This window comes from Canis lupus, chromosome 14, assembly GCF_011100685.1.
Source record: "Canis lupus familiaris isolate Mischka breed German Shepherd chromosome 14, alternate assembly UU_Cfam_GSD_1.0, whole genome shotgun sequence".
NCBI classification, from domain to species: Eukaryota; Metazoa; Chordata; class Mammalia; order Carnivora; family Canidae; genus Canis; species Canis lupus.
Window position 1 is genome coordinate 2,876,970 of NC_049235.1, and position 134,848 is coordinate 3,011,817.

At 42.3% G+C, this 134,848-nt stretch overlaps 1 protein-coding gene, 3 long non-coding RNA genes and 1 pseudogene across 6 annotated transcripts; 2 read left to right on the forward strand and 3 right to left on the reverse strand.

Annotated features, from left to right (window-relative positions):
• Positions 1–47,452: 47,452 nt before the first annotated feature.
• LOC106559703 lies at positions 47,453–68,325 on the reverse strand. Of its 2 annotated transcripts, XR_005369281.1 has the most exons (4): positions 64,301–68,325; positions 54,891–54,983; positions 50,911–53,972; positions 47,453–49,797 (listed from the first exon to the last, which is right to left on the reverse strand). It is a non-coding gene; the product is annotated as an uncharacterized LOC106559703 (long non-coding RNA). The 2 variants fall into 2 exon arrangements; XR_005369280.1 differs by lacking the exon at positions 50,911–53,972 and having other exon boundaries at positions 64,301–68,318.
• A 122-nt stretch (positions 68,326–68,447) lies between these two features.
• SLC35B4 (solute carrier family 35 member B4) lies at positions 68,448–97,458 on the forward strand. Its single transcript, NM_001185003.1, is given in 10 exon segments — positions 68,448–68,571; positions 73,287–73,400; positions 85,850–85,952; positions 87,307–87,356; positions 89,651–89,732; positions 89,953–90,013; positions 91,726–91,835; positions 93,267–93,342; positions 96,063–96,138; positions 96,990–97,458. Coding segments are annotated over 10 exon segments (993 nt in total). The 5' UTR covers positions 68,448–68,494; the 3' UTR covers positions 97,234–97,458.
• On the reverse strand, positions 71,255–73,505 carry LOC111098721. The gene is made up of 3 exons (XR_005369284.1): positions 73,256–73,505; positions 72,989–73,156; positions 71,255–71,749 (listed from the first exon to the last, which is right to left on the reverse strand). It is a non-coding gene; the product is annotated as an uncharacterized LOC111098721 (long non-coding RNA).
• On the forward strand, positions 93,175–93,256 carry LOC119867675 (annotated as a pseudogene).
• Positions 97,459–107,134: 9,676 nt separating the features above from the next.
• On the reverse strand, positions 107,135–120,954 carry LOC111098720. Of its 2 annotated transcripts, XR_005369283.1 has the most exons (4): positions 118,951–120,954; positions 118,598–118,744; positions 110,800–110,954; positions 107,135–107,194 (listed from the first exon to the last, which is right to left on the reverse strand). It is a non-coding gene; the product is annotated as an uncharacterized LOC111098720 (long non-coding RNA). The 2 variants fall into 2 exon arrangements; XR_005369282.1 differs by having other exon boundaries at positions 118,598–120,954.
• Between the last annotated feature and the right edge of the window lie 13,894 nt (positions 120,955–134,848).

Consider the following 134,848-nt stretch of genomic DNA (forward strand, 5'->3'; position numbering starts at 1 on the left):
CAAGAATTCCATCAGGAAAACTCCAATTGCTCGCCAGTACCACCTTTTATTCCCAAGTCCTCAAACTGTCATGTTCCAAGCTCTCCGGCTCTCTAGGAGACTCAGCTAAGGAATGCCTCCTCCACATCCTCCATCCTCTTGCCCTACAAAGGCTTCCCCAACTGGGGACTGGACTCCCTCAGGTCCCTCCAGTCCCACTTTGATGGCATCTTAGCAGAGGGAGGACCAGCGTCTCCCCCACTTCATCTTCTTCCTTCACCAACCCCCGCGTCCTCCTTCCTGTCCTCTGAGCCTTGCTCCCTTGCGCAACCACTAACCCACAGCCTCTCTGAAGCCAGCTCAGCCTAGGCCAGTGGTTCCCCCATCCACCCCCCCCCCCAATGACCTGCATGAACCCCCCTCACCCACGCATGCAAGATGCTTCAGTTATTTAAATCACTCTTGTCCCTTCTCTTTCAGATGTGGTTGATTCACCAGCTTGGTCCTTCCTGCAGGCTACACAGTTAATTTCCACCCAGAGCTAATTGGACATCCTTTCATTTCCTCCATGAGTCCCCTAGTGTGCCTCCCCACCCCCTCTTGTCCCCGTAAATACTTACAACTGCGCTCCAAATATTAGAAACAGTATGTTTTTTAAACACAGCCAATTTTACCAGGAATCTGTTATTATATTCAAAGCCGGTCACAGCCTTTCCTTCTTTGGCAGCTTACTCTGGAAGCAGGAAAACAACCTTTCTTGTTCATTAAAAGAAAGAAAGAAAGAAAGAAGACAACTTGACCTCTATTCACCAATGCAAGTGTGTGTGGAAATTTTCTCTAAATAATTAAAAACACTGATAAACTACAAAGCAGCCCTTCTCCCCTGCCATAGCAAGAGATGTCCATTTTAATGAGACACTGATACGATAGAGCCATTCTGATGCGTCCCCTGATTCCATTAAAATAGGATTATGTATGGGTGGCTGTGTGTGGCCATAAGAGCAAACTCAAAGACCAAAAAGCACAGAAGCTGTTTGAAAGCTAATTAAAATGGCCTTCAGGATTCAGGGGGCAGGGATAAAGTAAACACCATCTCCCTGCCAACCACCCTCTATGTCACGAGCATTCAGGATGTAGGCAGCCAGCGTTTCTGCTCTTGGAGTTTTAAAACTCAGCTGGTGAATGGCCTGTGGATGTGGACATTGCCCACCCCAGAGTCATCATTCATCTGGCACCTCTTTAACACCCTCTCCCACTCAAACCTCCATTAGGGCCTGGCCCCCAGCAACGGGGGACCTTCTGGAGCAAATCCACCCAATTACACAGCCGGGGAAGGGTCTGCTACTCAATGGCGAGAAGACATAGCCTGGGACAAAGCTGAGAGTCTCTGGGAGTCAGGGCCACTGGGGCCTGCAGCCAAGATCTGGGCATCCAGGCCAGCCTGACCCCACCCCGCCTCACTGCCCACCCCGGAGATGTGGCAGCAACCAGAAGGCCCACACAATCCTCACAATCCTTCTAAGAGGAACGTGGCTTTCCTTTGTCTTTGTTAGCCACCGGCCTCCCTACTGTGGGAACCACTTAGAAATGGCAGGTGAGCAGTCAAGACATCTGCCCAAATTTGCCTTTTGGACACATTTCACTACCCTCCTCTTAAAACCTTCCCTTCCTTCTCTCACTGACTCCAAACCCAGTTGGACAGAGGGTGTCAAACAGCCAAAGGAAGGAAAAGGGTTTTACAGGGAAGTGTAGGTCTCTCACGATTCTCTTCTAGAAATAAGCAGCAAGGTTGTGTGGAAGCGTGTCCTTTGGAATGTTCAGGACCTTCTGATGGGCTGGTCTTCACGTACCTCGGGAAGGAACCTTCAGGGTAAGGTAGACCTGCTTGCTATTTACTACTGGATGACTTTGGGACACTATTTGACCTCTCCAGTCTGCAGTCAATAGGCCTAATAATGGGACAATTGTGACGACCAAAATAGTTAATAAATGTAAAGGAATTTTGGGTAGAACTTGGGATGGATCAGGTCTTCCAGGCACCACACTATCCGTCTGAGTCATTATAGGAGCACAGAATTCCCACTTTCTTGGAAACCGATAGTTAAGTTTCATTCTGTATGGAGATATTATGACACTTTCCAAGGGGAGACCCTAGCCTGGGAACTTTCAGGGACAGTCAGAGCAGTTTCACTAAAATACTAGGCTTCCAACAACTCTTATGAAAACTAAATTCTGTCCCCATGTTTCCTTTCTCTGTACTGGGGGCCAATCCTTTTTTCCCGTTTTTTTTTTTTTTTTTTTTTTAAAGAACCAGAGGCTCAAACAAGGACATGATCCTGTTTCTAGGTCTAGCTATAACACTTCTTCCCACCAACTCTGCAGAACTTAAATTAGGTCTTCTGGTTCCATTCTTCCTCCCACGATAGTCTATTCTTCTCACAAGAGTGAGAAGAACTTTCTTAAAAATAAATTAGGCAGTGTCACTCCTCTACTTGCAGTCTCCCAGAGGCTCCTCATCTCAGGGTAAAATCTCATCTCTTCATGGTGACCAGTAAGCTGCCGTATGACATGTCCTTTCCCCCACCTCCCATCCCTACTATCTCTTCAAGCTCATTTACTCCAGGCACACTAAGCATATGTCCACTGCAGGGCCTTTGCACCTGCTTCTCTTGACCTGAAAAGTTTATTTTTTCCCCACTAGAAGTCTACATGACTTCTTCTGTCACTTCTTCTAAGACTTTTCAAACATTACCTCATCCATGAGGTCATCCCTAACCACCTAAAAAGTAAAATAGTTTGCACTCTTACTTCTATACCTGTGTGTTTATTTTTTTTTCATCCTCATCTAACGTACTGTGCATTGTTAAATTGATTTTCTCCTAGAGCAGTTTTAGGAGTATAGAAAAACTGAGCACAAAGTGCAGAGAGTTTCCAGATGCCCCACCCACTCAGTTTCCCTATTAGTAACATCTTGCATTAATATGCTCCCTCAGTTACAATTAATGCACCAATATTGATATGTTATTATTAACTAAAGTCTATGGTTGACATTAGAGTTCACTCTTTGTGTTGTGCAGTTCTTTGGGTTTCGACAAATGTAATGACCTGTATCTACCATCACAGTATCGTAGGGAATAATTTCACTGCTCTAAAAATCTTATGCTCCCCACATTCTTCTCCCTTCCCTCCATGCAAACCCCTGGCAACCACAGATCTTTTTTCCTGACTCCATAGCTTTGCCTTTTTCAGAATGTGTTGTAGCTGGAATCCTACAGTAGCTAGCCTTTTCAGACTGGCCTTTTTGTTTGGCAATACATGTTTCGCTTCCTCTCCCCGTATCTTTTGTAGCTTAATTGCTCATTTCTTTTTTTTTAATCACTGAATAATATTCCACTGTACGAAGGCATCACAGTTTGTTTACCCATGTGCCTGTGGAAGGACATTATGGTTGCTTCCAATTTGGGGCAATTATTAACAAAGCCACTATAAACATTCAAGTGCAGATTTTTATGGGGACATAAGCTTTCAGCTCACTTGGGTAAATGCCAAGAAGCACTGGTAAGAATGTGATTAGCTTTGTGAGAAAATGCCAAACTATCCTTGAAGTTGCCGTATCGTTGTGCATTCCCACCAGCAGTGAGTGAGAATTCCTGTTGCTCCACATCCTCACTAGTATTTGGTATTGTCACTGCTTGGGACTTTACAGATATGTGTGGAATCTTGTTTTAATTTGCAGGTTCCCTGCTGACATATGACGTTGAACATGCCTTTATATTTTTATCCCTCGTTCAACAGCCCGACAGTATTTTTTAAATGTTTGCTAAACAAATGAATGAATGCATCTTAAGAAGAGCAGGTTTTATTATTTTTAGTTTTCAGCCACACCTCATGTCCAAGATGACCCCCAGTGTCTTATGGAGATGGGGCTTCCAGCCACCTACTGCTGCAGACATCGGGAAGCTAAACACAGCTCCCAAACGGGTAGGGTGACAGGAGTACTTTCTTATATCTTGGGGACTCTAGCGAGCTGAATAATAACCCCCTAAAGATGCCCATATTCTCACCCCCAGAACCTGTGAGTACAGAAGAGATTTCACAGGTGTGATTACATTTGGCCTCTTGAGGTGGGGAGAGTAGCCTGACGCAGCCAGGCAGATCCAATGGAGTCACAAGTGTCCTTGTAAGAGGGAGGCAGGCAGGTCAGACTCAGAAAGAGGGTCATGTGGTGACAGAAGCAGAGGTTGGAGTGTTGCAGAAACAAGCCAAAAAATATTGGCAGCCTCTAGAAGCTGGAAAAGGCGAACAAATGGGTTCTCCCCTAGAGCCTCCAGAAGGAACACGGACCTGCTGGCTCATTTTCGGCTCCTGACCTCCGGAACTGCAAGTGAACACATTTATATTGCTCTAAGCCACTAAGTTAGTAGGGATTTGTTTCAGTAGCAATAGTCAACATGCAGGCAGCAGCAGCATATAAGAAAATATGAAAATGTAGGAGGACTGCTAGAATTGAGGCTAGTCTTTCTGAAGGATGGATCTCAAAGATGAGGAAAAGCTCTGCCTTCCAGTAGTGTGCTCAGAAGCCAAGGAGGAATAAGGGATCAGTCCCCTGGAGCCCAGCCCCCCAGGGGTGCAAAGAAAGGGTGTGTCCTCGTCCCCTGGATGTTGTGTTAGCCGTGTGGCCAGGGCCTTGTGAGGCATCAAGCACAGAGTCGGTGCTCAGGGAATTGTGCATGGGATGAATAGAGTGGCACGGAATGGAGTGGACAAGAAAAGTGGTGCAGAGGTGGGAGTCCTCCTAGAAACTGCAGAGATTTGGGTATTGGCAGCTGTCAAGGAGGTGAGATCCTTCAGAGGATCTCCTCCTGCAGAGGCCCCTTCTTAAAGAGGGAAAGAAATGTGCTTCAAAGATAGTCAGAGGAGGTGGTTGCTGAGGTCAGTTTGTAGTAGTTTCTGAGCTGCAGCTGCCCTGGGCTACACACCTGTCTGAGCTCACCTGCAGCCCTGATGGGGGCACAGCTGCTTTGGGCTCTATTTCTATAATCACAGACCAGACAGGCTGCACAGGTTTGATTTCAAATACCAGAAATATGGTGCTGCTGTACAGATGGCAAGTGGTCCTGTCTCGCCTCCTTTTATCTGTGTCTGTGACCTCTGTTTTGCCCAGGGTGGGCATTTACCCTGTTAGCCCTGTTCACAGGTTTCCATAAGAAATCCAACCAAACCAAATATTTTATAGTTTTTAATAATATTGGTAAAGATGAATTCCACTGTGCAGCACATGGTCTCCGGCACCCTACCTTATCCTTCCTCTGTTGCATTTTCCTCTTTCTGTTCTCTAAGACAAAATAAAAACAGTTTTCTCATGCAGAATAACTTTGGCTGTTTCTCTGAAATCTTGGCACCAGGGAAAAGCCATGCTTCAAAGGGAACTGACTACACAAGTGAGCTTCTCAAGGCATTTTTCTCAAAAAGGTAAGTCTCTTTCTAGGATAAATTCCTGTACTAGCTCTTAAATGGATAACATATTCCCCATTTCACTGTGCCTCAGACTGTAGCTGGGTTCAGTAGGCATCTGTCAGTCACATAGACCATCTCCTGACACGGACCTCAGGTGCTCATGGCTGAGTTCGTTAATAAAAGGGCAAATCAAATCTCACCTTTTTCAGGGCACCTGGTGGCTCAGTGGTTGAGCATATGCCTTTGGCTCAAGTTGTGATCCCAGGGTTCTGGGATTGAGTCCCACATCAGGCTCCCCACGGGGAGCCTGCTTCTCTCTCTGCCTATGTCTCTGCCTCTCTCCATGTCTCTCATGAATAAATAAAATCTTAAACAAAAAACAACCAAATCTCAGAGTTTTCATCATCATCTCCAAGGAACTCTAAGAACACAAGACACCACCATCTTGGTCCCCTCTGCTCTGCCCTGGTGGAACATAGCTCCAGGAGCTTCAGAAGTGCTACAGGACAACTCCCTTGCTGAGATATCTAGGTCTTCACACTGAACACCAGCTTATGGAAGGCTGAGGTAGTGACCGAGGTGGAAAACCCAGGCCTAGGTGTTGCTCTTGGAGTTGGCCCCACTTGGTATCACCCAATTAACAGGAAAAGGCAAACTGTAGATGCCACTGTGTAGCCAAGATAACTAATACACAGAATTCATAGAAGATCCTCCCTCACCCCCAGGGTGTCTTAAGCACTAGAAAGATAAACTGCCCTAGGTTCTCAGCAGTGGTGACCTATCAGGGGTCTCTCTGTCAGATTTCTGTAACAAATGGGAAATAATCCACAAAACAAAACATGTGCTTTGTGAATTTGTCTTCCATGGCACGTAGCAGTGTGACTTGTCTTGCTCAAGGTTATTTAAGAATAACTTCAAAGTGTTGAGGAAAATGAGCTTGGCTGACCCAGCCTTCACTTCTTTTCTTCACGGTTCTCCCATTTCTCTCTCTCTCCTTCCTTTCTGAGGCTCACAGGTTTGGAGACAGTGGTTCTTTTTGCTGATTCAGGAAAGGGCAGAGACAGTTCCATCTCTAATTAAAGATTAGAATCTGTGACTTTCCATAACAACGTCCCTATCCCTTCATCTTTCCCAAATCTTCCAGGAGACTCAGTTGATACATGGAGCTAAGATCTTGGTGCCTATGGTTAAGTGAGGCTGAAGCTAGCTCTGTTAGGCTACGCATCCTGTTCCCATAAATCCAGATGGGGCCAGTGGGTTTACAGCCTGCTAACTCCTACAATCATTCTCCAGAGTTGAGCTGGAGCCCCTTGGTCCATCTGTTCCACACTCCTTGTGTTGTCATCAATATCCTTCGCAGCTCTTTAAGTTGTAAATAGATGAGCCACAAATTGGGGAAGACAAGAAATACACTGGAAGGGAGTTGTGAGTTCAGTGCTGTTGTCAGCTTTACTTGGTGTCAATACTAATTTGTTTCATCCAATGATCTGCATGGCAAGAAACATAAAGAGTACAAGAAAATTGTGCCTATGGTTATAATTCTTATACTTGGGGTCATAGGTATCAGAGTTTTATGGAGACCCTTTTGTCTCTACCTGACTCTCTCTCAGTGCTTAGAGCCATGACAGAATTCCCCTGGGCAGCACTGTTCCTAGATAGAGGTCACCCAGGGGCAGTAGCACCCTCTGACCTCATGCCATCTTCCTCCTCCCCAGAACTGCTGCTTCCTCCCTGGCCCACAGGAATGCAGTTCTGATAGGCTTCTGAAAGGATGGCTGTTTAGGCATCAACATCCTTTCTTTCTCCCAAACTGAATTTCAAGCATTTCTCTGGACCATCTGCTCCACCTGCCATCTCTTCTTCCAAACTTCTATGGGTTTTCTGTTCCGTGGGTTCATTGGTATTTTTAACCAGCTACCAATATCTATAGTTTGCCCTCATACTGTGCATCTTTAATTTTTAATATTTTTAATCTTTTTTTTAAAGAGAGAATGTGCAGAGGCAGGGATCCCTGGGTGGCGCAGCGGTTTGGCGCCTGCCTTCGGCCCAGGGCGCGATCCCGGAGACCCGGGATCGAATCCCACGTCGGGCTCCCGGTGCATGGAGCCTGCTTCTCCCTCTGCCTGTGTCTCTGCCTCTCTCTCAATCTCTCTGTGACTATCATAAATAAATAAAAATTAAAAAAAAAAAAGATTAAAGAGAGAATGTGCTGAGGGGTGTGGGGAGGGGTAGAGAGAAAGGGAGATAATCATAAGCAGGCTCCACGCCCAGTACAGAGCCCAAAGCTGGGCTCCATCTCATGACGCTGAGATCATGACCTGAGCCAAAATCCAGAGTCAGATGCTTAAATGACTGAGCCACCCAGGTGCCCTCAATATTTTTTGTTCTTATTTCTCTGTCTCTCACACACATGCATGCAAAATGCCTATCTCCAATACTTCATCTCTTAGAGTTCCTTTTACCTACACAGTTTTTCCCTTCCTATTGCCTGTGATGAAAACCTTAGACTTATAAGGGCCACACTCTTTTATACAAAGTAAACTGGCTATTTGTTGAGATTTCTGTAATCCCGGAACTAGAGATGAGGAATTTGGGAGTCAGAATGTCTGAGAAACCTGTCTGGCCAGTGGTAGAGCTGGGACTCCTGTCAGAGTCTTTTTGAGTCTAGAACATGTTTCCTTAACCCATGGCATAGTTCTAGTACTGAGTATTTGAAACCAGTACGGACACTAACATCTGATTGCTATACTACTCCCCCTATATTTCCAGGCTCCCCATCTTTCATGTAATACCTATGTATTTGGAAGAATCAGGAGATCGGGAGGTGAGGATCCTTGTGTATTCCGTTGCGCCTTGACATCACAACGCCAGATTTCAGGTTGTACTACAAAGCTGTGGTCATCAAGACAGTGTGGTACTGGCACAAAAACAGACACATAGATCAATGGAACAGAATAGAGAATCCAGAAGTGGACCCTCAACTTTATGATCAACTAATATTCGACAAAGCAGGAAAGACTACCCACTGGAAGAAAGACAGTCTCTTCAATAAATAGTGCTGGGAAAATTGGACATCCACATGCAGAAGAATGAAACTAGACCACTCTCTTTCACCATACACAAAGATAAACTCAAAATAGATGGAAGATCTAAATGTGAGACAAGATTCCATCAAAATCCTAGAGGAGAACACAGGCAACACCCTTTAGAACTTGGCCACAGTAACTTCTTGCAAGATACATCCACGAAGGCAAAAGAAACAAAAACAAAAATGAACTATTGGGACTTCATCAAGATTAGAAGCTTTTGCACAGCAAAGGATACAGTCAACAAAACTCAAAGACAACCTACAGAATGGGAGAAGATATTTGCAAATGACGTATCAGATAAAGGGCTAGTTTCCAAGATCTATAAAGAACTTATTAAACTCAGCAGCAAAGAAACAAACAATCCAATCATGAAATGGGCAAAAGACATGAACAGAAATCTCACAGAGGAAGACATAGACATGGCCAACAAGCACATGAGAAAATGCTCTGCATCACTTGCTATCAGGGAAATACAAATCAAAACCACAATGAGATTCCATCTCACACCAGTGAGAATGGGGAAAATTAACAAGGCAGGAAACCACAAATGTTGGAGAGGATGCGGAGAAAAGGGAACCCAACCCTCTTACACTGTTGGTGGGAATGTGAACTGGTGCAGCCACTCTGGAAAACTGTGGAGGTTCCACAAAGAGTTAAAAATAGACCTGCCCTGCGACCCAGCAGTTGCACTGTTGGGGATTTACCCCAAAGATACAGATGCAATGAAACGCCGGGACACCCGTACCCCGATATTTATAGCAGCAATGTCCACAATAGCCAAACTGTGGAAGGAGCCTCGGTGTCCATCGCAAGATGAATGGATAAAGATGTGGTCTATGTATGCAATGGGATATCACTCAGTCATTAGAAAAGACAAATACCCACCATTTGCTTCGACGTGGAGGGACCTGGAGGGTATTATGCTGAGTGAAGTAAGTCACTCGGAGAAGGACAAACATTGTATGGTCTCATTCATTTGGGGAATATAAAAAATAGTGAAACGGAATAAAGGGGAAAGGAGAAAAAATAAGTGGGAAATATCAGAAAGGGAGACAGAACATAAAGACTCTTAACTCTAGGAAACGAACTAGGGGTGGTGGAAGGGGAGGAGGGCGGGGTGTGGGGGTGAATGGGTGACGGGCACTGAGGTGGGCACTTGATGGGAGGAGCACTGGGTGTTATTCTGTATGTTGACAAATTGAACACCAATAAAAAAATAAATGTATTATTAAAAAAACTTAAATTTATAAGTGGTGAGTATGTTTTCCTGTTTTACCTCCCAAGTTGTAATAATTTTCTGCTTTTTAAGAAACAATTCCTGCTTTTACTGCTGCCATTTTATTCCTTCTATTAAGATTTGTTTTATTCTCACTATTCTTTTTTTCATTGTTTGCGGGGCACCTGGGGGGCTCAGTGGTTGAGCGTCTGCCCTCAGCTCAGGGCATTATCCCAGGGTTCTCGGATAGAGCCTGCTTCTCCCTCTGCCAGTGTCTCTGCCTCTCTCTGTGTGTCTCTCATGAATAAATAAATAAAAATCTTTAAAAAAAAAACCAAAAACATTGTTTGCATCTAGGAGTTTACCAAGTAGTAGAGCTTTGGCTACTTTCCATTTGACATCGTAGGTGACTGTAGAATTGTTTTCCCCTTGTTTCATAATCATGGTTTTAATATTCTGTTTGATTCAATAATAAAGAATGTTTTATTTTATCTTAACTAATTGGGAGTTTAGGGGTTTCTTTAAACTTTTACTATTTGGGGTAATAGCAGATATGACCAAAAAATAACAATTGTCATGGTACCAATAGCTAACCTGTACCAAGTGGTTATTATGTGCCGGCCCCTATAATAAGCTCTGTAGAAACTCATTTGCCTCTCATAATACCCATAGAAGTGACCTATTATTAATATTCACATTTTACAGATTAAGAAACCAAGATTAATATACCAGAATGTGACCTTAGAGTTTCTGCATCATATTTTCAGTCCTCATACTAATTTTCACTCATTGGAATTTTTCAGTGTTATTAGGGCTTTGATAGTGCCCCATGGGGTCTTTCCTCATTGTCCTCTTACTGCTGTGTGTTTCTCCACCAAACTGTGAGCTACAAGAAAGCAGAGTGGTCTGCCACCATGTTCGAAAATTTCCACCTTAGTGTCCTTTGTTAGAAGTACTGGTTCTAGGAGGATAAAGTTGAGCTTCAGTTATGTTTTCTGGCATAGAGAACCTTATTAGCACACATAATTATAATGGCACAGACCTAAAGAATTATTAATAGGAGTCATACATTTACAGAGGAACTTTTATCACTTATAAGGGGTTTCAGCTGTCTTTACATATATTTTTGTTTTTCCCATCCCAGAAAAGTTCCTGAACATAGTAAGTGCTCAGTAAAAGTATGTTGAGTAAACAAATGAAGGACTTTCAAACATGCTATCTCCTTAAATGCTCACCTACAAAATCCAAAACCAGGAGAGACCCTGACTACAAACCTCCTGATGTCATTTGCCTAAAGGAATGGGCAGTTGAGAGCTGGAAAGGAGATGACCCATGATGACACACTTGTCTGGTGGGTGTGCATGTTCACTCACAAACTAGGGCAGGCAGGAATAAACTTTGTGAAGAGGAAGGACAATGATGGATTCACCTGAGCCCAAACTAGGTGCTGAGATGCCTCTTCTGAATCCTGTCGATTCAGCAAGGGGTTAATAGAAGCTTTCAAGCAAGCTAGATAATTAACGGGATTAAATCTCTACCTGTCAATTAAGCCAATATATTTGAGTATAATGCTATTTAATTCTCTACCAGGAACAGTGCAATAAATCAAAGTATACAGATGTCTTCAGCAAGCCCTTGATGGATGAAACACTGTAACTCAGAGGTGCATAGAAAATCTCAAATAAGATAACCTCCCATGTGATTAATATAGCTGTCTGCATTGGCATTGGCTCCAGAAGGTTCTAATCCAAACATGTTTAACATCACATACTTTATTGTGACAGATTTAGACACCTGAACTAACTAACCAGGCAAATGGTGCTTAATTATACTGACTCATTATGGACTTTAGCAATAAAGCTGGAACACAGAATTATGTGTTAATTCCCACCCACACAGTCACATACACCATAAGCAGCCCGGTGTCCAGAGGGCTTTACAGGTCTGGTGCACAGGCACAGGGTAGAAGAGTAATCTGATTCCTCCAAGGGATGCTTTCCTTCTTTCTGTTCAGTGACGCTTGTCCGTATACATTGTTCAGACTGAGTGGCCAGCAAATGCATATCACTGATCATCAGGAGAAAGAGGCAATGTCTCTATGAACATCTTCCCACTTAAAAACCAAAAATAATTGAGGTTCAAGTCTTTTTTCAGACACAAAGGATGGTATCTACAAAAGCACACATGCATGACTGGAGCTCTTGTTTAAGAGGCTAAACCAAATGCCTATCAACCCTCTGCACTGATTCTGGAAACTTCCAAACAGGTACACATATCTTAAGTTATCAGAAGTGAGCCCAAACCTTCCAGATACAAAATTTAACTCCCATTCCTGTTCCTAAACTGATCTTACTCGGAGGGGACCTCTCCATCTTATAGGAGTGTCAAAATATGCAAAATTAATACAGATTTTTTCAGTAGGACCAACGTGTTTGATGCCGTCTGTGCTAATGTCATGTGTCACCATGAGGCGTGGGTCTCCATCATTGCTTGCTGCTTGACTGAAAGATCAGCAAAGTGTGCCAAACATGTAAAGGTGGTGTTGGACAGAAATGAAACCTAACAATAGTCTCTGCTCCCAAAACCTCCTCATCTATTTGGGGGAAGCAACTTAACACATACTAAGGATCAGTTATGGCGTTGGCTATACACAAAATAAGAGCTCAACGTGGAGAGACCAACATAGGCTAGAGTTAGCCAAGAAAGTCCTCATGAAGAAGGTGAGTTTCAGACAAACTTTTCAAGGGATTTGGACAGGCAGAGAAGATGGAGTAGGACATTCACATTGGGAAACATCACACAAAAGCGTGGAAACAGGAGTTGATGTGTTGGGTAAGAGAGGCAGCGATTTAAGGAGTTTGGGCTGGGGCTCCCAGGGGGCTCAGTGGGTTTGACCCAGTTCATGATCTCAGGGTCTGAGATCAAGCTCCGGAATCAGAAGTCCTGCCTGATTCCAGGGCTTGATCTACCTCTCCCTCTCCTTCTCCCCCTCCACCTCATACATGCTCTGTCTCTCTCTGTGTGTCCCAAATAAATCTAAAAATGTGTGTGTGTGTGTGTGTGTATATATATATATATATATATATATATATATATATATAGAGAGAGAGAGAGAGAGAGAGAGAGAGAGAGAGAGTTTGGGTTGCCTCAGAGTGGTAGATGGGATTGACATAACAAAAACACCTCTGGAAAAACACTCAGAAATATCTGAACCAAAGACCAATAACAAGAAAATTGCATAAGGATGTGACAAGAAGAGAAGAAGGGGGATCCCTGGGTGGCGCAGCGGTTTGGCGCCTGCCTTTGGCCCAGGGCGCGATCCCGGAGACCCGGGATCGAATCCCACATCGGGTTCCCGGTGCATGGAGCCTGCTTCTCCCTCTGCCTGTGTCTCTGCCTCTCTCTCTGTCTCTCTGTGACTATCATAAATAAATAAAAATTAAAAAAAAAAAGAAGAGAAGAAGGTTTTAAGAAACTTCCTCAAGTGGAGGCATATACAGAATGGACTGGAGAAAAGGGAGATGAGCTGGAGGAGGCAGATGAGAAGTTATTGCAAAATCTATGAATAAAAGCATGAGCCTCTTTAGCGTCTATAACACAGTAACACGTGGTAGTGATAGAAGGATTAAGACAAAAGGAAGCCACTCAGCAGAACCAAAGGCAATAAAATGCCCCAGCATGTCTGTTTCTTTGACTATAAAGTAGAAATAGAACTAATGTCTGTGGTAGACTCCCCAGCATTCATTCCACCCAAATGCTCATCACCTTACACCTGCTCTAATGGTTCTAAATCAATCCTGACAATTCTGTCCTTTTCACCAGTGATGGTTTCAGGATGGAGCATGTGAACGCTTTGGGCAGATGAGCAGTGGCTTCTCAGAAATGCTTTTTTCTCTTTAAGCGAGAAACAGGATGAGATCATCTATCTTCTCCCTTTGAACGTTGTCCCGTGTGGATGTGATGTCTGGAACTGCTACATTGCCCCACTATCAGCTTTAGAAAATAATCTGAATCTACAACAATATAACTAGGTTGCTGAATGAGCTCACCCTGAACTCCGCAAAATCTCCAGACTTTTGATAATGTGAGATAATTCAGGTCCTTATTGTTGCAACTAGCTTTTGGTATTTGCAGCCAGAAACATCCTAACTGATCCATAGTTGTATCTTCTCAATAAAAAAAAAAAAAAAAAAAAAAAAAAAACACACCTTTGTAATGCACTATAGTAAAAAGAGAAAATGGAGGGGGAAGTAATAACTCAAAAGTTATGATGCAATGGAGACTTCTTTTTAAGTTTTATTTCATGAGTCTATTGCTAAACAAAACAAAACTTTTAAGTTGCAGCACCACAAACTGAAATTCTTTATTCTTCAGAATTGCAAAATTGGCATTTTCTATTTCCATCAACAGAGATGCCACTAACCCAAATAGGGATTATAACTCTTCCTTCTTACCTTATGTGAGAAGTTACTAATGATGGCAATACATATTTTGGTTATTCCTTAAGAATGCTGTGGAATGGTGGCTGGACATTTAACTTTTTTTAAAAAAGATTTTATTTATTTATTCATGAGATACACACAGAGAGAGGCAGAGACATAGGCAGAGGGAGAAGCAGGCTCCCTGTGGGGAACCTGATATAGGACTTGATCCCAGGATCATGACCTTCAGCCAGAGGCAGACGCTCAATCCCTGAGCCACCCAGGTGCCCCTTGGACATTTAACTTCTAACATGCTGTGTGATTCCAGTTCATTTTTAGTGCTGACAAAATCTATAGCCAGCTAAAAGCACACAGTGTACTAATTAAGATAAGCTAGATGATGCTGTAGTAACACCACCAATATCTTAGGAGCTTAATGATATACTTAGCATTACTATTCATTTTGGATCTGGAAAATTCTCCAGGCAGCTGTTCTCCATGTGATGGCTCAGTGGTACCAGGTACTCTGCTCTTATGACCTTCTCAACACAGGATTCCATGTTCACCACAGCAGGAGAAGAGAGGGCTGGAGGTTCTCAACCTAGAGAGTAATCAGTCAGCCCCCATAGGACACCCTACTTGCAGCCCGTGGGCCAGCACTCATCACACGGTCAGCCTAACTGCAAAGATTACAAGGGCACATAGCCCACTCACATGCCCTCAGATATGAGTGGGCACCAGAGTCTCTGCCACACATACCAACATGGTGTGAAGTTCTCATTATCCAGTCCTGCTGGTTGGAGTCTGGTGAGAGAAACAAGACCTTAAAGGGTTATTAAATAAAATAGACGTAAGTTGTCAATCAGAACCACTCCAACAAGGGGGTTCTTGGTGGACTTGCAAAAACTGTTTTTCCATTATCAAGTCTCCTAGCCCAAACTATTGTCCGCCTGGACCATTATCTTCCCTGTGACTCCTAATTCCTTGAGCTCGGTACCTTGTAGGAAAACAAAATCAGGGAACAATAAAGATAAGATGGAACTGGATCAAATATGAGTAGGGGAAGTATTGGGGATAAATATCCAAGGACATCAGATATCCAGACTTTAAAAAGCCGCACAATGGAGAATGGAGAGTATTCTGTACCATAAAAGCTGTAGAGTGGAGAATATCCTGGTCTAGCCAGGCACTGCGCCAGATTCTCCTACTGACAAACTGTGAAACATTGTCAGTTGCTTTGTGATTGGACATAATGTAATGTGGTAGGCTTCCCTACCCCACCCTTTCCCAAATTGCTCAGTATTTGGAGCAAAGGAGCTGTTCAGGAAGACTCAGCTTCCAGTCCAATGGGCTTCATAGTAGCAGGAGAGCTTCTCTAACCAAATTCTTGCGACACAGCCCTCAAAAATGTCATTTCTACTTGGTACTTGGCAGCATCACATTTTACCCAAATCTTTGCATTTCCCTGGCAATCTTTCCTTTCTATCATTATTAAGAATATAGAATGATATCAGCTCTCTGAGATTTGGGAGCTTTCACTTTTTACACTCCCTCTAGAGTCCAAGGGAAATGCTGCTCAGATAGAAGTGTGTGGATGGGCAGGATGGGAGAGGTAGGGTGGATTTCTCTGCCCATCCTCTCACCACATTTCCTCCTCTGATCTCTTTATGCTCTTCCCACTAGCTCCTCCTCCCTGAGGATTGATTGATCAGAGAATAGGACATTCATTAAGTGTATATTGGCAGAGGTTAGCATATCTGCATCTACAGTCAGTAACCTGGGCTCCACTTCCTCTCTGGATTCTTGGGGGCTTAGCCAACTATCAATAAAGTGCAAAGTGGGCAGAAAATTAGACTGATTATGATCCCTTCTCCCACTGCAAGCAGCTAGCGTCTGCAGAACAGGAAATAGATAGAAAACTCTAAGACATAAACTCCAATAGACATCTATTCCATATTTAAGGGAAGTTAATCTGCTGGGTATGTCACAGGAATCTAAAGTGATGCCTGCCACCTAATAGATGCTCACTAAATATTTTCTAACAAATAACTTAGTAGATTAATTGGGTTTGTGTCTGCTAATTGTTTCTCTTTCACGATTGAAACAGGCCTTCTGTAAACCCCAGCAGTTCTCCAACTTGCTTTGGGGCCTAGGGCAAGTTATTGAGCCTCTCTGAGATTAGTCTCCTCATTTATCAAATGGAAATTATGATGATCATAATAATACCCCACAGCATTGTTGAGAGGATCAAGTGAGACATAGTATATAAAATGCCTGATAACATAACAATAAATCTATGATTATAATGATAATAAACCTTCAATGCTCTCTCCATCCTCTTTCCATAATAAATGGATTTGACTGAAGCATTTATTTGGTAACTTGTTTCAACGTGCCTAATAGCAGCAGAGCACTATTGTCACATCAGCAACTCTTGAGTTTTCCCCAGGCCCTTTGTCACTAGAATTTCGGTTCTATCATTGGTCATCTGGTAAACTGAGTCAGCTTTCGCCTCCGAGCTGTGTTTTCCGATTTTTACTTGACCAAAGAATTCCAGGAAGAGAACTTGTCTTGTTTTTTAGTTTCATTTTCATTTTCTTATTTTGGGGTAGGCAGTAGATGGGGTCAAATATCAAAATGAATAAAAAGCCATACCTTGAATGGCTCTCTCCTGTCCAAACCTACCCTCTTCCTCAGCCCTGAGTCCTCTCTATAATTATTTGCATTATTTTCTCTATATATTCGGTTTATTCCTTTCCATATGCAAAAGATAGTATACTTTCTAAAGTGCTCTGAATCTTGCTTTTATCACCTAACAATGCATCCTAGGGCTCTTCCATATTAAAATATACGGAGTTACTAGATGCTTGCTTATTTTCTGTCTGTCTGTCTGTCTCTAACACTGCATGGGGTTCTGCTGTATGCATCTACCATGGTTTACTTAACCAATACCCTATTGTAAACACTGATGCTGTTTCCAACCTTTTGTTATTACCAATAATACTGCAATAAATAATTTCACGCTTATATATCCCACGTGTGTGGAGATGATCAGGAGACCAGATTCTCTGGGGTTTTGCTAGCCCAAGGGCGAGTGTACTTCGCAGCTTGATAGATCTTGCCAACATGGTCTTTACACAAATTCTACTACATTCTACTCCCAGCAGGGATGTCTAAGAGGGTGAAACAAGCATGCTTCAAGCAATTTAGCGAAGGATAAATGAAGATAAATAATGAAAGTGAGCAGAACCATGGGTAAAGAACCTCCAAGAGTGGTGGTGTCCTCAGGGACTCGGGATCCAGTTGCTTCTCTTTCTCCAAGACACAAAACTAGCAGTGAGAATCAGATGAGATAAAGCTCAGTGGAGTCTGCACGTGGTGCAAATACTTCTAGGGAACAAAAGTGAAGAATCAATGGAGAGCGGTGCCATAGCCCCTCACCTTTAACACCTTCTTCTCTCACTCTCAGGGCTCTGCTCCAGTCCTTGCACCCGTGGAACCTCCTGAGCAAGTGGGGCCCAACCACAATTGCCTCTCAACACACACCAGTTTGTGGAATGATTCACGGGTTTTTAATGCCTGAGTGTGGAGTTCAGGTGAGCCCCGGGAGAAGTCCCCTCTCTCTCTCCATCCTGATGACTTCCTCAGGGAACAAGAGCAGGATGGTCCTCAGCCTGAGGACCTGGAAGTGTGTAGCCCGGGCTCAGCCTACCTGGCCCCACTCCAAAGTGGGCAGCCAGCTGGTAGACAGTTGGAATTGATAAAGGCATCTGAAGTTAGCATGGGGCTCTGCTCGACCACCAATGTGGGGGAGTTTCTTCAAACTTGAGTCTGCTCCAGAGAGTGTTAAATATAAATCTTTCCCATTTGGCTTGACTGAGTACCAGTGGCTATATCCTGTGTTAGGGTACAATTGGAGGCTGCCCCTATAAGAAAACCAATGTCCGGTGGAGTTAATTATGAAAGAGTGTATTTATTTCTGACTACTAGGCCCAGAGTGGGCAGCCCCGGCCAAAGGGGCAGCTCTCTCCATCCACTTCCTCCTTGCTTATTGTCCCACCAAGCTGGAAGGCACTGGGCCTAGATGGCAAAAGCTGGGTCACCTCACCCACCTTCCCGCTTGCAGAAATTTAAGAAAAGCAATTTTCTCTTAAGCAACTGTAGCAAATTTGCACCTCAGCCAATTTCTCCCCATTCCCCTCTCCTTGGTAGTTCCACACCGAGAGTCCACTATCATAAATGCAGAGAAGCCAGCTGTTTTCAATGTGCCAGTGAGAACAGAACATAAAATATAGACTTAAAAAATTTGGTACAGAGACACACAATTGATAGAAGAAGGGACTGTCACAGAGGAGGGGCTAAAACATGCAAGCTGCGACGCTGGGAAAAACTCTAGCATCATCTTTCCTGTAGGCCTTCAAAACACGATCCTTTCCTCCTGGAAACCTTGAACTCCCTGCAGATTTATGATTCTTATTACTGCAGCCCCTAAGGGCCTTGTCACCTACCCCACCCCCACCTCCCCAGACCAAAAAGAAGAAGAAGAAGAAGAAGAAGAAGAAGAAGAAGAAGAAGAAGAAGAAGAAGAAGAAGGAAGGAAGGAAGGAAGGAAGGAAGGAAGAAATCAACTTAAAAATAGTCTGTGTAAAGAGAAATGCTATCCGAGGAGAGCAATCAATTCCTAGATAATTCTACCTTCTGTTAAGGGATTTTGTTCCTTTTTTTTTTTTTTTTTTTTTTTTTACTTTGACTTTGACTCTTTGCATGGAAACGGAATCACAGATGGGCTCCTTCGGTGGTGCTATTCTTCTGTGTGTTCATATTCTCATCTGCTCTGTGACCTGACAATCAGCCGCCGTGGAGACGACCACATGTGTCAAGAATAGAGAATTTCATAATGACTTGCTACATCCTTGGCTGATAGTTTCTGTGATCATGTCAGCTCCTCGGCTGTTCTTGGAAGAGCAGAAAAGATCTCCCATTGAACAGAATTCTTCTGACTCACATTTTGAAAACATATTTAATTCTTTTCTTATTCTCAATGATGCACAGATTGGTGCCCAGAGAAAGTCACCGTCACTTCACAGTTGTGGCAATCCCAAATATCAACAAATTACTGTCCCCTGGTTTTCAGGATCTGCAGAAAGCAAGAGAAGGACCTGCATTTTTTTTTAATTTTTATTTATTGATGATAGTCACACAGAGAGAGAGAGAGAGGCAGAGACACAGGCAGAGGGAGAAGCAGGCTCCATGCACCGGGAGCCCGACGTGGGACCCGATCCCGGGTCTCCAGGATCGTGCCCTGGGCCAAAGGCAGGCGCTAAACCGCTGCACCACCTGCATTTGAGAACAAAAGAGCAGGCTGCCCAAGGGCTGTGAATGAGTGGATGTTTGGCAGACGCCTAGAAAGTAACTTCTTTCAAGGTGCTCTGTCTCTCCCAAAACATATTTCTCAATCACATGAAGTTTCGTAATAAAAACTCCTTCCTTGGACACCTGCTGAAAGGCAAACGCTAATTTGAGCTCCTGCCCACCCCCCACCCAATTACCTGGAGCAGGGAGATGAAGAGTAGGGACTTCGGGGACGTGGAATGGGTAGGGAAATGCATGGAGCACAGGAAGGAGGGGCAAAGTGGGAAGCTGGGGATACTGGGGCCAATGTTTTCTTAGCGTTTCTTTCTTAGCGTTTTTCCCCTGAAGGCAAGAAGAACCCAAGGCAGAAGCTGATGGTGCCCACACATCTCTCCTCTGCTCACCTGAAGTCACCTGTGCAGCTCAATGGGAAGTTCCCATGCAGGGGGATGGCTAAGCCCGTCAAGCATCACATTTTCCTCTGCCTCATGCTGGGAGCACACTACTCTGTGGGGAGGCCAGTAGTGTCCTGGAGTTAAAGCCCAGGAGCAAACTTCAAGTCAGTAAGACAGGATTGGATGAATCAAAACCTCGGCTCCCTAATGCCTCAAGTCTTACTCTTGGCTGCGTCACTATCCATTGTCAGCTTCACTGGAATGCTTTATGCTCTTTGATAAACACAGGTTTATTCCCAGCTTTATTTTCGGATGTTTACCTGTTTGCGCAGTGAGGTCTAACTTCGGATTGAACTTTCTCATGCTCAATCTCAGGCTAGCTATGAGGGTATTTGTGACGTTTGAGTAAAAGTCTGCCGCTCATTTTTAGGTCAGCATGATGAAAAAGTGATTGTATGTTGGAAAACTGAAATTGTTCATTTTGTGGTAAATGGTCAATTCCAAGAAAAAAAAAAAAAACACCTGAGTGTTTCTCAGGTGTCTCTGAGGTCCCCATGGGCCGGAGCACCAGTCACCCATGGTGCCAACCCTCACTGACACACCCGCATTGGCTTTCCCTCCACCCATCCCACTGGCCCATTTGGTCACCACGCATCCTGAGATTGCTTCCTGAATCAACTACCTGTACACAGTTCCTCATTCAAGAGGTGTTTTGGAGGGAACTTAAACCACAAGAGCGTGTCTTCTCAAACAATGGCAACTCATTCATTCCCACCATACCACCCACTGCCCTACTTCACATCCTCACAAGTCCCTGCAGAGAAACATCTGTGTCAGACACGCTCTTGCTCGCCCCCTGCCTCCCCTCGCTGCCCCCTGATGTCCATCTGGACCCATTTCAACATCTTTCGTCCCAGTCTTGGCCTTCCAAGAAGAACCTTTCCTGGCCTTTCCGCCTGCCTACGAATTTAAGACCCATGACGCCAGTCCTTGAGGTATCTAGCAAAGTGATTTGCCAACATTGTAAGTTCATGTCTGCTTTTCCTCATGACCATTTCTCTGTTTAATTGCCTCATTAAAGCCAAGTGTATATCAATGATCCTATTAGAAGGTTCAAGAAAGAAATGCACCCTTGGGTTAACCTGATGACCCATGGCCTCTCTGTAACCTCAAATGACAAATGCTGGTGACAAAGACACCTGCACAGATAAGCGTGATAAAAACGAGGGGAATCACACAATGGGTGTGCATGATTCTGTTAGAGAAGGTAGTAGTAGGTTCTTATTTTCTGTCTTAACGAAAAATTGTAAATTGTACACTCTTGCAGAACCAATAAAATTGTGACTTATGCTTCAAAATTTATGTAATTGATTACTTGGATTTTTTTTTTTGACAGTTCTTTCATGCTTTCAACAAATACCCCTTTCTTCCCTAAGAAGCTGGTCATACGGTAGTAGGAGGGGGTGGTTCAGGGAGCCCTAATTATTTTCCTGTCTTTCAATTGCAAGGCAATTAGTGCCTAAATCATGTACTTGGCACTTAGCAGAAGCCACCTTGCATTTTAAATTCCTTTTTCTGCCCACAAAAGCCCAGCTTCCCAAGGTAGGCATCTTGCCTTGTACTTCTCTTAGGATCTGATCATTGCCAGGCATCTAAAAATGGAAAAATAAATTTTTCTCATTATTGAGAATGTTGACACTTTCCTGAAATGTATTCAATATTGTCTGACTTCTTGAAGAGAGATACCAACAGAATTGGATCTCAGCAATTGCACCATGCCCTAATACAGTTCTCTCCTGAGTTTTGATTTTCTGTCTTTGTTCTTGCATCAGGCTGTTAGCCAGCTCTCCCATCCCATGGCACCCACCTCAAATGCCACCCTTTCCACACTACAGGTCACTGCCCAGTTCACAAATTACCAGACATCTGCCCTTTGTTCAGCAGCTCTGTTTGTCCATATGGATGGACATACCCAGTGCTCACAGATCATTCTCTTCCTATTTTCAGACTGGGGCTGTCTGTTGCAGAAGGCCAACATCCCTATGTATGCAGGGTCTTGGGCAAGTCTGAGCAGTGTCTGGTCAATGTTAAATGATGCAGACAAAAGAATCATTGATGCCCTAAAAGCCAGCTTGAAAATCTCCTGTGCATAGCTATGACTCGTGTACAATTCGACTCCCAGACTTGGTTTCCAGAACTAGAAAAATAGAAGAGATCTCACTTCCTCAGAGTTCAGAAACACTTGTGATCAATATCAGCATTGCCCACACAGGACAACATTCCTCAGTGCTTCCCTTCTGATTATTAACTTTGCTTTGGCCTGTGGCCTGAAAACCTCACCTCTTGAAGGCAACCCCAGGCAGCTATCCTGGATCTACCATGGAAACTAACTGCAACCCATGTCCTCCTCAAGGTGATAGAGTAGTGTTAAAATGCACACTCCAGGAGGGAACAATAACAGCAACATAAAATGCATTTTAAAAAATGTTCGCTAGGAACACCTGGGTGGAGCAGTTGGTTGAGTGTCCAACTTTTGGTTTTGGCTCAGCTTATGATCTCAGGGTTGTAGGATCAAGTACTGCTCAGTGCAGAGTCTTCTTGAGATTCTCTCTCCTTCTCCCTCAGCCCCTCCGACTCGTGCTTTCTCTCTCTCTCTCTCTCTCTCTCTCTCTCTCAAATAAATAAATCTTCTTTAAAAAATTGTTCATTATCTGTCTTTTCTACAAATGAGTGCTATTTGTTCTATAGGTAACTGCATGTTGCATGCAAATAAAGAACTCTGTCTAACTGAACAACTGGTTGTGTTTGTAATACGAGATCTTGGGAAATTTGAGTTAGATCATTAGTAGACATGGGGCTTCTCAGTTTTAATGGACTTAGTCATCACAAGACTGTACACACATGTGTCCTCCTGCAGTATTGAATCCCTACCAGAAGAGCTTGCTCTGGCAGTAAGAAAACCAAGAAGCAGCTTTGGTCACTTTGATGGAAAATCCCAGAAAGTTCCATTTTTCATGGCTGTTGTAAGTGTTGTGCATGCCCAGTCAGAAATAACCTGAGAAGTCTGTGGCAGCTAGCATGCTGGTAGTGTCAGCGGAAAGTTTCTGCAATTGAATCAAGCCGGCTAAAGAATATTCCATGGCAATAATGGTTCAAACATTGTTAGAAAACAGCAGTGAAACCAGCAATTCCTGGAAAAGATTCACCAGCTTTTTGGTAGTCAAAAAGACTATCGGTGTAACCGATACTTTAGGAATTCAGTGTTAGGCCAAGGTCTACCTGGAGATCCCACGACTACAAGGCTAGCCAGCGAACAATATGGCACCTCAAATATAGTTTGTGTGGACCAAGATGAGGCCAACCACATCTCACAACCTGCATAGGTTCTGGGGAGGTATTTCTTATTTCCATTTTGTAAATGAGTCTCAGATTAAAGCAATCTGCCTAAGGTCATCCATCCAGTAGCAATTGGAGCCATCAAAACCTGACTTTTCCACTGAAACTACATACATATTCAGAGGAAGACACTTATTCAGAAATCAATCTTCTGGTGATGCAAGTTCTTTTCCAGGAGTGATAGTTGAAATATTGAACCAAGCATATGCCAGGGCATTGACCAAATTGGAAAAGACTCAGCAGTTACTGTATACAACCTTATAGGTACATGTCTGCTAAATATCTGCCCCTCCAAATCAGCGCATGAATGAGCCTCAGAAAAGTGCATAGAAGGTCACTGTCATCAAAATATTTTATTTCAAATAATATTTTTGATGATATAGGTTGCATAAAATTACAAAACATTTAAATTATAAAAGAAAAAATAAAACTTTCATGTAATTCATGCACATACTCCTGTTGTAGGTAGGATCTTGACTTTTTCACTTATAAACCTGTTTCCATGTCATTAAAAAAATCTCTGGTAGCTTTATACTGATAGCTGCTTACTATTTAGCTTTAGAGGTAACTGATTTAATCCTCATAAATTTTGAGGATTTCAAAGTTTTCATTTATATAAATAATGTGTTGATAAATATCTTTGTGCCTGAATTTCTGTTTGCCTTAAGTTTATGTCCTTAGAAACATTCCTATAACAATTATTGGTAAAGATGATCACAGAACCACTTAATATTATAAACCTGGACTCTTACTAAGCTGGATATTTATCTCAACTTACCTCTTCAGTGGGGGAAACTGCCCTTCCATTTATGACAGCTACCACCAGTACCAGTAATTATCATCATCATTATTATGGTTATTACCTTTATGTGATCTGTCACCTAGGAGCCCATCACATTCTATCACATCCCCACCAGCTCCCCTTTTCTGGTTCCCCCATTGTGTTAGGCTAAGGTTCAGTCCCTTTTATGTAGTTCACAAGGCTATGTGTGAGCTAATTTTGCCTTGCCCTCTCTATCTCATGTCTTCTTATTTTATCCTTGAACTCCATGTTCTAGCAACATTATACAACTTCCCATTTCCTGAATATACAGGAAGGTCTCCAAGAGTTTGTATGTGGAGCTTTCTTGCCTGGGCCACTTCACCACCAACCCCCAACTTTACCTCCTTAGCTCTTGTAATCTCTCCAATTTATGCTTTGATATCTTCCTTAATAAGGAAGCCCAGCCATGCACTGTGCCCCATCCCAAGACTGGGCTATGTGCCCCTGGTAATGCCCCCATTGCACTGGGTGGGGTCCACCCTATTGTTCATTATGCTGTAACGTAACCGACTATCTTCACCACCAAATACTAAGCTCCTTGAGAACAGGGACCGTGTCGTGCTGGCTATTCTATCCTCAGGGCTTTTTTCAGATCTGACCTATGGTAGGCAGGGAAGAGATATTTGTTGAGTGAACAGGACACAGTCTGTGTGTAAAGTACTGCTTTGCTGCTCTGATAGAATGAATCTGAGAAAGTACTCAGGAGCTGGGCAGTGATGGACCTTGAGGAGGTGCCAATTTCTTGAAGAATTTTTTTTTTCTGATTAGAAAATGATGCACCTCAGCAGAAATGGCAAGAAAGTCAAACCAAATGTGTAAGGCTCTGGTTAGTGAAAAGGCACAGAGAGAGGAGGGAAGTGCATCCATCTGTCATCACATGGTGAGTTTAGATGGTAGATCTACATGCTAAGTTCTAGTAGAAAATTCCCATTCTCATGAATTGGCAGGGCAGGAACGGATGAATAATTACCACTTTCAAAAGCCCACAATATGGAGCTCATCATCCCATCATGGTCTGAGGAGAAAAAAAGCAAAACAAAGCAAAACAAAACCATGTCCAAGGAGGTAGCCTCTCATGCCTGCCATACCTGCTTTCCAGACACAAAAAGGAAATGTCTTCTCATATGTATCCAACACTTAGGGATCAGCTACCAGAATGAGCTACTAGATTCCAGCACTTTCTAGAATCTTTAGAGGAGACGAGCTTGTGGTTGACTCATCCCTCCATGATCTGCTGTGCTCTTCCTCTCTCCCTTGAGCTTATGTGTCAGTACAAATGCTTCTGGGCTGGCCAGTCCAAGCTGTCAGAAAGCTATGTAGTGCAGTGGAAGAGTAGAGAATTGGACATCAAACGAACTGAATTCTGGTCTGTTTTGTAAGTAACTTGATTGTGTCTATTTCTCTATATGTTTGTTTCCTCACCTGGAGATAGAGGTGTCTGGCGTAGGCCCCTCCTGAGATCACCTTCTAACTCAGATTTTCCTAATTTGACTCCTGCACAGCCCTGTGCATGGATTGTTGGGAATCATTTCAATATACAACATGATTTCCGTCTCGAGGCAAATGTGTGCGGGAGAAAAGACAACCTGGAATGACTTACACATTCTTCCATTTGTGTCAATGCCAAATAAAAGGTTATTATCACACCGTTGGAGATAAAGGAAAGACTTCAGGGATGGACAAACGTTAAGCCTGTCCTTGAAGTAAGCCATTTTGCAAAGGCACTTGGCAAGAAATAACCCCTGCCATAAGCCACAGCCAAAGGATAGCCCTAATGTAATAAAATTTATCCTCCACCAGGGTCCTAGAGGATCCCTAAGAGGATAGGTGCTCAGTAAAGCTTGTAGGATGCAATAAGACTGGTGTACTCGTGCCCAATCTACACTTTACCACCACACTCAGCTGTAATTCCTTATCCGGAGACTAAGTCTCTGTGACAACACTATTAATACTTTAAAAAATTATTTTAGCTCAGCATTGTATGGCATGTCTATATTTCCAAAAGGTCTTGCATCGGTCCCTGAAGTCGGAGTCTTAATCTCTGACCCTTCACCTTGGAGGAAAGAGGGATTGAGAACAAAAGCTGGGCAGGCACTGAGTCAGGATTAGACGGCAAGGCCCCTCCGTGACTTACCTCCCCAACCCCTCTCTCCATCTGGACCTCCTGTTATCCAAATGAGTCATCTACTGCTTGCCTCATCTGGTAGGTTAACTACCCAATGAACCGTGGGGCTTTACAGGCTCAGAAATTTTCCAATGGCTCACCATGTACACCTACCACATACGATTGTGCTTCCAGTGAAACACCGGGACACCTGCACCCCAGTGTTTATAGCAGCCATGTCCACAATAGCCAAACTGTGGAAGGAGCCTCGGTGTCCATCAGAAGATGAATGGATAAAGAAGATGTGGTCTATGTATACAATGGAATATTCCTCAGCCATTAGAAACGACAAATACCCACCATTTGCTTCAACGTGGATGGAACTGGAGGGTATTATGCTGAGTGAAGTAAGTCAATCGGAGAAGGACAAACATTATATGGTCTCATTCATTTGGGGAATATAAAAATTAGTGAAAGGGAATAAAGGGGAAAGGAGAGAAAATGAGTGAAAATATCAGTGAGGGTGACAAAACATGAGAGACCTAACTCTGGGAAATGAACAAGGGGTAGTGAAAGAGGAGGTGGGCAGGGGTTGGGATGATTGGGTGATGGGCACTTACGGGGGCACTTGGTGGGATGAGCACTGGGTGTTATGCTATATGTTGGCAAATTGAACTCCAGTAAAAAAAATTAAAACAACAACAAAAAAAAGATTGTGCTTCCCCTCCTGTGTTCACCTTTGGATTTTAAAAGGGAAAAGAAAAGGGGGGCCACACAGAAATGGAGGGGGAAACAAGGCATGGGGGAAGGGCAGAAGGGGTGCTCTGGAATTGTTTATCTGGCTTGGAAGTAGGAGACTGAAATGAAATCAGTGGAGGACCATCTCTGTGCCACTCAAACTGGCCCCATGCCCAGCCTCAGGCTTTAAGTCCCCATTGTGCCCGTGGTTGCTGGAGAAGTGGCTGGGTGATCTGTAAACCGTGCAATGTGGATTCACTTTCTGAGTTGTATTTTTCATATGCTATTAAAATGAGTTTGGACTTGACTTTATTAACCAACAAGGAGTTATCACAGGTTCTTAGTCAAGGGGAATACTTGAATACAGCAGCTTACATTTTGTATCTGCCAGAATAATGGGGGGAAACAAAGGCCACATTCCAGAGGTTGTTTGAAGAAAGCTCATCAAAGAGAGGATATTCAATGATGGGGGTGGATGTAGGGGAGTCAACAAAGGAGAATGCAGGAGACCTGGAAGTGCCACTGCAACTGGATCACGCTCTTGCTTTGGGAGGCAGGCAGCTGTCTGCCAGAAGCTGGAGCCTTCAGTAGAGAGGATCACAGTGTGGCTGAAAGGAAGGGAGCTGGTGAAATAGCTCTGACTTTTCTTGCCTTCTAGTCCCCCATGAAAGTCTCCTATTGACTGAACACAGTGAGATTCATGGAGAGGGTAAGAGACCCCTGGATGCTGTGCATTCGGGCCCGCTCCCCAGCATCACAGCGGGGTGGGGATGTGAGGCACTGGGTCCACAGGGGCAAACAGAGAACATCCACCCCACATCTGTGTAGTATATTATGATATCCAGACATATAGCTATTCTATTTTGTAATGTCATTTGGTCCTCACAACAATCCTATAGGGTTTTCTTGTTTTTCAAACAAGGTCAGTGTGGCTCTCAGGGATCAAATCATTGACCCAACCAGAAGAGGTGGCAAAGTGAGGACATCAAACCAGCTCTAGACCCTTCGAGATGTCACTCCCTCCCTGTCTTTTCTCATCCTACTGTCCCTCTTCTCTTCACCTGCCCAGGGTTAACCTGTGCTTCAGGTTTAATTCAAAACTACTTGAACGAAGTAACTCCATCGGTCCCATTCCTTCCGATTGCCAAGAGTCCTGGGTTGTTCAACAAGGCAGAACATAGCAACTACTTGTTTGTATTGTTCTATGGTGTTGTTCCCTGAGTTCCAGGGTCTGTTTTCTTAAGATCAATAGAAGATTCCTTTGGATAGCAACCTCCAACAGCACCTGGCACATCCTACCACTCAGCCAATGATCAATAAATATTACCTAAATGTAAATAAGCAACATGGGAAGGCAGTCAGGAAAATGGGCATGTGACTAAACATACATGTGTCAGGCAGGGTTCAATGCAGGACACAGCCACTCTAGCCAAAGGGATTCAATATTGGGAATCAGGCACTCTCATAATTGGGTGAGTAGAAGTAAGGGGGCCAGCTTCAGGTGATTGGTTTCAAGATCAATTACTCTAGCTGTACTCACAGGTCAGAGAGTTGTTACTGCTAATGACACCATGCAACTGCCTCACGCTTCTCAAGCAGTGACCAGTCCCTGAGAGTGGAGTGAAACCACCACACACACTGACCTCTAAGTGACCTTCTTACAACAGCTACCAAGCAGGCAGATGACCTCAGCTTGCTTCTCCATTATTCACACAGATTCATTTCACTTGGCTCAGCCTGAATTACACCTCGAACCCTAGCTCTAAGAAACAATGGGAAGGCAGTTTTTGGCCTCTCCTCCTTTGCAATATTGAAGGAGGTGGGAATGGATTCTAAGTGCTAACAGAGCACACGCAGCACATGGCTATAAGTGTGCAGACAGACATAAGGCACCCATGTGCTGCCACAATTCAGAAACTAGGTGTCATTGTGGCTCGATAACTAGGGGCATGGATAGGCTTGGTTAGTTGGATTATTTTGAAGAGTGCTTTCATTCCAATCTGCTAAATTTGATAGGACCTTCAAGATCAGTCTTGGAGGGAAGCGTCATCAAAGAAAGAATCTGTACCATGAAGGAGTATGTGGAGAGGCAAGGCGACTAGCCTTCCCTTGGAGCCAGCAGGGGTGGAGAGGGGGTGAGTCGGCATACCAGATGCTTTTAGGAACATGAACCTGAGTCTCCTGAGCATCATCTGCTCATTAAAAGCCTCCCCCCAGCCCTCTGTTTCCCTCACCAGCCACACACAGAGTCAGGGGACCATCTTGAGTCTTCCTTGATCAACAGGGCCCCCTCGTGGTGTAGCAAAACCACCGTATTTTCTGTAGCGTCGCAGCAAATTAAAAGCTCAGTTTTATTTTTATTTATTTATTTATTTTTCTAATTGCATCACTTTCTTTCACCGACCTCCACTCTCCGCTCTCCGTCTCCCCAGCCCCCAAACCTCAGAGCAGGAAACAAAAAAGCTCAGTTTTAACTCAACGTATAGGTGGAAAAAACCCACAACTCTCAATGAGACAATGAGCAAGTTGGAACTTATAACTGGAACCCATAACACTTAGGCCACAGTAATTGGGGCAGCCTCCACCTCTCCTCCGGAGGTACCAGGCTGACTTCAGCTAGTTATGATTTAGACAGTGGTTCTCAACTGGGGCTGTTCTGCACCCACCTCCCCACCCCCACCCCCACCCCTACCCCTAAAGGCACATTTGGTAATGCCCAGAGACACTTCATTGTCACTACTCTGGAGGACGTGCTATTGACATCTAGCAAGGAGAGGCCAAGGATGCTGCTTAAACACTCCACGGTGTGCAAGATGAGAGAAGGAAAGAGAAAGAAAGAAAGAAAGAAAGAAAGAAAGAAAGAAAGAAAGAAAGAAAGAAAGAAAGAAACTAAGACAGAAAGAAAGAAAGAAAGAACCAGAAAGAAAAGTACCGACCTTCCAAGACAGCAATCAATAAGTGAAAAATACCATTCCCTCCCTCCTCTACACGACCGCAAGACATGCCACAAAAAAAATAAAAGAAAGAATAATAAAAGAACTAGAAAGAAAGAAAGAAGAAGAAGAAGAGAAAAGAAAGAAAGAAAGAAAGAAAGAAAGAAGAGAAAGAAAGATCCAGTCAAAATGCCAATAGTCCCTCAGTGTAGAAATTCTGCCTTGGAAGAGGAGTTTTCCCCTCAGGATGTTCCTTGGGATGTCACCAGGTTCAAACTCTCTGCATTGCTTACAGTTCTCCTCAAATCTGAGACACTAAGAGAGATGCAAAAAGAAAAGATTTAAAGCCCACAAACTTCACAGCCATTAGGATGGTAGGATGGCTATTATTTAAAAGGAAAGAAAAAGAAAGAAAGAAAGAAAGAAAGAAAGAAAGAAAGAAAAAAGAAGAAAGAAAGAAAGAAAGAAAGAAAGAAAGAAAGAAAGAAAGAAAGAAAGAAAGAAAGAAAGAAAGAATAAGTAACAGGATGCTGATGGGAATGTAAATGGCACAGCCGCTATGGAAAACTATATGGTGTTTCCTCCAAAAGTGAAATCACAGGATATGACCCAGGAATCATTACACACACACCCCCAAAGAGCTAAAAGCCAGGATTCAAACAAGTACTTGTTTATGAAATCATTACTCACAGTGATCCAAAGGTGGTTACAACCCAAATGTCCATCAACAGAGGGACGGATAAACAAAAAATGTGATCCATGCATACAACAGAATATTTTACAGCTTTAGGGAGTCAAAACGTTCTGCGATATGCTATAGGAGATGAAATCTGAAAACAGTAAGTGAACTAAGCCAGACACAAAAGGACAGACACTGTGATCCCCTTCATACGGGCTACCCGGAACAGGCAACTTCATAAACAGAGACAGTAGAATGGTGGTTGCCAAGAGCCGAGAAATAGAACAGGGAGTTACGGTTTAATGGGTACAGAGTTTCTGTTTGGAAGGGTGAAACCATTCTGGAAATGGACAGTGGCATTGCTCACCCAATATTGTGAACGTACTTAACATCGCTGAGTTGTACACTTGAAAATGGTTAAAAGAGAGGCGCCTGGGTGACTCAGTGGTTGAGCATCTGCCTTCGTTTCAGGGCGTGATCCCAGGATCCTGGGATCGAGTCCCACGTCAGGCTCCCCGCAGGGAGCCTGCTTCTCCCTCTGCCTGTGTCTCTGCCACCCTCTGTGTGTCTCTCATGAATAAATAAATAAAATCTTAAAAAGAAAATGACTAAAAGAGTAACTTTTTTTTAAGAGTAACTTTTATTTATTTTTTTAAAAGATTTTATTTATTTATTCATGAGTGTACACAGAAAAGAGAGAGAGAGAGACACACACACAGAGACACAGGCAGAGGGAGAAGCAGGCTTCACGCAGGGAGCCTGACGTGGGACTCGATCCAGGGTCTCCAGGATCACACCCCGGGCTGCAGGCGGCGCTAAACCGCTGAGCCACCGGGGCTGCCCTAAGAGTAACTTTTATATCATGCATATTTTATTACAAGAGACCCCTCAAAACTTGGGGTTCACAGCTCTTTTAGCTCACACAACAGCCAAGGTCAACAGGGTCCCCAACTTGCCAAGACCCTCCGACTGACCGACAAGGGCCCAAGCGTGTGTTTGCCAGGACTGGTGCCAGGACATGACATATTAGCCAAGGATTTGCTGCACATGGCTTTGATTGCCCAGGGCTCAGATTGGATTTCCTGGGACTGGGGACAGCTGGCAGCAATGCGGCCGCCCCTTCAGTTACCAGGAGGGCATTGCTTAAAAGTCTGAAATGTGCTGCACGAGGGAGCTCCCTGGAAGGTCTTTTGGCCTTAGCTGCGGATTCAGCAGGACTGTCTTTCTGTGGGAAAGAAGATAAGAGACAGGGGCTGGAACTTGTAGAAGGAATGAGGACGGTGCCAAGTCCTTTTGGCTGTCCCGGATTCTCTGCTGTGCCTGTGAGGGGTCAGTTCTGCTCAAGACAAAGATCCTTTACTTCCCTTAGTCCATTCCGCAGTGGCATGTCACCCTTTGCGTGTGCGCGTGCATGCCCACATGGGTGGTGTGTTTAACATTTTCCTTTAAGCCAGTGATCTCAGTCTTTAGAACACAGGAAGGGTGAGTCCAAGGTTGTAGGTTCGACTCCAAGTACAAACCGTTAGCATTACAGGGTGCAAAGTGCTTTGGGTCTCAGAGAGCACCCTGGTCTCGGCTGACAGCTGTCACAGGGAATCAGTAGAGGAACAGGGATGACTCTGGACAAGCCGTCCACACCCAGCCATGCCTAAGCCCCTGTTGTAAAGCACTGAGTAGTGCTGTAGGATAGTGGTAACTGGGATACGGCACGGGCTGGTTTTCACAGAAAGGATGCTGCAGACAGACCCCAGGAATACCCTGTTGCTTATAGTAATCACTTCCACCAACTGAATGAACCTGATGGTTCTCTTTTTGCAGTCGCAGGTGGTATACACTGTGCACACGCCAACCTTTTCCCCAATAATCCTTTGGGATCCCCATCGAGAGGTGTCATTAGCCAGTGAGGGTGGTAGCTGGGCGAATGTGGGCCCTCAGCTCTCAGGACTGGAGACATCCATATATCCAGCCCCTGCAGAATCCACTGGCCAGCAGGCCACTCTCCTGGCGGAGACCTTGACCAGTGGTGCTAGCGCTGCTACAGGATTGTCCTCACAACCGCAGAAAAGTGCTTCACCAAGGGACCGAGTCTAGGGTCACAAACTCCATGAGTATCCAAAGCCTGGATGGTAGGGGTAAGCCCACACCCTGGAGCCAAGCATGTCCCCGTCCATTGCCTACATGTGCAAAGTCTGGGGCAATAGGAGAAAACACATCTCGTGAATCTCTTTACTATATGTCTCCCCCCAAAATTCAGTGTACCGATTCCCATCTCTGGTTTTGTTCATGTTGGTCTCCCAGAACCAGATGCCTTCCCATTGCCACCCATCTCTTGGATATCTCCGAGTTTTCCACCCATCTTTGCGCATCCCGGTGTTTCGGGTCCAGCAAGCCGCCCTATAAAAAGGTCTTCTCCGGAAGCCTTTTAGTTGCAACTCCAACGTCTGCCACCAGGTGGCGGCAGCACGCTGCGCTCCGCGATCCCGGGGCGAGGGGCGCTAACGTTTCCTGGGGACCTCCCTGGGTCCACCGCTCACCCGCCCGGCAGGGGCCCTAGTCTTACCGGCCCATTTTACAGATGAGGAGACTGAACTTCTGAGAGGCCACGAGAGTCAGAGCGGGGGGTGGGGTGGGGGTGGGGGTGGTTAGGGCTTTGCCCCGGCCTGTGGCCAAATCGCATTTAAATTTTAAAAAGTTAAAAAAAAAAAATTAACGCAAACCTAAAAAAAGAAAAAGAGTCGTGCCCTGAAGGAGCTCGTTCCGCGCCCGCGCCCGCGCCCGCGCCCGCCCCCCAGTGAGCAGCGCGGCCGAGGCCCTGTGCGCCCGCGTCCGGGCGCCCCCGCGGCCCCAGCCGAGCTCCCGCGCCCTCGGCCTTCCGAGCCTGGGCCCCGGGGGGCTCGCGGGGAGGGTCGGCGCGGGGGACGGCCTTGGGGGCGGGACTCCGCGCCGGGCGGGGCGCTCAGAGCCCGAGCTCCGGGGGCTGCACCGGGCGGGGGCTCCAGCCCCGCGGGGCCGAGCGTCCGACCCTGCCACGGGTTCGGGCCCAGGCTGTGCCCTGAAAACCCACCAGGCCCCCACTTCCCTGGGGCGCCGACGCCTGCTAAGGAACGGCCGAGGGGCTGCGGCCCTGGGAGGAGCCCCGCGGGGGCCCTGCTCAGCCGGATCCATCGGCCTCTCCCTCTCCCCCCGGCTCCTCCTCTCTCGCGCTCTCTCTAAATTTTATTTATTTATTCATAGAGAGAGAGAGAGAGAGAGAGAGAGAGAGAGGCAGAGACAGGCAGAGGGAGAAGGCAGGCTCCCCACAGAGACCCCAGGTGGGACTGGATCCCAAAATCTCGGGATCACGCCCTGAGCCGGAGGCAGATGCTCAACCACTGAGCCACCCACGTACTCCCAGTGACCTCCAATCTTGGGAAGAAACTCCCAGAGCTAGCCCCCCAAATGTCAGGGCCCCCAGATTCTCTCTGAGACCACCCACAGCTCACGCTGTGCCTTCACGTAAAGTAGGATGTGATGTGGGCCCCAACCCCATCCCAGTGCTGTGCTGGGGGCAGGATGGCAAAGGCTACTGGTGCCTCTGCAGTGGCTGGACTGGGATTTAGCTAGAATTGGATGGCAGTGTGAACTTTTTTTTTTTTTTTTTTTTTAAGATTTACTTGTTTTAGACAAAGAGAGAGCATGAGCAGGGGGAGGGGCAGAAGGAGAGGGAGAAGCAGCTGCCGCCCCCCACCATCAGGCAGGGAGCCCAGTGCAGGGCTCGATCCCCGGATCCCAGGATCATGACCTGAGCCAGAACCAGGAGTGGGAGGCCCAACCCACTGTGCTACCCCCGTGCCCCCCAAACAACTTCTTGCGTCACTTTTGAGGTAACCGATTCCAAGAAACCAGAAGTCGGAGGCGGAGGGAGAGGACTCGGGCGGGTCTGGGAGCTGCGGGCAACCGTCCCGGGTACCTGCGCAGGAGCGCTCCGGAGACGGAGACGCAGCGCGGCACAGGGGGGTGATGCGGCCGCACCTGGCGTTTGCAGTCGCGCGTGCCCAGGAAGCCAAGGCCGAGGCACTAGAAAGGAGATTACCAACACGAACAGGACAGACGGGCCCCACCTGCTCCCACCACGTGCCACCACTGCCGTCGCCAACAGAAAAATCCCCGTGTGACTCCCGACGTCGACCAGCACGGGAGCATCCTGCTCTCGCAACTCCTCTGGCCAACAGTCCCGGCGGGAGACAGAGCATCTCAGCCCCGTAAGAACCTCGGAGAGGGACGCAGACTGCTTGAGCAGCTTTAGCCAAACCATCTCTCTTCCATCATGTCAATATTATTAGCAGAGAAAATCAAGCGTCCAGCTGAGCCCGTGTTGCTGCGGCCGCGGCGGCCCACGGCCCCGAGCCCGCCGCTGGCCTCTGCCCGCCTCCCCCCGGCTCGCCAAGCCCTTTCACGCGTCCAGTCTTTTACTGGAGTCTCACGACAGCGACAGCGTGGGTGAAACCAAGGCCGAGAGACTGGATGTGGCTCCCCCCAGGCCGCGGAGCCGACGGGCGAGTCGGGACCTGAACTGCGGCTTTTCGTTCCAAATCTCATCCCCACCTCATTTTCTCCTTTTTTTTTTTTTAAATAGGTCAGAGACAAGTGATACAAAATAAGATCGATCTGGGGAGTTCTTAAACAGCAAAAATTTTCATTTTAGAAGATCATCCTGTATTCTGTGATCATTCCCTTCCTGCCTGTTTTTTTTTTTTTTGCGGGGAGTTTGCGGGGGTTGGCATTGAAATGTCCTGTCTTTACAGAACAATGCTGATTGTGGTTGGTGGGTCTAACACTTTTTCAATTTAAGCCCTACTTATTGAGATAGAAAAATGACAGCCCTATGTTTGCCTCTAAGATTTCTGCTGGGAAACTTCTCTGGCGTTTGACATCTGAAAGCCCGAGGACCGTAGCCCGTGGTATACAGTCATGTCCACCTGCCAGATGCTTGGAACAGCTGGGAACCCTGGCAAGCCCACGTTTTCTGACTGGCCCATGAACTAGAGTTCATGGTGGGGACCCAGGTTCTCCACCAAGGTGGTGACAGCCCTTCCAGTCCCTGGCTGCTGCCCATCTTAGATGCTCCATCACCACCTGGTGGGTGTCAGTGGGGACAGGAGAGACTCCATATAGGTCACACAGGTGGTAAAGATCTCCAGGCGCTGCAGCTGCTTGATATATCCTGGGAGACAGAAAAGACCTTGCCATGCTTCTCAAGCAACGTCGCTTATCTACAATATTCAGTTGTGCAAACTGGATTCAGTACCGCACCTTTTGCGAGAGAAGTTTGTGAACCACTAGACCCCAGCTGTGTACTAGTTTGAGCTGTAACCTTCCAATTCCACTTCTACATTAAAATGCAAAATCCTAACTTGAGTCAAGCCCATGCACAGTTCGGACCCATCACCCTTTCCAGGAAACCCTAGCCTCGCGGCCCACCACGCCACAGTGTTCGTGGAAGCCATTTCACTCTCTAACACCCCCACATTGTGCCCCGTCCCGCCCCTCACCTGGATTCACAATTTATTTTATTTATTTATTTATTTATTTATTTATTTATTTATTTATTTATTTTAGGGAAGGAGAGAGATAGGGAGGGGCAGAGGGAGAGGGAGAGAGAGAATATTAAGCAAGCTGCACACCCAGCATGGAGCCCAGCATGGGCCTCAGTTCCATGACCCTGAGATCATGACCTGAGCCAAATCAAGAGTCAGATACTTAACTGATTGAGCCACCCAGGTGCCCCCAAACTTTTTTCTTAAAGTAAGCTCCACACCCGATGTGGGCCTTAAACTCACAACCCCAGGGTCAAGAGTCTCATGCTCTGTGGACTGAATCTGCCAGGCGCCCCTGCCTTCATAATTGTATGCTGAGTGTGTGGAGGACGGATGGAGTTGCGGCTCAATTCCCCACTATCCCCTAAGGAAGGCACGCTGTGCGATGCACTTAGCATCTCCCTATCATGGTGCTCGCTACCCAAATTGTCTTTTTTCTTTTCATTTATTTTTTAAGGACTAAAGCTCCCCCAAACTACCCCAGTCAGATGTCAACATTTCCAGGGACCATTATGAACAGAGTTGTAAGAGAGGATGTTGGTAAATGGAATAGGACTTGATCTGCTTTGTGTTCGATATAAAAGACAGATGTTGTATGGGCTCCAGAACTCCTCTGCAATCCACTCTGGCCCCTTAAGCAAGTGACACATGCTCATCTAACCTTGGGGATTTGTTGGGAACACTGGGAGCCCTTGGCTGAAGTCCCTCACACTGAGGAGACAGGAGCTGTAACTCCTCAGTGGTCTCTCGGTCTGAAGGCTTCACCTCCACAAGTCCTTTTGTGCAGTGACCCTCCCCTCCCCTGCCCCCAACCCAGGAAGACTGCATGGAGAGAGATGTCTGTTCTCTAGACTCTTGGTGATTGAACACAAGGCTCCTTTAGAACCACTAACCGCTGCTCCCAAGCTGCGATGCCTCCCTGGACCTGTATGGTGCCCCCCATAGCCAGAGTGCCATCCTGGCTGGACGATCAAAGCCACCAAGCTCTGCTCTTCAACATAAACCTTCTGTGACTGCCACCCCACTGCCCCCTGGGGCCAGGGCAGTGGCCCCACCAGTACCACTGCTAGCAGAGCACACTTCCCAGATCTTCCAGAACCCCACCTCTGCTTGAAAAAGTACTGCTGTCCTGTAGAAGCCGGTCCACCACTGTCTTACTTGAGGGTGGAGGGACCCCAGTGGAGATCTTCTTGTTCTTCCTATCTCAGGCAGATGGGAGAATGGACCTCCCAATGCTACGCCCCCCAGGACTAGACCTGACTTGGTTGTTGTCTGTCCTTCTGAGGACCTCAAAAGGCTATTCCATGTTTTCACCGACTCCCCTAGAAAATATGAGCCAGGACCTCTCACAGGAAGCTGTGGAAGCAATCCGCTCAATCCACTGGCAATGAATGGGTTTCCTCAATCCCACACCCAGCAGCTGACCCGAGGTGTCTCATCAATAAAAGTATGTCCAGATGCACCTTTCTGATACCCACTCCCCATGATGCAATCTGGAGAACAAAGTCCTCTAAAACACCTTCCCCCAGAATTAGCTAAACTCAAGTTAAGGTTAAAGGCCAAGTGAGTCTGCCCAAGATTTCTGGCTCCAACTGCAAGCCTGGGGTTTTCCCAAAACCATCCTCAGTTTGGATCCTTCACTAGAATGACTCACAGATCTCAGGAAAGTGTTGTATTTATGCTTACAGATTTTTTTCATAGCACAGAGAAACAAACCAGAACCAACCAGAGAAGGACGCACAGTGCAAAGTCCAGGCGAGTCCCAAGTGTGACGCTCTTGTGTCTTCAAGGACACGTTATCCTGTTGTCATCAACGTGTGACAATACAGAGTGTTGCCAGCGGCTTACTGGGACTTCGGTGTCCATAGTTTCTACTCTGTAGGCATGAGTCTACATCCTGGCTGGACGATCAAAGCCACCAATCTCTTGCCACGTGGTTGCCCAGAGCTCCAATCCTCTCATCACATGGCTGGTCTCTCCGACACGGCTAGCCTCACCCTAATCTCCTGGTTAGCGTAAACTATCAGTGTGACCCAAGAGGCCTACCACCAGTAACAAGACATTCCTGTCACTAGAGAAACTCCAGGGTAGCTTAGCAGCTACCTCGCAGGCCAGACAAAGGCCAGACCTCTGTGTGGGTACAGTGAAGTCTCCACTACACACATCTCCAGGACAAAACAAAGTCCCCTGGGGTGGTTTGTTCTAACATTCCTCAATGTCTCATAGACCAATGGCCCAACACTAAGCACAGGTCAGAAAAGTCATAACATGGAGCTTATCCCGAAGTAATGTGGCCAAAGTGTGAGGCCCTTTTTATCTGCCTCAATTCAGAGGTAAATTGGAGTATTTAATACGATATCTCCACTGCACGCCCTACGCCCTAATGGAAAACTTCCATAAATAGAATTTCTCTCAGCTAAGCTTTTGAGAGCTAGCGAGTCCATTTACACTCCCTGACAACCATTGGAGAGCAGGTATTTTATGTTATGGCTAAGTGTCAAGCCATGTGCCTTAAGAGTCTGCCCAGCGAAGTGTGGGAATGATGGCCTCTGACGAACGTAGAAAGGCTAATGAGGATATGGACCTACAGAGAACTTCCCTACCCCAAATGTGATGAACTTTGAAGTATCCCTAGCACCTGAATGGATTAAAAACATGTCCCACTTTCCAAAATGTACAGGTGTATATCAAATTAGCAGCATTCTTTCTGCCAAAAGAACTTTCCAGGTCTATTTTTAAGTGTAACACTTTGGCAAGTAAAGGTATTCAAAACTCTGTGAGCTCAAGGAAGCCTTACTCTGTGAACAAAGTAACTTTTTAAAAAAATTCTCAGCCATCAAAACAATATTTTAATGAATCTCTGAAAGTATCCCTATGTACCTGACAATGGGAGGCATTTTTAAATTACCATTGGATCCATGCTTAACAATTGTGTCTATGCCCTGCCGTGTATGATGCTTAATTAATTGGTAGCCATTGGTTGTGTACAGTCTAAAACAGCCTGTGGAAAATGGTGTGCAAATGTCATCACAGGACAGGCTTTGTCATGCTAGGATCGGAAGACCTCAACTTGCCCCACCACATCTGCCATTTGGGGAAGTTTATATCAACTTCACCAATTCTATCAGTCCTCTCATTTTAATGTAAGAGAAGAGTAGATCGATGTAGTAACCTCACTTTCAAGAGTAGATATCATGCAGCCAATGACAAGAAAAACTGACAAAAATTAACATCCTTCTATGAGGCAGAATTTGTCAAGATAATAATCGCTTGGGGACCCCCACAAAAGGCATGAGCCAAATCATCACTTCGCTCCTCTTCCCAGCAAGTTGGCCACAGTACCCTCCTGACAACTTGTCCTAAGAGTGTGGTTGAATCTAAGGATTCACCAGCAGCGGTTTACCTTGTCTTAAGTTTCCCACAGTCAAGAAAAGAAATGCTCAGGCCAAACTCCTCTAAGGCAGGTCAAGGAACGATGTCCTTTACCAAAGGGATCTTTCTAGATCCTGCACCGCTTTTGTGTTTCTGTGATAATGTGGCACTGTAGCATTTAGCGACATCACTGTGCCACTTTCCAAACCACGCTGGGCATGTTATTGGCAAAAGTACAAGATTCTTTTTATAAATATGTTCTGTATGTTGACAAATAGAATATCAATAAAAATAAATTTATTATAAAAATAAATAAATAAATAAATAAATAAATAAATAATCCTCAGTTCACTTTGTGTGAGTATTTACATATATCACACATATGTAAGGTATGTGTGTTCCTTGGAAGAGGGTAACTACACACGTTCAACATTCCATAGGACCCAGAACTTTGCCTTTCACCAAACAGGTTCATATTTAATAAATGATTTATTAAATCATGGAAGGGTTTTAAGTCAGCATGTTATAGACTCCCCCACGGGGCAGACTCTCTACAAGAATTTCTTGTGATGTAACAGTTTGGATATATACAGGAAATATTACTGATGCAGTGCGCCTGAACTAATAGCCCTCCATCTAAGAGGAATCTTGAAAGAGATCAAAGGAGATACGTAATGGTGAAAGAAATGAAATCGTCTGGGTTCCACTTGGCAGTTCCAGAAATGTAGGTTACTCCCAGAGTATGTGTAGCCCTGGAAGGTTCCAGTCCTAGCACACCCTAGAACAAGTTTCAGGGTGAATCCAGAACAACTATAGCCCAAAGCACATAAATTATCATTTCCTGTGCACACTCCCCAATTTTTTAAATTAATTAATTTGTTATTTTGATTAGCCATTGCTGAAATTTATTGCCAGGAGCCTATAGGAGAAATAATAATATGTTCATGGTTCACAGTTTACAAAACACTTTCATGTCCATTATCTCATCAAATCCCTTCTAATAACCAGGTAAAGTAGATGCTATTTTCAGAAGACAACGGCTTAGAAACGTTGCCCCTTACCCAAGCTGGGTGGGAAAATTGTGTCTCAAAACTGGGACTTCAGCTTCAGAGCTAGCTCTCCCCCACTCCGCCATTGCTTTAGATCATCTGACCCTAAAGAACATACTTAAACAGATCCAAAGGACAATGTGGACACAAACCCAAATTGACTAAAAATTATTATCTTGCATATTAGTAATTTCAGTGGGGTTAATAGTAGGGTTGTTTTGTCAAATTTTCAGAGTTCTTTGATGGAGAGATCAAATCCTTTTATTCCTTACTTGGAATTCATCCCCGGCCAGTGATTCTGATTGGTCTCATTTGTAGTTGCAAGATACGGGAACAAACAAAATGTCCAACCACAGAGGATGTATTAGATCAACCTCAGTCTGTTGGCTTCTCTGCTGGAATTTGGGGAACCTCTGTCTCTTTTCTGTTCAGTCACCTGTGACACTCTGGAAGCTTCTGGTCTCAGCCTCCCCTTGCCCACCCAGGCATAGGCAGGACTTCAGGAGCCATGCAACCATAGGAGTGACAAACCCTCTGCTCAGAATCTCTCCTCCTCACTGATGGATAGGGAAGCAGCCACCTGGTAGCATGTGTCACTAACACCAAATATTAAGTGCCACGCGATGACTTGCTAATATGAAAATTAAGTTGTAAAACAGTAAAAACAAAACAAAACAAAAACCCACCCCCTTTACTGACTTCAGTTGTGGACCAAGGCAATCTTTTTTACCCTAATCAAGATTTCACACACTTCCCCTCTCTCCTCTCCTACCCCCACCCCACTGTATGTATGTTATCATGGGAGTGCACTCATTTCAGAGGTCCAGTCCTCACGTGACAAGAAGGATTTTAAAATGAGAAAAGCTGAGGATGGAGGATGGAGGAAAAGAAACAAGCTAGCTAGATCGACATGCCTCCAAATCTCAGGGGGACTGGCTAATGTTAGTGCAGCTTGGAGACCGCCTAGTCATTTAATGAAACACAGGGAAGAGAGAGATGCATTTGCTATTCTAAAAAGCCCCAAGTCAGTGAATGCAAATGTGCCCTATTCAAGAAAACCAAATTAAAGGAGCTGCTGGGAATTCTCTGCATAGTTAAGCAGAACAATTTTTCCCCCTTTAAGGCCCTGTTTACCCTTCAGAAATCACATACCCTTAAGCACAGAGACCTAGAAATGCATCATTTTCAGGAAGGATGTATTGCATTAGCCCAGCCTCAGCCTTCAAAGAAAGAAAAGAAAAATCCATCATTATTCTGGACATCTGCCATGCTGCAAAGAGAGAGAATGGACCCCAGGGCTCCCATCTGACTCCCATGTGACAGGTGTCTGGGGCAGTCAGAGCCTTGGCCCTGCTCTAGCCTACGGACACACTCCAGCGTGAGGACAGTTCCAGAGATTTTAGACCAGGGAAGCGCCTTCCAAAGCCAGAGACGAGACATAGGCAAATGAACAGGTATGTGGAGAGCTCGCACCCCAGTTCCTGAAATGTGTCACTTACAACGATTGATCCGAGATTCATATTCTTTGCTTAAATGGCTAAGAGAACCTTCTTCCAATTGTTCTGGCTTCATATCCAACCAGCTTATGCTGGTTTCAGGTTATGGGAATGCGCTCAGCCTAGTCCGAAGCCCGGAGGGGATTGATGTGAGGATTCAGAAATCTATATCCTAAGGAAAAACAAAAACAAACCCAGAGTGGGCAGGGGCCTCTCCACCTCTCTCTGGGTTTCTCTGTGTCTAGGTCTCTCTATCTCTCCATCATGGTGTCTGTGTCTCTCCTCTCGCGAAGACTTTTCTTCTTGCTTCCTCCACATTGTCTTCGCTGGTAGGAAGCTCCTTCCCACAGCACCTGGAGGACTTGTCTGCAATGCAGACACCAGTCCTGATTCTCCATTCCAGATTCCTAGAAAATCCCTGAGCAAACGGAACATACCCTCTTGTCTTTATGGAACTGTAATGTAATAGAGACAAAGGACCCTGTCAAAACCAGGCCTGGAAATTTTTAAGTCACTATGTGAGAAGACGTCGTAGGCTGCTATGGTGGAGAATGGTTGGGGGGCTCTAGACATTGAATGTTTGTGTTTTCCAGAATTCTTGTGTTGTAACTTAAATCCCCAAGGTGGTGGCATTTGGGGGTGGGGCCTTTGGGAGCTGCTTGGGTCATGAGGGTGATGTCCTCATGAATGGGATTGAGTGTTCTTGTAAAAGAGCCCCCAGAGAGCTCCCTTGCCCCTGCCACCCGGTGAGGCCACAGCAAGAAGGCATCCATTTATGAACCAGAAAATGAGCTCTCACCAGACACAGAATCTGCCAGCACCTTGTACCTAGACCTCCCAGGCTCCAGAGCTGTGACAAATAAACTTCTGTTATAAACAACAGCCACCCAGTCTGTGGTATTGATTTAGCAGCCAGAATGGCCTATGACAGGGAGGATTATATAAATTGGGGGTGCCCAGAAGTGCTATCCTGAGGGACCAACACTGAGGCCGAACCCTGAAAGAGAAGTAGGAATTAGCCATTCAAAGAGAAGGGGAAGAAGAATATTCCAGGCCAGAGACCCACATGAACAAAGCCCCAGGGCAGGGAAGAGCTGAGCTTAAATGCCAGTGTAGTCAGAGGTGAAGGAGGTAAAGTGTAAATTGGGATAAGCTACAGAGATCTCAGGAGCTACAGTGAACTAGGGCTCACAGCCATGTTAGATTTTATAAGAAGTACTATGGGAAGCAATGAAAAATTTTCAGCAGAGGCACCACTTTTCTGTTTGTTTTAAAAGATCATTCTGACAACAGCATGAACTGATAACCAGAAAGCAACAATGGAGCAGGGAGGCTAGTTAGGAGCCCGTTTGAAGGGTCCAGAGGAGAAACTATGCTGGCTTGTTAGTTCAAGGTAATGACAGTGGAGACAGAAGAGAAGGTTCTGGGATAAATTTGGGAAATAGAAATGGCAGGTGTTGGGAATATATATATATATATATATATATATATATATATATATATATATATACATAGTGTGTGTGTGTGTGTGTGTGTGTGTGGTGGGGGGAGGCAGGTGACATAAAGGGTAGAAAGAACTAAGAATGCTCCCCCAGACTTCTGGTCTGAGCAACTGGGTGAATGCAGGTGCCAGTACTGAGACCAGAAGCCCCGGATAGAGCAGGAGCAGATAGGGTAGGAGGGGAAACTGCTACAGTTTGGTGTTGTACTTCAGCTGCCTCTGAGACTTCAAAGTAGAGTTGAAGGGTGGGTCATTGGGTATCTGTATATCACATATATGAATCAGAAGGAAGATCTGGCCAAGAAATTTGCATTTGAGAGCCATTCAGATCAAGAGGGTTTTTAAATCATGGGCATGGATGAGGTCACCCAAGGAGAGAGTGGAGCATGAAGTGAGAACAGGGTCTAAGGCTGAGTCTGGACGACTCCAACATTGGGAGCTCAGGGAGAGGAAAATCAACTAGGAAGTCTGAGAAGAAATAACTGGAAAGGAATGAGGAAAACTGGGCAAGCTGGCTGTCACAGAGCAAGGAAGGAGAGGGGGTTGTCCCACCCCTCTTCTGGTCAGTGCCCCAGAAGGTGTTAATTAACTATTATACATTATCTGATGATGACTCTATCCCTATTTTCCTTCCAGGCCCTTCCTGTTTTACAACTATTTCAAGGAAACTTTTTATTCTAAACTCTAAATTGTTAAGCATCCAGTCATCCTTCTACTCATGTATTCATCCATCCATCTACCCATCCATCTGCCCATCCACCTATCCATCTATCCATTTACCTAACCATCCATTGACCTATCCATCCATTCATCTGCCCACCTGTCCATCCATCCACCATTCATTTATCCATTTACCTAACCATCCATCGACCCATCCATCCATCCATCCATCCATCCATCCATCCATCCATCCAACCATCCATCCACCTGTTCCCATCCACCTGTCCACCCATCCATTTACCTAACCATCCATCAATCCATTCAAATCCAAACAAATCCAATTTCCCACTAAGGTGCAGGACACACAAGGGTCCACTAGGAGGAGCCCTCAGTCCTATTTCCTTTCCAAGGTTCCTTTTTCTTTACTGGTTTTTGTTTTCCGTCTCTGAAGGAATTGTACAAAATTTGCTGCACGTACATATAATGATATCCATTCTGGTAGTTGGTCTTGGGAAAGTGCCTCAGATCGCAGCTTAATTATATTGAGTTAGTAGTAGTAATAATAGCATTAATAGTAACACCGTGATTGGAACAATCTTCCCTTTAATGAAGACAAGGAATATTTCAGCGTCCATGTTTCCCTCACTGTGCTTTCATACAGTCTAGATTGCTTCTAACGCATTTGAGCCCACTTTCCTCCATTCACTTAGTTTCTTTCAACATTTGCTTTTTCTTTCAGCCTGTCAGCATGAAAAACCCTCATGTGGTGCTGTGCTAAAGGCCACATCACATGGTGATGTGTTAGAGAGCTTCACAAAGGCTGTGAGACTATCTTCTGTTGAGCTGCCTCATTCTCTCCCCATCAGCAGGGGCCCATCCTGGTTCAGCCAGCACCTCTGCCCATGGCCAGTGTCCTCCCTGACTTCCACCACCACCAGAAACACAAGATCTCCCTTTCTCAGTGGGTCCCATCTTCCTACCACCACTGAAATTTGCCTTTTTTGTAGGTCACATCTCCATCAACTCTAGAATGGCGGTGGATTTCACCGAGCTTCCCCACATAGGCTCACATATGTCATAGGGACCCTACGTGACACAGATTATACACAAAGGCCCTACCAGCCTATCCTCAAATCTTCAACAGTGTCAGCATTTGCTTTTTTGCCACTTTCTTCTTTCTTTCTCTAGACTGTTTCAAAACAACTTGCAAGCGGTTCTCTCACTGTGCCCCTCCGCCTCTCTACTCACTGCCACTTGGCACATTGCAATGACGCCAAGTCCAGCCTGGATTTTCATGTGCTGAAGCCCGCCTTGGTCTTTCTTTAGGGCTCATATCACATAGCACTCAGCTCTTTTACATTCTCCTTTCCCTAAACCCTGAACCAACTCCATCAGCAGGTTGCCTCACACCCATTTGGAAAGCAGGTAAGGACGTAAATCCTTAGGAAAATAGATAGACTCAATCAGCTTGTGTTTGCTGTGGCAGGTGATGAATTGGGGGGATTAAATTTCCAGCGAGTGAGAGCCGTTAACACAGTAATGGCTCCACCAAAAAGAGGTTTTTGAGTGTCTTTCCCTGGGGGTCTTTCAAAATAAAATGAACCTGCTTCAGATGATTTAGGGGCACAGATTAGATGACTCTTCAAAATTCCTTTCAGTGCTGAGTTTCCATTTGTCTCTCCCAGACTCTGCCCTCTGATTTCAGAAGGCTGAGTGAAGTTATACTGGGATGGACTGCACCCACCCTCTCCACCTGTGTTTTTGGTTGCCCCAGTTTTATTGATGGAGTGAGGTAACTTCTTGTAAATCCATCAAAAACATATCTGAAGCATGCTCTGGGGCACATATTAAATCTAGAAACCTGATATCCTTTCATTTTTGTCCCTGAATAACGATTAGGGATCTATTCCCACAGTTGGCCATGTCTTGAATTTGCCAACCTGATGATTTTCTTTGCCCAATGTTTATCTTACAAGTTTTGAGTGAATTTGAGCCACTGAAAGTCTCCCAAGAAATAGCTTAAAATGTGGAACTCTTCACTTAAGAAGTTAACTATGAACCCAGATGTGTACCAGGTGTGAAGCCTTTTACATTCAAAAGACAAAGAAGATTGATTCTCCCCCTCTTCCTCAGCCCAGGTGTATGGATTAACTGGGTAGCTGTGACTCCAACCATTTCCTTGCTCCACAAACATCACTGAGCACTCACCATGTGCTGTGCCCAGTGCTAGGGAGACTTCTGAAGACACAGCACAGTATGACTGTCTTCCAAAAACATAGCACATCCTATAACAGAGAAAGGAGAGAGCAGGAAAGAGGGTGAGAGTCTGGATTCTAGAGCCAGATGCTTCTGCCCTTCTAACCAACCCCAGTCACACCACTCCACAGCTGTGCAACTTTACTGAACCCGCTAGCACCTTGATCTTAGACTTCCCAGCCTCCAGAACAATGAAAAATAAATGTCTGCCGTTTAATTTTTTTTCTAGATCTTGCTAAGCCTTGGTTTCTTACTCTGTGAAATGGGGCTAAACATTAGATTGCTGCAAGGATTGGGTGAGCAAATGAATGTGAAATGTTCAAGCAGTGTAACCAGGGTTCAGAGCCCAGCAAGCATGGAATAACTACTCCCAGCCCCTGACTTTAGCTGGGCTGTTTGACTGAAGGCATGTCTCAGCCCCAGGGCTATATTCAAAAGAAATACAAATTCTCCCACGGAAGGTTTTGAAAGGTAGTATTTACCTTCCCAAAAAGTGTCTCAACGAGGCAGAGAGAGAATGTGTTACACAATTAAGGGAGAGTGGGGCTCCCCAACAAGGATCATTATACCTCTCCTTCCCCAGAAGCACCCTTCTCAACTACAACCCCACTTCTCTACTTTCCATAATTCTCTTCACCCTCTCATGCTCTCCCTCTCCACTCCCAAACTACCCCTAGTACACTCTGTCCCACTTTCCCGCCACCAGGAAACCTCCTCCTGAAGCATCCTGAGTTGGTTTCAAGCCATGCCAGGCATCTGTCAGCCTCTCTAAGGACTGTGAAGGTTAGCTTGAGGGAAGTGATTTTTCCCACTTGTGTTAAACAAAACTGGATTTTATTTATTTTTTAAAAGATATTATTCATTTATTTGGGAGAGAGAAAGAGCATGAGCAGGGGAGGAGGGCAGAGAGAGAGGGAGAAGCAAATTCCCCAAGGAGCAGGGAGCCCAGTGTAGGACCCAATCCCAAGACCCTGGGATCATGACCTGAGCCGAAGGCAGACACTTCACCGACTGAGCCACCCAGGCACCCCAAAAACTGGATTTTGGGGATTTTAAAGAGAAAATCTCCAGGAGAATCTGAAAGGATGGAGGAGAAAATAGAAGAAGGTGGAAGGCAAAGGTTTTCCCCTGCTTTGCAAGGAAGAATGGACACTTGTCTTTCCAAAGAATGGAGGGAATGACTATAAGTTTACCCTGGGAGGAATGCGGGGTTACCAGTCACACTGAGATGTGAGTGGCACACCTTTCATAGGCTCCACAGAGCCTCTGGTTACTTCCCACCATCACTGTGAGAGCAAGGCATTCTGCAGAAGCTCCGAGAATGCAGGAGAGCACCCCACATCTCTACCCGGGAACCCCAGAGAACATTACTCGCATCCCCCCCCCTCCACCCCCAAGAAGAAAGCACGGAAGAAATGTGTGTTTGGTGGTGCCACTGGTCATCCAGCCTGCCAGGCCAAGCTGGCATCCTTAAGGTCAACCCTCTGTCTCCAAAGAGGAACAAAGCATTAAAGGATCTGGAGGATTCCACAAAGATGGTATGCAGTAAGCAGCTGCCCAAAGCCCCTCATGGGGCCCCAAGCCTCAAAGCCTCACGTGGCTCTGGGTGTGATGGGGCCGCAGTGACAGCGGGTGTCTGGAGAACACTTAGCAACAGCTCTCTCATACATTACCAGAGCTTTCTCCATTAACCTTGGCTCTGCATTTAATGAGACGTATTTTAAGGTGGATGAAGGCTAAAGAGACAGAAGTTCACTAGAAGGCATTCCATATGCCAGGAGCTTTACAGATGTGATTCTACTGAATTCTTATTATAATAGGTAAGTGCTATTATTCCCTTTCATAACTGAAGAAACTCCAGCTGCAGGGGTTCGAGCGAATTGCATGAGGTCGCAACACCTAATAAGAAGCAGAGTCAGGATTTGAAGCCAGATTCCAAAGTAGCTACTTTTCCTGTAACTGCATGCAGGTTCCCTTCCCTCAGGGTTTTACATTAAAATGGCAGCCCCTTAACTTTTACAGACCAGCTTACACATTTGTAAATGAAAGCTGGATGAAGAGACCCTCCAAAGAATCATTTTCTCAGAAACAATCATGCATGCCGAGCTCGAGCTCAGTTATAATCATCAATCCACTCATCACTCAAAACCCTGCTTGTCCTCTGCTGTCTTCATCCGTAGATTTACTTATTTCCTGGCCATGTCCAGAGCGGACAAATGACCGTGACAGCTGACGTGCAAGTCAAATAGGATTTCTTTGCAAATGGAGGAGGAAATTCTCTTTTCGAGAAGATTATGGTCCAGGTCTCAGCCCAACATAGGCTCCAAGCGGATTAAGATCATTCGCCAAAACAGTCGGAGCACCCAAATCACACTGAACGATTAGGCGTTCACTGCTGCCATTCATCATCTCAGGAGCCAAAATAAATCTGGGTAATTCTTTTTCTTTTTTCCCCAAAAGATGGAAAATCAAACATCAAATGAACCTGATTCCTTCCCTCCTAAAGCATATTGCCCAAATGGGCTCCTTTTGTTCGCCCCATTAATGAACTCCCCTCACTGTCAGGTGAAAAGACCAAAAAGAAGGGGGAAAAATCTTTGATTAAAAGAAGAAGAAGAGGAGTCCCTTAATCATTACCTGCCCAGTCTGGGAAGTCTGCAGAGTGTCTGGGGCAGCTCTATTAACCGTTTCTTTAAAAAAAAATGAAAATGAACCTCCTGACATGTGGCTTTTGTGTTCTTACATGTCTGATTTGACCTTCCCAAATGACAGCTGGGTCTAGAAGGAGATGGCGTAGAGTGTCTCAAAGAGAAGAATTAAGGGAAGTCAACGGGCTCCCGAATCTTTGTTCTTTTATTATTTCTCAAACCCTCATAGGTAGGACCAAGAGGCCTGACCTGACTTGCTGAGCCATTGGGCAGAGAGAAACCGGCAAAAATGAAGCAAAGCATGAAGCCTCTGGATACCCCAGGAGAAGGGAGAGGAAAACTCGGGGCCCCGGGGTTCCCTCTGTCACACAGCCTCACAACACGTCCCTGGAGGTCTGGTGTCTGTGGCCGCTCCACCCTGGATTGCCCCTGGCTGGACCATCACCCTCGAAATCCTTGCAAGGGAAAAAAGTGGTGTCAGCCTCTTCCCACACTGTGCATAGCCCACGATGGCCTCACTCCCCGAGACGACGACAGGTGTCACCCGAGGCTCAGCTTCTCAAAGCTCCCGCGAAGCTCTCCCATGAGGCTCCAAGGACCAGGCCTGCCTCCTTAGGGTCCGCCGTGTATATGTCGCTCTCTGGCGCATCGTGGACTCTGTATCGACAGAAATAAAAATGAGGCTGGCACGTGCCAATGAGCGAACGAGAGGGGAGGAACCTCAGAATCCTCCTGATGCCTCCGTGATGGCGAGTTGAGGACCCTCTTTGGAAACCTGGGCTGGAGAACACATCACCAGTGTGGCCGTGGCCGGTAGGAAGGCGAACCAGACGGCGGGCAGCCAAAGGAGAGGCGAGGCACCTCTCTCCACCCTCAGCTACTTGCAACCGCCAAGCACACAACCAGTTGAATTATATGTTGTGCAAACAGCGCGTGCCAGAGACTTCAGGTACCTGTAATTAGCCGCAGAGGGGGGTTGGCCTGCGTTTAGAGGCTTCCCTCTAATGAGATCATTACTTTCTACACTGATCCAATTCTGCGTGAGGAGTTTCTTTATGATCCCTTCACCAACTTCCTAAAAGTTTATGCTTGGCAGGAGGCAGGGGGCGTCTACACCTAAAACTTGGACTCTGGGCCCCAAGAATGGTCTGAAAACTCAGAAGCTGCACGTTTAAATTGGACTCCTGCAGGATGAAGGTTTCTCAGGTTGCAATTTGGTACCTCAGTTTCCCTATCTGTAGCCCTCCTGAATCCTGTAGGATCGAAAGGATAAGAATTTTAAGAGATTAAGAACATGGTGCAGACACAAAGCACACATGCAATTTATAAGGTTGCCTTATTCTGAGACAACCGAGGCACTTTAAGTAAACTCACTCAAGTAAAAACTTATTTACTGAGCCCAGGCTGTGGGTGCCCAGGAAGTGATCTAGGTGCCGCTGGTGATGCAGTAGTAAAGGGAACAGCTAAGTTCGAGTCCTTAAGAAGCTTATATGCTACTCAGAGGAGACAGAAAACAAACTATAACATAATGTAACATAGTGTAATATAATATAATAATTTCATGTATTGCTAAGTATGCTTTAAAAATAAAGATCAAGGGACTGGAGGCTGATGAGGGAGTAAGGATGCTATTTCAGACAGGGTGACCATACACCGTCTTTCTAAAAATTTGGTATTTGGGCAGAAACCCGAATGAGTGGGAGCAACACGGACATTTGAGAAAGGAGCACTCGAAGCCAGGGGAACCCACAAAATGCAAAAGCAGCTCACCTGTTGCTCAGCATTGCAGTCAGGAAAGAGACCAAGATTTGCCTCCCCAGATAGAGGCCGAGAAGGTGAGGTCTGGGGAGAGGCAGAGACTCCGCAGAGTCCACAGGCTTTCACAGTGTGGCCGGGAGCGGGTGAAGCCAGAGGAGGCCTGGCGGCAGTGAATGTGGCTCCATCCAGCAGCTGACCGTGCATGCCGTGTTTGGATGCAAGCTGGAGCAGCCTCCCACCCTGAGACCCATCTTTCTCTGTGAAGATCCTTCGACTTTTTTTTAATTATTATTATTTTTTGTAATGGGGATTGAATTGTGTGTGCCACTGAGCAGGGCAGCAGGAAGCTCTGTCAGTGGCCTGACACAAAACAGGGCCCTTCCCCACCCACACCACACACGTGAGGGGGCAGCTAGTCCCGCCAAGCCAGGGTCCCGTCTTCATACACCAAGTGCCCATTACCCTCTCACTAAATATTGTTTTTGCAAGGGCTTGAGCAAAATGACAAGCCTCTTTACAGTCTGAGTGCACCCCACCATAGTGCGTATATTATCCTAAGCCATAAAATGCTTTGAGGTTTCTTGGGATGGGAATGGGTATAAAATTACAGTCCATTATTATTATATATTTCTTTTCATTACTCTCTGTTATATTTTGTGGGTCTCACCAAGATAATTCTTGCTCCGCTGTTTACAACCTTCAGATATAAGTAGATGGTCCCTAAGTTCCCCCCAGAACATCATTTACCTATTCAGCTCTTTTAATCTTTCTTCATAAATCCAGCTGTCCTCTTCCATCACTCTGGTTGCTTTTCCCCCAACATTCAGCCCCATTTGTCTGTACCTGGCTGGTAATTAGAGGCTCAGAGCTGAGCACAGCTTTCCAGGTGGGGTCTCAGCAGGGTTGTCTGTTACTTCAAGTGTTGCTTAGCAGATCCATTTCCACCTCCTCCTGGGCCCCACATTTCACCCCAGACAGTGTAATACAAAAGGGAACCCCAAGGAGAACAACACAAATATTACCCCGACCCAGAAAATGGGTCCTGGGAGGAAGATTACAGAGCTGGGCCCTGTTCTGTGTAGAGCCCAGAAGCAGTCCCAGCAAGATGATATAAAGAGAGTAAGGAGTCATTTTCTCCTTCAACTTCAGTAACAAGAGAGCAGATTTGACTCCACAGAGGACACATCTTGTGTTAAATGTTATTAAAATCTGCCTGGGGCTGAGCTTTCTGGGGTTCCTCTCCTCCCAGAAGTTACTAGAAAGCTCCTCTTAGGTAAGATGGGACACAAGGAGGAGTGTCCCATCCCAGGACCAGCATGCTTCTTCTCCCTTCTCCACACTCTTGCCCCCCCCCTGCCGTCCTCTTCCTCTCCTCAGTCATGGAGAGCTCAGCTTCCTAGCTGCTCACGGGCCAGACCATGACCTGGGACTGATGCATTTTCTACTTGGCAGGTTTAGGTTTAGGGAAGGGAAGAAAACCACCTGGGCAGACAGCTTGCATGAGACGGTCACACCTCTGGCAATGGTATCAGCTTGGTTTTGCCTCATCTTGTTCACCCACCCCAACCCTAGAGAACATGTATTATAGGGTAGGAATCTGACGGGAGCTGGGGAGACATCCCCAAGCAGTGGGTTAGAATGTGTTTTTGTTGGTGTGGTTGGTTGGGTTTTGAGAGAAAGAGAGAGAGAGAGCGCAAGAGAGAGAGAGCATGCACACATGCTTGAGCTGGTAGAGGCCCAGAGGGAGAGGAAGATAGAGAATCTCAAGCAGACCCCCCGCCTGCAGAGCTTGGAGCCTGACATGGGGCTCCATCTCATGACCCTGAGATCATGACCTGAATTGAAATCAAGAGTCCGACAGCTAACTAACTGAGCCACCCAGGCACCTTAGAATGCGTTTTTAAACCAGACAGCACTGGGCATGGGGCCTCATTCTCCTATCAGCTGTGTGCTTTAGGGCAGGCAATCTAATCAACCCAGGCCTCAGTTTCCCCATATGCAAGACAGAAGCATCTCTCGAGGTTTTGTGAAATGGAAGGGAGAGGGGCATAAGGAAGGCCCCTAATACTTCACAGGCATTTATTTGCTGTTAGTGTTTCTTCTCTATGATGGGGGGCTGGTTCTGGGAGAACTCATGACATCTTGTGCCTATAAAATCTCTGTAATTATCTCTACTTACGGAAAGTTAGTGTTTGGAGGGAAAAAAATTCAAAGAATACAGTCAGTCAAATCCATTAGCAAGACAACCTAGAAGTTCATAACCTAGCTTTGATCTGCAATTTAGAGGAAGGAGTTTCCAAATACTTGAGGGATCATTTTCCCCCCTTGATGTGATGTTGGAATTTAACTCCCATTAACCGTTACAGATATAATGAGTTGGCATCCAGGGGAAACATACCCTCTAGTGCTTAATGAACACAAAATAAAACATTTCCTTTTATCTTCAACATCCACCAGAGTAATTTGAATGATGATATTCATATTCATGACGCATAAGACCCTTCCATCAGCTCTGTATTGTCACTAACACTCTTATAGAATGCCAATAAGTATGCTGAGATCTTTTTTGATGATGCTGTGATATGGAAGCTGCCGCTGCAGATGAATCATGGGGTCGCAGGTCAGTAGAAAGTAAGAAACATTCCACAGTAGCTGCCTTAAAATAATCACTTAAATTAATAGAGCAGGGCTCCTCTACCACCTGATAGGATGAAAATAGGGCCGTGGCAAAAATGAACTGTTCTCCCAAGCATGAAGTTCTACAGTTTGCCCAGCTGGGACTAGAAAGGGCAGACTTGGGACTTTGAAAAAAACTTCAGGGTAGAGGGGAAGGCTGTTCAGGCTGTGCACATATTGAATGTGAGAAAATCTCTGCAGTGAAGCCAACTCTCTCCCTCATTGTACCTGCAAGTCCTTGAAGCACAAGACTATGTCTTTCAGGTCTTTATTTTCCCTGCCTTTCCTAGCACAGAGCTTGGTGCCCAGTGGGTAACAATTTTGAAGCCTTCGCCATGCACTAGGTCCTATGTTAAGCATTTTGCATCATATCATCTTATCCGTTTCTCATTACAAGTCTAGGAGAGAAAAAAAATAGTATTATTACTTTCCCTTTTTATAGGTTGGGAAACTGAGGTCAGTTTAGGGAGTTCTAAAAATGTGTTCAAGGTCACCCAGTAGATGTCAGAGCTGAGACTTGAATCCAGGTCTGTCTGATGCCATAATCTGTGTTGAAGCTACACACTCTGGGGTATTCAGTGAAATGTTTGCTGAACAGCACTAGAGTCAGTAATAGGGTCAGCATGTGCCAAGGCTTTTTATACACAAGTCTGTGGATACAAACAGTAATTCCAATATGGGATAAGCCTAGAAGAGATATATAACATTATGTAAAGAGCTATATAGTTAATATGTTGTAGGCTTTGTCATGACTATTCATCTTTGCTGTTGCAATTTGGCTAAGTCCAATAAAACTTTATTGACAAAAGCAGGTAGTGGATGGATCTGCATTGCCTTCCCCATGTGGAATTTGCCAACTCTTGGTATTGCCAACAAAATCAATGGCTACATTAAGTTGGAAGACAGGTATACCCCAAAGAAAATGGAGTAGAATTTGACACTATCTCTCTAGGATCCCAGAGGGAAACAGATAACACACTCAACTAAATAGAGTTTTGTGGCAGGACTTCACCCAGAAATGTGCACAGAGATAAGAGGACCAATGAAGGATGGTGAAATGTCCAGGGACCAGCAACACTGGGAAGATGTTACCAACCCTAGGCCTAAAGGGTCAAAGGGAAGAACATTATCACTGGAACATGACATGAACCATATTCATGGGAAAGGAGCTCTCTGTAAGGAATTGTGGCTCTAGATAGAAAGATGGATCCATTGCTTGAACCATGGCCCAAGAGATGAGGGGCAGGGTGACTAAAGACCCAACCTCTCTCACTTTGTGCCCTCTGATCTCCTGGCCTTCTACTTGCCAAACTCACCTGGAAACCAGGAAGCAATGGAGCCTGGTGTGTAGCCCAGTTGAGTAGAATTCTCAGGGCTCAAAGCAGGACAGAGAAGAGTGGAAGAAGGATCTGGAAAGATAATGGAGAATGATCATCACAGTTTTCTATGTTAAAGTTAAGCACTGCTCTTCCACTAAGATGCTGACTAGTTTTCATGAATCAACCAATATTCTTCTATACTTCCTTTTCCCCATATCTTTTTGGGCCAAGAAACTAGAAAAGGGTATTTTCTGGACAAACTACTAGTGGTCCTACAGATGGTAGCTCTTTTGGAGAATAATTTTGCAGTTCCCTCTACAGATATACTGGAAGAGTTTCCTTATGTACAGTTGCCCTGTGTCTCTGAATGCAAACATGAAACCAGGTAAAAACCAAACAATGCATAGTGAATCAATGAATACCAAGAGAGAGTTAATAACATTATTAAAAAAAAAAAGAAGATTCTAGAAGGTTGTGACCTCTGGGTGATTTTTTTCTTGATATTTTTCTGTATTTTCCTTTTATTCTGTGGTAAGCAGGAAAAAGACACCCCCCCCACAAAAAAAAAAGAAGAAAGAAAAGGGAGATCTGTCCTAATAACGTACTTTATTGTTCTGAAAAATGCCAAGGTTTACAACTCCAGGCTCTCCCGAGGATGTGTTACTGTTACCTACACACAGTCACTAATGCATTCACTCACTCATTTCACAAGTATTTACTGAGCATCTACTATGAAACAATTAGGATGCTAAGCACTAGGTTGCCAGTGCTGAAAAAGATTAGCACAGCCCTGCTTATATGGAGGCACCAGAAATAGATAAATGAGGCCCAGGGTCCTTCACCTTGAGGTCTCCCCAATTCAGATACATTGAGTACCCAAGAGAGTAAGTGCTATGAGACAGGTAGGCAGAGGAAGCTATAAGCACCCAAAAGGTGCTTAACCCAGTCAGGATTAATGGAAAGATTCCTGAAGGATATAACTCCTGAATTCTGTTGGGAGAGAGATACACAAAATTTACACAGAAGAATAAGGATGGCAAGGGCAGTCCAAACTGAAGGACCAGCACAAGCAAAATGTTGCAAAAAGTGGGGGTAAAAGGCTCTAGTAAGAGTGCCGTCCTGTTTCTATGATGATGGAAAGGTTCTATAAATCTATCCAAAATGGCAGTCACAACCACCTGTTTCTGTTGAGTGGCTAATCTGACTAAAGAACTGAGTACAGGGGCACCTGGGTGGCTCAGTGGGTGAGCATCTGCCTTTGGCTCAGGTTGTGATCCCAGAGTCCTGGGATTGAGTCCCGCATTGGGCTCCCTGCAGGAAGCCTGCTTCTCCCTCTGCCTGTGTCTCTGCCTCTTTCCGTGTGTCTCTTGTGAATAAATAAAATCTTTAAAAAAAAAACTGAGTATTTCATTTTAAATACTTTACATTTACATAGCCACATGGGTCTAGTAGCTACCAAATCAGGTGGACAACACAGTTCTTTTCTAGAAGAAAAGGTTGGGGTCGTGGTTCACAGCAAGAAGGCCATCAATTGGACTATATTCAATGGGCAACGGGAAGCCACTGAAGAGTGTTAGTCTGGAAATGACCCATGGTCAAAGTTGCGTTCATGGCAAATTGCAGCATGTGGAGGATGAAACACAAGGTGCCGCAGAAGCTCTTAAGATGGGGCCCCAACTCAGGATGAGGGTGGAGGGATCATTACAGAAGAGGAGGCCACACTTGAGCTGACCTGAAGCCATGGGCAGACATTTCTCAGCTGGCCCTGAAGGCACCAGAGACCTTGACAGGTGCAAAGTGACAAAAGCTGTCATGTTCAGGGAGTCCCGGGTAGTTCCCATAAACCAGGTTCTGATGCAAGAGGCAGTGGGCATGAGATGAGGCCCCAGAGACCGGGATGGAGGCAGGCCCTCTTTTCCTGTAAAGAGGTAGGGGGTCAATGTAGGCTCTTACACAGAGCAGCAGATCTTAGGTGGGACTTTGAGTTAGCTATCAACCTCTCTGAACTTCCATTGCATGTTTAGGGAACTGCGAAGCAAGGATAATGAGGCCCCTTGCACAGGTGTGCATGAGGGCCATGCAGCTCTCCTGCAGCAGAGGGGCTGCCTGGCCCCTCCTCCTCCTCCCTGTCACCTGTGGCATCTCAAAACGTGCTGTAGCTTCCCCTTCTTAGCTGTCACCACCACGGCCTTGACACTGAACCATCTGGAACATCTTCTTTTCAAATCCACCCCCCCACCCCCAACATCCCTATTCCACTAAATCATGGGTGTTAGGGGCCTTGAGGAGGAAACCAAAGCTCACTCTGGAACAATGACAAAAAGCATCCGGATTGTTAGAGAATTTGTTAATAAAGAAATGCCAAGACTTTTATCTGTAGTAAAACCCCAGGCCGCCACACTGGTGCCTCATGGGAAACCAAGTTGGTATGAATTCTGAGTTGCTCAGATTTTGCACGAAAGAACAGTCTTCCTTCACCCCTTCCCCCAAACACCAGCTAAAGTGAATGGGGGTAGGCTTGTTAAAGGTGAAATCTTCCAGGTCCACATTTTAAGTATTATTCTCTAGCAGATCAGGGGCTGACTCTCCATGTTCTGAGGGCATGATGCAACATCTAGCAATCAGAGGCGTGCCAGTTGGGCCGCTTGCAAAAGCCACACTTGAAAACACACACACACACACACACACACACACACACACACAAACCTGTTGCCACATCATTGAAAACTTTGGAAAACATTGTGTGTAGGAATAAGCGCTCCTTGCGTCAGGGCAGTGGGCAGTGACACAAAACCTTCTCTGCCGTGGAGTTGCTCTGACCACTCTTCCTTGTTACTGCTTGATGAGTTATTTGTTCTTTCTGAGCCATTTGTCATGACTGAAAAAAAAGTTGGGGGATCTGAAGCATTCTAGAGGAAACTTGGTGCCAAATAGACTGCCCCATGATCTGACCCTTGTGAGGTTGTGCTACAGATGTTAGGTCGGAGCTTGAAAAGAATGATCCATTCTTCTCTGTTCTGTTAGAACTTGTTGAAATACCATTAGAGCAAAACAAAGGAGAAACCATCTGCTCAAAGTTTTGCAGGTATAGACTGTAGTGTGCAAGGAAGCGAAGCCCTGGGAGGATGAATTCTCAGGACATGATCCATAGTGGGAAAGAGCACACCCAGATCCCACCTCGGCCAATGAGCTCAGGAGAACAGTGTTCAACGTCTCTGAACTTCGGTTTTCTTATCTGTGTCTGTAAAACGTGAAGAAAATGATATGCTTCTCTCATCGGGGTGTAACACAGGAGATAGTGTAATGCAAAACATCTGGCAAAATGCCTAGTGCAGAGCTGCTGTTCAATACTTATCAATTATCTGAAAGATAATTGCCATATGACAAAGTAATTTATTCATTTGGTAGGTGTATATATTGAGTCAAGCTATGTGCCAGGCACTCTTCTAGTTGCTGGACGAACATACAAAACCCTTAGTTTTCTGGAGTCTACTGCCTAGTGGAAGGCACAGAGATTAAAAGTGAATATATAAAAAGATAGCTAATACCATATTAGGGAATAGTAACATAAAGAAAATAAAGCAGTGGGAGTGAATGGGTGACGGGCACTGGGGGTTATTCTGTATGTTAGTAAATTGAACACCAATAAAAAATAAAAAAAATAAAAATAAATAAAAAAAAACAAAAAAAAGAAAATAAAGCAGGCTACATTCAGGAAGAATGTCAGAGGATGTTATTTCAGAAACCGTGGTCAGGAAAGGTCTCTCCAAGGAAGTAAATTAAGCACAGGTATTAACAAAATGAGGATGATTGCCACAGATAAAGCTGAGGGAAGAGTGTTCGCAGCAGAAGGAATAGCAAGTGCAAAGGCCCTGGGGCAGGAATGTGCTCTGCATATCGCAGGAACAGCAAGGAACTCAGTGTGGCCCAGAGAGCAAATTCTCAGGGAAGAGCAGTGGATGAGTGGAGGAGAGATACCAAGGGCTGGTCATAGGCTGGGGTGTTTTGAGAAGTGCTAGTAGTTTCATGTGTGTTTATCTTGTCCCTATGATGAGACTGAAAATCTCTTGGGTCAGTGGAACAGAGCAGTTATGACTCTGGTCTCTCGATACCTGGGGTGTTAGCCATGCTCAGGCTTTTTATATCGCTTTGAAAATCTCTCTTAATCTCTCTAAGCCCCAGTTTCTTCCTCCATAAAAGGAAGATAGAATGGTGCCTACCTCCCTGGATTTTTATGATGATTAAATGAGATAATTTTAGTAAAGTGCCTGGCATTAAGTGCTCCAGATGTTAGCTATTATCATTGAGGGCAGCAGGACCATTCTCTGCACTTTCCCTTTATCAATCAACAAACACATATTAAAATCTTACCTTTTGCAAGCTTTGTGATATATAATCCCGTACTCCCCACGTGTGTGTCGGGCACATAACTCGACTCTTAATTAATTTTTATAGCCTTACAAGACAGCAATACTTTCTAACCCAGCAATCAGCTGACTGATCATTCTGTGCAGAACCCAAGAATCAGGAAGAAAATAAATCTTTGAATTCCCAAAACACCCGTCAGAAACGATTATGCACTAAAGCTGTAAACTTGAACCACGGCGAGCTCTTCATTCCTTCCGTGCTTTTAAACCCAATCACATGCTCAATCGGCCAGGTTCTCTCAGGTCACAGAGGGTTGAAAGGGACGGTGGCCAAAGGCCAAGATGCTGAATGTCCAGAGAGCCAAGAGCACAAAAGAAGACTAAAATCAGAGCTTTAAAAAAGCAGAGAGAATTCCAACTATTCATGCACTCCGTTATTTATTCAATAACTCATTCACCTGACTGATATTTATGAGGGACTCTTGCCAGTGAGGCACTGTTGTTGAGAGCTGTGCACACAAAAGTACCAAGAACATCATCCTTGCCCTCACAGGGCTTCTTTCAGCAAGGGATCTGACTCAAGAGCATGCTGAGTGCTAGGCTAGGGTCAGTACTGGAGAGCAGAGGGAGCTGGAGAAGCACCGATCGGTCTGGGGCCACCAGAGACCATTTCCTGGAGGAAATATGGGGCCATTGATATCAGGGCACTCAGGCTGTGGTTCATTCAGTGACTCAGTGAGAATCATCATGCTACAGTCATGGGTGCTCAAAACCATGATGCTGAATGCACAAGATAAAGACAACCAATGTTCACTGTGCTACACTTGATAAGGTGGGGAATTATACAAAGACGTCCATTCGAAATTATTTTAGTACAAGTTTCAGCTCACTTTCAGTTCTGAAGTTCACATTACCTGGAAATTTTGGCTTAATTTCTAGGTTGGACTCTTGCCCTTGTGGCACTAACATTTATTTCCCAGTGAGAGTCAATCTATGAGGAATTATTGTTAGTCTGTAGTTTTCAGACAATGTATGAGGTATACTGTGTAATATTTTGTATTATACCTAAGTATTAAATTAAATATCTGTTTTGGTCTTTTTTTTTTTTTTAAGTATCTGGTTATAGGGAGAGGATTTAGGAAGAAGCATTCTTCACTATAGGAGTCCTATGAAAGCTTGGTACTACCCAGCTTGGTACTTGGTACACTTTTGAATCTAGAACACAAGTAAGTCTGTTAACTTGACTATGACTCGTAACTAAGTAATGGCCAGTTGTCCACCTGTTTGGTTTACTCGGAAATACATGCCATTGATATTCAATGCAATGCTATTTGTTAGAGTAAAAGATTGAGAATAATCTAAAACTCCAATAACAGAGCACTGGTTAAATAAAAGATGGCAAATCCATAAATGGAATGTTATGCAATCATTAAAAAGAATAAGATTATGCTATATGGAACATTCTCCAAGATACATGTTAAGGGAAAAAAATCATCTAATCTTTTTTCATTTATTTATTTTTTTTTAAAGATTTTTATTTATTTATTCATGAGAGGCACAGAGAGAGAGAGGCAGAGACACAAGGCAGAGGAAGAAGCAGGCTCCATGCAGGGAGCCTGACATGGGACTCCATCCTGGGTCTCCAGGATTAGGCCCTGGGCTGAAGGTGGCGCTAAACTGCTGAGCCACCTGGGCTGCCTGCATGTAATCTTTTTTTTTTTTTTTTTAAATATTTTATTTATTTACTCATGAGACACACACACACACAGAGAGAGAGAGAGAGAGAGAGAGAGAGAGAGAGAGGCAGAAACACAGGCAGAGGGAGAAGCAAGCAGGCTCCATGCAGGGAGCCCAACACGGGACTCGATCCCGGGTCTCCAGGATCACGCCCTGGACTGAAGGCGGCGCTAAACCGCTGAGCCACCCGGGCTGCCCTCTAATCTTTTTAAAAAATAAAACCTATTTTGTAATGAATGGGAGGATGCGCAAAACATTAGTGACAATGGGAGTCTCAAAGTAGGGGTGCTGGGTGACCAGAGTTTAGGAGAGGAAGGAAAATCACGTTACACTGGTAAATTTTTATGTATTACAAATTAAAAAGCAAATTGCAAACAAAATTTTAAAGGAAGAAAAAGCAAAAAGTATCACCAATTCCAGAGGGAACATGTTGGGTGTAAGATGGTGTTACACACTGAGAAGGTGTCAAGCGAGGGCTGTCCTGGCGCTGTCATTTGGGGTAGAATCAGTGATCATAAGTCAGCAGTCTGCAGAGAGAATCTGTCTCCAAGATGGGTGAGCTCCATGCTTTAAAAATGTGGATTCAAAGGACTGAGCACACATTTCTCCAAATAAGATGCTCAAGTGTTCAATAAGCACATGAAATGGTGCCAAACATCACTAATCATCAGGGAAATGCAAATCAGAATCACAATGAGATACTATATTCCATCGATTAGGATTGCTGCTATCAGACAAATAGGCAAAACCCCAGAAAATAACAAGAGTTGGGGAGATATATGGAGAAAAGGAACGCTTGTGTCCTTTCCTGGAATTATAAAATGGTATGGTTGCTGTGGAAATAGTATGATAGTCTTCAAAAAAACGAAATACAGAATTACCATGGTCCAGTGCAACAATCTAGCAGTTCCACTTCTGGGTATGTATCCAAAACAATTAAAAACAGAGTTTCAAAGAAATGCTTGTACACCCATGTCCATGATAGCATGATTCCCAATAGCTAGAAGGGGAGAGCAACCTGAATGTCCATCAAAGGATAAATGGATAAACAAAATGTGGTAAATACACACACTGGAGTATTATCCAGTCATTAAAAGGGAGGAAATTCTGACATATACCGCAACAGGAATGAACCTGGAGGACATTACGCTAAGTGAAAAAAGCCAGTCACAAAAAGACAAATACTGTGTGATTCTACTTAACGGAAGTACCTAGACTAGTCAAATTTATAGAGCCAAAAAAAGTAGGATGGTTGCTAAGGGCTGGGGGGAGAGAAGACGAGAGACATTCAGTGGGAACTGAGTTTCCATTTTGCAAGATGAAAAGAGCTCTGGGGATGGACAGTGGTAATGGTTGTACAATCATGAAAGTGTATTTAATACCACTAAACTGTACACTTAAAAGGATTAAGATGATGGATTTTATGTTATATGTACATTAAATAATTATAAAAAAAATTTAATGTGAATTTGGATGTATCCAGACAGACCTCCCAATTCTTCAACCAAATTCATATGTTTTGTAGCCAGACTCACACATTTGCGTGAAAAATGAGTTTTGCACATTTACCTCACCTCCCTGGCCCCACATGCATCTAAGTTTGTGAGCCTTAGGAAATGTATTTAACCTTCTTAGATGTGTGGAAGCGTCTGGAAGCTGAAATCATCAGACTCTGTGATGTACTGCATTCACCCCCTGCAACAGATCGAAGATGTTTTGGTACATGGGTTAGTGACAGCTTCACATGCACTTTAGTACCTCAGCTGGGCAAAAGGTGACAGAACCAGTGCAGGGAAATTGAAATGAAATGATCCCATGGGTTTGGGTTTGTTTTTTGTTTTTGTTTTTGTTTTTGTTTTTTTCCTCCTTAAAATCTTATCAATCATTCCGGGTTAGGCGGGGAGAGGGGGAAGCCTGGTATGTAACTTTGAGACATGTCACACCATGTAGAAAACCTGGTTCTCTGCTATCATTTTTAGGACAAGTGGTATAACAGTGTCTTTTCCTCATGGTTAGATTTTCCACCTCAACTCAACAATACAATTTAACAAAATATCAACTTAAACAGGAATGAAGGAGGAAACTGTAAGGTACATAGATCAAGTGGACAAGATTTCTGCAATTCAGGAGCCGGCCCACAGCCCCAGGCACGAAGGACTGGCACTGAGTGGCACTTAGGGACTTCAGATGATGATTCTTACTTATTTCTTCCATGGCAGGTAGCACTTTCAATCCCTTTCTTGTTTGTGTATAAGAGATCCCTAAAAAGGAGCTGGTTTTACTAAAGATTCCTCTTTTTCTCTTTTTCCCTCCCTCTGCTTGTCCCTCCATCCCTCCATTCCTTTTTTCTTTCCTTCTACCTTGCTGCCATAACCATCACTTACCAAACGTCCGCTATAAGCCAGACATATCTAAAAGTAGAAGATACTGTGGCTTCTAAGACAAAGTCCTAGACCTTTTCCCACTAACATCCTGGTCAGGAAGATTGCCTTCCTAGCCCAAACTCTAAAACTCTATGTGTCTGAAGGTAGTGCGCTGGGAAAAAAAAAAAAAAAAAATCTGTCCTTGAATAATGTCCTTGAAGAAGCTAGAGTGCATAAATCCATCAATACGCTGGGGCGTTGCTTGAACCTGACCTCTGAAACAAGCAACAGAAATATTTTGACTTTATAAATAATGCCTTTAGTATATTTATAGTGTGTCTTTCCAGGACACAGCTCCAAGAACCTCAAGATTTATGTGATATATAGAGAGGAAAATCATCCTTGTGTGATACATATGGAAAATAGGTTTTAAAAAAAAAATCAAGTGACAAACCTCTGTAGGATAATCAACTTGAGGACACTTGTCAACCAGTATCCCACAGGAGTCATCTTACTTAATTTTTTTGTCAACAACGTGGTTAAGTGGATCTTATAAATGATTCAAAATATGTCTGAGTGGCTGGAACTAGAAGCAAAAATGGTTTTTCAAACAACCTTGACAGCGATTCCTGTTGACAAACAAGGGGGAAGAGATGATGAACGTTCCCAAAGTGATAGGTCCTTCTTCACAAGGGAAGGGGGTTGTGCGAAGGTTTAGCACATTGAGCCCAGCTGCTGTCTAAGAAATTCTGTTCATTCAAAGATGCCAGAATTTTGAACTCAGAGAAGAAAAGAAGAAAACGTCTGGGAGATGAAGCCTTGCCTATACTGCATAACTTTGGTTTTACAATCAAACGATTGAAAGATTGAAGTTGAAATGACAACCCCCCCCCCCCAAAAAAAAACAGGTTGTCCCAGTTGTTGATTTACAGCTTCTCACCTCCAAATTCACTCTTCACAGTTTTGCATGTGGTGCTGGTGCGCTGGATCCTGTGGACATCTGTCCTCTGCCAGGTGACCCAGTGAGGAGCTTTGTCACAGGATGTGCTGCAAGAGCAGTGTTGTGAGGACGCAGAATTCAGCAGTACCTTTGCAGGAGTCTACTAGAGAGTCCTGTTCCAGAGCCAGATCTGGCTTCCTAGGAAGTACCATGTCCCCAAGCAGCTTCCTGATGAGTTGGCCAGTGACCCAGCTGGACTCCAGAGGGTGGCTCACAGTGAGTTTGATTGGCAGCTCACAGAACTCTGCTAGCCAGGTGGCCATAACCACACCCTTTTCAGTAAGGCCCAGATCTCAGTTTGGCCTTCAAGAAGGCCATCTTCCAAATTTGTTCCTTCCTTGGGTTGTCTGCCTCAGTCTTAGGTGGGAGCTGCTCCTCGTATCTGCTATATGTACAATCTTGGGAGTTCCTTAACTCCTTAGAGTCATGACTTCTCTGTTACTAGTTAGTAATTCTTGAGATCAAACTTTCCCTGTTCACGACTGTGTGATTTCTGTTTCCTGACTAAGGCCTTGATTAATATACTCACATCCAACAGAATCGCGTGCTTAATAGCTCACCAGAAGCTAAGTGGGGCAGATTCCATAGTAGTGCTATTCGTAATAGCCAGACTGTCCATTCCCAAAAGGAGAGAAATAATTTGTGGTATATTCATGGCAAGGAATGCTGGAGAGCAATGAGAGTAAACGAACTACAAATACATGCAACAACACAGACAAACAGAAACAGAATATTGAATGAAAGAAACAGAAACAAAAGAAAATATGCTGTATGATTCCATTTATGTGAAGTCCCAAAACAGGCAAAGCAAATTCTGGTGCTGGAAAGGAAGAAAAGTGGTTATTCCTGGAGGGGATTAGTGATTGGGAGGGGGAATAAGGAAATTCTGGAATGTTTCTTGGCCAGGGTATTGGTTATGTATATCATTGTTTATGCAAATGAATTGAGCAGTGCATTTTTTGTGTTTATACTTTTGATGTTTAAAAATGAGTCATGACTGAAAATATGTACTATGTAATAAAAATAATTAATAAAAATATATACATATTTATTGAATGTACAAGTTATTAATTATCTGACTCAAGTAGTAAAGCAAAGCTCATTCAAGACAACAAAAAAATATATGTACATAGTACAATATCAGTCATTGTATATGATACTGAGGATCAAGGGATGAATCCAATATTCTTGGTTCTGTCTGCAAAGGAGCATGGTCTACAGGGGAGACCGACTTGAAAGTGACAACTACAACACAACAGGTTTCATGGATTCGTTCAGGAATGGATGAAGCGCTGCAGAGAGAGGAGGGAGCCGGGAATGGTAGACTGTAAAGCTACACACAGAAAGATGGTATCTGAGAGGGGACTGTCCCTCCACATGGTGCAGAAGTATGTGCTTGCTCCACTGTCCTCCACTGCTGTGAAGGGATGAGTAGAAGATGACCAGGGAGAAAGGGGGTATTCTGAGCAGAGAGGACATGTGCAGAGATGTGAATTTTGAAAGTCACCATAAACTCAGAAAGCAGAGAGTGTTTAATGTGGTAAGAGTCTGGATAGATAGCACTGGGAAGGATAGTAGCAGATGAAACTACAGAGATCAACTGTGACTTAATTGTGACATGCTTGTCTACCTTCTGCAAGTGTGGTTTTTACACAAGGAGCCAAGAAGTGCCGTATAGCTAGTCTTCAAAGATGCCCTCCTGGCCCGCACCCAACCGATGCCTTGGTTAGACCTCTTCCACAGTGAATCTGGGTTGGCCAATGGAACCAATAGATTTTGGTGCAAGTGACACTATGTGACTTCTGAGGCCACTGCAGCTTCTGCCTTTGTTTCTTGGAAAACTCATTCGAGGGATGACAGTTGTATATAAGAAGTCCAGCAATCCTGAGACTACAGCATTGAGAGGAAGCACAGCCTAAGAGAGACCATGGGGAAAAGGCTGTTCCTCAGCCCAGCTTTCAGGGGACTCCAACCTCCGGTGACATCTGACAACCACTACATCAGAAAACCTCAGAAAACCCCAATGGAGCTGTGTGTTGAGCATGTATAATATAAAGAACTGCAGGGAAGAATTTTTTTTATTTGGCTCTACACTATATTTTGAATCACTACACTTCAGTGTGGTCTATTACACAGAACTAAACAACTAGAAAAGACATTTTAGCATAGCAGTGCGACACAGAGAGTTTTGAGTTTGTTTTTTGGAAACACAGTCTGGAGACAGCATGAAGGGTGGGCTGAAGAAGGCAGAGGTTGAAGGCACCAAGACATGTTTAAAGGCTTCTGCAAGAGGATAAGTGGATTGAGAGGCTGGAATCTAGAAGTATCTGTGAGGCATACTTGACAGGATGTAGAGATCAAATAAATGTGTGGTGGGAAGGAGAGGAAGACTGTGAAAATCTTTCAGGTTTCTGCCCAAAGAGAATAGGTGGATAGATAATGTCCTTAGTAGAAATAAGGGCCTATTGGGACACGTGGGTGACTAAGTCAGTTAAGTATCTGCCTTCAGCTCATCATGATCCCAGGGTCCTGCTTCTCCTCCTCCTCCTGCCCCCTCCCCTCTCCCTGCTTGTGCTCTCTCTCTCTCTCTCAAATAAAGCAATGAAATCTTTTTAGAAAAAGAAATAAAGGCCTATATGGAAGGGTAGATGAGCTGTGTATATACTTAAGCTGAAGGGTTTACAAGGACATATTGCTGAAGAAGTCAAATAAGCAGTTGGAAAGTTTAAGGCACACAGGAAATTGGGGCTGTACCTGCCCATATATACACACATGGGCTCTGAGTTACATATAACGATGGTTAAAGTTATGGAAATGAGATCACCTACAGAAAGTGTTTCGGGCAGGAAGAGGAGGGACAAATAATTGGACTTTGGTAGGCTTGGGGCAGAGGAGGAAAAGCCCGCAAACAAAACTGAAAAAAAAAAAAAATAGAGAAATAGAAAGAGAAGCAGGAGACTTGTGTCTTATAGGCAAACGGACAAGAGAGTGTCAAGAGGATGGAGCTTTCATCGTCAAAAGCCACTGCAAGATCACGTAAGGCGAGGATGTGGTATATGGTTTTGACAATTAAGAGGTCATCAAGAGTCAGCCTTTCATCAGAGTAAAAAGCAAAGACTATGAACTTAGATCACTCTTTAAAGATACCTGGTGGCCACTGAGGGATCCCTTGATGGGATGAGCCCTGGGTGTCATACTATACGTCGGCAAATCGAATTTAAATTAAAAATGTAAAAAAAAAAAAAAAAAAAAAAGATGCCTGGTGGCGAAATGAAAAACAAAGATAAGTTCGTCTGGGCAGGACATAAGCGGCGGGGAAGGGGGCCTCGGGGCAGGCTGGCCGCACGAGTCCCTGGCTCAACAGGAGGGCCGAAACCGGTCCCGGAGTCGCGGGTCTCCAGGCCTGCGTCTGCTCCTCCAGACGTGGTCCACGGACCAGGAGCGTGGGCGTCACCCGGGAACACACGCCGCGGTGCTTAGTGAATCTCAGGCTGCAGTTAGGCCAGGCCCAGGCAAGCGGGCAAGACAGGCATTACCGTTCCCGTCTTCACCTAGGGCGGGACTCGGCTCGAGGAAGTCGCCCGACGCGGCGGAGCTGAGTAGCGGCCGAGCCGAGACTCTATCCCCGAGTCGCAAGTTCTTTCCAAGACGTAGACAAGCAAGTTCACAGGCTCCATGTCTACTCCCGCTCTTGCCAGGCGAACTGCTTCGGATGATAGCAGCGGCGACTGCACAGCACGACCCTCTCCGAGCCTCCAGCGGCCTCTCGGCTCCGGAACTTCACTTCCCAGCAAGCCCAGCGGCCTCCTGCCGCGCGAGGCACGACGGGCACCCCGTCCGGCTCTCGTCTCTGGCGGAAGAACCGTGAGGCGGGACCCGACGTGGCCGGACGCAAGGGCGCGCGGCGCCCTGGGACATGTAGTCTGGCCCCGGCCGGGACGCCCCCGCGGATGAATGGGGCCCAGGCGGACTGCGAACTACAGCGCCTCGGCCGGCTGCGTTGGTGGCCGCCGCGGGGGAAAGGGAGCCGGCGGCGGCGGCGGCCCGGCGGGGATGCTCCGTGCGGCGGGGGACGCGGCGGCGCGGCTTGCTGGGGTGGCGGTCTAGGCGGGCGCCTCCTCCCGCGCTCCGGCCATGCGCCCGGCCCTCGCGGTGGGCCTGGTGTTCGCAGGCTGCTGCAGCAATGTCGTCTTCCTGGAGCTCCTGGCCCGGTGAGTGACCGGCGCGGGGCGGGGCGGGGCGCGGCCGCTGGGGACCCGGCATCCCCGGAGGGCGACGCGGGCGTCCGCCGCCCTCGCCGCCCTCGCCGCATTGAAGCCTGCAGAGGGTTCCCTGGGCCGGGCCCCCGTCGGCCGGGTGGGCCGGGTGGGCCGGGTGGGCCGGGGGCTCGTGGCAGCAGCACCCAGCGTTCCTGCGGCTCTTGCCTGCATCGCGTTCCTGCCGCATCCGGGCTTGAGCAGAGGATGTGGTACTCGCCGAGGACAAGGTTTCATTCAGGTGGCCGCCAAGGCATCTGTGCTGTTGGCCTTGAGATGGACTTGACCCAGGCGTACCTCCCGCCGACGGCGTGGGACGGATTCTCAGTCCAGTGCGGAGCCTGGCCCCTTGACCGAGACCGGAACTCGGCCTTCCGACGGCACAGCCCCTAGGTTGAGAAGCGTGCGTTTCGAGGTGTCGCCGTATGACTTCGGGCTGGTCGGGACACTTCCCCAGAGGGCAGCGAGGTTGGCTTCACAGAGGCGGCACTCAATGCAGAGTAGCGTGCAGAGGTCAGCCACTGAGAGACGACAGGCGGACCAGCACAGGCTCGGACCCAAACTGCCAAGTCTTGGCTTGGGCATCCTTTTCATTTAGCTGCTCTGGGCTGAGGAGTAAACTGTCCGTGGGGTCATCTAGTGCCCTGTGTCATAAGGTTATGTATATATGTTTATAACACGGTATGACATTCCAGGGCCTTCATAGGATTTCTGCCCAATGTTTCAAGCTGTGTAAGAGCGTAAGATTTCAGGCTTATCAGAACAATCTTGTGTACCAAACAGGCCAGGAGTTACAGTCTCTTTACTGAAACTGAAACAGGTCCCAAGAAGTTAGGTGAGGTGGCAGGGCTAGTCCGGCACCTTTTGCAACCTCCTTGTTATTTTTGAACGTAAGCCGCCCGCAGAATTTTGGTCAGCTCCTCACGTGCAGCCCGCTAGAACTGTGTTTTGCCTTCCGTTACCATCGATTAGTCATTCTGAAGCAATCAGTTTGCTCAGGGTGTGGGTTAATTTTTGCTCTTACAGAGCTTGAAATCTTATGCAGAAAGTGTTGATGAAGATCCGTCACTTATTTTGGGAGTAGGTGGAGAGAGGTTTAAAAATGGAAGGAAAAAAAAAAAAAAAGCATCCCGTTGTCAGTCTGGTACACTTCAAAGGAAGATCACTTTGGAAATGGATTTAAAAATATTAGAAAAGTGGTACGATTGGGGCAGCCATGGAAATGGAGGTCAGAGAATAATGTTATATTATAAATACATATAAATATAATACTTGCGTTGAATATGCCATTAAATTAAATCATGCCAAAGGCTGTATAACATCATCATATGCTAGCACCTGAAAGCTCTCCTTACCAAGTGGGGCTCTTGGCTAAATTAGTTGAAAGGTGCAGGTGGTGGCTCCAGCCTCACAGGGTTTTGAAGGATTCCATAAAATCCAGGCGCAAAGCACCTGAAGCACATTGACTTCCTCTTCTAACAACTTCTGTTTCAGTACGGGTAAACCTTGTATTAACGAGCTACTCCTGAAAAGTCGTGATAAATCTAACATTATGGAATGTTTTGGTGAAATATAGCAGCTTCTATGTAGAACAGTTGGAAGAATTTATAAATAAATCCTCCTTTTTTTTTTTTTTTTTTTGTAAATCTAGCTTTTTGCATACAGCAATGGGTTTTCATAAAGTGATGGAGGGATGCATTTATTAATTTAGTAACTGGTGTACACCAGACTGAATAGCAGCTTTTTCCTGATTTGCTTGGGCAACTCACAACGTACCTTGTTAAAAGATCAATAAAATAAGAGCAGGTTGGACCAGATGGTCTTTAAGGTTCTTTGTAGATTTGGCCTCCTCATAAATTTTGACTTTATCATGGGACATTACAGTGGAAAGCTCGTAAATTTTTGTAGGGCAGGAACTGTGCTCTCATATGGCTTCCTTGGAACCATTATGTGCCCTAATAAGTGCCAACTAGAACACTAAATATAAATGGAAATGGTAGAGTGACTTGTAGGGAGAAGGAAACATTTTTATCCATTTCCCCCAAATTGGAAAACAGATTTAGGTTTTTCTTTCTGATTTTTATATCTGTAATTGGGACCTATAATAAAAAGCACCACCCAGCCATACAGAACAGACATGAAGTCATGAATGGATTCCTTGATGTCCTTCCTGAAAGAGCTTGGAAACAAAATGCGCACACACCAGCTAACTAGCTAGCCAAGGTAGTGTGTGTCTTACGTCAGGAAAGCAATCTGAAACATTTTCTTTTTCCTATTTTATTTCACAATCAAGTGTATAATGTTGACTCAAGGAAGTTTCCTAAATCTGGAGAACTACAGAAGGCATAAACTTCTTCAAATTTGCTTGTCTTTCAAGTAAAAATTTGAATTCTTGACAAAGAGAATTCAAAGTAAAAGAAACTTTGCAGGGATCCCTGGGTGGCGCAGCGGTTTAGCGCCTGCCTTTGGCCCAGGGCGCGATCCTGGAGACCCGGGATCGAATCCCACGTCAGGCTCCCGGTGCATGGAGCCTGCTTCTCCTTCTGCCTGTGTCTCTGCGCCTCTCTCTCTCTCTCTCTGTGTGTAACTATCATAAATAAATAAAAATTAAAAAAAAAAAAAAAAAAAAAAGAAACTTTGCAGTTGATTATAATTGTTAAGAAGTTAAAGTTCAAGGAAACAAGTGATTTAGAGAAAAGGACCCACAAGCTTTTATACTGAAGTTTTAAAATGAATTACTCAAGTTAAAACAAATAGTTCCATTGGTAGCCATACAACAGCGTGTTCCCCAAAAGAGCTCTCTAAAATGACTTTAAAAAAAATTTTAATTATGTGAGTACATTAGGGATATTTTTAAATCCTATGGGAATAGACAAAGTAGAATAGGGTTGTCAAGGGAGGAGGGAGGAGGCAATGGAGAGGGACCCGGATGGGTATGGGATTTCTTTGGGGGATACCCTAAAATGGTAAGCTGCACAACTCTGAAAATACTAAAAACCACTGAATTGTAAACAGTTATATAAGGGAGCCTGCAGACATCACTTATTTGCCCTGTAGCTCTGGGAGACTTACCTGAGTCAGTGCCATGTGACCCTCAGTGTCTTTAGCAGTGCAATGGGCATAATAACTACCTCTGTAAAAATACAAATAAAGATAAAATTAAAAATTATTATGCGTTTTAAAAAATTCTGTGAGAAATACACTTGTAAAGTGAATCATTTTTAGAAATAAATGGTTTCTTTTTATCTTTCACACAATACTAATATTTGAAGTCCTATTTCCTTAAAGTGAGGCACCCTTATATTCATTCAGCCGCTTGAGTGGCCGGATACTGCGCCCAAAATGTGGGGCACGAAGATGAATTGGACGTGGTCGGTCCCCTGACCTTCCCTGTGTCGCCCCAGGTTCTTACTGTTTCATACCCCATGTTTATCGCCCTCATTACGTTGTCATCTCCTTAAGGGTTCAGGGATCATCGGTCACCACAGTGGGAGCTCCCTAGCACCTAACTTTACACTTGGTAGGTTCTCCATAATTGTTCTTCAGTTGAATTGCCTTAATCTATTGGTAAAGAGAAACTGGGTGGGAAGCAAAGAAGCTTGTTGAACCGCATTTGGGCTAAGCCTTGTGATTGGCACTTGACATTTTCTCATTGAATCCTCACTCCAGAATTAAAAATTTATCACCTTTTTATAGGTGAGAAAAAAAGGTCAAGATAAATGTCTTTAAAAGGGTTACTATACTTTAATTGAAGACCTTCCAGTGTGCAAGATCCTGATGTTCTAGTCTTTACCTTTTTTCCCCCTCCGTGGCACACTATGGAGTACTTTCCAGGGACTGGCTTATTTACTCTGCAAGAAACCATCGAGACAAGCACTAATACTGTTCTCATTTTAAAGATAAGTAAACAGGATATAGATAGGGTAATTAACTTCCACTCTCACACTTCCATTCTAGAAAACTGGATCCTGCCTGCCATTGTGTAATTTTAACCACCGTGGTTATTATTATTGCTCCTTATCTCGACTTAACCCTGTCAAAGACCTTTGTCTCTAGACACTTTTTTCCTAATCACCCTTCCACAGATACATTTTATATTCTTTCATGTGCTTGATACTTAGAAATACAGCATGCATCTCCCCACCCCAAGAATCAGTTGTTGCCCCCATGGGAACCTTATCTAAGTGATGTTCCAGTCACCAACAATGGGTCCATGTCTTCTATTGACAGTAGTTTTGGTGGCTCTGGGGCAGGAGGCTATGTGAACATTCCAGGAGACCTGAGCATATTGTTGTGCTTGGGCTTTGCTGCTGAAGCTGACTAGTAACCTGACTGAAGCCCTGTAGATGAAGTGCATATCCCAGGTACATACCATCAACTTCCCAAGTTGACTAGAAAAGTTGTATCGTAGTTCTGACAACGAGTGTTATTGGCGTGATTCTTACTCCTGGCCTGCTACACCTAGGAAAGGGTGAAATAAGCTTGGATTCTTCTCTGTGAGCTCTGTTGATAGTCGTGTGTGATCCATGGGATATGAGATCTGAGATAAAGGTCAGTGGGTAATAGAAATCAATATTCCCTGTTACTTCAGATTCTCAGTATAACAAGTCTTGGTGCCCTTTATCTCAACTTTTTGTACCTTATTTGCCTTTTTGATATTTACTACACAGGAAGCATCCAGGATGCGGGAACATTGTGACATTTGCACAATTTTTATTTATTGCTGTGGAAGGCTTTCTCTTTGAAGCTGATTTGGGAAGGAAGCGGCCAGCGATCCCAATAAGGTATGGCACATTGAAGTCTCCTTTAGCCATTTTTTGTTTTTGTTTTTTAAGAAGTTCAGGGCTTTTCTGGTACCGAGATAAAAGGAGTATGAGACATCCTTTTATATGATCTGTGTAAAAGATATTAGTACAATAATGTAATTCAATTTCTGAATTTAATATGTTGTAAAACCCCAGGGAGCCTATTTTTAGAATAAAATTCCCACTGCAACACAATAATTATAACAGAGACAACATTGTGTATGTGTGTAATACACGGTTGGTCAAAGGCTTAGTGTGACCACAATGTTTTTTAATAGTTATGTATGCTAGCCTCATGTTGGTAAAGTTGTCAAAAGCACTAAGAGTGGTATTCTTGTTCCCTTTTAAAAATGAATGGTTTTGGGGAATAAACAAGTGGTGCTTATGCAGCCTTGTGTTACACTAAATGCCACTGAATTGTTCACTTTAAAATGGTTGATTTTATGTTATGTGCATTTCCTCTCAATTAAAAGAAAGTGAATGGCAAGCTAAGGCAAAATTGTTGATTCCAAACCTCTACCCATTAGTCTAAATTTGCATAACTGTACTCAGGGGGCCAAATAGAAAACAAGACAGTTCTTCTAATAAACAGTGTATTGAAAATTCAGCATTCTTGCTGAGAAGAACTTGAAATAAAAGTGTAATGAATCCAACTGTGAGTTTGTAGTAAGATCAGGTCACTTAATCCCTTTGATATGGATATTCCTGGTGTGACCCTATCCAAAGACTGGTGAGGGCTCATAGTGGTTGGTGTTCTTTTGCAACATTCTTGAGTAGCCTGCTACAGAAAATCTGGTTGAATTTTGTTATTAATCTTGGGCTTTTAAATTTCCCAGCATGATGCTCAGTATTCTGAATAGGTTTTTCATTAGCTTTAATATCTGTGTAAAACTTTCTGCTTCCTAGACCAGCATTTACATCATGGTAGGAGCCTCTTTTTTTTTTTTTTTTTAATTGCTCTATTGTTTTATTTTCAAATTTTTATTTAAATTTTAGTTAACATACAGTGCAATATTGGTTTCAGGAGTAGATTCAGTGACTCATCACTTACATGCAACACCCAGTGCTCATGACAAGTGCCCTCCTTAATGCCCATCACTCATCTAGCCCATCCTGCAATCACCTCCCTCCATCAGCCCTCGGTTTGTTCTCTATTGTTAAGAGTCTTCCTATGTTTTGCTTCCCTCTCTTCCCCCCCCCACCCTTTTCCATGTGTTCATCTGTTTTGTTTCTTAAATTCCACATATGAGTGAGATCATGTGGTATTTAGTATTCCTCCTACTGACTTATTTTACTTAGCATAATACACTCTAGCTCCATCTACGTGGTTGCAAATGGCAAGATTCCATTCTCTTGAATGGCTGAGTAATATTCCATTGCATATATTTACCACATCTTTATCCATTCATAAGTTGATGGACATTTGGGCTCTCTCCATAGTTCAGCTATTGTTGATAATGCTGCTATGAACATTGGGGTGCATGTACCTCTGAAAATCTGTATTTTTGTATCCTTTGGGTAAATATCTTGTAGTGCAGTTACTGGATCATAGGGTAGCCATGTTTTTAAGTTTTTGAGGAATCTCCATACTGTTCTCCAGAGTAGTTGTACCAGTTTTCATTCCCATCAACAGTGCAAGAGGATTCCCTTTCTCCACATCCTCACTAACACCTGTTGTTTCTTACGTTGTTAATTTTAGCCATTCTGACAGGTGTGATGTGGTATCTCATCGTGATTTTGGTTGTATTTCCCTGATTAAAGATATTGAGCATCTTTTCATGTGTCTGTTAGCTATCTGGATATCTTCTTTAGAAAAGTATTTATTCGTGTCTTCTGTCCATTTCTTAACTGGATTGTTTGGGTTTTTTTGTGCATTGAGTTTGATAAGTTCTTTATAGATCTTGGATACTAACCCTTTGTCAGATATGTCACTTGCAAATATCTTCTCCCATTCTGTAGGTTGCCTTTTAGTTGTGTTGACTGTTTCCTTTGCTGTGCAGAAGCTTTTTATCTTGAGGAATTACCGATAGTTCATTTTTGCTTTTGTTTCCTTTGCCTCTGGTGACAAGTCTAGTAAGAAATTGCTATGGTCAAGGTCAAAGAGGTTGGCTGCTGCCTATTTTCTCCTTTATATTTTGATGGTTTCCTGTTTTACATTTAGGTCTTTCATCCACTTTAAATTTATTTTTGTGTATGGTGTAAGAAAGTGGTTCAATCTCATTCTTCTTCATGCTGCTCTCCAGTTTTCTCAACACCATTTGTTGAAGAGACTCTTTTTTTCCATTGGCTGTTCTTTCCTGCTTTTTGAGTATTAATTGACCACATAGTTGTGGGTCCATTTCTTGATTCTCTATTCTGCTCCAATGATCTATGTGTCCCTGATAGCCAAAGCAGTCCTGAAAGAGAAGAACAAAACTGAAGGCATCACGATTTCAGGTTTCAAGCTATATTACAAAGCTGTGGTCATCAAGACAGTATGGCACTGGCACAGAACAAGGACACGGCTCACACATTTTTGATTCCTCTGACCCTTTTCCCCCTCTTCCCACTGTCTCCATTCAGGTTGCCACTAGCACAATTCAGGAATCCATTCACTCTCAACCATTAACTTTTATAAGGTATCCTAGCTGGCTGGCTTCTTGCCTCCCATGCCACCCCTCCATCCCTGTGTTTTGACTTCCTACTGTTGTATTGTGACATCCCCCTCTCACAAGCACTCAGGGGTCACCAGTAGGTTCAGAGAGGAGCCCAGCTCCCTAACCTGCCCTTTGAGGCTCCCCGGGATCTTGCCCCAAAACTTCTAACTCCATGTGTGTCCCATGGTGCTGGCTATTTTATTTTCTATCTGTGAAGTTGCAGTCAAAATCTTGACATCATGGAAATGCCATTCATCCCGAGGAACAATTTCTAGGCCATTCTATGTAGGCGCAACGTGGAATAGTTGGAATTCATTATTCCGTAAGGCCTTCATGAACTCTATCTCCGAATGGCATTGTTTTAAGAAAATTTGGCAAGAAACCTTGTAGTATTTTAGAAGCTGTGAAATAGCTGTTCTTGGTGTTAAAAAAAAAAAAATGTCAACTGAGTAAATTTGAAGATCTAAGTGGTTTTAGTAGATGATTCATGAATCAGGCAGTATCCATCTACCAAGAATAGAAGATCTCTACCTCAGCTAAAGAAGGGAAAGGCTCTTCAAGGCAGAGAGCATTAAAAAAAAAAAGAAGAAGAAAGGAATTTATTAGCAAGATATGCATTGTTTAGGTGAGGTCACCTCAAAAGGAGAGCAGAAGGGGGTCTATCAGAAAATTCCTCAGTGTTGATCAGGGAATTCTACGTTGGCTGGTTAAAGGTGACATTGGGTGGGAGGAGGAATAAAGTCTTGGTTTAATGAGTTGGGTTGTTAACCTAAGTGGCACAATTTGGGGCCTGTGGTTTTCTTTTGAGCACTACCCCCTTTCAGTCAGACTCTCAGCTCCACTGAGAGATGTGATAAACATGTAAGGAAGGCCTTAGCACCACTCTCCAGTTACTGCCCTGAAGTTCTTTAAGTTTCTGTTGTTCCTTTGTGTGATATCCATAGATTGTAACCTTTTTCCTTAACCTCTGTAGTATTCACAGGTCACAACTTCAGATTACCACTCCTTAAGTTGGTTATTTTGTTCCTAGATGTTCCAGTTTTAGGGAGATCGTTTGCTTGATGGTTAGCGCCTACATGTATTTCAGGGTTGTGCAAGAATACAATGCACCAGAGAGATTATTATCATTACCATAAGTGGGATAAATCCCAGTATTTGGAGTGCACTTTAGAACCATTGTCCCCAAGACCCAGACCAATCAAAATCAAACGAGTCCAAGACTCTGTGAAGAGTCACCTTTTAAGCCCAGTGACTTGTTCTGTGATCTTACCTGAGTTTCAGCGTCCCCATGTGTCCTGTCCAGGCACACCAGGTGGTATTGGCCACAGCACAGGCACCTCCTTTGTCAGCTAATAGATAATAGCTCTTCTGTTATTTGGGAAATAGGGACCTGTCAAAAGGAGTGAATTCTGAATCATGAATGTCTTCTGGTAGACCCCCTCCCCTTTTCTTAAAAAAAAGATCTATTTATTTTAGAGGGGGCACGCAGAGGGAGAGAATCTCAAGCAGACTCCCCACTGAATATGGAGCCTGATGTAGGGCTCATTCTCACCATCCAGAGATCATGACCTGAGCTGAAATCAAGAGTTGGGCACCCAACTGGCTGAGCCACCAGGCACCCTGATAGGCCCTTTCTAACTCAACAACGTAAATTTAGGGAAGTCGACCAATGAAGTGTCTTATTTTATCTGTGAAAAGTTAGGGGGGGCACAGTTAGATTTTTTTCTATTTTGAAATAAAGGGTTGTTTAAATTTCAGAGGTTGCTGTGTTATAAGGACATTGAGACAACAAAATCTGGCAGTGAGGGGCTATTTTTGCAGAAGCAGAATGGACTTTATCCACATGTGCCACAGTCTTACAAATACAATATGAAGGCTTGGTGTTATTTTTTTGACAGTGTTTTCCATGTAATTTACACATCAAATGGCTTCATTCATTTAACAGGTCCTTTGGAATGTTTGGGTCAAAAAACTTCACTTATAATTTGGTTGAGGGGGATCCCTGGGTGGCGCAGCGGTTTGGCGCCTGCCTTTGGCCCAGGACGTGATCCTGGAGACCCGGGATCGAATCCCACGTCAGGCTCCCGGTGCACGGAGCCTGCTTCTCCCTCTGCCTGTGTCTCTGCCTCTCTCTCTCTCTCTCTGTGTGACTGTCATAAATAAATTTAAAAAAATATTAAAAAAAAAATTTGAGGAAGTTACTAAAAAAATTTTTTTTTAAAGATTTGATGTATTTAGTTGAGAGACAGCGAGAGTGCAGGGAGAGAGGGGCAGAGGAAGTGGAAGAAGCAGACTCCCCATTGAGCAGGAAGCCTATTGTGGGGCTGGATCCCAGGACCCTGGGATCATGACCTGAGCCGAAGGCAGACGCTTCACTGACTGAGCCACCCAGGAGTCCCAGTCAAAAATATTTTTTAAAAAGGTTTTAAAGTTCTTACCTAAATAGGATCACAGATTACCACAAAATCTAATACTTAAAAAGTGAAAGAGATTTTTACAGTCTTAGCCAAATGAGACCAAAAGCCTAAGAAAATCTTGTCCTTTTAATAGAGATAAAACCAAATTCTACTTTTCCACTAGCTTACTTTTGATATTAAAACTCATTTTTAGGGAACCTTGGGTGGCGCAGCGTTTTAGTGCCTGCCTTTGGCCCGGGTCGCGATCCTGGAGACCCGGGATCGAATCCCACGTCAGGCTCCCAGTGCATGGAGCCTGCTTCTCCCTCTGCCTGTGTCTCTGCCTCTCTCTCTCTCTCTCTCTCTGTGACTATCATAAATAAATAAAAATTAAAAAAAATAAAACTCATTTTTAAAAATAAATTTATTTTAATCGTAATCAGTTTGACCACACATGAAACTTCTTGTTTAAAGATTATCTTTCCACAAACCTGCTACTTTTTTCCCCCTCTGCATCCCAGTTTTGTTCTATGTTTTTTTCCCTTTAAACAACCAACCTCATTTTAGAACAAAATTACTTTTTTTCCCCTTAACAAAAAGTGTATTGAAAGAGGACTTTGGCTGCCTCCATTTTGACCTCAGACATTCTAGTCCGGTTCTTCTTTCCAGCTTGTCTCTTGGCTCAGGCTGAAGACCATGAGGGCAAAGCATCCTGTGATGGGAATGGAAGCTACCCCCTCGAGTAGTAGGAACTGCCCTGGGCTAGCAAGGTCCTGTCCATGACTGACCTGAAGACAATGGTTAATTTGACTTTCACTGTCTATGTGTACATATCGTGTACCTTTGCTCCACATTTTCTTAAATATAAACCTGGAAGTATTTTTGGCACTTTAGACACAGTCTCTCAGATGTTAGTCCCCTATCTTCTGGATGTTGGCCTCACTGAAATAAATTCCTTGTTTCACCACCACTCTTTTTTCTTCCTTCAGATTTTGTGAGCGGCCAACGGCCAAACCTGGTCTGTTTAGGACCCCTGGAGCCAGGTGTTCTTGGGCTCCTGCGCCCTGGCTAAACTAGCTCTATTTCTCACTGCTTTGTTTCCTAACAACACATCCTACTTTCCTGCCATACAGGGATATTTTCCTTATTATTTCTACTAGCTTTAATTACATATTAATTAGAATTCTTCATTTTTAAGATTTTATGTATTTATTCATAAGAGATACAGAGAGAGAGAGAGACAGAGACACAGGCAGAGGGAGAAGCAGACACTCCTTGCAGGGACCCTGATGCAGAACTCGATCCCAGGACCCTGGATCACAACCTGAGCCGAAGGCAGATGTTCAACCACTGAGCCACCCAGACGCCCTCTATTAATTAGAATTCTTAATCCTGAGAAACCTTAATTTCTATGAAAACTAAGAAGTAAGCTATTGGGGGGCTGTCAGTGTTACCAGCATTTTTTTGAACTTGAATTTTATGAATACATTTCAAAAATTTTAAAAGCACATCCCTTTTAAAATTTTCCAGTGGAGTATTAACATATCCAAATATTTTAGTTTCTCTGTAATAAACCAAAAGTAGATAAATTTAGTTTAATAATTAACGGTTTAGCATTTTGTCTTTTTTGGAAATTATCTAGATTTGTTGTCAGTCTTTGCTTTACTTCCAGTTAGTTAACGTACAGCATTATATTAGTTTTACATGTATGATATAGTGATTCAGCACTTGATATATCACCCTGTGCTCATCGTGACAGGTGCACTCCTTAAACCCTGTCACCTAAGTCACTCATCCCTCCACCCCCACCCCTCTGGTAACCATCAGTTTGTTCTCTATAGTGAAGAGTCTGTTTCTTAGTTTTTCTCTTTCTCCCCTTGGTTATTTATGTGTTTTTTTTTAATTCCACGTATGAGTGAAATCATGTGGTATATCCATTCTCTGACTTACTTAGCATTATACTCTAGCTCTATCCATGTCATTGTAAATGGCAAGATGTCATTCTTTTTATGGCTGAAAAATATTCTGATATATATAGATACCACATCTTCTTTATCCATTCATCAGTTGATGGACACTTGGGCTGCTTCCATATCTTGGCTATGGTAGATAATGCTGCTATAAACATAGGGGTGCATGTATCTCTTTGAATTAGTGCTTTTGTATTCTTTGGGTAAATACCCAGTAGTGTGATTACTGGATCATAGGGTAGTTCTTTTTTTAACTTTTTGAGGAACTTCCATACTGTTTGCCACAGTGACTGCACCAGTTTGCATTCCCCAACAGTACATGAGGGTTCCTTTTTTCTCTATATGCTCACCAACACTTGTTGTTTCTTGTGTTGATTTTTAGGCATTCTGACAGGTGTGAGGTGATACCTCATTGCAGTTTTGATTTGCATTTCCCTGATGATCAGTGATGTTGAGCATTTTTTCATTGTCTGTTGGCCATTTGTATGTTGTCTTTGGAGAAATGTTCATGTCCTCTGCCCATTTTTAATTGGTTTATTTGTTTTTTGAGTGTTGAGTTTTATAAGTTGTTTATGTGTTTGGATGCTCTTTATCAGATATGTCACAAACTAGTGTGAGAAGAATAAATGTTAACTCTTCTTTAAATGTCCCTGTGAAGCCATCTGGTTCTGGACTTTTGTTTGTTGGGAGTTTTTAAATTATTAAGATTGATCTGTTTATTGATAGTATTGATAGTTTTTGTAATTTATGGGTTCCTGGGAATTTATCCATTTCTTTTACGTTGTCCAGTTTGTTGGCATATAGTTTTTCATAATATTCTTTTATAATTGTATTTCTGTGGTGTTTGTCGTTTTTCCTCTCCCATTTGTGATTTTACTTATTTGGTTCCTTTCTCTTTTCTTTTTGATAAGTCTGGCTAGAGAGTTATCAATTTTATTGTTTCAAAGAACCAGCTCCTGGTTTCGATTTGTTCTATTGTCTTTTTAATTTCTACATCATTTATTTCTGCTCTAATCTTTATTACTTCTTCTGCTCTCTTTAAGCTTCATTTGTTCTTTTTTTAGCTCCTTTAGGTGTAATATGTTATTTGAGATTTTTCTTGCTTCTTGAGGTAGGCCTGTATTGCTATAAAATTCCCTCTTAGAACTGCTTTTGTTACACACCATTTTAAACCATTGTGTTTTCATTTTCATTTGTTTTTGTGTGCTTCTTAATTTCTTATTTCCTGATTGATTCCATTCGTTGTTTAGTGGCATGTTATTTAACCCCCATGTTTTTGTGACGTTTCCAGATTTTTTCTTGTAGCTGGCTTTTAGTACCATACCATTGGATTCTTTTCGAATAGTCTTTTTTAATTTGTTGAGGCTTGCGTTGTGGCCTTGATATGTGATCTTTTCTGAAGAATGTCTGTGTGTACTTGAAAAGAATATGTATTCTGTGTTTTAGGATGGAATGGTCTGGATATATCCATTAAATCCATCTGTTCCAGTGTGTCTTTGAAGGCCATTGTTTCCTTGTTGATTTTCTGTTTAAACTATCTATTGATATAAGTAAGGTGTTAAAGTCCCCTACTATTACTGTATTATTATGAATTAGTTCCTTTATGTTTGTTATCAACTGTTTTATGTATTTGGGTGCTCCCATGTTGGTTGCATAAGTATTTATAATTGTTATTTCTTCTTGTTAGATTCTATTATTACTATTTTTAGTATTATTTACTATTTACTATTATTACTATTTACTGTCCGTTATTACTATTATTATTATTACTATTATTACTATTTACTGTCTTTGTCTCTTGTTATAGTTTTTATTTATTTATTTTTACAGTCTTTGTTTTAAAGCCTAGTTTGTCTGATATAAGTATTAATATTCCAGCTTTCTTTTGACATCCATTTGCATAAATGTTTCTCCATCCCTTCACTTCAATCTGTGCATATCTTTAAGTCTAAAATGAATCTCTTGTAGACAGCATCTGGATGGGTCTTGTTTTTCTTATATATATTGTCGCCCTATATCTTTTGAGTGGAGTGTTTAGTCCATTTAAATTCAAAGTGATTATTTATAGATACATATTTATTGCCATTTTATTACTTGTTTTCTGATTGTTTCTGAAGACTTTTGCTGATCCTTGTCTTTCATGGTTTGCTGGTTTTCTTTCGTGATATATTTAGATTTCTTTCTCTTTATTGTTTGCATATTTATTACTGGATTTTGATTTGTGTGTTAGTCTGTCTCTTGCTCTTCTCTGCAACAACAGCTCCAGGAGTCATTTCTCTCTCAAACTAGGTTTGTATGTATATATAACATTTTCTGCATATAGCCGTCCATATTAAGTTGATGGTTGTTTAAATTTAAACCTATTCTTTACCCCTCGCTTCCCCACATTTTAGGTATACGGTGTCATGTATTACATCTTTTTATTTTGTGAGTACCTTGACTGATATTTTACAGAAATACTAGTTTTTACTGCTCTTGTGTTTTCTACCTTCATATTGTCATTTTTGGTCTTTCCTTTCCACTCAGAGTCCCCATTAATATTTCTTGCAGGGTTGATTTAATGGTCACAGACTCCATTAGTTTTTGTTCATCTGAGAAACTCTTTATCTCTCCTTCTATTCTGAGTGATAGCTTTGCTGGATAGAGTATTCTTGGCTGCAGATTTTTCCCATTCAGCACTTTGAATGTATCATGCCACTTTTTTCTGGCTTGCAAAGTTTCTGCTGAAAAATCCCTTGATAGCTTTATAGGGGTTTCCCTAATATGTAACTGTCTTCTTTCATCTTGCTGCTTTAAAATTTTTTTTTTATCACTGTGTTTTGCCATTTTAATACAATATATATTGGTGTGGAACTTCTTTTGTTGATTTTGTTGGGGATTTCCCATGCTTCCTGGATATGGCATATCTGTTTTCTTCCTCTAATTAGGGAACTTTTCAGTTATTATCTCTGCAAATAAATTTTCTTTATTTGCCCTCTTTTCTTTCTCTTTTTGTAGGACACCTGTAATGCAAATGTTACAATGTTTTATGGAGTCACTGAGTTCCCTAAGTCTGTTCTCATTTTGGATAATTCATTTTTCTGTTTTGTTCATCTTGATTACATTACATTACTCTATCCTCTGGGTCATTAATTCATTCCTTTGCTTCCACCCTGCTATTTATTGTATCAGGCATGTTTCTTGTTTCATTTATTGAGCCCTTTATTTCTGCTATGTTGTTATCTCTGTGTTAAGGGTCTCATTCATGTATTCCACTCTTTTCTCAAGCCTGATGAGTATCTTTGTGATCATTACTTTAAATTCTGTATCAGGCATGTTATTTTTGTTTCACTTAGATCTCTGTCCATGGCCTTTTTCTATTCTGTCATTTGGGACAGATTCCTCTTGTCTTCCCATTTTGTGTAAGTCTCTACACCTGTTTCTCTGTGTTAGGAAAGGCAGCTACATCTCTTCTTGAGGTTATGGCTTATGAAGAAGAGGTCCTGTAGTGCCCTGCAGTGTAGTGTCCCCTCTTACCCTGCCACTTCAAGGAGTATCTCTAATGTGTACAGCATGTGGTCTGTTGTTGTGTCTTGGCCACTTTATCCTTCAGGCCAGTTGTCTACAGAGGCTTTCTTTGCCTCTTGTGGGCAATGTTTGGTGTCTGGCCTGAATGTGCTGCATTTTAGCTAGTTGTGCACTGGTCTGCTCATGAAATGAGACCTTTCATCACTGCCACTGGAACCAAGGCCCTGCAGAACTCCCAGGTACACTTCAAGTCACTGGTGCCACACACTGTATTTCCCCAGGCTGTTTGCCCTACCTTCTCTCCAAGAGTGGCCCCAGTGCCTCAAGGCTCTATCTGAACGAAACCCACTGACCTCTAGACCTCCAGGCTTTAAGCTCCACTGACTGCAAGAACTCACGAAATTCAGCCCCTCTCACTTTCCAAGCCAATCACTGTGGGGATTTGTTTTCTCTGTTGCTCCACATGTGTTAGTCTGTCTCTTGCTCTTCTCTGCAACAACAGCTCCAGGAGTCATTTCTCTCTCAAACTGTGTATCTGCACTTCCCACCTTCCTTGATGTGGCCTCTTCTCCACCTTTAGTTGGAGTTTGTTCTGCTAGTCTTTGGGTCAATTTCTGGGGTATTTAGGTTGATTTGATAGTTATCTGGAATGAAGTCAGCCTAGGGTCTTTCTACTTCTAGAAATAATCTAGATATCTAATGAATTTAACTTAATTCATCATTTAACCTAACTCAGCAAAACTTTAAGGTTTTAGGTAACCAAAAAGAAATTGAGAAAACTATTAGGTAGACATAAATATTGTTGAAAGTTTATTTATGAACTTTTATTTATCTATTTAACTTACTTGTCTTTAATAACTATGTTTAGATGACCTATAAAAACTAAATTAAATATTAGATGAAGTCAGCCATTATCCTAAGCTATTAATTTTTGTTGACAGATCTTATAAAGGACAACATGAACTTGTTTGAAGGCTAGTAAACTGAACTAGAATAACAGTTACATATTTAGTGTTGGTAACTCTAAAGACATGTCTGTTTTAATTAAGCCATCAACCTTAAACTAGCATTTATATTGAATATTTTTTCAAACCATGTGAACTTGAAAAGTGGGTTAATTTCTTTTTGAGAATTGCAGAATGCTTAATTCTTACAAGTGCCTGCCTTCAAACCAACTAAATAGAGCTTTTACAAATTAATTTTAGCAGAACCCCCCAGAAGTAGAAAATACCACAGAGCTACACCACGTAAATATAGATAGACATGAACATACAGACAGAGAGCCTTTATAGCTTCAGGTTTTATTTATTTTATTTTTTTTCAGGTTTTAAATTACTGCCAGGAAATAGGTTAGGTACAGGATTTACGGTAATAATGATAAAAGTTAAATATCTGTTATTTTTCTGGTAGATGGAATAAGGCTATATCAGTCTAGATGGCTAAAGCTTTGTTTAGTATTTGTGAAGACACTTAAGATTTGAATTTCTTCTTGGCAAGTCAAGTTCTAAATGACCTCTCCGCCTTGTGTTTTTTCTTGATAAGAATTACCACTCTGAAATTTGTATTTTAGAGGGATAGACTAGAAAGGATTTCCTAGAGAAGACCAGTAGAATATTGAATATTTACATCTTAAAGCCACAGGGAAAGAACACAAGCTTCTCCTAGAAGGACTCTTACTCCCTTAAAGTCAGAATTTTTATACTTATAAGTCTTTTGAGATAGGGGAGTTTGTTAGTCTGGCTTTGGATGTATTTTTATGTGTGCTTGATATTGACTTCACATTATAGTAGTATTAGAATCTTTTAATCTGTAGGGACTAAAACAAAATACCTTTCTAACCAAAAATGACTATTCCTTCTAAACTTGATTTTCTTGAAATAGTAGACTTTGTGTGATATGCTGTGATCTCTGCATTTTAGGTACTATGCCGTGATGGTAACCATGTTCTTCACTGTCAGCGTGGTGAACAACTATGCCCTGAATCTCAACATTGCCATGCCCCTGCATATGATATTTAGATCTGTAAGTGCTGCTGGCTCACATGCATATGTTCCTCTAGGAAATGAAGCTAAGTGGGTAGATTGAATACTTGACAAAAGTAGAAAGAAAATAAAGTGTGAGTAAAGGTTGGCTTTCATCTGCGCAGTAATGAGGAAAGTGGACAGTTGACTTTTATCCCTCTGAAGTCTTATGGGTGATCAATAAAAGCTGAAATTTCCCTGGGAAACAGATTTTACATTTAATTTCCTTCATCTGATTGATTTTATAGTCAGGCTTGCTATGAATGTTATTTAACTTATTTCTCATTACTTTTTATTTCTATCCTAAAATTACACTTACTTCTAGTACATAAACACTTTCTTTTTCTGATGCCCCCCCCCCTTTTTTTTTTAAAGCAAGAGACTTTTGAGATGAGGGGAAATTCTTTTAAGGTTATTTATTTTAGAGAGGGTTGGGTGCCTGCACTCAAGTGCTTGCAAGGGGCAGAGGGAAAGACTCTCAAGGAGACTCCCCACTGAGTATAGAGCCTGATGCAGGGCTTAATCTCACCACCCTGAGATCATGACCTGAGCCAAAACCAAGAGTCGGATGCTTAACCAACTGAGCCACCCAGGTGCCCTAAATAAAGGGAAATTCTTGAAGGTAAGGTTTGTCCCAGAGCAGCAGAGGTTTCTTCTTCCTCTCACGTTTGGTGGGAGATCTGCAAATAGTTTGTGTATAAATAAATAAGAACAGAGCACTCTGTGAAGAGCAGGAAAAACTTCAAGGGGAATGTAGTTAGGATTGCAGAAAAATGCAAATTGGTGACCGTTGGAATTACAACATTTCTGTGTAGTTTGAGATTTCTGTGGGGCTAAAGGTGCTATCCCCAAAGGAACTTTTCAGAGCTAATTATAATTACAAAAATGACTTTCAAAGACCAAGCACATAATAGACTTTCAATAAACTCTTGCTGATTGAGCGACACCTTTCCAGAGAAGAGAAAGATCCCTGCATGCCTTCTTTCATTAATTAAAACCGGGGATGAGGAAAAGCTTAATGGAAAAAAAGCTTTGTAAAAGCTCTTGTAAATTTGATGGAAAATTAAACAAAATTAAATCTACAGTATAATTTGTTTCTGCTAGCCTTAATTTCAGCTCTGACCAATATTTAGAGAATTGACCATTTTTATTCTCATTATCTTCAGAAGGTTTATTTTACATAACATTTGTATGGTTTATACTTTTTGCCATTATAAGAATAAGTGAAGCTTACTAATTATTCATCCTAACCTCCTTTCTGGCTCTTTTTCTTGCTTGTGCATGTTCATATTTATCTTGAATTATTTTCTTTCTCTGGTGCACTAAACCTCTATTACTGTTGTCTCCTTTTACAGGGTTCTCTAATTGCCAACATGATCCTAGGAATTATCATTTTGAAGAAGAGGTAAACAGTACACTTTCATATTTTATGTACAAGAAGGATATCCAGAGCCCTGTCCATTAGCTGGATTCCTTTTCTCGTAGTGGTGATAAGTTTGCTTGTGATCATCTAGCTTGTTTCTTAGTGTTCTCTGTGGCAGTGCTGTGTATCTTGAGGCAGTGGGCCAGGTAAGGAGCCCCACCTGTGGCTTTGGAGCAGCATTTTCTCTGTAGAACTAAATAGCTCTTGTCATCATGAATCTTTAATACCATAGTAACCTACGAAGCCAGTTGATCTAGAACTTCACTCTCCCATATGGTCTCCACTAGCTACATGGGATTATTTACACTTAAATTTAAGTTATTTCAAATAAAATAAAATAATTAGTTTTTCACATTTTAAGTGCTTAGTAGTGACATGTGGCTAGTGGCGACCATGTTGGAGAACCCAGATACAGAACATTTTCAGCTTCATGGAAGTTCTTGGACAGTGCTATCCTAGAAGGAGTTTATCAGCACAATGTGATGAACTAATGATAATCATCCATATTAGGAAGAAAATTCCTAATGAAGACCCAAATGGCCAACGAGATGGAACAAGAAGTTTTCAGGACTGTTCCATGTGGCCGTCACCAGTGGGGGTCTCTAGGATATGGTTGGGAAATACCAAAAATATCTGGGATACTTTCTCAAAGTATGGATCTTCTACCTTCTTTCTGAGCCTTACCCCTTACTCCCAGGGAGGAGAGGAGCTGGGGAGAGTCAGCACATTGTCTGGAACACTTCACAGGAAAAGTTCACCCTCAATGTTAAGATCACAACTGCACAAGCTCATGCCAGCTTTTCTGTGTATTCAGTATCTAGCCCCAGTATTAGAACTCTAGACCAACTTAAAAAGTGCTGTCAGTTAAGAGTGTGGGAACCTAGAGTTTTTAAGTAATAAGAGCTGTGTCATAAGAAGGACAGTTGTCCCTCCTGCTTGGGCTCATGAACCCATTATCTTCTGAGGCTTATGCATTCACCAAATGAGTACAGCTGCATTCGGGTTTGTCACGTTGAAGTGACTGCTACATTTCTTGGTGGTATAGAATTCATGTTGGGACAGACCTGCTGTCCTTCCAACCTTTAATTTTGTGCATAATAGGGATACAAAAGATAATATTATGAAGGAATGTATTCTCCTGATAGTGCTCTGAAATGTCAGGGGCCTTTGTTAAACATCCATTTCCCTGAAGAACTTGTTTTGGGTCTGACCCCTTGAGTCTACCCACGTAAGCCTGTGTGACTCTCCTTAGTGCGTATCACCCAGAAAGCAGGGATTTCCCTAAGGTAACTATGTAATATCATGAATTAGTAAGTTGCTGTCTCCTTTTGCATATCTTGAGTAGAGTCCCTTTGGTCCATAGTGGGTTCCTCATTCCGGGATTTAAAGACCAACTTTTTACTTACCTTAGCCTGCCCTTCATTAATTCTTAGGCCTGAATCATTTCCTGCCTTGCCCCTCTCTCGTCTGGTGTCCTGCTCTTGGCCCCGGATCTGCCGCTAGCCAGTTCTGTTGGCCCCTTATGAGGTGATGTGACCAGAACCGTACAAAGTACTTGACAGGAAATCTCGGGAGGTTCATCCTATCCATTTAATTCCTTTTCATTCTTGCCCGAGGCCTTTCACTTTTATCAGTAAGAGCACAGGAGGGATGTTAATGCGGTTGTTTTAGTTCATATGAAACGCCACTGTTCTTACCGCCAGCAGTCCTTTTAGTGTAATATTTCTCCCTTTATCCAACTTATGTGCCAGCATTTAAAAGCAACATTGATGTCATTCAGAGATGTTACCAAAAAAAAAAAAAAAAAATCTTCTCTTGAAAATGGACAGTTGAATGATTTCTTGAGCATTGAATCCTGCTCCGAGCATTGAATCCTGCTCCTTGTCCCTGATGCTCCATTCTTCCTCTTGCGTGGCATGTCTCTGACGCTCAGGTTTGGGGCCTTAAAGAGGAAGAGCAACAGGTGCCAGTGAAGACCTGTCTGGCTTTCACTGGAACTCTTGAGCAGAATGGAATGTCATGTCTGCTCTATGTCTTTTTTTATTATTTTCTGGTGAAACAATCTGTTGGTCCACAGACTATTTAGGCAACACTGAGAAGGGGTGTTCAGTCCTCAGTCAGCATCCTGATTCTTTCACACACACTTACATGTGCTTGATTCCATTGGCTATATGGTGGGGATTTGTACTCTTACCCAACATCCAACTGTGAATGTCATGTGGAAATTCGTATCTGTGCATTTGTTTTCCTAAGGTGGTCTGTTCTTGTTTTTGCAGATACAGCATATTCAAATATACCTCTATTGCCCTGGTGTCTGTGGGGATATTTATTTGCACTTTCATGTCAGCCAAGCAGGTGGTAAGAATCACTTCACAAATCCTTTATGTTCACTGCTTGCCGTGGGGGCCCCAGTACTTTTTATTGATGCAATACATGCACATGCTTATGCAATAGAAGGATTCGGGTCTCTGCAAGAGAAAAGTGGAGGTCAGTGGGTAACACAGAGGGTTCCTTTGTACCCAAGCACTTTGTGTGAAGTTTTGGCCTCTGTACCTGGTGTTTTTTTCTTATTTCCTAGACTTCCGAGTCCAGCTCAAGTGAGAATGATGGATTCCAGGCATTTCTAAGGTGGCTACTAGGCAAGTACAGTAATTACACTAAAGCTAATAGCCTCTGCAGTCCTGTTTGCTGAGTTTTCTCCTGAGGGACAAGTTTCTTGGCAAGAAGCATTGGCTCAACAGATTATGCCACCGAAGAGAGAGGCACCTGGGATCATCTAGCTTTGAACTTTGGTGTTGAACATGAAAAGAAGACAATGTCCATGTTTGGGGTAGTATGTATGACAACACGGGGCCACGGTTTCCTTGGCTGCCACTGGCCTAGAAGGAAACGTACATGTCCGCTTGCCCGTCACTCTCCCTGGGAGCGAGTGCTTCAAGTGTCATCCATTTCTTCATGATCTGTCTGCTGAGGTGCAGCAGTAAATTTCCAGGGGACTCATTTCTAAGTCTTAGATTCATTTTCTTTATAAGCTAGCTGTTCCATAATGAGTGTTCCCAAACCCGCCTAATCATCAGGATCTCCTAGGGAATTTTTAAAAATAAGAGTATCTCTTTGTGGAATTAATTAGACAACTCCTATAGAGCTTTGACCTCATGTTGTAGGTTATGGAGGTGGAACTCTTTCCAAGTGCAGTTGATGGCAGCACCAGATTAAGATGAAGCGGATGAGAAATAGTACAAAAACTCCATTCTCCCTGTTGCTTGGCTTGGAAACTATCCCTTTAGGTTGCTCTTCTTCTTCTTTTTTTCTTTTTTTTTAAGATTGTATTTATTTATTCATGTTGGGGGGTGTGGTGCACAGAAGGAGAAGGAGAGGGAGAAGCAGGCTCCCCACAGAGCAGGGAGCCAAACACAGGGCTTGATCCCAGGACCCAGGATCACGACCTGAGCCGAAAGCAGAAGCTTACCCCACTGAGCCACCCAGGCGCTCCTAGGTTGCTCTTCTTAACGTAGATCTGTATGAGCTGTTAGAAAACACTCTATCCAATAAGAAAAATTTGCAGAGGATATGAACATACAATTCACAGGGAAAAATTAATGTCTGATCATTGTACGTTCAAACTCAGTAGTCTAAGAATCTGAGAAATGCAAATTGAAACTAAAATGCAGTACCTTTTTATTTTCGGTCCACTTTTTTAAGGCAAGAGAGTAAATGATTATTTTCATTGCTGAGGGTGCAGGAAGACAACCATTTTTGTATGAATTGTTTATGGTAGAAATTGACACAGCCTTTCTGGAAAAATTTATGTTTTGGGTTTTAAAAATGTCTGTACCTTTTGACTCGCTAATTCATTTAGCAAAGTTTATCCTAAGGAAATCATCAACATTTTGTTTAAAGATTTATGTCCAAGGATGTACATTGATTTTAATGGCGAAATAATTGGAAGTAATCTAATTCTCATGTTGTAAGACATTTAATATGGTCCCTCCACGTGATAGAGTCATGGAGCCATTAATTCATACCTTTGAAAAAATTTTAATGAATGACTTGAAGGAAAATCCAAGAAAAAGATTGTGAAGAAAGCAAGAGATACAACTGTGTATTCATAATGATCCTATTTTAGTGTAAAAAATACATACATACATGTATATATATAGAGAGAGAGCAAACTATTATGGACTGGGTAGTTAGTATACTGTGGTTGAACTTCATTTCTTTTAAAAATGTTGTGTATGTTCTACAACTATCTTGTAATATATGTAGAACAGTCAGTGTTCTTTAGGAAAACATCTGGAAATGAGCAAATCTAGTATCTTGTAGCCTAATTTTTGTTTTTTGTTTTTTTTAGGGATTGGGGCACTGACTTTTGCACTTCTGATGTCAGCAAGGATGGGTATTTTCCAAGAGACCCTATACAAACAATTCGGGAAGCACTCCAAGGAGGCTTTGTTTTATAACGTAAGCAATTTCTTAAACCTGGGGAAGATAGAAAGTACCGAGTTGTAGTGTGTTATTTCAAATGAAATATGCATTTTTCTGATATAGTTAAAGGACCAAGTATTTTTAATAGGCTACTACTTGTATTCTGAGCCACGATTCTCTACGTGAGATGATCATGATCAGTCAGCATGAAGCTAGCATGTCTGCTAACCAGGAACAATCCCTGGGAATGAGGACCTTTACCCCCAGTGTTCCTGTAGATAAAGTCAAGTTAAAACTACCATGGGAACTTAGAATAAGAAAATAAGTTCCAAAAACAACATGCTGAGGGGGATGCTGGCAGGCTGGCAGGCAGGCATTTGAGGGAGAGGGGAAGAGAGGTGAGAGAAGTCTCTCCGGGGAGCGCTGTCTATGATGGAGAGTTTCATTAGCTAATACTGTGCACTTCCACCTCTTTTTTGGAAGCTGCTGAGCTAGAGCCACCTCCTCTAACTCCTCCTCCTCCAACCTCTCTCCTATGGGGAGAACGTCCAACCTAGGAGCACTAAAGTTGCAGAAAATCAGTTTGAGATATTTAATTGGAGCTGGAGTACGTGGCTGGGCATTAAAAAAAATAAGGAACAGTCTATGTGGTTCACATCTTTCTTTTAGAACAGTACCTGGCACAAAATGGCTGCCCCGTACTGTTAGCTATGATTCCATACCATGGTGGTGCCGGGTTGTTGTCACGCCTGTTTACCTGTGCTTCCGTGTTGTTTCCCCTTCATCCTCTTTTGATTCTTGTCTTTGTTTTCCCTGACCTCATATTGTCCTCAAATCTCATTTTTCCACAAGTTACCTGAATGCCCTGAGATCTGCCTTTGCTTACTTCATAAATTGTATTTATTTTTAAATTTTTTCCAAGAATAGAAGTGTTTTTACTTTTTTTTAATTTAATTCAGTTAGCCAACATATAGTACATTGTTAGTTTCAGATGTAGATTTCAATAATTCATCAGTTGCCTATAATTTTTAAGTCCTTATATTTGCTATTTTCAAAAGGAGCAAAATGTAGGAAATCCTGTGGGCCAAATGACTAAGTTTAAATTTTCCTTTTGTCGCGGGAAGGATGCTGGTTCCTTTTATTTGTTTAGTGTGTGATGATCATCTGACTCCACTTCTGAAGGGCAAAAACTGTGGCATGTGGTCGATGGCACACTGAAAAAGCCATGTGGTCCAAAGCACCGGATACATTTAACCTAACGAGTCTAAATTGCTTTTCTTGATACTGCTTGTCAAACAACTTGTGAAACTGTAAGTCATTGTAAAGCCACTCTACATATTCTGTGAAGTAAGTGTCTGTATTTAAATTTACATGGAGCTTTGCACAGTGGCAGTATCGTAGCCAATGAGGTGTATCCGAGGCGCGATTATTGCTAATTAAATTTACATGGAATCTTTTTTCTCGTAGCATGCTCTTCCACTTCCTGGCTTCATCTTCCTGGCTTCTGATATTTATGACCATGCAGTTCTATTCAATAAGTCAGGTGAGTGTGGGGTCATCCAGTAGAATTACCTGACAGATTCTGAGGCCAACTCTCACCGTTGCTATTGACTTGACCACCACTTTTTTCATGATCTTACCCAAATCCCTGCCCTGTTGGAAGCCATCCTCAATCCACCTCCCAGAAAGATAGTGCTGTTAGTCAGCAGTTGCAGCCACGAAAGCTCTATACAGGTGCTTTCTCAGTTATTTGCAAGTGATGTCAAAGTATCTTCAGATTTTGTCTTCTGCTTTGGAATTTGTTTTTGCATTTGCATGTGGAATGTTTGATGTTTTGAGAATGCAAAAAAAAAAAAAATAGCAATAACACTCTGCAGAGATGGGACTGTGAGAAACTGGGCAGCAGTCCAGCTCTTTCTGCTGCCGCCATACCTCTTGTGCTGGTGAAGACAGACCTGCTCGCACACCCAAGTCCTAGCTCCCTTGGAGCAGAGGGAAACAAAAACACGAGGGGGCTTTTTTCCGAGGTACAGGATAAGTAGGCAGCAGGAATAAGCAAAATTTGCTTAGATGTCTACAGGGTAAGTTAGCTCTTGTTATAAAGTGGCTTTTTAATAAACTAGCTATAAATTGCCAATTAACTGGAAAGGAATTACTTATGTGATTATCTACTAAAAGACATACAGTTTATACAGACAGAGGAACACACAGGAACAAATAAACATTTGTAAAAATAAGGCTTTCCATTGCTCATGCCTAAAATGGTTAAGTATATTTTGTAGAATGGCAGTGTGTGCCCTATAAACAGGTTTGCCATCTGAACCTGCGTTGTGAAGTTGTGAATGCTTTCTCTTTGAGTTTGCAGTGTTGCCTGTCCCATTCGCCCACAAAAAAGTGTATCAGAAAGTTTCTATGTCTCTGAATTAATCATTTCTAACTTGTTTTTTAAAGATAAAATTGACACATAGCCATTTTGACACAATGATTTTTTTAAGGTCTCTTGTGAGTCTCCACATAGTGTCAGGCTACTGAAATAAACATTATCAGATCTCTTGGGATTGATTTTGATATAGTTACTAGAATGCTGCTTCTGAAAGTCACAGGTATGGGTCTTTATATAAAATATTTTTTAGATTCTTTCAATTTTGGGACACTGGGGTGGCTCAGCAGTTTAGCGCCTGCCTTTGGCCCAGGATATGATCCTGGAGTTCCAGGATCGAGTCCCACATCGGGTTCCTGGCCTGGGGCCTGCTTCTCCCTCTGCCTGTGTCTCTGCCTCTCTCTGTCTCTGTCTCTCTGTCTCTCATGAATGAATAAATAAAATCATTAAAAAAAAAAAAAAAGAATCTTTCAACTTCTTCAAAATCATCCCTTAGTTAAGAATATGCTTTTTCTTCTCTTCCTTGCCTTGAGGTTATCTCAGCTGAACGTATTATCCTTGAATTTGTTAAGAGAATTGAATATCCATCTAAATATTCTGAGTCCTACAGCTTGGCTCTTCCCCAGCCAATTAATTCAGTGGATCTCTGAAGTTACTAAACAGTAATAATACTTGTTAACTGTCTTTTCATTTCAGTATGTCCTAAGTGTTTTAAAGATAACAGAAAACCAGATTATGGGAATTCCCCACAAATCCAGACAAACAGTTATATTACATTTATGTATATGGCTTTTTCTTTTTTTGCCAAAGAAAGTAGCTATACTGTATAGTTCAACCCCCCAAACAACCTGGGAATTTTTAAAAAACTGATCCTTTAAGGATCACTATGTCCTTACTCTTTGATCTTGAATATTTTATTTCCTCCCAAATATTCACTGTGTAAGCATCATTATATAAAACGTAAGAATATATTTAAAGGAAGAAAAGTTAGAGTTCCATTGCCTTAGATGGCTGCTAATTTCATTTTACCAGTTTCTTCCCAGACTGTTTCATATATTCCAACATAGTTGTCATCCTCGTGCAGATAAGATTTTATACTTGATTTTTCACTTTCCTTCTTTTTTATGTGACTGCATATAATCTTGATGATTCTTTTTTATTCAAATGTGTCATGCCTCACTTAGTGAAAGTTCCTTTGCTTACAGAGCCATTGCTCTAAGATTAGCCATTGAGATTGATTCAGTTTTTCCTCATTATAAATAGTACTCCAATCAATGGAGGACTTTCTTTTGCTTCTGAATGAGGATTAATTCCTAAGAATGGCTATAAATACTTTTATTGCCCCTTAATATAGCATTATGAAAGTGATTTAAGAAAAAACGCACACCAATTGACACTATGACCAACTGAGTGGTTGCCAATTTCACTAGCACCTTTCTAGATTAGGATTTTATAAATTTTTAATTGCTGTTTTAATAGCTGTAAAATGGTAGCGTCTTGTTTAGTTTTGCATTCTTTGATTTACTAGTAGGATTGCATGTATTTCCAAATGGCATTTAGTTACTGGTTGTCTTTACTCCTGTGTTGATTGTGTGTTAAGACCATGTCATGCTTAACTTCTCTGTACTCACAGTGTTTCTTTGTAAAATGAGGTCCTATTCAGGTATATGGTAGAAAATTTATTTTACAGTGTAAAGAAATCATAATTTAAGAAACCAATGTAATAACTCTTGAGACCGATGTAGCCTGGAATCAAGACAAGTTTTACTGTGCTGTACAGTCCAGATCTGTTTGCAAAGGAAGTAATGCTGCGATCTCTATTCTGTTCAGTCTCCATTAAGCTGTCAAAAATATATGACGATCTCTCCTCTTAATCTTTGCAGAATTGTATCAAGTCCCAGTCATTGGTGTGACAGTGCCCATCATGTGGTTCTACCTCCTGATGAATGTCATCACTCAGTATCCTTTGCAGTCCTCTGCCATATGGTCTGCTCTGTGTTATTTTGACATAGGAATGTTTATTCTTCTAATGGTGCCATGATAGGAGTTTCATTTCTGCCTTGATCTGTTCTGGACTACCGGAGACAGAGGTGCCCATCAGTTAGTGCCTTTGTGGAGGGCCAAAGAAATGTTAGTGGTGCTGTAGGCCAGGAAGTCACTGGCCACCATAAGGAGCTTGCTCTGGGTGGAGGGGTAGAAATCACTGGATAATTAAGTATTAGTAGATGACATGAATGCTCTGTTATTTCTGCTGGGGTTTTTCAGTAGCCCAGGATATGTCATAAGCCACCACAAAATTCTGCAAGAAATTTCAAACTAATTAAAACCTAATTTTTTAAATTAAGGTTCTTTTGAACAACCTTGAGTACGTTATAAAAGTCATTAAGGCTTTGAAACAGTGAAACAGGTTGAGATTGGTCTCATTCCTCTGACATCACCTAATAGATTTGCCCACAGAGCTCCTTTTTGGATGAGTAGGTGAGGCCCGGGTCCTATAAGGTGGGTTTGCTGACCTGTATTGAAAGTGTTCCCCACCATCCTTCACTATCGGGGACGGGACCCTCACTGTACACGGTGTGAAGAATTCAGAACAAGAACGGTGGGAGGTCTGCAGGCAGTTTCAAGTTCGGATCCACACACGAATGGTAGGACGTTCACCTGCTGGATGTTCTGCTAAGGAAGAGCCTCAGAGTAGCCATAACGCACCCCCATGTTTTCTGGTTCTTATAATATGAACATTTAAACCAAGAGAGATGCCAGAATGTTCTCTCGATAGTCTACAGAAAACCACCTTAACTCCACTACCCCAGGTATGTGTGCATCCGGGGCGTCTTCATTCTCACCACAGAATGCGCCTCCCTTACCGTCACCCTTGTTGTGACTCTCCGCAAGTTTGTCAGCCTCATCTTTTCCATCTTGTACTTCCAGAACCCTTTCACTGTGTGGCACTGGCTGGGTACCTTGTTTGTCTTCATTGGGACCCTCATGTACACAGAAGTGTGGAACAACCTAGGGACCACCAAAAGCCAGCTGCAGAAGGACAAGAAAAACTGAGGTCTGCCTGGAGCAGAGAGACCAGTATGCTAATGTGCCAGGGCTGGTGAAGGTCTGGCCACCATTTCACTTTTGTTAATGCTGAAGTATTGAACCAGCCATGTTCCAGAGAATCCTCAGGAGGGACTTCTCAGATTTTTTTAAGGCTGCACAGGCCAACGTTTGCGGACTCCAAATGGAAACCCCTCAACTACGAAATAGACACAAGAATAGTTCTCTACTGTTGAACAGCCAGTCTGTTACTTGTTTTGTTTACCAAAATATTTAGTACCATTACTTGTTTATTGAATTCTCAGTCCCCATAGCTACTAGTTTTCTATCCGTGGTCTCAGACAGGTTTCTCTCTTGTTGACATTCTGACGATTCTCTGCCATACGGTCATTCTCATCCCGTGCCCACCACCCTTTTTCTTGTCACTCTTCCCCTCCCCCACCACCTCTGCAGCACTGGAGCCAGTCAGATGCTCCAGGCATCATCACCAGGAAGCAACTATGAGGGGCCCTGTGACATTGGGACTGGAAAGGAAGCGGCTGTCCCTGTGAGTTGAGCCCTGGTGACACTGGAGCAAGACTGGTGGTCGTCCTTTCCCACATCTTGCTTCCTTCCCCACCCCCCCCCCCCCCCCCCCCGCCATGTGCAAGTCTTTTTGCTTTCTGTGCTTAGACCATCAGCATATCTCTATGGCACAGAGTTAATAAGAAAGAAATGCTGAGTATGAATCAGGCAGGATGTTTTTCCCCTCAGTCTTCTACACAAAGCCCTTTAGCCCACAGTTGAAATGGTGATGCCAGGATGGCTGGGAGCAGCTGGCCCTCGTCGGCACCCAGGGCACCACAGCTCCCCTCTGGGCCCAGCCAGGCCCTCACGGGGCTGGTTCCAAGTGGGTGCATTCAGTGTTTGAAAGGCTTCTTAACCAGAGAGATTGAGCGCTGCCTGTCAGTGTGAGAGCTTCGTGGCCAGTCAGGCTAAGGAGTAGAGACTCTCATATATGGTGGATGTGGGTGTGGTGTATCAATCAGGTCCAGTCACAACTAAAATGAAAAGTTGTGTGTTTTTGTTTTTGTTTTTTTCCTATAAGGTATCTTCGTGTTCTTGATGGGTATTTACAGGTGGTTGGGAAGTCATTTGTTTTACTCTGTGAGGAAGCGTGATGCCCCTTTAGGCTGATCATTTCAGAGGTGTGGTTTTCTTCCTGGGATAATTTCGAGAAAGAGGAACAGTGTCAATATGGTGTGTGTAGGTACGTGTGTTTGTGTGTGTGCACGCACGTTTATGTGTTGGTGTAGTTTCTGCGATATTAGAGGAGAAAATAGCATGAGAGTCTATTCTTGTATTTCCTCATTCTTCACTCAGCCCCGAACCTTCATTAAACTTGCACAAGTCCATGCTCTTCTCTCTTTTGCACACGTGAAAAAAGCCTTCCTTTCCCCCACCCCTTTGGATATAGATTGTATTCTTAAATCGTGATGCGGCTCTTGAGATCACCTTGGCTCACTCTGTGGTATGGCCTGTTTCCTCTTCTGCCTGCAGCTGTTCCCTGATGGGGTCTGAGATAAGTGTCCAAGAACCATTGGGTCACTCAGGGAAAGGAACTTAAGCTGCCTCATTGTTTGTTCCATAAAATGTAGATACTGTTTCTCTATCTAAGTCACAGGGTTTTCAGACAGTGTTGTTCTGGACATGGACAAATTTCTAGTGCTGATAATTGGTCTGTCCTAAAAAATGCCAAATTTGGTATGAACCCATTCATGGAATCAAAAGGTATTTTCTTTGGAATATGTAGAGTTCCTCTGACTGATGGTGCTATAAAAAGCATGAATTAAATATCCTCTTAAAAACAAAATAAAACTACTTTGTAAAAATCACTTGATAGAAGAACCCGTCCCTAGGGGCTATATTAGATTTTTGTGTATCTGGAGTCTTCACAGGCTGGAGCCTTACATAATTTAGTGTCCTCCTTTTTATGTTGATGAACATTTTTAGTAACTGAGATGTGTTAATGTACACAGACAGCATTTAACTGGGTCTATTAGGTTTTAGATTCTGGATTTAGAAAGTACCTGTTCTTCTCAGGCTGAATACTGCTGCTGGTTTTATTAATAAGAGATTACATATGGACAGATTATGGCATTTACACTAAGAAATAGAAGAACAGAATGTCTGAAATACCTTGTGAGTTGATTTTCTCTCTAGTGGCCAGATGTAAGAAAATATGTCTAATGGACACTAATACTTTCATTAGCAACTTCTTTTTTTGACAGTTTGTTTCCATAGGATAACTGATTTTTCAATCAAGGTTGAGATTAATTTCAACTTGTATTAAAGAGGCAAATAAACCATTTTGAAGAGGACCAGACCCACACAGCTGGAGGAGAAATGTCTATTAAAATGCTTCTCCTCTTTCTTTGGTTCGACTATGTAATAACTTTGTACCCCAGAGATAGTTTGCAAAAGGGATTGATGTTTAAGACATCCAAAACTCTGCCCTTTGACTGAAGATCATAGCAGATGACACTAGCCAGAAACTGTCCTGTGTGTGTGTACATGTGTACACATATCTGTGCACCCACTTAACAGCTTGACCTGCACCATAAAGTAACAGGAGAAGATGGTGGATATTTGAATTATATTAATGTAATACCTAGTTAGCTTTTACCACAATTCTGCCCTCACATTATGTTCTCTTTTGTTTTTGTATTGCTTTATCTTTTATCCCTTTTATTTTCCTTTTCATCTAAACCAATCAGTAACGTACTTGGTAAGTGTAAGTGTCCGTCAAGCTTTAGACACAATCTAGTTTATCCCCTCTTCTTCCTTTCCAGTTACCCAAAATGAAATGCTACATGCAGTACCTTATTCTTCTGAGAAGATTACCTGACATTTTTAAAGGATTCTAATAATTTGGGGTCATTTCTCGAGCAGCTTTCCTCTTTCCTGCCCTATTTTGTTTTCCTCCTGAGCCCCACCTCCATTGTCCTCACTGCAGTCTCTGTTCATCTGTGCACTTCTCCACTGAAAACTTGCATAGTTCTCTGTGCCTGTCATCTTGCGTCTGTTTATGCCTCTATTCTCTGGGGCCTCTTGGCTGTTTTTGTGGATTTTTACAAGGTATTTTGTTAGACATTGTTACAGGCACTGATACTTGGAGTGCGAGAAGATGTGGCCCATATGTGAATATATGTATAGATAAGTATAAACATGAGGGTTAATGTAAAAATGTTTCTTTTGTTACCTGAAACTGGAACTGAGAATCTTAACCACCATGCCCTTCTATATTTGGAAAATAATGTTCTTGTTTGCTCTTTTCACCCCATGTTGAGCTCACTTTGTTCAACAGTGCCAAATGCCTATGCAGAAGGGAGGTGGAAAATGGAAAACCTCAGGAATTATTCAGAGCCAGTGAATTAGCTGTGGGCTGGGAGATGTGCTCATGGGTGGACCACTTGGCATGTTAGAGTGAAGGAGAGGAAGAAATTTTCCTCTGTTCAAGATTCTTCCAGTTGGACTACGAATTAAAATTTACATGAGACAGATTAACAGGAGAAAAAAAAAATCGAAGTTTGAGTTTGCGCACCCAAAACCTAAACAAAGGACTAGAGCGGGCATTTTTAAAATCTACATTTTAGACAATAAATCTGTTAGGAATTGACAGGATAAAGACGACGGATGTTTGGGAGTTTTAGTAAGGAATTCAGGCTGTAGTAGTAGATTAGTAAAAATATAGCCAGATTTGTTTCTGTAGCTTTCTTAGCTTTAAATAAAGACATCTTTTTAGTTCTTAGTGCAGGGGGAGCATACCTTTCAAATGGGAGTTTTGTTTTCTGTTCTTAGAAGGACAGAGGAGACTCTGAGTATCCTTGTATCTGCTGCTTCCCACATAGCTTCAATTCAAAATACCGAGTATGCCACTGTGGTACATTATGGGTAGTCTGCTCTTGGCTCCTGCAGTTCCCTCCTCTGCAACTTCCCTGGAAGTTTCATACCTTAAAAGTTGATAGATTGTTCCATTTCAGTGAACCTGCTGGGTTCTGACAATAGCTATGTCAGTTTCGTTAAACTCATAGGAGGTGGCTATGTGTTCTCAAAGTTAGTCCACTGATTCAAATCAGGTAATGAGTAAGAGAGAGGCGTTTCTGATGGTAGCCAGTGAAGTGGATTTCTGGATAGCAGGCAGTGGCAATCTGATGTATTTTCTTGGTTTGTAATTTTGAGTTTTTGTGGTGAACTTTTTGAGTAGCCCATAGAGCAACAGGCATGGAGATTGTCTACATATGAGCTGTTCTGATTTCTCTGAAGTTGTTTATGTGTAGTTTGCAGGGCTTCAAGAAAAAGGACAGCTTTTTTAATCAAGTTATTCCAAGTAAAAAAAGATTGGGGGGAGGGGGTGTTCTTTGAGGAAGTTGTAGCCAGACACTGGAGAAAACAAGAAATCAAGATCTTGTCCAGTTCATAATGAAATGTATGAGAATATAGTATTCACAAAGATATGTTACTGAAACAGTTTTTCTCTTTATAATCACACTAACTTTTACCAAAGATAGCCCAATTAAGACTAATCGGTTTGCAAAATAAGTCTAGTGTTTAAAAATTTGACCTGATTATTTACACGAGTGCAGTAAGAATAGTAAGTGATCCTATAGGCCCTTTTTTAAGGACTTTCTAGCCTGAACTTTTAACAGCCTCCCAAGGTGAGAAGCCAAACAAAAAATACTTGCTCAGACTTCCCCTGTAACAGCTGTAGGTTTGGTTAATTCTTTCTCAAGGCCCCAAAAGTGTCCCGAAGTTCTTGGACCTGCCAGGAAATGACCCTCCCTCTTCACCTGGTAAATCTGCTGGGAACCCTGTAAGCAAGGTATCAGGCTGTTTTTCCAGGGGGCACAGGGGGCTTTATTGGCTCTGTATAGTCAACCTTATTTCCTTAAGCTGTGTGGTGGTGTCTGAGTTTGTGCAGGTCTCCCTCAAATATGACATTCTAGTCAAAGCCTTGGTAATATAATCAGTGTTTCCAGTTGTGTTCTATTACTCTTATTGAACTTATGCAAATGAGTATATTATGAAAATATAAGAATATTGAAGGGATTAGGTAGAGAAGATAAATGTTTTGTTCACAAAGATATGTTTTATCAAATTGCTGTAAGTTATAGTTATCTTAAGAAAAAATTTCTTTAAAGCTGGAAAAAAATCAGTGTTTAACAAAAAGTCATAAAAATTACAGTCATCCTCAATTCATTCAGTTCCATGTTATTCTTACTTTGCTGAAATCTAATTCTTTCATTAGTTCTGGAAATTCTTACTGAGTTCAGTTGCGTGATCTTAATTATTATCAGAGACACGTGTACTCAGATTTCTTTCCATGAATCTCAGTGCAGACAAAACATTTGCAGGAGGGTTTGTAAAAGCATCTGAGTATAACTGTCTGGAAACAACAGACAAAAGTGGCCATGGTTAAAAATCTGATTAGAGTTCATGACCATGCACTTGACAAGGAAATTTGGTTATTTCTGTGACACACAGCACTTTAAGATAACATACTAGGACATACCTGATTTCTAAGAGTTTCATAGAGTTCTTAATACCACTTCTACATAAATATAATCTGAGAGGGTTTCAGTATCAGTTGACAGAGCTTCCCATGTAACTTAAGCCTAACTAGCGTAATCTTTTTATAAGGAGACCAAATATTTTGAAAATTTCTATTAGATTGTGATGAAAGGACTTTTTAGAATTTGATTTTGGAAAGTTTGTCAATAAATATCAAAAGGCTTGAACGTTTTATTAAATAGGATTCCTAATCATTATGAAATATTTAACCAAAGTGACAGTAAGATATTAAAGGCAAATACCAAAGGTTACATAATTGTGAGCAAAACTTGGCTCTTTTAATATTGAAGACTCAGTTTTCCTGAATGATCAAAGATCTGATGAAGACATAGAATCTTAGATTATTGGTTTGCTTTTCATAAATTATAAACAAAATTATGTAATATTAAAACTTAAATTCTGATCTTAGCCATTACTGACCATATATTAAATTTTTTTCTATAAACCTACAACTTTTTTACATTCATTCAGGTCTTGTTCTAAGTTTTCCCTCAAAATGTCTTTCTAATCTTCATACCTTTCTTTGATTGAAAATATTTTCTTATGTACAGAGTTGTTTCCTTTATTTGGGGGTAGCTTTAACCCATTTGATTTGAATTCTTAACACTTAAAAACTTCACTTACAGGATAGTTAAGTTTTAACTTTAGCATTGGTTTATCTTAACACTGGGTGGCTCAGTGGCTGAGTATCTGCCTTTGGCTCAGATCGTGATCCCAGAGTCCTGGGTTCAAGTCCCACATCAGGCTCCTGCAAGGAGCCTGCTTCTCCCTCTGCCCATGTCTCTGCCTCTCTCTCTGTGGGTCTTTCATGAATGAATAAATAAAATCTTTTAAAAAAAAACTTCACTTACTATATAGCTTTCACTAGAAATTGAAGTTTGTGAAGTAGAATCTTGATCTTACTTCTCTCTGGACACAGTGAATCTATAGCTATATAGATATATATACTATATCTATAGTTCCTTCTTAAGAACTGAGGGCTGACTGGACAACTTCTGCACAACAGAGGATGGAGGTACCACGTACAGAATGGTGAGAGAGAGATGGTAACAATTGGGAACCCCGACACTATAAACTGCAATGGGGAGGGATAGAATTGGACTGTGAGCCGATTTATCTACCCTGGGATGCAGATATCTAGTTGCTGTTTTAAGCCATGGCTTTTTAAGGAACTAGCTCTCTACCAAGCGGTAGGGGTCCTGCTAGAACACTCTCTGGGGTCAGAGAGGCTGCAACATGCCACTGTTTACACTCTTCCTCCACCTTGATGGTAATGCAGATACAGATAGGATCCTGGCTGGCCTGCTGTATCACCAAGGTGACACAGGGGCAAAGCATCCTGGGATGCTCCAGATGACTTGCCTGGGCACCCCCCCTACACATACTGCTGTGGGACTTTCTGCACAGGCCTCCTGTGGCTTCAGCTGTCCTGCAAGAGTGCTTTCTGCAGGGCCCTGGGATTCCCAGTTTACCCACCGGCTACAGCTCCAATCAGCCCAAACAGCTAGGCACACAGTCGATACCAGATATCCTTACACAAGACAATTTCTTCAAGTTTAGAAAGGAAGTCGCTGTCCCATCTACTTCATAGAAATAAACACAAACTAAATGAACATGCTCTAAACAAAAGCACAAAACTTCAGAAAAAGAACTAAATAAAATCTACCCAATAAAGAGTTCAAAGAAATTATTAGAAAAAAGCTTATTGGAATAGACACAAGAGTAGATGAACTCAGAACTTCAACCAAGAGAAAATACAAAAAAGCAGCTATCAGAGTGGAAGAATACAATAACGTGAAAAATACACTAGAATCAACAGCAAATTAGAGGTTGCAGAAGAGTGGATCAGTGATCTGAAAGACCAGCTAATGGAAAGCACCCAACGTGAAGAGGGAAAAAAAAATTAATGAGGATAGCTTAAGGGATCTTTGGGACAACATCAGGCTTACTGACACTTACATTAGAGAGTTCCCAGAAGGGGATGGGGGGGCAGAAAACTTACCTAACCTGGGGAAGGAAACAAATATCCAAGTCCAGGAGGCCTAGAGAGCCACAAACAAGATGTACCAAAGGAGGTCCACAACAAAACACATAATTAAAAAGTCAAAGATTAAATATAGAGAATCTTAAAAGGAACCAGTAAGAAGCAACTAGTTGTGTATGAAGAAACTCCCATAAGGCTGTTTTTTCAGCAGAAATTGTGCAAGCCAGAAAGGAGAGACATGACACATTCGAAGTGCTCAAGAGAAAAAAGACCTATAACTAAGAGTACCCAGCAAGACTGTCATTCAGGATTGAAGGAGAGAGAAGGAATTTCCCAAACCAAAGGTAAAGGAGTTTATCACCACTACACTGGCCTTATAAGAAATGTTAAAGGGAATTCTTTACGTGGAAAAGAAAAGATCATAATTAGAAGAAAATTAAGAAAAAAAATTTCACAAGTAAAAGCAAATATACAGTAAAAATAGTGTATCAATCACAAAGCTGAGATGAAGATTAAAAGACAAAAGTAGTAAAAGCAGTTTTATCTGATAGTCACATTGTATTTAAGTAGGGACTCATAAAATGAAAAGATACAAAATATATATACATAAAATATGGAGGGGGTGTAAAACTGAAGTTCTTTTAGAATGTGGACTTTTTTTTTAAGATTTCTATTTATTTATTCATGAGAGACACAGAGGGAGAGAGACAGACAGACACAGGCAGAAGGAGAAGCAGGCTCCATGCAGGGAAGCCTGATGTGAGACTCGATCCCGGGTCTCCAGGATCACGCCCTGAGCCAAAGGAGGACACTCAACCGCTGAGCGACTTAAGCAACAATCAACAATACAGACTGTGTACTTAGGATGTTATATATGAGCCTCATAATAATCACAAACCAGAAATCTATAATAGATATGCAAAAAGATAAAAAAGGAAGCCAAGTATAACACTAAAGAAAGTCATCAATTATAAGAACTACAAAATGGCACTAAGTACATATTGTTAGCAATTACCTTAAACTCTCCAATCAAGACATATAGGATTCTCTCAAATAAATGAATAAAATCTTTTAAAAAATAAATAGATATTTTGCACAGCAAAGGATACAGTCAACAAAACTAAACGACAACCTACAGAATGGGAGAAGATATTTGCAAATGACCTATCAGATAAAGGGCTAGTTTCCAAAATCTATGAAGAACTTATTAAACTCAACACCAAAGAAAGAAGCAATCCAATCATGAAATGGGCAAAAGACATGAAGAGAAATCTCACAGAGGAAGACATAGACATGACCAACACGCACATGAGAAAATGCTCTGCATCACTTGCCATCAGGGAAATACAAATCAAAACCACAATGAGATACCACCTCACACCAGTGAGAATGGGGAAAATTAACAAGGCAGGAAACCACAAATGTTGGAGAGGATGCGGAGAAAAGGGAACCCTCTTACACTGTTGGTGGGAATGTGAACTGGTGCAGCCACTCTGGAAAACTGTGTGGAGGTTCCTCAAAGAGTTAAAAATAGACCTGCCCTACGACCCAGCAATTGCACTGTTGGGGATTTACCCCAAAGATTCAGATGCAATGAAACGCCAGGACACCTGCACCCGATGTTTCTAGCAGCAATGTCCACAATAGCCAAACTGTGGAAGGAGCCTCGGTGTCCATGGAAAGATGAATGGATAAAGAAGATGTGGTTTATGTATACAATGGAATATTACTCAGCCATTAGAAACGACAAATACCCACCATTTGCTTCAACGTAGATGGAACTGGAGGGTATTATGCTGAGTGAAGTAAGTCAATCGGAGAAGGACAAACAGTGTATGTTCTCATTCGTTTGGGGAATATAAATAATAGTGAAAGGGAATATAAGGGAAGGGAAAAGAAATGTGTGGGAAATATCAGAAAGGGAGACAGAACATAAAGACTCCTAACTCTGGGAAACGAACTAGGGGTGGTGGAAGGGGAGGAGGGTGAGGAGTGGGGGTGAATGGGTGACGGGCACTGAGGGGGACACTTGATGGGATGAGCACTGGGTGTTATTCTGTATGTTGGTAAATTGAACGCCAATAAAAAAATTAATTTATTAAAAAAATAAATAGATAAAAAATAGATGATTGATGATAGATGATAGATAGATAGATAGATAGATAGATAGATAGATAGATAGATGATAGATAGATAAAAGGGGGTACCTGAATAGCTCAGTCTATTAAGCATCTGCCTTCAGTTCAGGTCATGGTCTTGGAGTCCTGGAATCAATCCTGCATCAGGCTCTGTGCTCAGCAGAGTCTGCTTGTCACTCTCCTTCCTCTCTGCTCCTCCCTCTACTTGTGTTCTCTCTCTCTCTCAAATGAATAAAATCTTAAAAAAAAAAAAAAGACATAGGGTGACAGAATGAATAAAAGGGCCAGATCCATCTGTATGTTGCTTATAAGAGACATACTTCAGACTATTTACAGAGTAAAGTGAAGGGAGTAAATAGATCATCCAGACAGGAAATAAGGAAACCGTGGCCTTAAATGACCCACTAGACCAGATGGACTTTATACATACATACAGAACATTCCATCTAGAAACAACAGAATACACCTTCTTTTTAAGTACACGTAAAACATTCTCCAGAATGGATCACATGTTAGGCCACCAAACAAGTCTCAATAAATTTAAGGAGATTGAAATCCTATCAAGCATCTTTTCTGACCACAACAGTATGAAACTAGAAATTACAAGGATGGAAAAAAACAAGCACATGAAACCTAAACATGTTACTAACCAGTGGGTCAATGAATAAATAAAAAATGAAATGAAAAAATGGAGACAAATGAAAATGAAAACATAACAGTCCAAAATCTTTGGGACACAATAAAACACTTCTAAGAGGGAAATGTATAGCATTAGAGGCCTACCTCAAGAAACAAAAATTTCAAATAATTTAACAACATATAAAGGAATTAGAAAAAGAATATTAACAAAGCCCAAAATTAGTAGAATGAAGGAAATAATAAAAGAGTGGAAATAAGTGAAACAGTAAAAAAAAAAAAGATCAAGGAAACCAAGAGCTGGTTCTTTGAAAAGCTAAACATAATTGATAAGCAAAAGGACAAAAGAAGTAACAACTGACATCACAACACTACAAAGGATTATAAGAGCGTACAAAAAATATATGCCAACAAATTGGGCAATCTGTATAAATTCCTAGATGTATACAATCTTCCAAAAAATGAATCAGGAAGAAATAAAAAATCTGAACGGGCCAGTTACTGGTAGTGAAACTGAATGAATAATCAAAAAAATCCTCAAACGCCTGCTTCTCTCTCTGCCTCCCTCTGTGTCTCTCATGAATAAATAAATTAAATCTTTAAAAAAAAAAGTCTAGGAACTGATGTCTTCACAGATGAATTCTGTCAAACATTTAAAGAAGAGTTAAGAGATCTGGGTGGCTCAGTCGTTTAAGCTCCAATTCTTGGTTTCCACTTAAGTCATGATCTTGGGGTCCTCGGGTCAAGCCCTGCATCAGGCTCTCTGCTCAGCAGGGAGTCTGCTTCTCTCCCTCTCACACTGCCTCACTGCCACTTGCATACTCTATAAAATAAACAAATCCTAAAAATAAGTAAATAGGGGTTAATCTTGTTTTGTCAAACTATTCTTAAAAATAGGAAGGAAATCTTACAAATTCATTTTAAAGGCCAGCATCACCTTCATAACAAAATCAAAGACGCTACAACTATAGGCGAATGTCTCTGATAAACACAGATTGAAAAATCCTTAACAAAATATTAAACTGAATCCAACAATACATTAAAAGAGTCATTCATTATCATATGGGATTTACTCTAGGGATGCAAGTATGGTTCAATATTTGCAAATCAATCAATGTGTTACATCACATCAACAAAATGAAGGATGGGGCACCTTGGTAGCTCAGTTGGTTAAGTGTCTGACTCTTAATTTTTGCTCACGTCATGATCTTGGGGTCCTGGGATTGAGCACTGTGTTGAGGGTTCCATGCTTAGTGGGGAATCTGTTGGGGATTCTCTGCCTTCCTCTGCCCATCCCATTGCTTGCATTCTCTCTAATCTTTTTTTTTTTAAATGAAGGATAAAAATCATATAACCATCTCAAGAGATTCAGAAAAAGCATTTGACAATATTTAACAAAGGGGTTTAGAGGAAATCTATCTCAGCATATCAAAGGCTATTATGACAAACATAACTGACATACCCAATGAGGAAAAGCTTTCAGCTAACAGGTTTTCCTCTAAAACCTGAGACAAGACAAGAATGTCAGTCTGCTCTAGCCACTTTTATTCAACATAATACTGGAAGTCCTAGCCACAGCAATCAGACAAGAAAAAGACATAAGCATCCAGATTGGTAAGGAAGAAGTAAAACTTTCAGTATTTGGAGAAGACAATATATAGAAACCCTAAAGATTCCACCAAAAAAACCATTAGAACTGATAAATGAATTCATTTATGTCTCAGGATATAAAACTAATATACAGGAATCTTTCATTTCTGTACACTAATAAATAGCAAAAAGAGAAAGAAAACAATCCTACCTATAATTGTACCAAAAGGAATAAAATACCTCAACTAGTACTCTAAAACTATAGAATATTGAAAAAAATGAAAGATGACACAGCAAATGGAAAGATATTCCATGCTCGTAAAATGGAAGAACTAATATTGTTAAAACGTCCATACTACCCAAAGCAGTATATAGATTTAATGCAATCCTCATCAAAATATCAATAACATTTTTCACAGAACTGGAACAAATAACAGTTAAATTTGTATGGAACCACACAAAACCCCAAATAACCACAGCAATCTTGAGAAAGAACAAACCTGGTGGTATCACAATCCCAAACTCAAGATACACTACAAAGATGGAGTAATCAAAACAATATGCTACTGACACAAAAGTAGACACAGATCATTGGAACAGAATAGAGAGCCCAGAAATAAACCCATGCATATATGGTCAATTAAAAGAGAGGAGGCAAGGATATACAATGGGGAAGTGACAGTCTCTTCAGTAAACGGTGTTGGGAAGACTGGACAGGTATATACAAAAGAATGAAACTGGACAAATCCTTACACCATACACAAAAATAAACTCAAAATGGTTTGGAAGCCTTAATTATGAGACCCAAAGCAGTAAAACTCCTTAAAATATTAAGACAGTAATCTCTTAGATGTTGGCCTTAACAACATTTTTTCTAGATCTGACTCCCCAGGCAAGGGAAACAAAAACAAAATTAAAATTAATTTTTATTTATCAAAATAAAAAGCTTCAAAAGCTTCTGTATAGTGAAGGAAACCATCAATAAAACAAAAAGTTCAACCTACTGAATAGGAGAAGATATTTGCAAATGATATACCTGATAAGGGATGAATATCGAAAATATATAAAGAGCTCATTATACAACTCTACGTACACACACACACACGTACACACGCGCGCGCGCGCCAAAAAATCTAATGTAAAAATGGGCAGAGGACTTGAACGGTTTTTTCCAAAGAAGACATTCAGATGGCCAACAGATACGTGAAAAGATGCACAACCTCACTAATCATAAAGAAAATGCAAAACTGAAATATCACCTTAGACCTGCTAGAATGCTAAAATAAAAAAGACAAAAAGTGTTAGGATGTGGGGAAAAGGGAACTCTCATGCACTGTTGGTGGGAATGTAAATTGGTGCAGCCACAGCAGAAAACAGTATGGACCTTCCTCAAGGTTTGGTAATTCCTTTCTATGATGACACAAAAGATACAAAGGAAAAGAGTGACAATCTCTTGGAGGAAATAAATCCGTAAAACCAAGAGTAGCGAGCCCAAGGAACCAGTTCCACAATATTTTCTCCTAATCTAAATTTAGAGAAATTAAGGTTGTCACCACTCTCACTCCACTGGACTCTGTAGACAGAGATTCTGGGAGCTGGTGTGGTAAGAAATCTCACCTTCTACCAGCTATCTGTCCGATGTCCCAAGATCTCAAAGCTGCAGAACTTTCACGGCAAATATCCAGTGGAAGTGTAACCTGCCAACTAGGCCAATTGAAGATGAGGACGATATTTTTCTTCTTTCCAAGGTTCTTCTGGCTGGACTACAAAATCTATAGGAGAAAATTAACAGGAGAAACTAACATCTTATTTTGTGCACACAGACCCAATAATGAAACTGAGATGTGAATTAATAAGCAAGGTGGGGAGTTTTTGTGCATTTTAGACAGAGACAGTAAATCTGTGAGAAATTGACAGCATAAAGAAAATGGATATTTGGGAGTTTTATTAGGGAATTCTAAGTGGAATTTGGGCTGAGGTAGTAGATTAGTAAAGGAAAAGTAACAAAGTTTGTTTCCATAGCTTTCTTGGCTTCAAAATCCTTTTCTCTGGTAATGAGGATATCTTTTTAGCTCTTAATACAGAGAGAGTACCTTTCATATGGGAGATTTATTTTCTGCTTCAGGAGGATAGGAGAGGGTCTGAGTGTCCTTGGACCTATGGTTCCCCAAGTAGCTTCAATTCAAAATAATGACTATGCCATTGTGCTACGTTATGGGCGGCCTGCCCTTGGCCCCTGCAGAGGAACGTGGCAAAGATCTGGGCAAATGCACAGATACACATTGAAAAGATCTCTATCATGTAGGTTAGAAATCAAGATCCTACATTATTGTAGTTTGTTTCTCTTCAGCCTGGAGTAAATAGAATCATGAGTAATTCTGCCCTTTGAGGAACAAAGCATTTTGGTCTCAATAGCTTTATTCTGAAAAGTAGATCTCACCGGTGTGTTCATTCTTAGGTTGAAACAACTGTCAGTGTAGATAAAATCCATTAATACCTTATTATTGATCGATGTTTCAACATGAGTATGAACAATATTTGTAAGTAAAAAGTGGTCATAAGTGTTGGAATATGTTCATTATGTACCAAGCTAGGGTGGAGACTGTATTGTGCTCTCTTTCCAGCAGCTTCCTGCCAATAGACACTGCAGAGAAAGGAGGCACCAGGGACCAGTCTTACTCGGTGCTGTAGTGCCAGCCCCAGCCCCAGCCCAGTGTCTGACTTGCATTAATGGAACAAGTGAACTTTTTCCCAGATTTCTTACTCCATCAAGTTTCTGAGAAACTTTTTATTGGTTCCTGATACCTGTCCCCGCTCTCCATTAGCTGTTTGGGAAGGAAACAATAAGAGGAAACATTTCTGAGACTCATTTACAAGACTTCTAACATTTCTGAGAAGGAATGGAGGACACACGCAAGAGATTGCTCTCTGATTGCCGGTGGTGTTGCGGGGGGAAGAGCATTCTGTATTTAGCACCTTGTGTCTTTTGATGCTTGGTGCAGGAAGCTGTCTCTCAGGGTAGCATTAAAGACTCTCCAGTTTTTGAAGTAGGCTGCCCAGGGTGAAGCTTACATCTTCAGAGCTGGTATTGGCTGATGCCTGGAGTTCATTGTCTGTCTATTCTCAGTACCATTTTGAGACACCTCCTCTGAGATTTACCTAATTATATTGCTAGCCATTCCACCAAATAATCCTCAGTTTGAATCAAGGAAGGCAGGCTGCAAGTGTACCAGAGGTTGGCGGGGTGGGGGTGGGGGGAAGCTTGGTCTCCATTTAAAAGAAGACCCATACCTTTTAAGAAAAAAAATGTAATAATTTGTTGGCTTCTTGAATTATTTATATCTTTTGACATGTGAGAAGATGCCCGTGAACCAAGGGGAGAAGCAGTGGTGGTTCCTCAGCACAATGAAAACGTCTATGCATCACTTGCAAGCACAGATCATTTCTGTGCTAGTTGCTCTCATCTAGAGAATGGCCTCATCCTCCAATAAAAGGGATGATTTATAAAGTGGGACTTCTGAACGAATTCTGTGGAGGAGAGGTGGGAAGGCACAGGGGAGTCTGATTTTTCCAGCCTCTTTGCTCTTCCTTCAGTATCATACTTTAAGAACAAAGATTGGGGGAGGAGAAGGCTGCAGAGCAGTAGGGTGTGTAGTAGGCCAGCTAAAGACATGAGTTCATATTCAGATTTCAAGCTTATAAATACCAACACTGATTTTCAGCCTTCTGAGTTATCTGAGGAAAGGGAAATTTTGTAATAAACTGTTTTGCCAAACCGAATGGGTCTTTTTACCATGATTTCTCATGAAGAGTAATTTTCTACCTTCTGAAACAACTTATCAGACACCTGGTTTTTATCTTGAATCTGTACATTGTTTCTTAATAAAAGTGATAAATTTCTTGCAGGTGTTTCCCATCACCATTACCTTTCAAGTGCTCGTGTACTGTTTCAAAAGCTCTCCAATTTTCGCCTTGGATAGTGGCGGTAGTGCCTTTCACTACAAACATCATAAGCAACCTGTCTTCCTAATGCCTAGCAGCTGGATCAATCGTAACCCACTTCTCAGGCTACATACAAGTCTGTTTCTACCTTAGAAATTTAAGGAAGATCCATCTACTTTTGGAGGTTTTAGAGGCTCAGGCAGTAAGTTGCTATAGCCAATCTCAAATCTTCTTTAATAAAAACATGTTGATTTTTTTGGTAATACTGCAATGGCCAGTTCTCTTTATCTCCAGTCTGTTGCTTTTACATAAATCTTAATATGAAAGCGTCTTTCCAAGCAGTTGGCTACACCTAATCTATGTTTAATGTTATCCAGTAGCCCGTAGATCCAGGACACCGAAAGAAAAAAACAAATGGGAGATTTTGTATTTAAATATAGGATAAGTAAAATTCATCTCTTTAAAAAGTCACAGCACAACTGTATTGGAAGGATGAGGCTTGATGTTCCCAACTGGCCCTGAGCCTATGCTGGACCGACCTTGGCTGCTTCTGAAGCCCCTTCACACTCAAGTCATACGGGAACGGAGGACGGGGAATTCTACAATGTGAACTGCAAGCCTCCAAAACGTAGAGAACCCTCCAGGAGACTACATCATGGTTTAGTTCAATGCCTTAGCAAATTTTCTATCTCCCCCGTGGAGCAGTCTTCTCCAGAGCAGCTTGTGACCCCAGCGTATGGAAGTGTAATTGCAGATAACACAGCAGTGTCTCAGCCTGAGATTTCTCTCATTAATAAGGGCTCGAGCATATAGGTGGAAGACAGAAAAGATCCAATTTCTTTGTCCCTGGCTTCTATTCGTCATTCAAGCAACCATCAAAGATAAGCACAGATCAATGAATTGAGTGTATATTAATGTCAAAACTTCTTCAAAGAAAAAGAAAGCACATCTGGCCATGCAAGTACTTGTTGAGAGTTTTTCAGTGATGTTCTTTATCTGCAAATTAACTTAATAAAATCATCCCATCATTAAAATTAAGTTATGTTCATGTCTGATTTTTTCTTAATCAGCATGTCAAAAATTTAGCATCTGGCTTCATTATTGCACGTGACTCTGGTACACAGATGCACTCTGAAGCTAAGGGAGCTTCTGGTGAAAATTATTAGAGTTTTATTATTTCCCATAATAGCTTCAAATGAAGTTTACTGCATGAACATATTCCTTTCATGAAGGCCAAGCATCAATTTCCTGGAGTCTTTAATGTGGTTACGAGAATGGATTTCATCCCAGCAATTAAATGAGGTGACATGGTACTAATAGTAAACCTATATTTACCATGTATGAGGCACTGTGCTCCACCTAATCCTCATGAAAAGTCATTGAAGTTAGAAAATTATCTTAGTTTCACAGGCCAGGAAACTGAGGCACAGAGGAACTAATGGCCCAGTTAATCATAAGCAGTGGAGCTGGTATTTGAACCCATGTAGACTGATTCCAGAATCTACAGTCTTAATCACAGTGTTGTGCCAGCACTAAAATCTCAGAGACCGTTTGGTGTAGATCTCTATATGCTAAAAGTCAGTGATTAGTCTTGAATTGTTTTTTTCGCCATGATGTTAACATGCGTCTTTGAATTCACAACTTATTTTCTACCTTTTCTCTGAGAACTTATGATCTGTTCTGTAATGCAAGCAAGAATATAAAACCCAGGAAGTTAATAGCAAAACAGCACCCTGAAACAGGGCTGGTTCTTAAATGTTCACACATCCAAATGTACCCAGTATTCCTGGTATCTGAATCCATGGCTTAACCCATGGCTTCTGGGTTAATCAAGAAGATCAAATACACAAGATGGAAACTTAGGTAATTAAATCACAAAGCCTTTATCAACAATTTGCTTAAGTAGCTGTAATTTACAGAATGTTTAATGTACGCATTAACCATTCTTCTAGTTTCTCCAAGGCCCATCTCAGAAAGCATTTAAATTATGTTATCTCATCTACCTGGATACATGCCATCCCTGAATTATACTTTGATCATAAACCTTCAACCATTTTACAAGGATCATTACAAGAGTTTTCATTTTCAATAATTCACTATCTGGCACAAATGGAGTTTAATGCACCATCCATTATCCACTGGATTGTCCAATATCCCTCTTTCACACAAGAATCAATGTTACAGTATTGCTCAAATTTTGATTCTAGAAAATATTGGTCTCTGTAAATATGTTTGCATATGTAATTGTATCAGAAAATGAAAACCTGTCATCCCTTTTATACAAGTGTTATCAGGATTAGGCTTAACTGTGTGTAATGGAGACCCAGACCACTGTAACCTAATCTAATGGCTTATTTTTCACAGGAGGTAGGCCACTAGTGGGACTAGTTCAGCCACTCGAGGAAGTCCTCAAGGAAAGCATCTAGAAGCCATTATACAATGACACATCTGCAAAAGCCCTCTTGTCTGCCCGCTGTTGCCAGAGGATCAATTATATGCCTCTCATTTCTGCCTCCCATGTCACACCAAGTACATGTTGTTTGAGGAAACTGTCCCCCATTACTGCTGGTGAATATTCTGGGGAATGTACATTGCAAGACTCCCAAACCCTCTGCCACGGGGGAGAGATTAGAATTACAGGGGCAGGCCAGCATAGTCGGGCCCGAGGCTGGACTATTAAATAATATCTAACGTCCAAACAGTGGAGTGAAGCAGCATGCTTCTGCCTAATGTGATAGGTCACCTCATCCAAACACGCCACCCTTTTCAGTCACAATTCCCTTTGCTATCCTGTAACCTGAAACCAAAAATTAAGCCAACTGTCATATGTCTTACGGAAAATGCAAAGGGGTAGGGATCTGTCACTGCTAATAAAATTAATTTGCTAATGTCAATGCACTAATCCATTCATAACAATGCATTGTAGCAGTTGTCTGTGAGGCCATAGTTGGTGTTAACAACTTTCTTAGTTGGCCTTGCATGCCGTGTTCCCTCTGCCCTCTGTCTGCCCCTCAGCTCCTCAAGGGGCTTTGCCTCGTGGAATGACCCCAACCTTCGATCCTCAAGTGCCTGGCACCTCTCCTACCTGTACCGGTGGTGCCGCCTTCCATGAACTTGAGCCTCTGGACATGTAAGGACCAGGACGAGTTCCAAATTCCCCCTCATAGTGACCACGATCCTCTCCTTTGCCTGTGGCCCCAGGGATGGAAGGAGCCAACAAGGACCAGGCGGCGGTCTCACCTTCTTCCTCCCCCAAAAACATTTGACACATCCCTTGGTAAAAGCATTCCTTCCTTGGGATCTCAGGCTCCTAGGCCAGCAGCCCATGCAGGGAACAAGAAACATTTTGCAGGTGGGTTTGGGGAAGGGTGAGGGTATGAATCCACTTCCCTGTCTATCCCAGTTCTTGGCCCTGTGTTTTCTCTCTGGGGGCAGAAAGGGACCAGGTACATGCATCTGGTTCAAGCAGATAGGGCATCTTGCAGGACAGCAGGATTTCATTGCTCAAGCACTCCAACATCTCGAGACCAAACCAGGCAAACGCTGGTGTGTCGATTTACCTAGAACCTTCTCTTCTGGCTACCACATGGGTGGCCCATCTCAGGTGTTGGTTACCGGTCTAGGCCAACTTGAGTGACACAGAGTTGGCCTGGCTTCATCCGTCTCTGGCATCTTCCTCCAACACTGCTTAAACACATGCAAATGAACACACACATTTGCAGCGTTTCTGGTGTGAATCCTGAAAGCAACATTTTCTCTCTCTTTCTCCTGAAGGCTCCCTGGCCCCCGGCCCCCACCCGCTTTCTTTGGCGGGCGCATCTTAAATGTGTTAAATCTAGGAAAAGATGTCATCAAAGGGAGAGAAACAGGTGGGGAAGAAAGAGATGAAAACACTCTTTGACAGTTCACTTCTGTTTTGCAGCTGTGAGGAGAGCCGCAGATTTGAATCGCGTTACCTCCCTCACCAAGCTAATTAATTCTCCTTTTAAAACAAAACAAAGCAACGTCTCCTTCCTTCAATCAGTGTCAACAGCCAATTACAATCTTTCATCACCCAGTGTAATAACACAAATGTTATCAAGGAAGAAAACAGTTGGACTGACAAGATTAGCAATTCACTCCTTCTTTCTTAATCTTGTAATCACCCGGGATGCAGCAGTTTACAATAATATACACCCAAGTTTGCCAGTAAATTACCCCATAAAGGCCATGTGTAAATTCCCCATCATGTCATGTCTACTTTTGGCACAGAAGCACGTGTCTTCCTGTAGGAGACAGGGGATAAATTAAGATCAACCCCTTAGAGAGCTTTTCCCTCATCCATTAACCACTGCAGAAGGCTGTTAATTATGTAAAGAGGGGCATGGTGGGTAGAATACATAACCATGGATGGCATTTGGGGGCGACAGAAAACGCTGGCAGCTGACAGTGACAGAAGGTATTTTGCCAGTGAGACGATCAGCACTTTGCTGTCACGTGCTAGAAGACAAAAGGCTTCTTGCCTTGTTGGGATCAAATGTTGGTTGATAGGACTTGGGTTTCTTCCCTGACATCTTTTTTGGGAAGCCTGACTTGGTTATCAGGGCCTGAAAACCACACTCCTTGCAACTCTAGCAGTGAGTGTAATGGTGTGAATGCTAAACTGCAACGGGATTGTGAAAGCACGGTCACATAGAACTGCTAGCAAGAAAACGGTCGCAAAGAACCGATCCCCAGCCCCCATCTGATCGGGCTGGCGGGGGTCTCATTCTCCACTGGGGTGCTGGCTCCCACATCTCCCTGGGGTAGAACAAAGACCCCGGGAGCTTCTATGATATCTAGAAAGAGGATGAGGGGTTCTGATATCTGTTTGCCCTTGGGTGTTGGGGTTTCCAAAGCCTGGTGACCCTGCAGCTCTAATCCTGCTCTGGAAATACTGTCTTGGTTTCCCCTTGGCTATGTTGCTCTCAGTGTTTCCGTGGCCCAAATGCCCAGCTTCCCTCAGGTGGGGGGTGCAGGGCCTGGACAGGCAACTAGAACCACATAAAAGTCTTCAAGGAAGGAGAATAATGGGAAGGCAGAGGCAAGTGTAGAGCTTGCTTCACCTACCTTGGGTGGAGAAGGGATGGGGGCTTGGTGAGAGGCTTCTGTGTGCTTGTACTATCATAGCTTCCTAGAGGACTCACACCTACCACCACTTGGGTCAGAACAGGGTATAGCTGGTGCCCATGCTGGGCTGGAGGCCCCTCGGCTTCGGCTGCTGCACCTATACTTGACTCTGGCCCCTGAAGGAGGATTTCTCCTTCCTGCATAGCTATGGGCACTTTAGATCTTTTCTGAGATCTATCCCACTTCTTTTGGAGCACCTCTCCCCGCCCCCCATTGAGGACACTTCCTACTTTCCCGAAGTCCTCCTCATTGGTGCCAGGAGGACCTGTGATCTAGAACTGAAAAGCCCAGGAAGGCACTTGAGGAAGCAGACCCCACAACTAACCAGCACTGAGAGTCTCACACTTTCCACACAGGATCAGATCTTAGCGACGTGAAAGAAAATATCAACACAGAGTCGGTGCTGCTGAGAGACTGATTCCAAATGGAGCCAGGAGGCCATCGAGGAAGCAGAGCTGATGTACATCCCCACCTGAAAGAAAAGATAAACTTGAAAATATAGGTCGTTGCCAAGCATCTTGGAGCACCAGTGGCAATGCTGCCGTGTCAAGAAATGAACTTCTTTCTTCTTAGAACACAGACTTTTTGCTTAGTGATAGCCCTTAGCAACCAACCACGTGCAGGTGAGAATAGCTTCAGCTTGTCAACACCAATCACAATTCTTGACAAACAACTTACGTGGCTTTACAGGGAGCCTCCTCTTTGCCTTTGTAAGCCCGCCTCTTTTCTCCTTGCTTTGGAACAGATTTTTCATTCCTGCTCCTCAGTCTCTCCCAAACTGCAGTTCTCAGGCTCCAAACAAAAGCCTTTCTTTGGTTTGCCTTCCAGTCTTGCTGCATTTCTTGTTCAACAGCAATCAACTGGGTAATGTGATGAGATCAGAATATTTCTTAATGACAACATACAGCCCAAAACTCCAAATCATCCTTAAGTAGCCAAAATGCAATCACCATAGATAATTTATGGAAGCCATGGCAGGCTCAGCACGCTTAGTGCCTCGTGTTTGATGACCTCCCACCAGAAGTGAATGGAAATACCTGTATTTCAAATCAAAGATGCACACACTCTGCATGCAGAGTTCCTTTCACACAACTAAGTCATAAATTCTGCAAAAACACTTTGTCGTCGCAGCCTGCAGGCATTCGAGGGCTGGTGCCTCTGAGCCTCTGCCATTTCCAGGCCCCAGAATGCCTGTGGTGGATGCGGCTGGCATGGCCCGCCAACCACCTGTCTGCAAACAGAAATATATGATGATAAAAGAAATTTTAGAATACATGACCAATGACAAGTTATTGATAATGGGCTATAAAGGATTAAGTATTTATACTGTTTTTAAGGGCATTTTCTAATGAATTGTTGAGTACCACAAGTCCCAAGTGCAGTGCTAAACTATAGCAATACCAAGCTAAAATACTTGGTACTAATTTTAAGGTGTTTGCAGTCTAATGCAGTAGCCATACATATGGGTGATTCCCACCCCTCAAAGACAGCTACTGAAAACTACTGGTCTATTTCTTTCCGGTTTTCTCTATGCCTGCATATCATATACCAAAATTAGGATCATGTTGAATAATTCGGTTCCGGGTTCTGTGTTATTTACTTAACACTGTTTTGTATGTGTTTTTTATGTGCTTTGAAAATGTGATTTTTAACGACATCATGACATTATTATTTGTATGTCCCATAACTATTTGAACAAATTCATTATTGTTGAATATTTCATGTTTATGCTTCCAAAGTTATTTATCAGTAGTGACTGCATAAACATCCTTGTATATAAATCTGCCTGCATTGATCAGAGCTCTTTCTTAGAATGCATGCCTCAAAACAGATTTATTGGTCCACAGCCTCTGAACAGTTTTAGATTCTTAAAGATATATGGCCAAATTTTTGTGGGTTTATACATCATATAATTCATTAAGCAAGTATTTTATTTTAAGCAAGTATTTTCTAAAGAAGCTACTATGTGCCAGGTATGGTGCTCCAGCACAAGGAATACATTGGGAAGCAAAATCAACAGAGTCTCTCTCCTTAGAGAATTTATAAACCACTGAAATAGAGTTTCGATATAACCTGAGAACTGAAAGCAAGAATATTTGTAGACTTAATGTTGTATTTCATGCAGAATTAAGAGCTTTGGAGAAGGAAAAACAGAACAAAATGAAAATTTTGACTCTCAGAATACCATTTAGGCAAATAATTCTAATGTTATTAAAATTCGCTAAGCATTATAGCAGCTGTCAAGTTGCACATAAATTATGCAATTACCCATAAATTATGTGTTCAGTCAGCTAAGGTTATGGAGGAATATTAGAAATTGGTTTAATTCCAAATGGTACTCAGTGGGAAAAATAAAAAAATAATTACTGTATGTTCACAATTTGAAAGTGAAAATAACTCATATGTCAAGTGAGTTGTCTATTTTTCCAAAAAGTTCGCTAGGAAAGACTGCTGAAGCAGCTAGGAATGGGAAAATTTAAGAGGAAGAGTCTACTGGGAATCTCTATACAATGTGATGGGCTGAACTGACATGGATAGATCCCCCTCTTATTCCAAACCCACAGATATTTTGGGGGAAAGTAACAAGGAAGGGAGGAAGAAAAAGTAGGGTACAAACAAGGAGAACATATTTGTAACATATATAGCTGATAATTGATTAATATCAGCATTTATAAAGAAAACTTTTTTTAAAGATTTATTTATTTATTTATGATAGACATAGAGTGAGAGAGAGAGAGAGGCAGAGTGTGTCACAGGCAGAGAGAGAAGCAGGCTCCATGCCGGGAGCCTGACGTGGGACTCGATCCCGGGACTCCAGAATTGCGCCCTGGGCCAAAGGCAGGAGCTAAACCGCTGAGCCACCCAGGGATCCCCAAAGAAAACTCTTAAAATCAGTAAGGAAAAGACAACTGTAAAGAACAGATGACATGAGCAGTAATTCATGAATAAAAAAACACCCAATGGCCCCTATATATGAAAGGATGCTCAATCTCACCCCTAATTAGGGTAATGCATCCTAAAAGCAGAGTGATAGATCATATTACATTCATCAGACTGACACTGAAAAGTCAGAAAATAGCAAGTGTGGACAAGGAGTATATCAACAGAAACTACAAATTGGTACAGCTGACTTGGAAGATAATTTGGCATGATCTTTTAAAGCTGAAAATGTGTCTATATTGGGACCAGAAATCACTCCTGGGTCTACCTATAGAGATACAGAATGCCTTTCCTTGGCTTTACTATTCCTTTTGTTTCTTTTATTTGGCTTTCTGAATCATATATTGATTGAGTTTTTAAGAACTTACCCCAATTAGAAGCACATGGAGTTTAGGTAAAATTATTGGCCCAAGCAAAATCTTTATTTAGCAGAACTCATGGTTAGATCAAGAATTTTGCCACAACTTATAAGTACTGCAATTTCAGGAAATATTAGAGATTTTATATATTTATTTATTTGAGAGAGAGCGAGAGAAGGGAGAGAGCAAAGGGAGAGGGACAAGCAGACTCCATGCTGAGGCTGGGGCCCAATGTGGGGATTGATCCCATGACCCAGACGTCATGACCTGAGCAGGAACCAAGAGTTGGGACACTCAACTGACTGAGCCACCCAGGTACCCCTCAGGAAATATGAGATTGGATCTCTACACCTAATCTCAAAAATACAGTAAATATAAAACTTAAATATTCCACAATGGCAATTGAAGATATTTTTGACTTTGCATTTGGTAGGAATTACTATGTCTTATAGGAGGTAGGGAATTAGAGGTGTGCATTAGGATAATAGAATTTTCAAGAGAACCTTATAAACTAGGGTGAAAATTAGATTTGGGGCTTTAGTGTCTAGGATTCTAATTTAACATGATGTGGAATTCATCTCATCAAATTGCTAAACTAAATCTCTCATGCGAACAACTGCTTGGGTTAATTAAAAAAATCGGGAGCTTTTCACATGTTAATAAATAAGAAAAGATGTAGAACTGCAGACCTTTCTCCTCCTTAAATGCAAGCAAGTGGTACCTGACCTTAGCTGAGCCATTGTGATTTGATGGAGGCATTCTAATTAGTGGATCAAATTGCTCTCATTTTTCATAGTCCTTGTTCAACAAAACTTGCTGCATATGCTTTTTGAAAATGCAGTGATACCATAGACTCTGTCTGGTGCTGGGCTGATTGTTATACTGCAGAGGTGTTCTTTATATGTCAACTTCATCATCTTTGCAAACAACTTCATTACCAACGTAATTTGGGATTGGCGTGCTTTCATTAATCTGCAACTTTAGGTTTTGATGCATGACCACTTTTCAGAAAAGTCTGAAAACAAAACCATAGAATACCTATGCATTTGGAGACCAAAGCAGCGTATATCATATATTCAACTATGCAGTGTCTTACCAACGCTGTTATAAGAAATTGCTAAGGTGTAATGGGGTATGGGAGAAGAGGATGTAGACTCTTTGATTCATATCATCCAGAGAATTTTATCCTGCTGACTATGCCAACTGTCGAGGAAGAATAATTTCCTCTTCCCTTCAAGGTCCTTCTAGCTGGACTAAGAATCCGATTGACATGAGATAGATTAAGAGGAGACAAATAAGATTTAATTTCTTAAATCCAGGGAATCCACACAGACATGAGATTCCAGAGGCTGTCAGGCTGAATGAGGCGTATAGGTCATCCTGAACTAAGGAGAAGGGGCAGGGATCTGGGACTTTAAAGGCAGGGAATGCAATCCATACACAGGAAGATGAAAAAGAATAAATGTTCGGTAAACACACATTTGCTGGGCCGCTCAGGGACAATGGGACACAGAGGACTTTGACTACAGAGGCCCTGTCTACCACACCTAGTTCATATCATAATGTACTTATCTATAGTGATAGCTCTCTTCCTGGAGCAGATCCTTTATCTAAATTATTTTTAGGCAGTTGAGGGAGAGGCAAGGAGCTTCTCCTGAATCTGCTGGGCTTTAATTGCTTTTAACTCAAAAATAATCTTCGTGCCAAAGTGGCCCATCTCGGGTTGGCCTTCCCTTGGCCCCTACAGGATCCAGGTTATTCTCTGGGTGACCTCACACTACTTCTCCCCCAACCAAGGATTCTGCTTGGCCCCTGCACTGTGAGAAGGTGCCGTGACCATAGAATTGTTGTGATTCACTGGCTTCCCGTCATGCCCTGGCTTTCATTTTTTTCCCATTCTCTTTTAGTTTTTGGTTTGTTTTACTAAGAAGATAAATATGATGTATATATAAATATATTATAAGTATACATAGATATGTATATTATATACAGTGATATATACTGATTGAATGGGTTTTTCTGGATCTATTTTTTTGCCTCATTTTCTACTTATATTCTTACCCTGTTTTACAACTTATTTAATCTTTGGATACTTTGTCTTTTAAGATTTATCATTACATGTCTTAATGTAGCACTTTAAAAGCATTCATTTTGACATTTTATTTTAAAATTGTTCTTTGGGGCACCTGGGTGGCTCATTCAGTTAAGCATCTGCCTTTGGCTCAGGTCATGATCCCAGGGTCCTGGGATCAATTCCCAAGTCAGGCTCCCTGCTCAACGGGGGGTCTACTTCTCCCTCTTCCTCTGCCCCTCCCTCTATTCATGCTCTCTCTCTCTTGCTCACTCTTCCTCAAATCAATAAATTTTTTTAAAAAAAATAAAAAATTATTTTTTTGGCATACCTTGGTGGCTCAGTTAAGCATCTCACTCTTGGTTTCAGCTCTGGTCATGAGATTGAGCCCTGCATCAGGGCTTAGGATTCTTTCCCTCTCCCTCTGCCTCTTCCACTCACACATGTGTACTCACTTTCTCTAAGATAAATAAATAAAATCTTTAAAAATTATTTTTTTAATATCTCAAATGCTTTTCATTTAACAAGTCCAATATGGAAATTTGTCCACTATGGTATTTCTTATTTACTCTTCTTTTCTATTTGAGTTTTTATTTATTCTTGATTTCCTGGTTTTGAAATTCTGATCCTTAAATTTTTAAGTATCTCACTAATTCAATTTTATATGTCTATATTTAAAATTTTACTCATATTGTATGAATAGGAATGGAAAAACTGACCCCACATGACATGCAAGCAGAGTGATCATATAAATTAGTATCTATACTAGGATGCTTTTGAAAATGAAAGTGTGTCCCACTTATAACTTTGCTGAGACAACCAATAGGTATAAAGTGAGACAGCCCCAAGCTAACTGGGGCACTTGATCACTTAACCCACAAAACCAATGTTTAGGTCTTCCCTAATCCCAACGCTCCCAGACACCCTAAAACAGACTAGTATTTCTGGTTTTCCATAATAGATCCTTCATGTCTTCTAAAAATGTCTTGCCAAAAATAATTATAAAAGTAAAAATAGCTTATGTTTGTAGAGCATTTACCATTTGACAGACACTCTATGTGGACAATTCTGAAGGGAACAGGGTGCAAACTTCCCCTGAAGGCAGATGTAGCCTCTTTCCAAACTGAGATGGTATAGCCATTCAGTCTTCCCTTCCCATGCAAGTTTTTTTGTGTGCTCAAACACAGTAGTAACTGATGTCCATCCAGTTAGATTTGGGGCCAGTCTTGCCAACAATGTGCTATCACACAAGATGGAAAGGTCAGAGGAAGGGTCTACTGGCAGTGATTTCTCAATAGTCCTGGCTGACTTGGCAAAAAAAAAACAAAAAAACAAAAACAAAAACATAACCACAGGGAAGTGGTATTGGAGGGGACCTGGGAAGCCTGTCCACTTGCTTTCTACCTTCCTCTAATCACATATTCTTATGTTTATTGTGGTTAACTCTTCTCCCTTATTGAAAAAAAGGAGTTTCCAGGTACATGCAATTCCTTCATTATGAGGAACCTGGAAAGGGTTGATAACACAAGAGTTAGCCCTAGCAGGGCTTTTTCATAAAATGAGAGAGCCCTATTTCTGCCGAACACCTTCTCCAACAGAATCCTAACTGGACAGCTGTGGCTCTCTTAGATTGTCACAAATGTGGAGGGATCCATTCTACCTCCCCAAACAAACCTTGCCTGCCTCTGAGGAAAAGCTGGTCTCTTACAATAATTATCACTACCACATTTTATTGAATCTAAGATATTATAAATTGTAATATATAGAATTTTATTTTCCACCAAGAAAGAAAAATAATGCTGCTAATTCAACTATGGCATGCCATCAATTTTAAAATGTGCCTTGATTTAAAGATGTTAAAATGCAAAAAATGTGCCTCCTAGAATCAATATTTTTTTCCTTCAATTTCCCACCACCTGTTTATTAATTTTCTTCGAAGACCCACCACAGAGGACTGGGGACTTGAGGCTGGAGACTGCAGGCTATTGTACAACTTAATTCATTACATCCCTTCACCTTGCCCCCATGCCACTCCCAGCTCTGTGAAGTGACATCTCCATCAGTCCCTCAGTGACTAAGCCTAGCAGTTGAAGAAACAGAGTTGAGTAAATTGCCTAAGGTCAGATGGCTTCACAGGTGAATTCTACCAAACATTTAAAGAAGGGTTAATATCTTTTCTTTTCAAATTATTCCAAAAAATAGAAAAGGAAGGAAAACTTCCAAATTCATTCTATGAGGCCAGCATTACTCACATACCAAAACCAGACAAAGATTGCACAAAGAAAGAAAACTACAGGCTGCTATCTCTGATGAATGTAGATACAAAAATCCTCAACAAAATATTAGTAAATTGACTCCAACAATACATCAAAAAAATCATTCACCATACTCAAGTGGGATTTATTCCAGGGTTGCAATGTGATTCAATATTCACAAATGAATTAGCACAATACATCACATTAACAACAACAGAAAAAAAGGATAAAAAACACATACAGTCATCTCAGTAGATGCAGAAAAAAAAGAAACACTTGACAAGTTATAACATCCATTCATGACAAAAACTCTCAACAAAGTAGGTTTGGAGGAAACATATCTCAGATAATAAAGGCCACGTATGAAAAACCCACAGCTAACATCATACATGGTGGAAAAACTGAGAGCTTTTCCCCTAAGGTCAGGAACAAGACAAGAATGTCCACTCTCACCACTTTTATTCAGCATAGCACTGGAAGCCCTCGCCACAGCAATTAGATAACAAAAAGAAATAGAAGTCCTCTAAATTGGTAAGGAAGAAGTAAACCTTTCACTTCTAGTGGATGACATAACACTATATATAAAACACCCTAAGAACTTTACCAAAAAAACTACTAGAATAAATGAATTCAATAAATAGTAGAATACAAAATTAATATACATAAATCTATTGCATTTCTATACAGTAATAATGAAATAGCAGAAATTAAGAAAACAATCTCAATTACAATTGAACCAAAAATAATAAAATACTTAAGAATAAACTTAACCAAGGAAGTGAAACACTTGTACTCCAAAAACTAGAAAACACTGATGAAAGAAATGGAAGATGATACAGACAAATGGATAGTCCATATTCATGAATTATAAGAATACTGTTAAAATGTCCATACTACCCAAAGCAATATACAGATTTAATGCAATCCGTACCAAAATACCAACATTTTTTTCACAGAGTTAGAACAAATAATAGTAAAATTTCTATGGAGCCACAGAAGACACCAAATAGCCAAAGCAATCTTGAGAAAGGAGAAGAAAGGTGGAGGTATCATAACCTCAAATTTCAAGATATCCTACAAATCTGTAATAATCAAAACAGAATGGTACACATAGATCAATGGAACAGAATAAAAAGCCTACAAATAAACCTATTCTTTTTTAGGTCAATTAACCTATGACCATTGAGGCAAGAGAATGCAATGGGGAAAAGACAGTTTCTTCAACAAAAGGTGTTGGGAAAAGTGGACAGCTACATGCAAAAAGAATGAAACTGGACCACTTTCCTACACCATACACAAAAATAAACTCAAAATGGATTAAAGATCTAAGCGTGAGACCCGAAACCATAAAACTTCTAGAAGGAAACATAAGCAGTGATCTCTTTGGCATTAGCCAAAGAAACATATTTCCATACATGTCTCCTTAGGAAAGAAAAACCAAAAAAAAAAATTACATTACCGAGACTACACCAAAATAAAAAGATTTCGTACAGTGAAGGAATCTATCAGCTCTATAAAAAGGCAACTTACTGAATGGAAGAAGATATTTGCAAATGATATATCTGATGAGGGAATAAATATCCAAAGTATATAAAGAATTTATAAAACTCAACACCAAAAAAAAACCAATCTGCTTAAAAATGAGCGGAGGACCTGCATAGACATTTTCTCAAAGAAGACATATGGATAGCCAACAGACACATGAGAGAATGCTTGACATTACTAATCATTAGGGAAATGCAAATCAAAATTGCAATGACATATCACTTTACATTTGCCAGAAAGGCTAGAATCAAGAAAAGAGGAAATAATAACCATTGGTGAGGATGTGGAGAAAAAGGAACACTTGCTCACTCTTTGTGGGAATGCAAATTGGTGCAGCCTCTGTGGAAAACAATATGCAGTTCCCCAAAAAGTTAAAAATAGAATCACCATATGATCTAGTAATTCCACTACTGAGTATTTACTCAAAGAAAATGAAAACACTAAATCAAAAAGATAATCCAATCATGAAATGAGCAAAAGACATGAACAGAAATTTCACTGAGGAAGACATACACGTGGCCATCAAGCACATGAGAAAGTGCTCTGCATCACTTGCCATCAGGGAAATACAAATCAAAACCACAATGAGATACCACCTCACACCAGTGAGAATGGGGAAAATTAACAAGGCAGGAAACCACAAATGTTGGAGAGGATGCGGAGAAAGGGAACCCTCTTACATTGTTGGTGGGAATGTGAACTGGTGCAGCCACTCTGGAAAACTGTGTGGAGGTTCCTCAAAGAGTTAAAAATAGACCTGCCCTACGACCCAGCAATTGCACTGTTGGGGATTTACCCCAAAGATCAGATGCAACGAAACGCTGGGACACCTGCACCCCGATGTTTCTAGCAGCAATGTCCACAATAGCCAAACTGTGGAAGGAGCCTCGGTGTCCATGGAAAGATGATGGATAAAGATGTGGTTTATGTATACAATGGAATATTCCTCAGCCATTAGAAACAACAAATACCCACCATTTGCTTCAACGTGGAGGGTATTCAACTGGAGGGTATTATGCTGAGTGAAATAAGCCAATCGGAGAATGACAAACATTATATGGTCTCATTCATTTGGGGAATATAAAAATTAGTGAAAGGGAATAAAGGGAAAGGAGAGAAAATTAGTGAATATCAGTGAGGGTGACAAAACATGAGAGACACCTAACTCTGGGAAATGAACAAGGGGTAGTGGAAGGGGAGGTGGGCGGGGGGTTGGGATGACTGGGTGACGGGCACTGAGGGGGGCACTTGATGGGATGAGCACTGGGTGTTATGCTACATGTTGGCAAATTGAGCTCCAATAAAAAAATTTAAATAAAATAAAATAAACAAAAAAGATACATGCACCCCTAGGTTGACTGCAGCATTATTTACAACAGACAAAATATGGAGGCAGTGCAGGTGTATATCTGCAGATTAATGGATGAAGAAAATGTGATATGTATACATAATGAAATTAAGTTGGTCATAAAAAAATGAGATCTTGCAATTTTGCAATAACATGGATGGATCTAGAGGATATCATGCTAAGTGACATAAGTTAGTAGACAAACACTATATGATTTCCCTCAAATGTGGAATTTAAGAAACAAATGAACAAAGAAAAAAGAGACAATCAAAACAGACTCAAATACAGAGAACAAACTGGTGGTTGCCAGAGTGGAACTGGGTGAGGGGATGGTAAAATAGATAAAGGAGATTAAGAGTGCACTTATCATGACGAGCACTGAGAAATGTATAGAATTGTTGAATGATATTGTACACCTGAAACTAATATAACACTGTATGTTAATTATAATTTGGTAAAAATATTGCCTAAGGTCAGACTTCTAGCAAATGGCTGGTTCAGAATTCGAACTCAGGAATTCCAACCACAGTCTCACATCGCTATGCTATAGTGCCTTCCTACATATTTAGACGAAGCCTCTAAAAAAACTGCTTTTGTTTGAGGAAGAGGTTGGCATGCAGGGATTGTGATTTTGTACTACATAGTCAATGCTGGAGGACATCACAAGAAATGGTGGGGTCAAACTCAAGACTATTTAATGCCTGTAAGGTAGAGAGGATTGTGGCCCACATTTACACAGTGCCCCCTTTGGGAGAATAGGAACAAAAGGTCTGAAGTCTCCACTGTACAGAAAAGCTATACTGTTCCTGGGCGACCATTTGACTTCATCTTATCGTCACTGTGAATCTTGAAACTGTGGAACTGATCACACTTCCTTCACTACTGTGACTAATGAGGAAGCTTACTTTTGTGACCCCCCCTCTACTAATTAGGGCTCGCACATGATATATTAAACAGTGTTTTTTCTCTTTGCCCTAAGATCCTTACTTTTTCAGGTTCTGTCCAATTGAATTGCATGGACCATAATATCATGTCCTCAAACCTTTTTGGAAGGCAGTGGAATATGATACAGATATCATCTTCATGAGCTCTTGGAAATTTAATGCTTTCTAGAAATTGAAATGTGGGTGTCCAGGTTAACATGGTTGCATACAAGCAGCTACCTATCCTAGCTTCCCATTCAATAAATCCTGAAGGATGCCCCTCTTATAAAATCCAAACAAAACAACAATAATAAAAGTCACTGGTACCAGGAATAAAATCTGAAGGTAAGCCCATATGCCAAGTCCTGTTCTTATCAACTGAACACAGCCTCTCAGGGAGAGCAGAAAGAAAAGAACAGAAAATATACCTTGGGAATAGAATAAATGTTAGAAAAACATTAACAAGTTGAGTCACCTATCACCTCTCATTTCTTCTGCTGGAGTCCAGAAGTCAAGAAGATTCCTCCATTACTATGCAGAACTATTTCTGAAATTGTCTCCTCCCCCACTTTCCCTTGTGCCTGTATATTAAGAATGTGACAAAGGGGAGATCATCATATATAACAATTAGTAATAAATACTGAAACTACTGAAAAGTCCCGAGAGAAACAGAAGAACCAAAATATTTAACACAAGGCCAAAGCAGCACTTGAAGATTTGTTTGACAAAAAGAGGGGTAAGTTTCTAAAAAATGAGTCGTAATTAAATTTATAATTATGGAGATGGGAAAGGATGGGGGGAGGAGAGTAAAAATATTTTAAACTCCATGATACTCATCAAAACAGGGAAAATATCAAATCACTACAAATGAAAAGAGCAAAATATGTAGCAAATGACAGAAGCCAATAAGTGAAACAGCCAAGAAAAATCCAAACTCGCCATAAAACATAAAACAAAGTCATATAAGTAGGACTGAACTCATCTGTATTAAAAAGAAATAATTTTGCTTCATGACCAAAGAGGCAGAGACTCTGAATGAGTTAAAGAACATCCAACTTTGTTTCTTAACAACAGTGAGACCAAAATCAAATTACACAGGAAAAATGGAAGAGAATAAAATGTACCAGGCAAACAAAAATAAGAAGTAGCACTGATATTATCAAAGGAAAGTTCAAAGCAAAAAGGATTCAGTGAAACAAAAGGGGTCCTTGTATATGGAAACAAGCCAAGATCCATAATTATATAATAGTCCTGAGCATCTATGAGTTGCTTAACATAACCTCAAAATTTACGTAGCAAATAACTATTTGGTAGATAAGAAGAGACAGAAATACAACTACAGTGACATACTAAATTACTCATATCATCTGTGACAGAGCAAGTTGATAAAGAGGATATATTGAGGTAGTTTTAATGATGTAATTAGTACCATTGAATTAATAAATGTAGCGAAACTTTATATCATATGCTTTCTTTTCAATTCCATTGATGATTTTTTTTTAATTGAGCACATTCCAGGGCATAAAGAACATGAATAAAGTTTATAAAATATAACAACATAAAATGTATTTTCATTCCTTCTTTATTCATTGAAACTAGAACTTATAAGAAAAAGAACTCTCAAGGGATCCCTGGGTGGCGCAGCGGTTTGGCGACTGCCTTTGGCCCAGGGCACGATCCTGGAGACCCAGGATAGAATCCCACATCGGGCTCCCGGTGCATGGAGCCTACTTCTCCCTCTGCCTGTGTCTCTGCCTCTCTCTCTCTCTCTCTCTCTCTGTGACTATCATAAATAAAAAAAAAAGAAAAAAAAGAAAAAAAGAGAAAGAACTCTCAAAATGATTGTCAAGCCAATAAAACCCTAAACTGTGATGATAGACCCTTTAGAATTGCATCGTTCCATACAAGAACCATTAGATACATATGGCTATTTACATCTAAATTAACTAAAAGTAAAATTAAAAATTCAGTTCCTTAGTCACAGTAGCCACATTTTAGTCTATGACCACATCTTAATCACATTTTAATCAATATGGAGCTTGTGGCTGCCATATTGCACAATGTAGATACTCCTATGCATTCCTGTCATCACAGAAAGCTCCACCAGACAATGTGACTTTAAGAAAACAGAGTTTATGATAACGAATGGGGACAAAATAGTTAATACCTAATAGATCTCTCACAAGTATATAAGAGAAAACACTAGCATTCCAGGATAAAAACGTAACAAAGACATGAACTAATAATTCGTAAGAAGGAAATGTTAACCAAAAATACACATATAAAATAAAAATTGTTAAACATAACATCATTTTGCAACTATCAAATTAGTAGTGATAAAAAATTATAATACACTTTACACTAATTAGGGTGTGGTGAAAGAGTCATTCATAAGTGATGAAGATAAGTAGTAACTTTTGACAAATCACTTTAGAAAGCTCCCATTCATTAGTCATTCTAGAAAGCCTCATTCTAGAGAGCCCTACTCTAGAAGCAGTGGTTCTGACACATGGCTATACACTGGAATCATCCTGGGGACTTTTAAAAAATACAAGGCCTGAGGCCTCATACCCACAGATCTTTATTTAGCTGGCTTGAGATGGAGCCCGAGCATGGGTATTTTTCAAGCTTATAGAGTCTGATGTGCAGATTGGGCTAAGAACCATTATTCCAGAGTTACAGAGATATAACTTCAGGGCCTGGGGTACAGCAGAAACCTCATTTGAGTGTGGGGCTTTAAGAACAGGGACACTTAGGCCTACAGTTTGGCTTTCCATATAGAGCTGTTCCACGTAGCCGGCCCACTGAGTTCCCAATGTACCCTTGTGGTGGGAACTCACCAGGGAAAGAAGACTGGGTGGAGGTCAAGGCAGAGACGGACTGAGACAGTCCTCTGGCCCCAGAATGACACAAGGGCGAAATTGGCTTTTTATATGCTTTCATGAAAAAAAAAAAAAAAAAGTTTTTGTGTAAAAAAGAGGGTTGGCCTGCCTGGAGTGGCCAGAATGATGGGGATGCAGCCACAGCTATAGTCATAGACCCTGGAGAGTAGGCAAGACCAAGGTTTTCATATTAATGCAGCACACAGATGCCTTTCCAGACCCCCTGCCTCCCACCATGTCTTGAAACTCTGCAACTCTCTGGAAGTTGGATGCAATCTCAGGTGAAAAAGCAGGAGATGGAATCAATTCAGATTGTCCTGAATTGACTAAGAATAAGAAAGTTTCTTTCACTTTGGATCTGAGCTTAAAATTAAGAGTTTATCTAGAGTACTTATCACAAGAATCCCAAGCAGGCACTCTTGTTGCAATCCTGGTTTTATAGATAGTAATGCTCTGATTCAGATAGAAAATAATTTACATTTCTAACATTTTTTGCTTTATAGACTTTAATGTTATATGACTCAATTCATAAGGGTTCATGACTGTTATGTCTTAGTAATGAGATGCACCTGGTTTAATGTAAAGGGTGTTTTATGTATCATTCAATGATTTCTGTCCTGACTTCTTACTTTGATTATAATATTATATATTCAGCTTGTGTTTTTTATTTGTGTGATGTTACTTTTGATGCTTCTATAAGCATTTCTTTTATGTACCACTAATTGTTTTATAGTCAGCAGGTAATCCAGGAAGGAGGGAGGGAAGAGGGAGAAGAAACAAACCCAATCACTGTGAAGGTTTTTGTTTTGTTTTTTTTTTTTAACATCTCAATATAACTGAATAGAAAAAAAACTAAAAAGAAAATAAATGATTTGAATAATATAACTCATATGATTAATACATACCTCATTTTTTGGTACCCTACAAAGAAAACCCCTTATTTTTTATATTCATTCATGGTAAATTTCATAGTAAACCAGAAATTACATGATACTATTTTTTTCCCCAAAGAAGTTTAGGGATGCCTGGGTGGCTCAGCGGTTGAGCATCTGCCTTCAGCTCAGGTCCTGACGCTGGGATCCTGGGATCAAGTCTCGCATTGGGCTCCCCATAGGGAGCCTGCTTCTCCTCTGTCTGTGTCTCTGCCTCTCTTGTGTGTCTCCCATGAATAAATGAATAAAATCTTTTTAAAAAAAGGAAGTTTTTCTGCCAAAAATCTTTTTTAAAATTTCTTTTTATTGGAGTTCAATTTACCAGCATATAGCATAACACCCAGTGCTCATCCCGTCAAGTGCCCCCCTCAGTGCCCATCACCCAGTCACCCCCACCCGCCGCCCACCTCCCTTTCTACCACCCCTTGTTCATTTCCCAGAGTTAGGAGTCTCTCATGTTCTGTCTCCCTTTCTGATATTTCCCACTCATTTTTTCTCCTTTCTCCTTTATTCCCTTTCACTATTTTTTATATTCCCCAAATGAATGAGACCATATAATGTTTGTCCTTCTCCAATTGACTTACTTCACTCAGCATAAAACCCTCCAGGTCCATCCACATTGAAGCAAATGGTGGGTATTTGTCGTTTCTAATGGCTGAGGAATATTCCATTGTATACATAGACCACATCTTCTTTATCCATTCATCTTTTGATGAACACTGAGGCTCCTTCCACAGTTTGGCTATGGTGGACATTGCTGCTGTAAACATCGGGGTGCAGGTGTCCCGGCGTTTCACTGCATCAGTATCTTTGGGGTAAATCCCCAGCAGTGCAATTGCTGGGTCGTAGTCGGCCAAAAATCTATAGCAAATCTCACACATAAGAGCAAATCAGAAGTGAGATTAGAACACTTGACAATCAATTTCTTCTATTCAACACTGTTTTGGAGGTTCTCTCTAGGGCAGTTTTATTTATTTATTTATTTATTTATTTATTTATTTATTTATTTATTTATTTTACTTTTTATTATTTTTTTCCAGGACAGTTTTTTTTATTTTTTTTTATTTTTAAATTTATTTATTTATGATAGTCACAGAGAGAGGGAGAGAAGCAGAGACACAGGCAGAGGGAGAAGCAGGCTCCATGCACCGGGAGCCCGACGTGGGATTCGATCCCGGGTCTCCAGGATCGTGCCCTGGGCCAAAGGCAGGCGCCAAACCGCTGCGCCACCCAGGGATCCCCAGGACAGTTTTTTTTAAAGAAAAAAACAGGGAAAAGAAAAGAGAGAACAATAATAGGAATAGAAAGGGGGAAGATGTCA